The following is a 144,179-nucleotide window of genomic DNA, read 5'->3' as shown; positions in this document are numbered from 1 at the left end:
TCCGAGGCAATGTGTTCGTTCTCCATACTACCCCCGGAATTTACAAGACATTTGTTATTTGTCCTTTTGAAGCTCGACTTTTAGCAATAACAAAATGGAAGTCAAGCTTAGTACTTTGGTTTCATAACAAATAGAACAGCTGCCTTGTGTCCCCTCTATAACATTAGTGTTACTCTTACATAATTTAAGTGGTAATACATCATTCACAAATGTTCTAATAAAAAGTAATGCATAAGTATTAAATAAGTAATAATTGGGCCTCCCGAGTGGTGCTGCGGTCTAAGGCACTGCATCGCAGTGGTGCGTCGTCACTACAGCCTGGGGTTCGATCCCAGGCTCTGTCACAACCGGCCGTGACCGGGAATCCCATAGGGCGGCGCACAATTGACCCAGCGTCATCCGGGTTAGGGGAGGGTTTGGCCGGGGGGGCTTTACTTGGCTCATTGCACTCTAGCGACTCCTTGTGGCGGGCCGGGTGCTTGCAGGCTGACTTGGTCGTCAGTTGAACAGTGTTTCCTCAGACACATTGGTGCAGCTGGCTTCTGGGTTAAGCGAGCAGGTGTTAAGAAGCGCGGTTTGGCGGGTCATGTTTCAGAGGACGCATGACTCGACCTTTGCCTCTCCTGAGCCTGTTGGGGAGTTGTAGCGATGAGATTGGATCGCAATTGGATATCACGAAATTGGGGAGAAAAAGGGGTAAAATATATATATATATTTAAATTGTAATAAATAATGCATTGCCCTCTACTAGAAGAACCAAAAACGTAACACATTCCTGGTCCTGGGAACCCACAGGATGTGCAGGAATTTATTCCAGCCCAAGATTAAAACAACCCACTCATCTAATCGACTAATCATCAAGCCCTTGATTATTAAAGTCATGTGTGTTAATACTTGGCTGGAACAAAAGCTTGCACGTCCTTTGAGTCTCCAGCACCAAGATTGAAGAACACGGTTCTGCCCTCTCTCTGCTGGGAGATGCTTGCTCTTACTCACCAGTATCAGTATCTTGGTATCACCAGCTCTTGTGTACCACTTCTTTGGAAAGGAGTCTTTCCTTCCTGCCCATGCGCTGGCAGACGATGTGCCTATCTGCTGTGCACGTGCTTCCCACGTTCAGGCTGACAAACACAGCTGACTCTGATCTCAAGGCTGCCTGCCCGGGTATTCTGAGGTGTCTGTATATTTATCTCCCAGGAAATTATGTTGCCCTCGTCTGTCATATGAATCACTAGAATCTCATCCTTTATAGGCCAGGTTTGTGTGTGTGTGTGTGTGTGTGTGTGTGTGTGTGTGTGTGTGTGTGTGCGTGTGCGCGTGCGTGTGCGTGTGCGTGTGTGTGTGTGTGTGTGTGTGTGTGTGTGTCTGTGTGTGTGTGAGTGTGCGTGTGCGTGTGCGTGTGCGTGTGTGTGTGTGTGTGTGTGTGTGTGTGTGTGCATGCACGTGTTTGTGCATGTGTGCATGCAACGGACAGTTTTTTTTGTGCTCACACAGTGTTCCCCTTAGCGGTGAACCCCAAAATAATATGCTATTTGGCCATCCTCCATGCCAAGAGCCAAGCTGAAAGTCATTGCGTGGTGTGACAGGAGCCTTTATAAAAATACAGCTCATTGTGCCATGTAGACCCCCACCTCCCCCTTCCATAGACCTCTGTGTAATTATGAACACTCTGTTCTCCTCTCCACAGTTCATATCGCTTCTGACATCTTTTGGCATTGATGGCCCCTCCCTGGCCGTCTCTCCCGTTGGAAGAGGATTTGGAGAGGCCTACAGTTCTGTCTCGCCTTCTTTATCACTCTGTGCAGTGGTGTGATTGGGCAGAGAGAGTGGGAGAGTTGAGAGAGAATTCTAGATATATCTATATCCATATCCACATCCACAGCCTATAAGCTAAAATGAACCCTCTGCCAACCGGAATGACCCCCCCCCCCCCCCCGATGTGATTACTGCAGCTGCTCTCTTCTGTTACTGACAAACAAACAAACACACACACACAAAATAAAATTGTATTTGTCACATGCTCCGAATACAACTGGTGTAGACTTTACTGTGAAATGCTTGCTTACGAGCCCTTCCCAACAATGCAGAGTTAAAAAATACAACTAAAATAGTAACAGGGGAATAAAATAAAATTCAAAATAATGGAGCTATATACAGGGAGTACCAGTACCAGATGAAAGTGCAGAGGTATTTGAGGTAGATATTATGTACATGAAGGCAGGGTAAAGTGACTAGGCATCAGAATAGATAATAATAAGAGTAAAATAAAGAACAGAGTAGCAGCAGCAAATAATGAGTGTAAAAGTGTCTGTGTGTGTGTGTGTGTGTGTGTGTGTGTGTGTGTGTGTGTGTGTGTGTGTGTGTGTGTGTGTGTGTGTGTGTGTGTGTGTGTGTGTGTGTGTGTGTGTGTGTGTGTGTGTGTGTGTGTGTGTTTGTTGTGTCAGTTTGCATGTGTGTGTTATATGTGTGTGTTTGTATGTACAGTTGAAGCCAAATATATTTAAATTCAGTTTTTCATAATTCCTGACATTTAATTTCCTGTTTAGGTCAGTTAGGATCACCACTTTATTTTAAGAATGTGAAATGTCAGAATAATAGTTGAGAGAATGATTTATTTCAGCTTTTATTTCTTTCATCACATTCCCAGTGGGTCAGAAGTTTACATACACTCAATTAGTATTTGGTAGCATTGCCTTTAAATTGTTTAACTTGGGTCAAATGTTTCGGTTAGCCTTCCACAAGCTTCCCACAATAAGTTGGGTGAATTTTGTCCCATTCCTCCTGACAGAGCTGGTGTAACTGAGTCAGGTTTGGAGGCCTCCTTGCTCACTCACGCTTTTTCAGTTCTACCCACACATTTTCTATAGGATTGAGGTCAGGGCTTTGTGATGGCCACTCCAATACCTTGACTTTGTTGTCCTTAAGCCATTTTGCCACAACTTTGGAAGTATGCTTGGGGTCATTGTCCATTTGGAAGACCCATTTGCGACCAAGCTTTAACTTCCTGACTGATGTCTTGAGATGTTGCTTCAATATATCCACATCATTTTCCTACCTCATGATACCATCTATTTTGTGAAGTGCACCAGTCCCTCCTGCAGCAAAGCACCCCCACAACATGATGCTGCCACCCCCGTGCTTCACGGTTGGGATGGTGTTCTTTGGCTTACAAGCATCCCCCTTTTTCCTCCAAACGTAACGATGGTCATTATGGCCAAACAGTTCTATTTTTGTTTCATCAGACCAGAGGACATTTCTCCAAAAAGTACGATCTTTGTCCCCATGTGCAGTTGCAAACCGTAGTCTGGCTTGTACCGTTTGTACCGGTACCGTTTGCTGGACGGTAGCAGAGTGAACAGTCTATTTCTTGGGTGGCTGGAGTCTTTGGCAATTATTTAGGCCTTCCTCTGACACCACCTCATAGAGAGGTCCTGGATGTCAGGGAGCTCGGCCCCAATGATGTACTAGGCTGTCCTCACAACCCCTGTAGCGCTTTGCGGTCAAGTGCGGTGCATTTGCCATACCAAGCCCCATCGATGTGGATGGGGGCTTGCGCTCCCTTCTTCAGCTCACAATCAAATCCTTGGTCTTACTGACGTTGATGGAGAGGTTGTTGTCCTGGGACCACACTGATAAGTCTCTAACCTCCCTGTAGGCTGTCTCATCGCAGTCGGTGATCAGGCCTACCACCGTTGTGTCGTCAGCAAACTTGATGATGGTGTTGGAGTCGTGCACGGCCACGCAGTCTTGGGTAAACAGGGACTAGAGGAGGAGACTAAGCACACACCCCTGAGGAGCCCCTGTGTTGAGGGTCAGCATGGCGAAGGTGTTGTTGCCTACCCTAACCACCTGGGGCTGGCCCGTCAGGATGTCCAGGATCCAGTTGCAGAGGGAGGGGTTCAGTCCCAGGGTCCCTAGCTTGGTGTTGAGCTAAAGGGGACTATGATGTTGAACGCTGAGCTGTAGTCTATGAACAGCATTCTCACATAGTTATATCCCCTCTTGTCCAGGTGGGAGACGGCATTGTGAAGTGCAGTTGAGATTGTGTCATCTGTAGGTCTTTTGGGTCGGTATGCGAATTGGAGTGAGTCCAGGGTGTCTGGGATGATGGTGTTGATGTTGATGCCTTTCAAAGCACTTCATAATTACAGATGTGAGTGCTACAGAGCGATAGTCATTTAGGCAGTTTACCTTGGAGCTCTTGGGAACAGGGACAATGGTGGTCAACTTGAAATATGTTGGGATTAAATGTTGGGATAAGGATAGATTGAAAATGTCTGTAAAGACACTTGCCAGCTGGTCTGCGTATGCTTTGAGAACGCGCCCTGGTATTCCATCTGGCCCGGCAGCCTTGTGATTGTTAAACTGTTTAAACGTTTTGCTCACATCGGCCATGGAGAGAGAGATCACACGGTCATCCGGGAAACCATGTGCTTGATGAGTTCGATACCATTCCATTTATTCCATTCCATCCTCTCCAATTAAGGAGCCACCAGCCACCTGTGCTTAATTCAAAAACAATTCTGGGACACATATCTACCTATACTTACTGGCACCACCTGCTTCACTTGTAAGATAACTACACAATAGATTGTATCTGAACCAGTTTTCTTCCTCATATCGCCCTCTTAAAACTCTCTCTTTGTATACCTTGGTAAAATGAACAACAGTTTTTGGAATCTTTCTTACATTGTACACATAGTTTCCTGCTTAGTTTGGGGGCGTGCATCAAGGCAGGGTGCAAACTGGGGAGATCCGATAGTGGCAGTCTTCTTGACAGATTTTAATTCTGTTGTTGATGTCTATAAGCAGGAAGTTTCCCCACTGGGTATGATGATGTCATGGAGTCTACCTTTAAACTTATTCTGAAAACTGCACTGGAGACATCTACCTGCGACTCCTATCTAGCTATGGAAAATGGTCTGAAGCTTTTCAAGCATGCCATGAAAAATTCACAGATAAACAAATGTGTTAAATAGAAATGTGTGAGAACAGCATCTGCATTTGATTCACACATGTACTGTACGTCTGCGTCCCAAATTTGTGATGCACTCTATGTACACAAATGTTCCCTTATACACACTTGATGCTTTTCAAGACCATTTATGCATGGGTATGCAAATGTGTTAAATAGAAACATACGGTGTAAGAGCAGCGTTTTAAATCTCCCTCCCCACATGCTACATTTAGAAGATCAGCATGTGGTGTTTCAGAATGTGTGTCTCTGTGATGTGGTGTTTCTGCCTGTGTGTCTCTGTGATGTAAAGTTGGCAGTGGATCATTAAGAGGTGAGGGAACCGATGTTACATGTAAGTGGGACAAGACAAGCAAGACTGAATGTTTGAAGCCTAGTATGAATAGACCGGGAGAAGCATTTTGTGCGTCAAGAGTTCTGAAAGAGTAACTCTTCTGACATGCTGTGCAAACCCTACCCCTTAACCTAACTTTAAATTCTGAAATTCAACATTGGCTTGTGTTGGCATCTAAACCCCTTCTCCAGACAATTTGTTTAGGTGAACCTTTGAAATTCCTCCCTCCCCTCCTAACCTTTCTCATTTGTTTTCCATTGCAGGGGTGGGGTAACCGCTGCAGCCAACTGGCAGAGACCAGTCCAGATCACGTCTAGCCTGCGCTACCATCACTGTGGACCATCATCATGGAGAGTCAGCGGCATCTGTTTGACCCTTGGGGTCACGATCGCCGGGCCCTGATTGGCGCTGAGACAAAGCAGGGACAGTGTTGAAGACTCACTCCAGAGAAAATAGAAAGAGAGCGAGAGATTTGAAAATTATAGCACAGTCAATCTCTCCAATACAGTGCTGTATCACTGGAACACATTTTATTTTTGTTTAAGTAAATTGAGGATTGAATTTTAATTTCCCTCCAAAATGAAAGCACAGATGCCTATCTGGGACTGATAGTACCATAATGCATGGATGACATCTGTCCTGCATAAGTATCACAACATCGAGAGCTCTGAGCCCTCACATTTTAAATCATCCTAGTTGGTGCCAGTCTACCCACCCATAGATATCAGAATACATTCACACCATATACTCTGAGACTATTTCACATTGCACAGGTGGACTATGGAGCAAGTCTGATCACTATAAACAGTCAAACAGAGAGCCACTCTAGTGTTGCGTGACTCGGGTCCTGTTTGGTTTGTGTCATGGAGTCTGAGGAGAGCCTGGGGCTGTCGACTGCAGCTGTGGTGGCCATCACCTGCAATGCCCTGGTGGCCATCCTCCTCCTCGTCCTCTTCCTCATTCTCTACAAGGCCTGCAAGGTGCCCTCCAGCCAGGAGAAGGTGCCTGTGCTGGCGGTTCCTACTGGGCAGACGCAACAGAGCAGCGAACACAAGTACTTGCTGACCTCATGACTGGCAGCCAGAGAGAGAGAGTGAGCACCACAGTGTATACATAGGGCTCAGGGAGGTTCTGTATAGTAGAGTAGTAGACTGATCCCAGATGTGTTTATTAGGGCCGGGACGATACCAGTATCGCGATACTAGTTAGTATTGTGGCAAGGAAACAAAGCACGAAGCGGATGTCACTTCTGTAGGAAAACCAACCTAATATTGGAAACAAACATCATTATGTTGTCATCCAGAGTCACATGTATTATCCAAGCTATAGCACACAATATTTTACGCATAGCAGGTTTTTAAAGAACCACAGAGTTTGGTCTGCTTCGTGTTTTCATTTTTGCCATTACAAAAAATATTGCAATACCGGTATCATCGCGGCCCTACTGTTTATACTGCCTTCCCAGGCTAGTAAGAAGGGCCAGAAGACAAGGATCCCTCTTTGAAGACAAGGACCCCTCATAACAAGTATCAAAGTATCACTGTTCCTCTGACAACTAGCAGCTGAATGAATGGACCAACCTGTAACAGTTTATTATGGGCCAAGTTGCCGTTATAAATTCTACTTTTATATTGTGTCCTATGATCTTCCTGGTCCCCGTTGGAACGGATATACATGAAGGAATGCAGGCATGAATGTGTTGCACACACACACACACGCACACACAAACAACCCCGTGAGATGAAAGACACATGGTCTACCAATAGGTTTGGTTCATTCATGGAGTCAGAGAGGCTAGAACGTTGAGTGTCTGAGGACTGGACTGATCCGTTCTCCGAGGCTTCTAAATTTAGCTCCTCATTTCAGACACATTTTCTCAGGAAGAAAAGCAAGCCTGTGTGTATTGGCGGTAACCACGGTAGTCTGTGTGGAGTGTGTTTCATGGTCACTCATGCATAGTGGAGGCCTGAATTTGAAGCAGTGAGTGTTATGTATGGAGCTGAGAGGCTTCGCTCGCTTTGTCCTCTTAAATGTGGTCCTCAGTACTAGCCTGCTTTGGCACATTGTCAAAGACAGCCCACACATTTTAGTGGGAGAGCACTACTACAATTCCCAGCCTAGCCAAGGCATTATACATATTGTGATGGATATGAAAAGACACTATCAGAAAATCCCTGAAAGTGAACTTGAATAATGTGAAGTAAATGAATCACAGTAAGAGGGCGAGGGCCCTGTACACATGCTCTGACATCAAAGGGCTTGAGGGCCAGACTACTGTTTGAAGTAGCAGAGTTGTGGGTGCTTGCTTTTGATTTGATTTGAGCCATAGTTAGTCAGTATAGTGGTGGCCACTTCAGTGAAGGGCAAGATTGTTAAGAGAGAGCGATGGGCAACTTTAGAAAACATAGGCAAAATAATGAGTGGAGTGGCTCACATTCAAATTCTTCCCGTAGGTGTGTGCAAATAATGGCCATTTCAAAAGTTTAATTCAATATTCATTGGTTGCTAAGTGTTCAACCAAAGCATCATAACTGTAATAAATGTTAGGTTTGTTCATTGCTGAGCCCTAAGAGCATAGAATGGATATTATGTGACTTGTTCTGGCGAGGACAATAGCATCTCTTTCTCTTCACAACAGAGAGAACATGGAATGATGAATACTTTAATAAATATTTCCAAACAAACTGAACAATTTTTTCCTAAAAATAATTTCAAATAAAAGCTGTGGATCTGCTGCATCAGGTAAAGGAGACTTTGCTGGTTGCATACTGACTATTTTACAGTTGTGTATATGTTTAGTATAGTGCACAGTGCAAGTGTGAGAAAGACAGTAGGCTAGATAGTAGATAGCACATAGATTCAATAGACTGTACAGTACCGGTACTTAAACTTGGGAACAGTAAGCTTTATAGTATGTAGCTTAAGAAGACAGTAGTAATAAGGCATGAGTGGTGGTGGCTTTATAGCTGGAGTGCAGTAGTAAAAACAGTGGGAGACTGCAGTCCTGCATGGTGTGGTTATAGTCTCTAAGCGTTGCTGGTCTCTGGCTCCTTCAGTAAGCTCAGCAGCTTCTCCATATTAGCGATCCCCACCTTAGGTCCCTTGGGCAGCTCCTGACTCTTCTCCTGGTGAGAGAGACAGCAGCACACACATGTCAAATACTGGAGGGGAAACAACTTGACCTTTATGAAGAAAAACATACACTGAAATCACATGAGCTGGGAAGGAAGGGATTGCAAACAAATACATGATTTAAAAAGACCTGGCGAAATGCAATCCATTAAAAGCCTTTCTTTCCGAAGATTAACAAATTAGAAAAAGGTATACTTGCAGAGAGTGCAACTGCCAATATGGATGTGTTATTGCCACCTAGCATTTCTCCCAGGCTTTTATGGAGGTTCATAATTTCTCCCAGGGAGGATATCGAGCGCCCGGGTATCTCCTTATCTCAGTCATCGCTATGGTTACGAACCTGGCTGACGGAACACTGAGTATCCCGGGGTGGGACTTCAGCTGAATTAGCTTCCTTTGGATTATTTGCTTGAGAGCGCTGGTTCCTTTCAACGGTTCTTGGCCAACCTTGTTATCTAGTAATGACTAAGGAAGGGTACGAGTCAATGCAACATGCATTGCGGTACATGTCATGCATAGAGTGTTAAACACTAATGCGGTTTCCAGAGGTTGCAAGGTAAAGTGCAAGGCAGGGCCAGGTGATGCCAAATAAAATCACAATTGTGTGGTACTTTAATGGGTTGTGCCTGCAGTCATGCACTGCCAATTATGATATACTACACAACTTTTTGGAACCCCTTTTGGCTCATGAGCGCTAGGATAGGAAATTAAAATATCTAGAAATCTTCTGCATTCGAATACTTCCATTTCTGTTGAAATATGCCCTCACTCTCTGTCTTAGGAATTCCATCATATCTGATAGGTACAGGAGAGAGAGATTCCCTAGTGTTTCCTTATTCCAGTCCTTCAGTGCCCCCAATAGCAAACATTTTTGTTGAAGCCCTGGACAAACTCCCCTGATTCAACTCATTGAGGGCTTGATGATTAGTTGAATCAGGTGTGCTTGACTGGTGCTACAACAAAAATGTCTACTGTTGGGGGTACTCAAGGACTGAAATTGGGAAACACTGCCCTAGAATTTGGAGAGAGAGAGAGAGATGCATGGGCAGAGGTAGTGAGATGAAATCCATCAATCTTTCCCCATCCAGCCCATTGCTGTTCCTGCTTCACCCCTCACTGGAAGGGGTAAACTTAGTCAGTTGTACAACAGAATGCCTTCAATTGAAATGTGTCTTCTGCATTTAACCCAGCCCCTCTGAATCAGAGAGGGGCAAGGGGCTGCCTTAATTTGACCTCCATAATCTAGGATGTGACAATGGTTAATAAAATCTCTCAATTTCTGCCCAAATGTTTTTGGCACAGTCCTGCAGGCCTTCTCATACAGCTGCAACTTTACGTATACGCATTCGTAAATCAAGACCTTTCTTGAGTTGGGCTCTGGGATGGTGCAACTGTTGAGAATGTGAGTCTATGGTTGTTGTGGGGGGAAAGGGGTTAAGTGTGTATGAGTGTATGTGCGTATCCCACAACTGTTGCGAAGTAGTAAAAGATGTTAGGGACAATATAGGATGATTCACAATAATTGTTTGCTAATATAATAATTGCTTGCAATAATGTAATTTTGGTCATGACAAGACTGGTGAGAGGTAAAATCCTTTGCATAAATTGCCTACATTACTACAAATATTAATAGCTAATTATGGAAATTAAGAAATAGGATTTTTAAAATATATATATATATATTTTGATTGCTATATATATATAATACAAAGCGAGGTGAGGGCGATGGAAATGCATTTGGCGGTTGATCTGCTTCTGTTCCGTAAATGGCACTGTGTGCTCTTTTCGAAGGATGGATCCCAGTCTTTTCAGGGCTATGGGATAAGGGGGGGGTCGGGGGTGGTCTGCTGGGCATTGAGATGGCATGGATTTCTAATCCCTTAATATTATTGTTTGTACTATATTACGTATTGGATCACAAAAAAATACAACTTATACATTACCGTGTAGTTTACCAATTAAATGGTCTGACGGAGATGTGGACATAATCGGTATACAAATCCCAAAAGAAAGAAATGATCTCACTCCAAACAATTTTTATAGAAAGTTAGCAAAAATAGATAAGATCTTGCTACCATGGAAAGGAAAATACCTGTCTATTTGTGGAAAAATCACCCTGATTAACTCTTTAGTCATATCCCAGTTTACCTATTTGCTTATGGGTTTGCCTACGCCGAGCGACCTGCTTTTTAAATTATACGAGCAAAAAATATTCAATTTTATTTGGAATGGCAAGACAAAATTTAAAAGGCCTATTTATATAATGAACATGAATTCGGGGGGCAGAAATTATTAAATATTAAAGCATTAGACCTCTCACTAAAGGTGTCAGTCATAAAAAAAGTTATACTTAAAACCCGAACTGGTTCTCTATCAAATTAGTAAGAATGTCTCACCCAATGTTCAAGAATTGCCTTTTTCCCTTTATTGAGATTACAACCTCTCACTTTTGTTGATTTGAAAATTAAATAATCTCCAAAATATTGCTATTTCTAAAACAAGCCATAAAGTTGGTTGCAATTTCCATTTAATCCACCAGATAAAACATAAACAGTACAAGAAATATTTTGGTTAAACTCAAATATACTAATTAATAAAAAATGATATATAAAAAAAGGTGTCATCTTTATACATGATATCATAAATAGTACAGATGCAGCTAACAAAAATATATGGAAATGTCTACTCTATCCAAAATTACAACTAACTAATTGCAGCATCACCGCAAAAATGGAAGAGGCAAGTGGAAGGGGGAAAAAGTAAGGAACTTGTCTGTCGGCCCCGTATTAAATATTGGTTAAGGTAAATTGTGATAAATAAAAAAGTATACCAGTTTCATTTAAGGACCAAAAAATTGACAGCTGTGCCATATAGATTGCAAAATAGTTGGGAAGAGATTTGATGTACTGATTCCATGGCACATGATAAATGAACTGATATGCAAAAGGATGCCGGATTCAAAACGTGCCATTTTTTTTTAATTTGGATTATTATGCAAAATTCTTTCATGTTATATTTATGGGGGATATAACCTTCCCAGCTCTGCAGATTTTGCTGCGAAGAGACAGAGTCATTAGATTGTTTATTTTGGTACTGTCCATATGTTGCTTTTTTTTGGTTACAGGTCCAGGAATGGCTGAAGAATAGAAACATTACCTGGTGCTAACTCTGCAGATAGCATTACTGGGAGATTTGAAAAGTCATAGTCAATCGATCAATAATATAATACTTTTAGTAAAAAAATGTATCTTCAACTTACAATCTGTAGAAACTATGAGAATAGAAAGGTTCAGAACTTTTGTGAAACATCACAGCACAGTTGAAAAATATATGGCAAATAGAAATCCAATATGGATGGTGCTAAAAGATAAATGGGAGGGGTTGAATGGAGCTGAAGGGTGGTACTAATAACAAGATAACTAATGTAAAATATACTGTGTCCGTAAAATGTATATAGGTTCAGAACTTTTGTGAAATAGCACAGTTAAAAATATATGGCAAATCGAACTGGATGAACATCAGAAATGATCGAGTCTTGGGTACGACGCTACAAGCTTGGCACACCTGTATTTGGGGAGTTTCTCCCATTCTTCTCTGCAGATTCTCTCAAGCTCTGTCAGGTTGGATGGGGAGCGTTGCTGCACAGCTATCTCCAGAGATGTTTGATCGGGTTCAAGTCCAGGCTCTTGCTGGGCCGCTAAAGGACATTCCCGAAGCTACTCCTGCATTGTCTTGGCTGTGTGCTTAGGGTCATTGTCCTGTGGAAGGTGAACCTTCGCCCCAGTCTGAGGTCCTGAGTGCTCCGGAGCAGGTTTTCATCAAGGATCTCTCTGTACTTTGCTCCATTTATCTTTGCCTCCATCCTGACTCGTCTCCCTGCTGCTGAAAAACATCCCACAGCCTGATGCTTCCACCACCATGCTTCACCGTAGGGATGGTGCCAAGTTTTATCTAGATTTGACGCTTGGCATTCAGGCCAAAGAATTCATTCTTGGTTCCATCAGACCAGAGAATCTTGTAAGCCTTTAGGTGCCTTTAGGCAAACTCCAAGTGGGCTGTCATGTGCCTTTTACTGAGGAGTGGCTTCCGCTGGCCACTCTACCATAAAGGCTTGATTGGTGGAGTTCTGCAGAGATGGTTGTCCTTCTGCAAGGTTCTCCCATCTCCACAAACTCTGTCAGAGTGACCATCAGGTTCTTGGTCACCTCCCTGACCAAGGCCCTTCTCCCACGATTACTCAGTTTGGCTGGGCAGCCAGCTCTAGGAAGAGTCTTGGTGGTTCCAAACATCTTCCATTTAAGAATGATGGAGGCCACTGTGTTCTTGGGGACCTTCAATACCCCAGATCTGTGCCTTGACACAATCCTGTCTGAGCTCTACAGACAATTCCTTCGACCTCATGGCTTGGTTTTTGCTCTGACATGCACTGTCAACTGTGGGATTTTTTATAGACAGGTGTGTGCCTTTCCAAATCACGTCCAATCAATTGAATTTACCACAGGTGGACTTCAATCAAGTTGTAGAGATATCTCAAGGATGATCAGTGGAAAAAGGATGCACGTGAGCTCAATTTCAAGTCTCATAGCAAAGGGGCTGAATACTTATGTAAATAAGGTATTTTTACTTTTTATTTGTAATACATTTGCAAAAAAATCTAAAAACCTGTTTTTGCTTTGTCATTACGGGGTATTGTGTATAGATTGCTGAGGATTATTATATATATATTTTTTTAGGTTAAGGCTGTAATGTAACTAAATGTGTAAAAAGTCAAAGAGTCTGAATACTCCTCCTGAAGGCACTGCACCGAATTAGCCACACACTTAGCATACTCCTAACAGCTATTCTTAGCCCCACAAACACTGTTAACACTTGAGCACACAAAACAAAATATATATAAAAATATTTAATGCACTACTTTTGGTCAAAAGTGGTGCACTATATAGGGAACAGGGTGCCATGGCTTGCTGTTGATTCAATACACAGGAGTCTCCTGGGTAAAGTAGTGCTTGCTAAAAGTTTTTTTTGAGTGCTCAATTATTAACAGTGTTTGTGGGGCTTAGAGTATCTGTTAGGAGTAGGCTAAGTGTGGGGCTAATTAGGTGCAGTGTGTTTTTTTCTTAAGTAACTGTTAAGAGTAGTGCTAAGAGTTGCCATCACAGCTCCAGTGCTGCTGGGCTCCTAAGGCTCTTACTTTGTGTTTCTTGAGCAGGAGAGCCGAGAGCTTGAGGCTAGTGATGTAGCCTCGGTTGTCTCCCACGATGATGGGTAGAGACAGGGTTAAACTCAACATGAGTCAGCTTGGCCTTCTTCTCTGCCACCACCGGCTGCTGACAGATGGCCTCATATTTGTTGACACTAAGGTCAAATGTGGACCTGATAAAAAGCAAAGGATTGATAGAAATAGTCAGGGAATTGTCATCTTATACAAATGCAAGGGGAATTCATTGGTCAAATCTCGAAAGCAATACAATGTGGGATGATGGAAATCAAAGCCGACACATGATTGACCCTGCTGCTGTTTGGAATGAGTGTTGTAGCTGACAGTTCATACAGTTGTTTATAGAAAAATGAGATATTCTCTTAATAAATCGAGTTGAGCATGTTGTTCGACCCTTACCTACTCCAGCTGGTAACCTCAGTGACAAACCAATTCAGCAAGGCAAGAGAGAGAGAGAGAAAGATTATCAGTGGGAATGCAACTCGGACCATCTGGTGTGCGTTCCAGTCAGAGTCTACACAACTCTGAGGGTGTGTGCGTGCCTTATTATTCAAGTGACCCTGACAGGAAGAGCTTGCCTTTTCAGTCGATACCCTAGGATCCTGGCATTTAGTATCGCTGCAGATTATTAGGCCAATTACACATACACTCACACACACCCCTTGCGATTAGTCACCAGAGCCTCGTCAGCCCAGTCGGGCAGCTGCACTATTCCCGGTAGGTTATGCAAAAAACAACAAGAACAGCAAACACCATGTCAGTGTAGTGATAATTTTGGTCATTAGCAGCAGTGACAAAGCAAGCAGCCCACACAGCCAGCGGTGACATTCTAAAGGAGGGATGTGGCTGACCTCATGGCTTGCCATCACTCATGCAAGGAATTGGTCATCTCAATTAGATAATATTGAATTTGTATTTTCTAGATACATGTGTTGAGAATTAGTCCAGATCTTCTACTGCAAATATGTAGGCTATTGCATCCTGTCATTTTCAGTGAACCATGTCATACCCGGTCCTGGAGGACTGGAGTAAAAGACCCAGTGTTCAGCCATATCAGACAGCACCAGTGTTTTCTCAGTCTGTGTGCAGACAAAGTGAGGGAGCAGATGTTTCATAGCGCTTCGCCACATATACATTGGCTGTCACCTCTTAGCCATATGAAAGTAATTGTTTTAGACATATTTTCTGAATAAATTAAGACAGACAGAAAGAGGACATGCTTTGATCTCTCTGCCTAAATTTGGTGACTTACCTTGCCACCAGTGGTAACTGCAGTGAAGATAGTGGAGGAGCAAAGAGACCATCTCCCACGGCCGCATTCAGGTCAAAAGTGAACTTTGGGGTCCTACAGAGACAGGGTCACTGAAGTAAAAGGACTCGGTAATGGATACAAACACTAACACTATAAAACCAAGATTACAATATTTACCTTAAAGATAGTAGAAAACAAGACATCCCACTGGGAACAGATGTAAATTCAATGTCTATTCCAAGTTGGTTCCACGTAATTTCAAAACAACGTTGATTCAAACAGTGTGTGCCTAGTGGGATCATACACACCTTCTCTAAACTCTTGTAAGACCAGTCACAGTACTTGTTCATCATAAGTGGGAGAGAAAGTTTATTCGAGATGGGCTGCAGGTACAAGTAAAGTAAAGAGCAAAAAGAACAAAGACAGACATTACTCATCTGAGAAAGAGAAAAGGCTTTAAAATCAAAATGAATACCACCTCGTCATGCTAGAGCCTTCATTAGGTTGAGACTTGAGCCGATGAGTAAATGCAGCCTACACCCTCTCTTATCCCACCAAAAAGGTCCTCTCTTCTCACTGTATTGTAATGCATTCAATTTCTTCCTGCAAGGTCTTAATAAGGGTCTTAGAGAGATGAGGCAGAGCAGGGAATGGGATCCAGGAAGATAAGTTAGAGAATTCGTGAACAGCCGTATCTCAAAGGTGCCGACAAAGAAAAGATGGAATATAAAACGGAAGGAGACCTGCACAGTTACTGTTAATGCTCCCAATGGTGAGATTGTTTTGTGAGCCAGCAGCATACCACCCTGCATCCCACTGCTGGCTTGCCTCTAAGATCCCCGAAATGTACTATACGCACAAAAGCTTATTTCTCTCAAATTGTGCACAAATTTGAGCATTTCTCCAAGATATGCCACACCTGTCGGGTGGATGGATTATCAAGAAACTGATTAAACAGTATGATCATGACACAGGTGCATCTTGTGCTGGGGACAATAAAAGGCCACTCTAAAATGTGCAGTTTTGTCACACAACACAATGCCACAGATGTCTCAAGTTGAGGGAGCGTGCAATTGGCATGCTGACTGCAGGAATGTCCAACAGACCTGTTGCCAGAGAATTTAATGTTAATTTCTCTACGATAAGACGCCTCCAGAATTTGGCAGTAAGTCCAACCGGCCTCACAACTGCAGACTCCCAGTTGGTGGGCCTATGCCCTCTCAGGCCCATCCATGGCTGCACCCCTGCCCAGTCATGTAAAATCCATAGATTAGGGCCTATTAATTTATTTCAATTGACTGATTTCCTTCTATGAACTGTAACTCAGTAAAATCTTTTAAATTGTTGCATTTTGAGTTTTTTTCCCTTCAGTATAAAGTGGATAGACAAATAGCACATGAAGCCAATGAAAGACGTGTGGATTCAAGGGGGTGTGGGGGCAGCTGACAGATTTCAGTAGTTTCTCACAGGCCGCCAGGCTTCAGCCCTGATTATGTAACCTACTTCTGACATTTTGTGACTCAGGCTAGATCATATCTGTGACTTATCACTCATCACTCACAGCTCATTCAGATAGATGGCGTTACAAGGACTTGTATCAAAAGGAGAAAGTAGTGCCAACCTAATCAATCCACATGATCCTATTCAAATTGCCATTTAAGTGTGCAGACGGACTACTGTTAAAAAATGAAGAGCTGGTTGAAGTGAATAACTGGCTCCTTTACCATGCCCCCTAAACAATGTAGAATACACAGTATATGTTTTTCAGAGGTTTCTGTTGTTTTCAAAGCCCTTTCAACCTGTTTGAAGATGTGATATTATTACTAGGTTTTATGGCAGATTGGGGGTATATGATTGTGAAGTGAAACTTACAAGTAGACCAACAGTCTGCCCCAACACAAAAGACCAATGCAGGCATAGTCAATATCTCAGTGGTAACAATCAACACAATGAACACAGTCTTGACAAGACTGAAGTCAGTTGAGAACCAGTTGAAAAGCACTGAACACGTCTGTGTTTTTGATGTGTTCAAGCCATCTGCTGGTAGTTCTGTGTATAGCCATAAACATTGGCTTGATGAGAGAGAGCCAAGCAAAGTTTATGGAAAGTTGACTGTAGATACCTGACTTTAGTCAGCAAAGTATTTAATTATAACTGATATAACTATCTAATTGGGTTTGACAAATTAACTGACAGGCAAATTATATTGAAAGGGGGTGAGGAAAGTGATGAATATGGTTGGACATCTTGGAATAATTTTCACAGTTTGTAAAGTAATAGTTGGGTGAAAGATGACGCAAGACCTAGGGTTCATATGGACAATGTTGGGCTGTCATCTTAGAATAGAAGGATCCCAGATCTGTTTGTGTTGTCTTGCCAACTCCTATGGTCATCTTCACATGATCTGGGACCAGGTCAGAGCTGCAGGAAATGAAGACCTTGGGGTGGAAGTGGTTCCTCTTAACTGCGTCCACCGCCATGTTGTGGGCATTATAGGTTTCCAGGAACTGGCTGAAGTAGGCCTTGGAGCACTGGAAAAGACACAGCAATATTGTAGATTTATTAGGATCCCCATTAGCCGACGCCAATGGCGACAGCTAGTCTGTCTTACTGGGGTCAACAAAACGAATAAGACATTAGACAAAATAATTTACATACATTTAAATTTGCTCCAATTAGGCGCCGTACACAGGGTATGGAATGGCGTTGCAAAATGGAGTGAGTGATATCCTTCCTTCTTCAATATCCCTTTTACCCTGTACAAATCTCCCACTTTACCACCACCAAAGCACCCCCAGACCATCACATTGTCTCCACCATGCTTGACAGATGGCGTCAAGCACTCCTCCAGCATCTTTATATTTTTTCTGCGTCTGCATTTGTGATATGAACACCTCAAACTTAGATTAGTCTGTCCATAACACTTTTTTCCAATCTTCCTCTGTCCAGTGTCTGTGTTATTTTGCCCATCTTAATCTTTTCTTTTTATTGGCCAGTCTGAGATACGTCTTTTTCTTTGCAACTCTGCCTATAGAAGGCCAGCATCCCGGAGTCGCCTCTTCACTGTTGACGTTGAGACTGGTGTTTTGCGGGTACTATTTAATGAAGCTGCCAGCTGAGGACTTGTGAGGTGTCTGTTTCTCAAACTAGACACTAATGTATTTTTCCTCTTGCTCAGTTGTGCACCGGGGCCTCCCACTCCCCTCTTTCGATTCTGGTTACAACCAGTTTGCGCTGTTCTGTGAAGGGAGTAGTACACAGCGTTGTACAAGATCTTCAGTTTCTTGACAATTTCTCTCATGGAATAGCCTTCATTTCTCAGAACAAGAATAGACTGATGAGTTTCAGAAGTTATTTGTTTCTAGCCATTTTGAGCCTGTAATCGAACACACAAATGCTGATCCTCCAGATACTCAACTAGCCTAAAGCAGGCCAGTTTTATTGCTTCTTCAATCAGTACAACAGTTTTCAGCTGTGCTAACAATTGCAAAAGGGTTTTCTAATGATCAATTAGCCTTTTAAAATGATAAACTTGGATTAGCTAACACAACGTGCCATTGGAACACAGTAGTGACGGTTGTTGATAACGGGCCTCTGTACGCCTATGTAGCTATTCCATTAAAAATCTGCCGTTTCGAGCTACAATAGTCATTTACAACATTAACAATGTCTACACTGTATTTCTGATCAATTTGATGTTATTTTAATAGACAACAAATGTGATTTTCTTTCAAAAACAAGGACATTTCTAAGTGACCTCAAACTTTTGAATGGTAGTGTATATATATATAATAAATAAGAGAGAGCAAGAGGAGTCAGTCCTCACATTCACACATAAACCACTCCAGATAGACAATATAGCTGTGAACCAAATGTGCTCTCTACTATATTGCAAGCTGCATCATTTGCATTTAAATCAAAGGTATAAATCAAAGTGCAGCCCCGGCCTAAATGGCCTGTTGCTCTATAAGGGGATATATAGTGAATAAGTTACAGCAGAGATATTACACTTGTCCCAGGGCTAACTGTTTCCCAACAAGAGGTGACATCATACGCATACAGTAACTGTGTTTGTGTGTGTGCGCGAGTATATGTGTGCGAGTTGGCATGAATCAAAACAATTCAAGGAGCTAGCTAGTCTTAGAAAATATATGTGACCCGATTCAGGAAACTAGGCGTATGTCGCAAGTCATGACTTCAGAGGAGATCAGATTGAACGTAAAAATGTTTTAGTTTTTTTTATCAAAATGCGCTTTTTGGCAGAAATGCCTTCTTGAGCATGTGAACTTTCATGTGACTCAACAAACTTTTATGCTATCTGTAAGTATGAATAAAGTTATTAAATTACGAGCTTAGTTGGTTTAGCCAAAGAAAAGGAAAGTTACATTTTCCAGAAAAACCACAAGAAATCTTTAGTAACGTTCTAAGAATGTTATTTAAAAACATACATTCTGTTCTCAGCATCAACAAAACTCTATCCTCTATCTTGTTAAGTGTGTTCAGGTGTTTTGGCCGCACCTACTAAATGGACACAGCTGATCTTAATGTGTGCTTTTTCCTTTGAAATGGGGTCTGTTTGAATAGTGAACAGCTTTGAATGCAGAAAAAACATGCTACGATAGTTCATCCTGGTGGCACAGTGTACCAATTCCATGGATAGAGAACACAAGATTAAAGGTTCAAATACCACTGAAACTGTCACAATAAAACAAGTGTGTTTGCATGATTAATGCCTACGTAAATTAATTTCCATGTGTCTTATGTGTGCTTGGAGTTCAAAAAAGTTAACCCAAAATAAGCTAGCAGTGTTATTTAGTCTTATTTAAAATTCTGTTAAAGTTTAGGACGTTATTCAAAAACCTACAAATAACGTATAATTTCCATTGACAGCACTAATAAAACCTCCCAGGAAAATGTTCAAGGAAACAGAGTAAAACATTCTCAGAACCTCCCTGCAACCTACAAATAAACGTTCCCAGAACAGGCAAAATGTTCACTTCTGTTCTCAGAACGTTTAAAAAAAAATATATAGTTTTACCGGTCAGGATATGTATGGCTTCATTCCCACAACCAATGTGAAACCAAAAACCTAAATTTCCATAACTTCCAGAAAGGAACCAAACGGGGTGATCAACCTAGCCCAGAATGGCAAACCTACAGTACAAAGCTTAGACTGACACGCCTAGCTTTTTTTGTATTAAAATGTCACCTACATTATGAAATTAACTTACATACACAACTGCGATTCAAACCAAAACCAAACAACTGTTGTATGATTTATACAAAATGACTTAACTTCAACTGATTCATTATAAAATCAGTCATATCTCACCTTGTGAATCTTGCCCTCCTTCGTGCCAAACAGGAAGAGGTAGTCTATTTGTTTGTGGAAGTCGAACGATGTTCCACAAGCTGCGGACGACAAACATTGTCAAATACTTAAATCGTGCTTGATGCTTATAACAAACAGTGTGAAGTGATGCGTCAGTTGATGACAGGTCTTACCCCTGCTAGGAAGTTGCACGCCCTCTGGTCTTTCTGACACGGCTTCCTCCAAACGACAGCTTGATGAAGTCTGTAAAGACCAGTTCATTCTACAACCATACAAACCCACATCAAAACTACTGTGCCAACGAAATGATACACAAAAATACCACACACACTGTATTCACCCTAGAGTTGTCATCGGCCTCGCGTAAATCTAATTAGTATAATTTAAAAAAAATCCCCATCAAAATCCGTCAGTTTAAACTAGAGACATCTGTTTTTTTTTTCAGTTGACAATCAATTGCATCCGCCGATGTCGCCAAATCCCTGCATCTGTGGTGAAAAGAGGCAGAGCTAGAGCAATGTTTGTCAGATCATGAGACATCCCGAAAATCGGTCTTCTCACAAAAACGTCTGTAGCGTCCGAACGGTGTTCTCTGTTTTGCTCTACAACCCCCACAAACATCACGGGACTCATCTGAAGTTGGTACATCCAATCTGCCAACTTCTGTCTGCAGCGTCTGAACTGTTTTAGATACACTAATACTGTGTAAAGTTGAGTCTCTCACAAACACGTGTCGGTTGTTTTACTCTGGGTGAGTCTCTCACAAACACGTGTCGGTTGTTTTACTCTGGGTGAGTCTCTCACAAAAACGTGTCGGTTGTTTTACTCTAGGACATGCACGATCCAAATCAAATCAAATGTTAGTCACATGCGCCGAATACAGGTGTAGGTAGACCTTACAGTGAAATGCTTACCTAGGAGCCAACCAACCAACAATGCAGTTAAAAAAAAATATGAATAAGAAATAAAAGTAACAAGTAATTCAAGAGCAGTGGTAAAATCAATGTGCGGGGGCACCGAATAGTCGAGGTAATTGAGGTAATATGTTCATGTAGGTAGAGTTATTAAAGGGACAATGCATAGATGATAACAGAGAGTAGCAGCTGTGTAAAGAGGGGGGGCAATACAAATAGTTTGGGTAGCCATTTGATTAGATGTTCAGGAGTCTTATGACTTGGTGGTAGAAGCTGTTTAGAAGCCTCTTGAACCTAGACTTAAGCTCCGGTACTGCTTGCCATGCAGTAGCAGAGAGAACAGTCTATGACTTGGGTGGCTGGAGTCTTTGACAATTGTTAGGGCCTTCCTCTGACACCGCCTGATATGGAGGTCCTGGATGGCAGGAAGCTTTGCCCCAGTGCTGTACTGTGCCTTGCGGTCGGAGGCCGAGCAGTTGCCATACCAGGCAGTGATGCAACCAGTCAGGATGCTCTCGATGGTGCAGCTGTAAAACATTTTGAGGATCTGAGGACCCATGCCAAATCTTTTCAGTCTCCATAGGTTTTGTCATTCCCTCTTCACGACTGTCTTGGTGTGCTTGGACCATGATAGTTCATTGGTGATGTGGACACCAAGGAACTTGAAACTCTAGACCCGCTCCACTTCAGCCACGTTAATGGGGACCTGTTCGGCCCTCCTTTTCCTATAGTCCACAATCAGCTCCTTTGTCTTGCTCACATTGAGGGAGAGGTTGTTGTCCTGGCACCACATTGCCAGGTCTCTGACCTCCTCCCTATAGGCTGTCTCATCGTGATTGGCCATGTCCAATCAATATAATTTACCACAGGTGGACTCCAATCAAGTTGTGGAAACATCTCAAGGATGATAAATGTAAACAGGATGCACCGGAACTCAATTTCGAGTCTCATAGCAAATGTTCTGAATACTTATGTAAATAAGGTATTTTTGTTTTTTATTTTTAATACATTTGCAAACATATCTAAAAACCTGTTTTCGCTTTGTCATTATGGGGTATTTTGTGTAGATTGTTGAGAAAAAAATTATAATTTAATCCATTTTAGGAGGCTGCAACATAACAAAATGAGGAAAAAGGGAAGGGGTCTGAATACTTTCCGAATGCACTGTAAATTACAAAGAATGATAGTAAAACGCTTCGGAGCACCTTAAATTAAATTTTCAGCAAAAAGGCAAACTCCGCTCCATCATTCATTGAAATCAGATGGCTCATTCATCACAAAACCCACTGATATTGCCAACTACTTTCATGATTTTTTCATTGGCAAGATAATTTTTTATTTGACCTTCTTACCTTTTATAAAATAAGAACAAATTCTTATTTTCAACGACGGCCTAGGAACAGTGGGTTAACTGCCGTGTTCAGGGGCAGAACGCCAGATTTTTTACCTTGTCAGCTCGGGGATTCAATCTTGCAGCCTTTCGGTTATCCAACGCTCTAACCACTAGGCTACCTGCCACCCCTAGCAAAATTATGCATGACATGCCAGCAACAGATGCTGACACTACACATCCATGTATATCTGACCAAATTATGAAAGACAACGTTGTAATTTTGAATTCCGTAAAGTGAGTGTGTAAAAGGTGAAACAATTATTGTTGTCTATCAACAATGACAAGCCACCGGGGTCTGACAACTTGGGTGGAAAATTACTGAGGACAATAGCGGACGATATTGCCACTCATATTTTCCTTATCTTCATTTTAAGCCAACTAGGAAGTGTGTGCCCTTAGGCCTGTGGAGAAGTAAAAGTTATTCCCCTACCCAAGGATAGTAAAGCCCCTTTTACTGGCTCAAATAGCCGACCAATCAGCCTGTTACCAACCCTTCGTAAACTTTTGGGAAAAATTGTGTTTGACCAGATACAATGCTATTTTACAGTAAACAAATTGACAATATACTTTCAGCACGCTTATAGGGAAGGACATTCAATAAGCACAGCACGTACACAAATGACTGACGATTGGCTGAGAGAAATTGATGATAAAAGATTGTGGGGGCTGTTTTGTTAGACTTCAGTGCGGCTTTTGCATTATTGATCATAGTCTACTGCTGGAAAAAAGTATGTGTTATGGCCCTGCTATATTGTGGATAAAGAGTTATCTGTCTAACAGAACACAGAGGGTGTTATTTATTTAACCAGGCAAGTTAGTTAAGAACAAATTCTTATTTACAATGACAGCCTACCCCGGACGATGCTGGGTCAATTGTGCGCCACCCTATGGGACTCCCAATCATGGCCGGTTGTGATACAGCCTGGAATCAAACCAGGGTCTGTAGTGACGCCTCTAGCACTGAGATGCAGTGCCTTAGAGAGGGCTCCCGAGTGGTGCAGCGGTCTAACAAAATGTAAGTCCCTCCAACAAAATCCAGGGAGAATCAGGAATTCCCCAGGGCATCTGTCTAGGCCACTTAGTTTTTTCAATCTTTACTAACGACATGCTACTGGCTTTTAGTAAAGCCAGTGTGTCTATGTATGCGGATGACTCAACACTCTACACGTCAGCTAACGCAGCAACTGAAAAGACTGCAACACTTAACAAAGAGATGCAGTTAGTTTCAGAATGGGTGGCAAGGAATACGTTTGTATTGCATTGTATTTGGGACAAATCCTTCACTAAACCCTAAACCTCAACTAAATATTGTAATGAATAAATGTGGTAATTGAGCAAGTTGAGACTAAACTGCTTGGAGTAATCATGGATAAACTGTTATGGTCAAAACATATTGATACAACAGTAGCTAGGATGGGGAGGTCTGTCCATAATAAAGCGCTACTCTGCATTCTTAACAGCACTATCAACAAGGCAGGTCCTACAGGCTCTAGTTTGTCATCATTTCAACCAAAAATCTAAATTAAAGAATAGGACTAAATCAAATCAAACTTTATTCTATTTAAAGTTTTATTGATTTGATTCAGTTCTATTCTTTAACTTAGATTTTTGGTTGAAATGGAGACGTGAATCCAACATGAATTATTCACCGATTTTTGGTTGAGATGGAGATGTGAATCCAGCATATCAATTATTAATTTGTATACAAACTGAAATTAAACTCAGACTAAGTCAGTGGCACAACATATACATTGACAACTAAACCCAATTCAATATCACTTTTGCAATACAGTAAATAGCCTATTAACTTGTCGACAAGTTAACAGATTATATGTTGGATTCATGTCTCAAACTAAACCAAAAATAAAAGCAAAATAATAGGATTACACCAGTGGCTCAAATGAAACTATTCAAGCATAACATTTTTTTCATTTAACTAGGCAAGTAAGTTAAGAACATATTCTTATTTACAATGACGGCCTAGGAACAGTGGGTTAACTGCCTTGTTCAGGTGCAGAACGACAGATTTTTACCTTGTCAGCTCAGGGATTCAATCTAGCAACCTTTCGGTTACTGGCCCAACGCGCTAACCACTAGGCTACCTGCCTAGTGGTTAGAGCATTAGATACATCTCCTTCAAATATTAATATTAGGTTGCATTGTCAACCTAACACAATTCGATAAGACTTTTGTAATACAGTAAATAGCCTAAAGTTAAGGCTATCTTACAAACTCATGTAACAGTTCTTATTCAACCTTAAAATGAGTAACTCATCAATTGCCACATTTGAGGCCAGCATCCCGGAGTCGCCTCTTCACTGGTGTTTTGCGGGTACTATTTATTGAAGCTGCCAGTTGAGGACTTGTGAGGTGTCTGTTTCTCAAAGTAGACACTCTAATGTACTTGTCCTCTTGCTCAGTTGTGCACCGGGGCCTCCCACTCCTCTTTCTATTTTGGTTAGAGCCAGTTTGCATTGTTCTGTGAAGGGAGTAGTACACAGTGTTGTATGAGATCTTCAGTTTCTCTCATGGAATAGCCTTCATTTCTCAGAACAAGAATAGACTGACGAGTTTAAGAAGAAAGTTCTAGCCATTCTAGCGACAATACACTGTATTTCTGATCAATTTGATGTTATTTTAATGGACAAAAAATAGCTTTTCTTTCATTTAACAAGGACATTTCTAAGTGACCCCAAACTTTTGAACAGTAGTGTGTGTGTGTTGTTGAATGAGGGCCCGGTTTAACTATGTGTAATCTCCAATTGATTGACTTGGGGTCAACGTTTATTTTTTATGTTAAAGTTAAGAATGGTTGACTTGAGATTTTCCTGGGCTTCCACCAGCATCATCTTCTTCTTGCCTTTGTCGTCGTCCGCCTTCTCCTTGTTATTGTCCTGCTTCTGTAGCGCCTCCAAATACAGATCATAGATCTCCCACTGCAGGAGGAGGAGGTGGGGGGAGGGTATCCTTATTGTATCACTAGCCTTCATAAATGTTTCGGCGCAGCAAACACTGAGCATCAACAATGGCATCATAAAACAAAACAAATCTGTATTTCTCACCTGATTGGTAGTAGCTGAGAAGTTTGCACGAGGAGGGGGCTCAGTCTGACATCCTCTTTCTTGAGAGGGAGTTCAGTAGATTACTATCTTGATAATCTTTTAAAAACATATTTGCCCTTCCACAGAATTATAGTCAATGTATGTTTCTTGCAGCTTAGTCTGCATTTTCCCCTACCCTACTGGTTAGTGATTTTCTGCTCCTTCTTGCCAGCCTTGATTCCACGCTATCAGCTCTCTCCTCTCCCCTGCCCTCCTCCGTGTACCCTGCATCTTCCCCACCTGCAGCCTGAGACAGAGGAAAGATCCACACAACACTTTTCACAAACTTGTCTCTGGCTCTTGTGTGGGTGTTGGCATGCAATTGATTGTACATCTGAAGAGCCACTCAAATTACTGAATGTAGGCTAATTCCCAAACTTCTCGGCATGTTAATAAAGGAAGTGGCTTCCTACTGGAGTCTCAGGTTTTTCATCTCCAGTTTCAGCTACAACCATGGCATTTTCTGGAATAATAATCAACATCTCATGTTTCCATCAAAGCCAAATTGGGATTTATTCAAACATTTGCTCTTGTAAAGCATATTTGATTCACACAAAAGTTCCAGAATCACTACCTACTCTCAGGGAGGCCCTGTTTAGCTCTCTGTCAAATCAAATTGTATTGGTTACATACACATATTTAGCAGATGCTATTGCAGGTGTTGCGAAAAGCTACAACAGTGCAGTAGTATCAAACAATTCACAATAATACACACAAATCTAAAAGTAAAATAATGGAATAAGAAATATATAAATATTAGTATAAGCAATGTCAGAGTGGCATTGACTAAAAGTAGAATAGAATACAGTATAGAAACTCAGCAAAAAAAGAAACGTTCTCTCAATGTCAACTGCGTTTATTTTCAGCAAACTTAACATGTGTAAATATTTGTATGAACATAAGATTCAACAACTGAGACAAAAACGGAACAAGTTCCACAGACATGTGACTAACAGAAAGGGAAAAATGTGTCCCTGAACAAAGGGGGGGGGTCAAAATCAAAAGTATCAGTTAGTATCTGGTGTGGCCACCAGCTGCATTAAGTACTGCAGTGCATCTCCTCCTCATGGACTGCACCAGATTTGCCAGTTCTTGCTGTGAGATGTTACCCCACTCTTCCACCAAGGCACCTGCAAGTTCCCGGACATTTCTGGGGGGAATGGCCCTAGCCCTCACCCTCCGATCCAACAGGTCCCAGACGTGCTCAATGGGATTGAGATCTGGGCTCTTCGCTGGCCATGGCAGAACACTGACATTACTGTCTTGCAGGAAATCACACACAGAATGAGCGGTATGGCTGGTGGGATTGTCATGCTAGAGGGTCATGTCAGGATAAGCCTGCAGGAAGAGTACCACATGAGGGAGAAGGATGTCTTCCCTGTAACGCACAGTGTTGAGATTGCCTGCAATGACAACAAGCTCAGTCCGATAATGTCGTGACACACCCCCCCGGACCATGACAGACCCTCCACCTCCAAATCGATCCCGCTCCAGAGTAGAGGCCTCGGTGTAATACTCATTCCTTCGATGACAAACCGAATCCGACCATCACCCCTGGTGAGACAAAACTGCGACTCGTCAGTGAAGAGCACTTTTTGCCAGTCCTGTCTGGTCTAGCGACGGTGGGTTTGTGCTCATAGGTGACGTTGTTGCCGGTGATGTCTGGTGAGGACCTGCCTTACAACAGGCCTACAAGCCCTCAGTCCAACTTCTCTCAGCCTATTGTGGACAGTCTGAGCACTGATGGAGGGATTGTGCGTTCCTGGTGTAACTCGGGAAGTTGTTGTTGCGATCCTGTACCTGTCCCGCAGGTGTGATGTTCGGATGTACCGATCCTGTGCAGGTGTTGTTACACGTGGTCTGCCACTGCGAGGATGGCAGACCACCTGTCTTAGGTGTCCTGTCTTAGGCATCTCACAGTACAGACATTGCAATTTATTGCCCTGGCCACATCTGCAGTCCTCATGCCTCCTTGCAGCATGCCTAAGACACGTTCACGAAGATGAGCAGGGACTCTGGGCATCTTTCTTTTGGTGTTTTTCAGAGTCAGTAGAAAGGCCTCTTTAGTGTCCTAAGTTTTCAAAACTGTGACCTAATTGCCTACCGTCTGTAAGCTGTTAGTGTCTTAACGACCGTTCCACAGGTGCATGTTCATTAACAATGTTTAAACCCTTTACAATGAAGATCTGTGAAGTTATTTGGATTTTTACGAATTATCTTTGAAGGACAGGGTCCTGAAAAAGGGCCGTTTCTTTTTTTTCTGAGTTTACATATGAAATGAATAAAGCAGTAGGTAAACATTTTTAAAGTGACTACTGTTCCATCAATATTTAAATCACCCAGAAAATAAACTTCTCTGTTGATATCACATACATTAACAAGCATTTCACACATATTGTCCAGATACTGACTGTTAGCATTTGGTGATCTATAGAAGCTTCCCACAAGAATGGACTTTAGGTGAGGCAGATGAACCGGTAGCCTTATTACTTCAACAGCTTTACAGGAAAGTGGTTCTGAATATAGACCGCAACACCGCCCCTGTTGGCATTTCTGTCTTTTCTGTAGATTTTATAGCCATATATTGCTACCACTGTATCATCAAAGGTATTATCTAAGTACGTTTCATAGATAGTCAGAATATGAATGTAATCTGTTACAAGAAAGTTATTGACTTCACAAGCATTTTTTCTTAGGCTACATATTTTAATATGGGCTATTTTTAGCACTTTTCTGGGTTGCTTGATTGTTTTTAATGCTTTACTGGGAAGCGATGTCACTGAGTACTGCCCCTATATATAGGACCTTCCACCCCCACCTGGGATATGGATGGATGCCTGATGAAAACCTAAGGGTCGAATCGTTGTTAATAAATATCACCTGGGAGCATGAGCAGCAGTGTGCAGAGTTTTCCTTTCTGTTTTCCATGGGTTTGCCTACAACTCCAGCACCTGTGGAAAGTACCTGGATGTGCGTATGTTCTTCAGCTTTTGTTTCTGGGAAGCTTATCAGAAGTAGACTTGCTCATGTTATTTATATTGGAGCTGATGTGCACGACAAGCTGCACACAGCGGACTTCCTACTAGGGCATACCGCTTCAGTTCTAACAGTGTAACTCTGGTTCATAGGCACATGATTACTGCATACAATAGCTGAAGGGTCAACAGATAGTCAGTTAGATTGATGTAGTTTCCAGTACAGGACGGTGGAAAGCCGGGAGGGTGGCAAGCGCTACACCGGGACACGGGAGAGTCAAAAAGAGTAAATACAAGTGGAGTTCAAGTTCGTCAGTAGTCCAAAAACATCCAAGGCACAATGTCAAGTGGAAGGTGTAACAGTATAACTTTACGTCCGTCCCCTCGGCCATACCCGGGCGCGAACCAGGGACCCTCTGCACACATCAACACCTGACACCCACGAAGCATCGTTACCCATCGCTCCACAAAAGCCGCGGCCCTTGCAGAGCAAGGGGAACCACTACTTCAAGGTTTCAGAGCGAGTGACGTAACCGATTGAAACGCTATTAGCGCGCACCACAGCTAACTAGCTAGCCATTTCACATCTGTTACAAAGGCACAATGTCAAGTGGAAGGATGAAAGCAGCAGTAGGCAGGTGTCTGCTCAGATAATGCCCCAGTGCAGAGTAGGGTGCCCAGGTATATCCAAGTAGGCCTCAAAAGTTTCAGCAGACCTGTTTGTATGTCTCCTTAAAAACTCTGTATGCAATATTGCACTATTGTCCAATGTGTTCACAGCCAGATGAAACCAAGGTAAATGGAGACAAAAATACCTAAAAATATTTTGTAAGAACGCTCCTGAGAGAAGACAATGATACACATGCATTTGTATTGGACAATGCTCATATATTTCCATCATGCAAAGTCACTTGAAAATCTTGTTTGTTTGCATTAATATCCATTATATGATGGACCCAAGAAGGGAGAAGTTGTTCACTTAATCATGGATTAGACTGTAGGTTACTGCAATACTTTACCTTGAAGCTGTAACAGACAATATTCTGAGGATCATGTGGGTTGTTTTCAGTCAGGATCATGATGAATTCCTCTTTCAACTCCTGGTTAAGTGACAAACAGCTTCTGAGCATTTGCATAAAACTTGTAAATGAATTAATCCCAACTACACTGTTCATCCTTTTTGATCCAATGGCCTTTTGATAGGTGCCACCTCAAGGCTCCTGACACCAGATCCTAAATGGCACCCTATTCCCTACATAGTGCAATACTTTTTACCAGGGCTCTCGTCACAAGTAGAGCACTATATACCATGTGTGACGCAACCCAGCTATACTCACCGCTTCAGTGAGATCCAGTTGGTCAGGGGGCTTGATCAGAGTCTTTCCTTGCATCCACTCATCTCCTCCTTTACCCATCTCTGTTCCATCTTCCTCATCCTGGCCAACACAAACAGTAACCACCACATATACCTTATTAGGTTGGTATAGCCATAGAATAATAGCAACATAAGCACATAGGTTTTTGACAAGCTAAATCTGGCTTGCCTAATGCTAATATGGATAGTTAAATGGACATACCTTTTTCTTGCTGACAGCATTGGCAGCCTTTGCCGCAGGTGCCTTCGGCTGGGATAGAGCATTTGACTCCTATACAAAACAGACAGATTTCACATAAGTTTGTTTCACAAAAGTTTGTTTCACTAGGGATGCATCTCAATAGTCTACAGTCAATCAGTCAGTAGCTTTGTCTGCCTGTCTTCTCTCCTTCATCTGCAATGTTCTGAAAATTAAACTATAGATGACAGCAACCAGGCATTTGCCTCTCACCTGTTCAGTTCCAGGACAGGGGACACGAAGAGGAAGCCACTGTACACTCTTAGAAAAAAAGGTGCTATATAGAACCTAAAAGGGTAGAACCCTTTTGGTTCCAGGTAGAACCCTTTCCACGGAGGTTTCTACATGGAACCCAAAAGGGTTCTACCTGGAACCAACATGGGTTCTCCATTGGGACAGCCAAAGAACCCTTTTGGAACCTTTTTTTCTAAGAATGTAGACTATTGAGATGTCATTAATACATTAGTAAGAAAAACAGTCACTCTGCTTATTATTAGCAACGTTACTACAATGTTGCAATCGTGCATGCAGCATGGCGACACCACATTAGCTAAGTTAGTTAGCTAGCTAATAACGTTAACTTTAGAAAACGTTGCCTGCTTGGATTTCAGTCTTGTAAGGTACAGGCATTGTGTTTATAATAGATAAACTATTGATAAGAAATACCGTCTTAATGTATTGATAACGCTATAAAATTTTCTAAAATAGGGGAGAAATTAAAAGTTTTCAAGCTGCTAGTGCAACTCCATAGCCTGAGTACCAATTTTCTAACATTTTGCATACATCCAAAGAGTAAAATTGATTGAATGATCCATACAAATATACCAGACAAGTGTACTGTATAGCGGGGTGGCAGGTAGCCTAGTGGTTAGTGCGTTGAACTATTAACACGAAAGGTTGCAAGATCGAATCCCCGAGCTGACAAGGTAAAAATATGTAGTTCTGCCCCTAAACAAGGCAGTTAACCCACTGTTCTTAGGCTGTCATTGAAAATAAGAATTTGTTCTTAACTGACTTGCCTAGTAAAATAGTGTGCCTAGACTACATGTCAGATAATTGGATGTATATATCAAATAATATACACCTATATTGTCGACGTTCTTGTGATTTCTTAGATTGATTATTTCATGCATTAACCCATTTTGCCATCACTCGTCCATGATTGGACGGTGGTGTCATGAATAATGTAAATATTTTTCCACACCCGGAATATGGTATCGACGTATTTCTGTCTGTTTTGGTTGAGTCACCTCGGACCATGCCTTAACTACTGATGCCTTACTGAGTGGCTATAGGCAGAAAACAAACTAGAATCATGTAAACTAACAGATAATTCTTGCGACAAACTAAGGCCGTATTTGATTATTGTTATGCTTACAAATGTTTAGATCTTACATCGGTTTGGCGGTGTAACGAACGATTCGTCAAAATGATGGAGGAAGAAATGGATAGGTTCCAAGTACCCCCAGTAACAGAGACACAGCCCTTGGTAAGTGTAATGTGTTGTAGCGTTTATTGTTACATTTTAGTGTTCAAATTATGTTGCAATTAAGCCCAGAACTACAATGTAAATGCGTGTACTATTGGTTTGTCGAACATCCTTGTCATACAGATAGCCAGCGACTGGTGGCTTGCTGGGGGTCCCATTCTATATGACAATGTCAATCAATGAACCCATTCTATATGGCAATGTCAATCAATGATCCCATTCTACTTGACAATGTCAATCAATGATTTTATGGAGTCGTCGTTTGCATTGCTTCTGACCGATAAGATTTGATTGAATGGACTTCGTCAGGCCATCGTTGACATCGATTAGTCTTTAACTAAACTGGTGACGTGTTATTTCTTGTGAATTGGGGAGGGGGAAGAGCTCGCTTCGATATGTTGACGGTTGCTGCTGGTCGGGTGAATAGCTGTTGTCTCCAGCTGATGCATAGTCCCAGCCAATGATTTATATATACACTAGATGACAACGATGTTTTGAAGCCACCGCGCCTCCATCTTCGCCCTAAAAAAAATTCTGGAAGCTTAGAAATGCATTCATAAGTCTACATTTGTTTTTGCCGTTTATTCTATTAGACACCTTAATGCACACCAGTGGCGACCCATCATTCAGGACAGGAGGGGCAGAGCCCCACGTGTTTTTTGTTGTTGCCTGTTTTACATGTTATTTTGGCATTAATACGTGTCACAAATTGTTTGTAAACAATGTAAAAAAAAATATATGTCATTGAGTTAGAGGTCTTGGTGGTTCCAAACTTCTTCCATTTAAGAATGATGGAGGCCACTGTGTTCTTGGGGAACTTCAATGCTGCAGAAATGTTTTGGTACCCTTCCCCAGATCTGTGCCTCGACACAATCCTGTCTCGGAGCTCTACAGACAATTCCTTGAACCTCATGGCTTGGTTTTTGCTCTGACATGCACTGTCAACTGTGGGACCTTATATAGACTAGAGGTCGGCCAATTAATCGGAATGGCCGATTAATTAGGGCCGATTTCAAGTTTTCATAACAATCGGTAATCAGCATTTTTGGACACCGATTATGGCCGATTACATTGCACTCCATGAGGAGACTGCGTGGCAGGCTTGACTACCTGTTACGTGAGTGCAGCAAGGAGCCAAGGTAAGTTGCTAGCTAGCATTAAAGTTATCTTTTAAAAAACAATCAATCTTAACATAATCACTAGTTAACTACACATGGTTGATGATATTACTAGTTTATCTAGCTTGTCCTGTGTTGCATATAATCGACGCGGTGCCTGTTAATTTATCATAGAATCACAGCCTACTTCGCCAAACGGGTGATGATTTAAAAAGCGCATTCGCGAAAAAAAGCACTGTCGTTGCACCAATGTGTACCTAACCATAAACATCAATGCCTTTCTTAAAATCAATACACAAGTATATATTTTTAAACCTGCATATTTAGTTAATATTGCCTGCTAACATGAATTTATTTTAACTAGGGAAATTGTGTCACTTCTCTTGCGTTCTGTGCAAGCAGAGTCAGGGTATATGCAGCAGTTTTGGTCGCCTGGCTCGTTGCGAACTGTGTGAAGACCATTTCTTCCTAACAAAGACCGTAATTAATTTGCCAGAATTTTACATAATTATGGCATAACATTGAAGGTTGTGCAATGTAACAGCAATATTTAGACTTAAGGATGCCACCCGTTAGATAAAATACGTAATTGTTCCGTATTTCACTGAAAAAATAAACATTTTGTTTTCGAAATGATAGTTTCTGGATTTGACCATATTAATGACCTAAGGCTTGTATTTCTGTGTGTTATTATATTATAATTAAGTGTATGATTTGATAGAGCAGTCTGACTGAGTGGTGGTAGGCAGCAGCAGGCTCGTAAGCATTCATTCAAACAGCACTTTCCTGCATTTGCCAGCAGCTCTTCGCTGTGCTTCAAGCATTGCGCTGTTTATGACTTCAAGCCTATCAACTCCTGAGATTAGGCTGGCAATACTAAAGTATCTATTAGAACATCCAATAGTCAAAGGTATATGAAATACAAATGGTATAGAGAGAAATAGTCCTATAATAACTACAACCTAAAACTTCTTACCTAGGAATATTGAAGACTCGTGTTAAAAGAAACCACCAGCTTTCATATGTTCTCATGTTCTGAGCAAGGAACTTAAACGTTAGCTTTTTTTACATGGCACATATTGCACTTTTACTTTCTTCTCCAACACTTTGTTTTTGTATTATTTAAACCAAATTGAACATGTTTCATTATTTATTTGAGACTAAATTGATTTTATTGATGTATTATACTAAGTTAAAGTAATTGTCATTATTACAAATATATATATAAAAATCGTCTGATTAATCGGTATCGGCTTTTTTGGGTCCTCCAATAATCGGTATCGGCGTTGAAAAATCATAATCGGTCGACCTCTACTATAGACAGTTGTGTGCCCTTCCCCAAAAATATATTTAATACATTTTAGAATAAGGCTGTAATGTAACAAAATGTGGAAAAGTTAAAGGGTCTGAATACTTTCCGAATGCACTGTATGTAACTGTAACAATCCCCCCCATCACTAATAACGGATGACAATAATGATGCTGGCATGGATTTACTGCTATTATCTGTTTACTCCTTAATTGTGTGTGTGTGTTGGTGATAAATGAGTGGTATAGCTCAATCATTGACATACGTTTTTTCTCAACCTGCTTCTTTTAAATTCTCAACATTGAAATTGACCTTAAACAAACTGAGATTAAGTCAAAGCCTGTTTTTAATATATTTTTATTTTATTTTTAATTTTTAAAGCTACTTCTCTGATTATGCTAATACAAATGCCATGTCTGTTACATAGTCTGCAATGACATTCAACTCCTATCAGAGAGTCAAAGAGCCAGCTGTTCTGTTGTACTGAGAGCTCTGTGCATTCTCATGTTAATCAGTTCATTGTGAATGCTAAAGCACATGAATCAACTCGGCACCTGCTTCTCAAATTTTCAGAAAAATCGACTTCACATGAATAAAAAGAAAAGCTGTCCTGTTTAGATTTATGGCTATGTCCTAGTTGGGCCAACCCTCACTCAAACAGCACTAGAATGATGACATGTAGCCTATAATCCAAATACCACATCCAATTTAACTGACAGGATTTTGAATTTTCTGCCTAACTTTGACCTCTGGAACACCGTAGGCCTACATTTACAAGATCCACCTGATCCTCCATTTTGCTCTAGTATTATTTCCTATGTTTTGCACTGAATGACATCAGTGTAATTGCTGTAGGCCTAAGTCACAGTGCAGGCCTCACAAAACTGAATACTAATTTCCAAGACAGGCTCGTGGCCGGGTCTCCTGATCAAATCAAATCAAATGTTATTTGTCACATACACGTGGTTAGCAGATGTTAATGCAAGTGTAGCGAAATGCTTGTGCTTCTAGTTCCGACAATGCAGTAATAACCAACGAGTAATCTAACCTAACAATTCCACAACTACTACCTTATACACACAAGTGTAAAGGGATAAAGAATATGTACATAAAGATATATGAATGAGTGATGGTACAGAACGGCATAGGCAAGATGCAGTAGATGGTATTGAGTACAGTATATACATATACATTATATTAAGTGGCATTGTTTAAAGTGGCTAGTGATACATTTTTTATCAATTTCCATTATTAAAGTGAGCTGGAGTTGAGTCAGTATGTTGGCAGCAGCCACTCGATGTTAGTGGTGGCTGTTTAACAGTCTGATGGCCTTGAGATAGAAGCTGTTTTTCAGTCTCTCGGTCCCTGCTTTGATGCACCTGTACTGACCTCGCCTTCTGGATGATAGCGGGGTGAACAAGCAGTGGCTCAGGTGGTTGTTTTCCTTGATGATTTTTTTTGCCTTCCTGTGACATCGGGTGGTGTAGGTGTCCTGGAGGGCAGGTAGTTTGCCACCGGTGATGCGTTGTGCAGACCTCACTACCCTCTGGAGAGCCTTACGGTTATGGGCGGAGCAGTTGCCGTACCAGGCGATGATACAGCCCGACAGGATGCTCTCGATTGTGCATCTGTAAAAGTTTGTGAGTGTTTTTGGTGACAAGTCGAATTTCTTCAGCCTCCTGAGGTTGAAGAGGCGCTGCTGCGCCTTCTTCACCACGCTGTCTGTGTGGGTGGACCAATTCAGTTTGTCCGTGATGTGTACGCCAAGGAACTGAAAACTTACTACCCTCTCCAATACTGTCCCGTCGATGTGGATAGGGGGGTGCTCCCTCTGCTGTTTCCTGAAGTCCACAATCATCTCCTTTGTTTTGTTGACGTTGAGTGTGAGGTTATTTTCCTGACACCACACCCCGAGGGCCCTCACCTCCTCTCTGTAGGCCGTCTCGTCGTTGTTGGTAATCAAGCCTACTACTGTAGTGTCGTCCGCAAACTTGATGATTGAGTTGGAGGCGTGCATGACCACGCAGTCATGGGTGAACAGGGAGTACAGGAGAGGGCTCAGAACGCACCCTTGTGGGGCCCCAGTGTTGAGGATCAGCGGGGTGGAGATGTTGTTACCTACCCTCACCACCTGGGGGCGGCCCGTCAGGAAGTGGGGCGGTAGTCGTTTAGCTCAGTTACCTTAGCTTTCTTGGGAACAGGAACAATGGTGGCCCTCTTGAAGCATGTGGGAACAGCAGACTGGGATAAGGCTTGATTGAATATGTCCGTAAACACACCAGCCAGCTGGTCTGCGCATGCTCTGAGGACGCGGCTGGGAATGCCGTCTGGGCCTGCAGCCTTGCGAGGTTAACACGTTTAAATGTTTTACTCACGTCGGCTGCAGTGAAGGAGAGTCCGCAGGTTTTTGTAACGGGCCGTGTCAGTGGCACTGTATTGTCCTCAAAGCGAGCAAAGAAGTTATTTAGTCTGTCTGGGAGCAAGACATCCTGGTCCGCGACGGGGCTGGTTTTCTTTTTGTAATCCGTGATTGACTGTAGACCCTGCCACATACCTCTGTCTGAGCCGTTGAATTGCAACTCTACTTTGTCTCTATACTGACGCTTAGCTTGTTTGATTGCATCGCGGAGGGAATAGCTAGACTGTTTGTATTCGGTCATGTTTCCGGTCACCTTGCCCTGGTTAAAAGCAGTGGTTCGCGCTTTCAGTTTCGCGCGAATGCTGCCATCAATCCACGGTTTCTGGTTTGGGAATGTTTTAATAGTTGCTGTGGGTACGACATCGCCGATACACTTTCTAATGAACTCGCTCACCGAATCAGCATATTCGTCAATGTTGCTGTTGGACGCAATGCGGAACATATCCCAATCCACGTGATCGAAGCAGTCTTGAAGTGTGGAATCAGATTGGTCGGACCAGCGTTGAACAGACCTGAGCGCGGGAGCTTCTTGTTTTAATTTCTGTCTGTAGGCTGGAAGCAACCAAATGGAGTCGTGGTCAGCTTTTCCGAAAGGAGGGTGGGGGAGGGCCTTATATGCGTCACGGAAGTTAGAATAACAATGATCCAGGGTTTTACAAAGCCCTGGTTGCGCAATCGATATGCTGATAGAATTTAGGGAGTCTTGTTTTCAGATTAGCCTTGTTAAAATCCCCAGCTACAATGAATGCAGCCTCAGGATATGTGGTTTCCAGTTTACATAGAGTCAAATGAAGTTCGTTCAGGGCCATCGATGTGTCTGCTTGGGGGGGAATATATACGGCTGTGATTATAATCGAAGAGAATTCCCTTGGTAGGTAATGCGGTCGACATTTGATTGTGAGGAATTCTAAGTCAGGTGAACAGAAGGACTTGAGTTCCTGTATGTTGTTATGATCACACCACGTCTCGTTAATCATAAGGCATACATTTCCAACAATTAAACAAGTTCAATTCGAGCAGTCATTTGAAAGAGTAAGAACATTTCAGCGAGACAACTCAAAGGCGAAATCCATTAAACGCCAAGATGATGGAATTCATTGCACTTGACAATCAACCGTTCTCTGTCAATGATGATGTTGGCCTCGTTGACTGGTCGAGCACCTCGAGCCCCGAAACACACTACCGAGTAGGCAGACAAGAAACAGGGTTTACGTGAAATGTTACAGACACAGCTGGACAAGATGGAAACGGACACAGTGACAGTTCACACCGAGGAAGTGAGGCCACGGACAGACAGAGCTGAAACTTCACTGCTTGACATGTATGATGAAATCCTGGTTGAGACTGAACAAATGAACAACGAAACAGCACAGCAAGTAAGTGAAAGAAATAGGTTTTGATTATGTTTTACTGGTAATGGCGGGGGGCGCCCCTCTTCTTACCAGAAAGATGCTTGTTTTTGTCGGCACGATGCGTGAAGAAACCAGCTGGCTGCACCGACTCCGATAGCGTCTCTCGAGTGAGCCATGTTTCCGTGAAGCAAAGAACATTACAGTCTCTGTCTCTCTGGAAGGCAACCCGTGCTCAGATTTCATCAACCTTGTTGTCAAGAGACTGGACATTGATCAATCAGCCTTCACTGCCATTGGTCCTATTGGAGCCCAGATGGATAATTTTACCAATCCCCTGCCGGATGTGCCTCGTCAGTGACCTTGTGGCTCTTCATCATGATCAGACTGGCAATAAAAATGCCTCTGAGGGGAGACCTGTTGGATGAAATGGAGACTGGGAAAGGTCGCTGTTTTGATCATAGGGGTCTCGGGAAGGGGGGGCAGCTGTTTACGTTGGTTGTTTTGGCTGACCAGACTAGGCCAGGAAAACACACCTAGTTTAACTGGTATGATGTTCTGCATTCTTTAATCAAGCATGGATTCATTTAGAAGATGTAGTAGTGTGTGTTGATGATATATTAGCAGGGCTGTCCGTTTTAAAGCTAATTTCATGCAATTCTACATATTTTCACATGGCTAAGGCCCATGACCAGGGTGTTTATCACAGGTACAGTGTAGTCAGGATTCTTTTAAAGTTCAATATACACTCAAACCGGGGACATTGAATTACTTTGGTTTTTGGGTAGAAAAATGCTAATATTAATGGTTGGTGGCAGTGGCTAACCATAGGATGGATTTGGAGTCTCTCCTTGCCCATAAGAATCCTACATGTTAATACAGTATGTCATTACTTTGGGTGAACTATCCCTTTTAATTAGGACCATATAAAACCCTGCCTAGAAGTAGCTCTCCAAGACTGTTGGCCACCCCTGATCTATGTTTCCCAAAAACTGGGGGTTTGAATATATTCATGTGATCTCTATAAATTACCCCACATTCAAGAAAAATCTAATGAATATCAATCTTCAGGGGGTTGAGGCTGATTTGCAAAACCCATAGGCAAGATATTTTGCATTTGTCACGTTCCTGACCTGTTTTCTGTTAGTTTTTGTATGTGTTAGTTGGTCAGGACGTGAGTTTGGGTGGGCAGTCTATGTTTTCTGTTTCTATGTTGGTTTAAAGGGTGACCTGATATGGCTCTCAATTAGAGGCAGGTGATTTTCATTTCCTCTGATTGAGAGTCATATTAAGGTAGGTGTTTTCACACTGTTTGTTTGTGGGTGGTTGTCTCCTGTGTCTGTGTAAGTGTATGTTACGCCACACGGGACTGTTTTCGGTTTTGTTTGTTCGTTCGTTTTATGTAGTCAGTTTCCTGTTATTGCGTTCTTCACGTTATATGTAAGTTCGTGTCCAGGTCTGTTGACTGCGTTTGTTATTTTGTAAATTCTCAAGTGTTTCGTGTTCGTCGTGTTTTCTGTTTTGTTTAATAAATATTATGACGAATTCAAACGCTGCATTTTGGTTCAATCCCTGCTCCTCCTCTTCGGATGAAGAGGAGGAGGAAAGCCGTTACAGAACCACCCACCAATCCAGAACCAAGCAGCATAAGTTCGAGCAGTGGAACACGAAACAGGAATCCTGGACATGGGAGGAAATACTGGACGGAAAGGGACCCTGGGCGCAAACTGGAGAATATCGCCGCTCTCGTGAGTGGAAGGAGGCAGCCACAGCCCAGGAGCGGTGGTATGAGGAGGCAGCAAGGAGACGTGGCTGGAAGCCGGAGAATCAAGCTCAAGACCGGAGTTATGAAGGTACGCGGCTAGCACGGAAGCCCGTGAAGAAACCCCAAAAATTTCTTGGGGGGGGGCTAAGAGGTAGTGGGCCAAGGGCAGGTAGGAGACCTGCGCCCACTTCCCAGGCTAACCGTGGAGAGCGGGAGTACGGGCAGACGCCGTGTTACGCAGTAGAGCGCACGGTGTCTCCTGTACGTGTGCATAGCCCGGTGCGGGTTATTCCACCTCCCCGCACTGGTAGGGCTAGATTGAGCGTTGAGCCGGATGTCATGAAGCCGGTCCTACATATCTGGCCACCAGTACGTCTCCTTGGGCCGGCTTACATGGCACCAGCCTTACGCATGGTGTCCCCGGTTCGCCTACATAGCCCGGTGCGGGTTATTCCACCTCCCCGCACTGGTCGGGCGACGGGGAGTATTCAACCAGGTAAGGTTGGGCAGGCTCAATGCTCAAGGGAGCCAGTACGCCTACACGGTCCGGTATTTCCGGCGCCACCTCCCCGCCCCAGCCCAGTACCACCAGTGCCTACTCCACGCACCAGGCTTCCAGTGCGTTTCCAGAGCCCTGTTCCTCCTCCACGCACTCTTCCTATGGTGCGTGTCTCCAGCCCAGTGCCTCCAGTTCCGGCACCACGCACTAAGCCACCTGTGCGTCTCCAGAGCCCTGTACACACTGTTCCTTCTCCCCGTACTCGTCCTGATGTGCGTGCCCTCAGCCCGGTGCCACCAGTGCCGGTACCACGCACCAGGCAAATAGTACGCTTTGAGAGTCCAGTGTGCCCTGTCCCTGCTCCCCGCACTAGGCTTGAAGTGCGTGTCTCCAGTCCGGTGCCTCCAGTTCCGGCACCACGCACCAGGCCTACAGTGCGTCTCAGCTGGCCAGAGTCTGCCGTCTGCCCAACGGCGCCTGAACTGTCCGTCTGCCAAGCGCCGCATGAACTGCCCGTCTGTATTGAGCCTTCAAAGCCGCCCGTCTGCCATGAGCCTGCAAAGCCGCCCGTCTGCCATGAGCCTACAGAGCCTTCCGCCAGACAGGAGCCGCTAGAGCCTTCCGCCAGACAGGAGCAGCCAAAGCCTTCCGCCAGACAGGATCAGCCAGAGCCATCCGTCTCCGCAGCGCCATCTGAGCCATCCGTCTCCGCAGCGCCATCTGAGCCATCCGTCTCCGCAGCGCCATCTGAGCCATCCGTCTCCGCAGCGCCATCTGAGCCATCCGTCTCCGCAGCGTCATCTGAGCCATCCGTCTCCGCAGCGCCGTCTGAGCCATCCGTCTCCCCAGCGCCGTCTGAGCCATCCGTCTCCCCAGCGCCGTCTGAGCCATCCGTCTGCCCAGCGCCGTCTGAGCCATCCGTCTGTCCCGAGCCATTAGAGCCGCCCGTCTGTCCCGAGCCGTCAGAGCCGTTCGTCAGTCAGGAGCCGCTAGAGCCATTCGTCAGTCAGGATCTGCCAGAGCCGCCAACCAGACAGGATCTGCCAGAGCCGCCAACCAGACAGGATCTGCCAGAGCCGCCAACCAGACAGGATCTGCCAGAGCCGCCAACCAGACAGGATCTGCCAGAGCCGCCAACCAGACAGGATCTGCCAGAGCCGTCAGCCAGCCATGAGCGTCCAGAGCCGTCAGCCAGCCATGAGCGTCCAGAGCCGTCAGCCAGCCATGAGCGTCCAGAGCCGTCAGCCAGCCATGAGCTGCCCCTCAGCCCAGAGCTGCTAGTAATCCAGAACTGCCCCTCAGTCCAGAGCTGTCTCTCTGTCCGGAGCTGCCCCTCTATCCTGAGCTACCTCTCTATCCTGACCTACCTCTCTGTCCTGTGCTATATCTCTGTCCTGAGCTACCTTATCCCGGTGCTGCCCCTTGTCTCGATGTTACCCAAAAAATTAAGTGGGTGGAATAGGAGGGTGGTCAGTCGTAGGGGGAAATGTAAGCTGGGATTGACTATGGTGGGTTGGGGACCTCGCCCAGAGCCTGAGCCACCACCGTGGTCAGATGCCCACCCAGACCCTCCCCTAAACTTTGTGCTGGTGCGCCCGGAGTTCGCACCTTAAGGGGGGGGTTATGTCACGTTCCTGACCTGTTTTCTGTTAGTTTTTGTATGTGTTAGTTGGTCAGGACGTGAGTTTGGGTGGGCAGTCTATGTTTTCTGTTTCTATGTTGGTTTAAAGGGTGACCTGATATGGCTCTCAATTAGAGGCAGGTGGTTTTCATTTCCTCTGATTGAGAGTCATATTAAGGTAGGTGTTTTCACACTGTTTGTTTGTGGGTGGTTGTCTCCTGTGTCTGTGTAAGTGTATGTTACGCCACACGGGACTGTTTTCGGTTTTGTTTGTTTGTTCGTTTTATGTAGTCAGTTTTCCTGTTATTGCGTTCTTCACGTTATATGTAAGTTCGTGTCCAGGTCTGTTGACTGCGTTTGTTATTTTGTAAATTCTCAAGTGTTTCGTGTTCGTCGTGTTTTGTTTAATAAATATTATGACGAATTCAAACGCTGCATTTTGGTTCAATCCCTGCTCCTCCTCTTCGGATGAAGAGGAGGAGGAAAGCCGTTACAGCATTTATGCCTACCTTTTCTGCCTAGCAGCTTGTGCACAATACTAAAATGCCAATAAAGGATATTTGATGCAAGGGGCATTTCAATATAACCCTTTCTCATGATTTAGCCTATATTTAACACTATCCATAAATGCTTACAAAAATGCATAGCACTCATTTATCTTGAATCATTCATTTGTTTAGTTTATTTCAAATACACAAGTTGGCATATCAGATTTAAAATAGCATTATTACCCTAGCAAAATTAGTAAAAAGTAAAATGATAAAGTATGGGAAATAACAGTATTCTTGCTGAGTTTATATTAGGGATGGACCGATATGAAATTTTGGGCCGATATCCGATGTTTTCATTGCCAAAAAAAACGATACCAATAACCAATATTAAACATTTTAGCGGCCTTTTTAAGAATGCTAGTACAGTTAAATAGTTGAAACACACACAGACCAAAAAGTTATTTTGTTGACATTTACACATGTCCCCATTAACAGTAAGACATAATCAAACCCTATTTTTCACTTCCTTGCTGCGCTGTTTCATTGTTCAGTCATTTCATTCTCAACCAGGATTTCATCATACATGTCAAGCAGTGAAGTTTCAGCTCTGTCTGTCCGTGGCCTCACTTCCTCGGTGCGAACTGTCACTGTGTCCGTTTCCATCTTGTCCAGCTGTGTCTGTAACATTTCACGTAAACCCTGTTTCTTGTCTGCCTACTCGGTAGTGTGTTTCGGGGCTCGAGGTGCTCGACCAGTCAACGAGGCCAACATCATCCATGACAGAGAACGGTTGATTGTCAAGGGCAATGAATTCCATTATCTTGGCGTTTAATGGATTTCGCCTTTGAGTTGTCTCGCTGAAATTTTCTTACTCTTTCAAATGACTGCTCGAATTGAACTTGTTTAATTGTTGGAAGTGTGCGCTTAGTATTTTTCAACTTTTGTTCTGTGTAGCGCTGTATTTTTCATGGCGTCATTACGTCATCTACCTACGTTATATAGGTATGCACGTCAGCTTCCGATATGCTTACCAATTTTATATCGTACAACCCTAGTTTATATAGTAGCCCACTGCAGGGGATGAGAATTGTTCTAATGATTTACATCAGCTATTGTGAAGACCAAATAAATGAAACGGGTAATAAAGTTGGGCTAATGCAAGTGGTGGATTGAATAACTAGGCTATATTATCACATGCTGTCATAAGGAAGCATTCTGTGACAGGGACAGTAATGACAGCAAATGATTGTGTTGATTATGTGTACAAAACAGTGCTACAAGTTGCCCTGCTGCTCTTTTTGCAGTTGAGTTCATAAACTTTAATCAGCGGAGAACGAATGTACCTTTCCAATCTGCCGTGGCATTACTACACTTTAATGGTGAGGGACGTTTCTTTACAAACCCGTGTCCAATCGCCTTGGTCCCGGACCCTTACTAAACCAATCACAAGCTTCAATCTGCCGCTGTTCATAGTGCAGTGGCAGTGCTGTTACATTGCTCGTGATGTAGAATTCAAAACTCATTTGATGCACAGTTAAAAAGTTAACGCACTGAATATACACTGGATTAATGAGAAAATATAGCAGTTCTTTATTCAATGCGTGAGAAATAGAGGTGTGGCGTGTGAGCATGTGTCTCACGCCCAATGTGTGAGTGTTGGCATCACTGTATTAGTATGAGGTCTCTAACATGTATCCCTCACACCTAATGCACAGTGAGAGCTCACTTCATTAACACATACACTATGCATCTTCTACATGCATCCATACTAATTTAAAGACATCAAGAACATAATTTGGTCAGATATACATGGATGTGTAGTGTCAGCATTTGTTGCTGGCATGTCATGCATAATTTTGCTAGGGGTGGCAGGTAGCCTAGTGGTTAGAGCGTTGGATAACCGAAAGGTTGCAAGATTGAATCCCGAGCTGACAAGGTAAGAAATCTGGCGTACTGGCGTTCTGCCCCTGAACAAGGCAGTTAACCCACTGTTCCTAGGCCGTCGTTGAAAATAAGAATTTGTTCTTATTTTATAAAAGGTAAAAAAGGTAAAATAAAAAATAATCTTGCCAATGAAAAAATCATGAAAGTAGTTGGCAATATCAGTGGGTTTTGTGATGAATGAGCCATCTGATTTCAATGAATGATGGAGCAGAGTTTGCCTTTTTGCTGAAAATTTCATTTAAGGTGCTCCGAAGCTTTTTACTATCATTCTTTGTAATTTACAGTGCATTCGGAAAGTATTCAGACCCCTTCCCTTTTTCCTTATTTTGTTACGTTGCAGCCTTCTAAAATGGATTAAAACATAATATCAGAGTCTTTCAAATGAACTTTAATAGTAGTTCCTTTTAAAATAAAATCTAACTCACTCCAAAATCTTCTGACATAAGAACAGTCCCAAAATATATGGTTAAGAGTCACAACCACAAAACACATATTTGTTATCTATAGCTATTTTGAATCTGTGTATAATAAATGTCTTTAAAGGTGTGCTTGACTGCTGTTGTTATTGCAGAACGCTCTGATCAACCCTTAAAGAGCTGGGTTTTGCTAAAGCTTAAGAGGGTGTGAACGATGCGGAATGGGTGTAGACAAAAAGGGCTCTCCAGTAGTAGTACCAAAACATTTATTTGCAAATTATGGTGGAAAATAAGTATTTGGTCAATAACAAAAGTTTCTCAATACTTTGTTATATACCCTTTGTTGGCAATGACAGAGGTCAAACGTTTTCTGTAAGTCTTCACAAGGTTTTCACACACTGTTGCTGGTATTTTGGCCCATTCCTCCATGCAGATCTCCTCTAGAGCAGTGATGTTTTGGGGCTGTTGCTGGGCAACAAGGACTTTCAACTCCCTCCAAAGATTTTCTATGGGGTTGAGATCTGGAGACTGGCTAGGCCACTCCAGGACCTTGAAATGCTTCTTACGAAGCCACTCCTTCATTGCCCGGGCTGTGTGTTTGGGATCATTGTCATGCTGAAAGACCCAGCCACGTTTCATCTTCAATGCCCTTGCTGATGGAAGGAGGTTTTCACTCAATCTCACGATACATGGCCCCATTCATTCTTTCCTTTACACGGATCAGTCGTCCTGGTCCCTTTGCAGAAAAACACCCCCAAAGCATGATGTTTCCACCCCCATGCTTCACAGTAGGTATGGTGTTCTTTGGATGCAACTCAGCATTCTTTGTCCTCCAAACACGACGAGTTGAGTTTTTACCAAAAAGTTATATTTTGGTTTCATCTGACCATATGACATTCTCCCAATCTTCTTCTGGATCATCCAAATGCTCTCTAGCAAACTTCAGACGGGCCTGGACATGTACTGGCTTAAGCAGGGGGACACGTCTGGCACTGCAGGATTTGAGTCCCTGGCGGCGTAGTGTGTTACTGGTGGTAGGCTTTGTTACTTTGGTCCCAGCTCTCTGCAGGTCATTCACTTGGTCCCCCCGTGTGGTTCTGGGATTTTTGCTCACCGTTCTTGTGATCATTTTGACCCCACGGGGTGAGATCTTGCGTGGAGCCCCAGATCGAGGGAGATTATCAGTGGTCTTGTATGTCTTCCATTTCCTAATAATTGCTCCCACAGTTGATTTCTTCAAACCAAGCTGCTTACCTATTGCAGATTCAGTCTTCCCAGCCTGGTGCAGGTCTACAATTTTGTTTCTGGTGTCCTTTGACAGCTCTTTGGTCTTGGCCATAGTGGAGTTTGGAGTGTGACTGTTTGAGGTTGTGGACAGGTGTCTTTTATACTGATAACAAGTTCAAACAGGTGCCATTAATACAGGTAACGAGTGGAGGACAGAGGAGCCTCTTAAAGAAGAAGTTACAGGTCTGTGAGAGCCAGAAATCTTGCTTGTTTGTAGGTGACCAAATACTTATTTTCCACCATAATTTGCAAATAAATTCATTAAAAATCCTACAATGTGATTTTCTGGATTTTCTTTTCTCATTTTGTCTGTCATAGTTGAAGTATACCTATGATGAAAATTACAGGCCTCTCTCATCTTTTTAAGTGGGAGAACTTGCACAATTGGTGGCTGACTAAATACTCTTTTGCCCCACTGTACCATTTTGTATCTCTGAGTCTCTACTTTTATCCAATGTAAAAAAAAACACAATTTTACATTTTGCTACGTAAGACCGATTTGAGCCGGTCGGTCACATATACCCATCAGCAACCACAGCTAATGAAATCACTGTAACCCTTAACAGAAAGTTGCAGTCTGTTTTGAAGTGGGTGGCCAATAATAAACAGGTCCTGAACATGTCTAAAACTAAGAGCATTGTATTTGGTACAAATCATTCCCTAAGTTCTAGACCTCAGCTGAATCTGGAAATGAATGGTGTGCCTGTTGAACAAGTTGATGAGATTAAATTACTTGCTGTTACCTTGCATTGTAAACTGTCATGTGAAAACATATAGATCCAATGGTTGTAAAGATGGGGAGAGGTCTGTCCGTAATAAAGAGATGCTCTGCTTTTTTGACACAACTCTCCAAAAAGCAAGTCCTGCAGGCTCTAGTTTAGTCTTATTTTGATTATTGTCCAGTTGTGTGGTCGAGTGCGGCAAGGAAAGACCTAGTTAAGCTGCAGCTGGCCCAGAACAGAGCGGCACGTCTTGCTCTTCATTGTAATCAGAGGGCTGATATAAATGCTACGCATGCCAGTCTCTTTGCTAAGAGTTGAGGAGAGACTGCTTCTTTTTATAAGAAACATAAGAAACATTCATGTGTTGAAAATCCTAAATTGTTTACACACACACTTACCCCACCAGACATGCCACCAGGGGTCTTTTCACAGTCCCCAGATCCCAAAACAAATTCAAAAATGCGTACCGTATTATATAGAGCCAATATTGCATGGGGAAATATTGCATTGAACAGCAAACCTGGTTTTAAAAAACAGATAAAACAACACCTCACTGCACAACGCCTCTCCCCTATTTGACCTAGATAGTTTGTGTGTATGTATTGATGTGTAGGCTACGTGTGCCTTTAAAACATTGTTTGGTGTAGTTCTGTTCTTGAGCTGTTCTTGTTTATTAATTTTACATAAATGTGATATTTCAGTTTATATTTTAATATACATTTGTACAGAAAAAGAAAAACCGATTTAAAAAAATATATATATATATTTTTTTAGAATAAGGCTGTAAAGTAACAAAATTTGGGGTCTGAATACTTTCCGAATGCACTGTATGTCATGTTTGTTGTGGATCCAAGGAAGAGTAGCTTCTGCTTTTGCAACAGCTAATGGGGATCCTAATAATATACCAAAATGTAGGCTATTGCTTAATGACATGTCTGTCTACAGTGTAGACTCTACACAGTACCTGTTTTAAATGTAATAAACTGTGCTTGTTAAACTAAAGGCAGCAGAATGGGAAAACTGCAAGGGAGGGAGTTGTTTCAGGCTGTGCCGCTTGTTAGTGGTCTGTTGTTTCAACACGTCAGCCAGTTAGTTCCCTGGAGAGAATGCAGCGGTATTTTCAGACTGCCTTGCAGGCCTCGCCCATGTGGGTTCTCCACTCCGGCCTACTTTAGCTGGCTGTAACAGGGCCAGGCTTTTGGTGAACATAATGCAGGGCTCTGTCAGTGGAGTAGGCCGACCAGCCAGCCAACCAGACCCTCAACCACCCAGCAGCTCTTGGCTGTGTCCCAAGTGGCACCCTATTCCCTTTATCGTGCACTACTCAAATGTAATTCACTTTTTAGAGAATAGGGTGCCATTTGGGATGCTCTTCCCTCTCTCTTACCACTGGAGCTCCAAAAGGAATACCCCGGGTGACGTCACTCACAGAAAGCCACACTGGCCTACTCCCAGCCCCGCCAGTATTGTGCTCTGGAAGTGGCAACTGACCTAGCAGAGTCACAGGCAGGCACATATACACGTACACACACTGAACAGTGGCCTCTGTCACCGGCTTTCACCTCACGTGAGCAGAGGCTAACCTAAACAGTAAAATATAACCCCCCCTATTTCCACCTGTTGTTATGTTGCAATGGTTTGCCTGTTTTGGAATTGCAAATAGGGCTGTTGTATATGGAAGCTGATTTGTGCCGTAGGGGTCAAATGTATAACAACCACAGCAAATCTTGAAATTTGAACACATCTAATAGAAAATGTCCTTATCAAACATGGACAAATTATCATCTGTTTTTGTTCTGCAGCAGGACCCAGCAGCATCCGACACCTCTGAGGCCGATTCTGACACTAGAGAAGGTGAAACGGTGGCCATGAACTACAAGCCCTCACCACTGCAAATGAAAATAGGTGAGCCTTATTATAGCATCTCCACCAGACACACACACACACACACACACACACACACACACACACACACACACACACACACACACACACACACACACACACACACACACACACACACACCTCTCCACTCCTCGCTCCCTACATATGTACAGCATCACTGTGCCTGTGTTTACTAACACACGGTGACCTTCACTAAGACCATCTGTCTATCCGTTTTTAAATCATTCTGTCAGTCAATATACAGTTTAACAACATACAACCACCAGCTGTAGCATTTGAGTGAATTCATTGCCAGAATCTCGCAGTATCCCTTTTAATTAGTTAATTAAGTAATTCTCTCAGTCAGTAGTTCATCTATTATTTAGCAACAACGCTGTGTTCTTTGAGTGAACACAATAAATATTTCTGATGGGCGTATACAAAACTGGGATTGAACCTTCACAGTTTTGATATTGCTTTTCTTCCTATTAGGCTACATGCAGCACTTCATGCATGAACCATGTAGAAAGGCAGGTTCTGCCAGATGCACTGAAGTGATGAAATTCTTCTTTGCCATGAACTGTATCTCTGTAACATTATTCCTTACCACGTTGTGTGGAATGTTTCGGCATAGAGCTGTCGAAATAGGTTCTGAGTTACTGACTGATAATGTCATAGTTGAATATAGGCTGTTTCCTCCATGAATAGGCCTAATAAAGTTTTAGTGTATTAATCTTCCTGAGCATTGCTATGGTTGTTTGGGGTTTATTGGCCAAAGCCAATACCCAGATTCTGCTGGAGCCACATAAAGGTCCTCTTTGATTGACAGAGTCTAGCAGTGACAGGCTGAATTTACTTTGAAAGAGCGAGGTGACAACTTCCAATCCCATAACCATATCTCCCTCCCTCTGTCTCTCCTGCACTCAGTTTCTCAGCAGCACTGTGCTTCAGAGATTAAATAAATAAAGTGTCAGGTTTATGGTAATTGGGCTTTGCATCACAATCATCTCTTGGCAGCTTGGTTATTCTTTACTGCACTGCAGGGGAATTCCAAGCACACATGCCACAGTGTGGAAGTCAATAGAAGTCAAGCCCAAAGTTTACAATAACTACTGACATGCTCCTCCAGTAGGGCGAGGCTTATATGAGGTATCAATGACCACAGTGTCAGCACAACCAGTGTTGCAGTGCAGTTGCCTACTTATATTGATTTTAGTCATTTTCAGGTAGAAGGTAGTGATAGACCTGAATGCTAACAAATAAATTATAGGCCAACTAAAGCAGGAATGGGCAACTTATTTAATTGTTTTACTCAGTCGGTGACTAACTGTTGCAAGTTAGAATTTGGTTGTGCGTCAGCAGTTTTTCTCATGTTATGTCAGTCACTGATAGCCACTCAATTATCCCATGTCAGCTTAACCATTTTAGTTTGGTAAGTTAGTCTAGCAGACAGCTGTCTAAATTTAGTAATCATAGCCGAATTACCAGCCGAGGGGCCCCCATTGATTTTGAGCCAGTCTCAAAATGTGTATAATTGCAGGAAATTTGCTGTAAAACAGTTCATTTTGCTCTCCCCATGGGAAAATGAATAGAATTGCATGAATTGCAGACCCGTGAACAACTGCGGTCCCTCATGATGAGTTCAGATTTTGTGGCCCCCACCCCCATCAAAGTTGCCCATCCCTGCACTACATGAATAAAAGCAGATGAACAAGCAAATAAATGGAATACATTGTGGAAAAGGGTAGTAGTATTTCACCTGATACAGATCGAAGAAGGGGGATGGGGTTTACAGTCATCGTTTTAAGTCAGATAGTAAAATGATTCGGTCTGCACTGAAACTGGAGGATCTGAGTTGAGTACTGTGTGTTGAGCAGGAATGACTCCCCGGATGACAATGGGGTGACAGTTTAATTCATATATATGATGGAATCTCCTGTGATTGGCAGAGAAACAGAGAGAGCTGGCCAGGAAGGGATCAGTAAAGAATAGCCCCGTCAACCACCAACCTAAGAAGAACAACGGCATGGCCAGAACACGGTAACAATAAAGATCACACTATTGGTTTCCTATGCTTTTAACATGCTCTTTTTATTATTTATACCGAAGTCACTTCAAGGCAGCTTGGTGCTTGGTTGACTTCTTTTGTAACATTTTGTACAGTCCCTTCAATTTGAAATTCTATAACAAGTTAGAGAAAGGTTTGTCTGTAAACTATTATGCAGAGAAAGAACAGTCATTCAAATAATTTCTACACCAACCCTGCAAGGGGACAGCCAACCAGTGTTTATGATGACAGTTAACATTTAAAACACAAAACATAAACCATTAATATTAAAACAGGGACTTTAGAAATGGTATCCTTGTGGATTGTGAATGCTAAATTCAGACTCACTTTAGTTGAAAAACCTTGGGCCTGGTTCAGTCAAACCCACTAACAGGGGCCCTTTCCCTTTGTCTGTAATTCTAGTCCCTGGGTGGATTATCAGATATGGTAGAGCAGCTCCCCCTAAACCCAGAGCCCCAGTTTATAGGCAGCAGCCACATTAGCCTGGAGGCCAGAGATTACCCCAAAGCGCACTAACCAGGCTAGGAGAGTGCTAACCCCTGCTGTGGCTGACTAGGACAGTTGCTGCTGCTGAGGTTGAGGCTGGTTCATGGTATTTATGATATCACAGTTTTGTCCCAGATTTAGCCACGTGTCTATTGTATTCAAGAGATCGGAAGAGGAAACCAGAATATCATAATTTTGGCGCCACAGTAACTGGAATTTAGCTAAGATTTGACTTTGAGGAGTACCCCCATGTATCTTCTGCTAAATTTGATTACAGGGTTGGTGGCTTTCACCTCCTCTTCACACACCTCCTATGTTTTATGCTTCTAATCTCCAAGTCTTTCTTCTCTCATCTTCTTTAGTTTGGTGGTGCCAAACAAAGGCTACTCCTCTTTAGACCAGACCAGCCCGGATGAGAAGCCCCTGGTAACGCTGGACACAGACAGGTAACAGTGAATGTAATGTAACTCTGGGATTTAAACAAGGTGAGAAAAACAATCCTTATTGAAACCCATCTCACATCTTGCTAATGTCTTGGGCTACTTTCTCTAAAACTGGCGTCCAACAGCCCTGTTCCAGAGATCCACTGTGAGCCTTCAGCCTTTTAAAGCAAGCGCGGTCACAATGCATGGGGAACTACTTTCCTGAATTCAATACAGCCTGAAAGAGTAGCCCCTGCCAGAAAAAAAGAGTGACACGACTCGAGAAAAGTTTGAGCCTCTCTCTTAGCAGGCAGAGGCATTCCCAAATGAGGGAAAAATCTTCTCCCAGTGTGCCGTATTCGAGGGCTTCTGATTTGGACCGCCGGGAAAAGAGGCTCAGGGTCCTCCCTCCTTCTGTGCTCCCAGTGCTCCCTGCACAGTGTAGTAGTGTGTGAGACAGATGGTCTGTGTCCCAAATGGCACCCTATTCCCTTAATAGTGCATTACTTTTGATTAGGGCCCTTGTCAAAAGTAGTGCACTATAAAGGGAATAGGGTGCCATTTGGGATGCATTCATGGGTCCCCCACCCTGTGTTGTTGTTGTTTTCCATCATGTTCTCAGCCGATGGGATCTCCTTTACTGATATCAGCGCTATGGCACCCATCCAAAGGATAATGTCATGCTCTCTCACAGAGACACTTGTTTGTCTCCCTTATTCCAGCTATGCATGCACACTCACTCCCTCAATTATTCTCTTTCTGTTGTTCTCTCTTTGTCTCTCTTACACACACTCGCACTCAATTTCACTCTCATTGTTGTTCTCGGTCTCCTCTCTCACACACACTTTTGTATTATGTCATGTGCCCTTACTCGAACGCACACTAAGAAACACGTAAACACATGCATTAATACATGAAAGTGCATACAGTACATGTTTGTGTTGAGGTTGTTGTCTTGAGTTTGGGCGTGTCTGATAGAGTTCAGCGTCATTAAGAATGCTGATCCTGACTCATTACTGGAGTCAGGATCAGCAGAAGGTTTCAGATTGTCTTTGCTGGTTGTCTCTGCTAGAATAAATTAATCCTTCTGAAATGTCAGTCTTTATGGTACCTTATTATCTACTGGGGAGATGCCTGGAGATATAAAATAACATAGCACTGCATTTTGATTTTCATAAATCTTTCTGGGAGAGAAACACTGAACACTCAACATTTTCCAAAGTATCTGTCATCGTAAATAATAATTTGTTCTTAACTGACTTGCCTAGTTAAATAAAGGTTAAATTAAAGTATCCCAAAATGAGTTGAGACTTCTCTATTTGTCTAGAAATTAAGCTCCATAGCACAATATTGTATTATTTACGGATGTTTGACTTCTTTTACTGTCGCTATCAATCTTGTTTCTGTTGCCCCCTGGTGTTAAGGATGTCCAGGAACCTGTTTATTCATCTTTTCTTGTTTCAGTGATGATGACTTTGACATGTCCAGATACTCTTTGTCTGGATACTCCTCAGCCGAGGTGAGATGTCTGAGGGACCAGGTATCTATGCACTACATACAGCTAATGTCACCTCAACCCTCTTATACGCTGTCATATGCACTACATAACCTGTCATGACACTGTCCTGCTTATGTTAATTCCCATGGCCTTTATCCTGTAACCTGAATCTCATCTCTGACCACCATTCACTTTAGTCAATTTATAACTAAGGAGTTTCTATCAGTCATGATTTATCCATACATTACAATCAGCACTTGCTGACATCAATAATGCTTCATCACCATTCATTTCTATTCATGTATTCGTCTATATGTGTTTGTCTATTGATGTGTTTTAGTTGTCATTTTCTCCCTATTGTCTCACTACAGTTTAATCTTTTGACACCATTACTTGGTGTTAGGTGTACGACTATACAACGACTAGCACAACCAATAGCATTTTTAAAGTTCCGTATGTTGTACCTAAAACATGTACGATTTCAACTCAATAATGAGATGTGTGGTTCTTATTACTATGATTGTGAAATTATCATGTTTTTTTCCTCTGTCCCCTGCAGCAGATCAACCAGGATCTCAACATCCAGCTTCTGAAGGACGGTTACCGGCTGGACGAAATCCCTGACGATGAGGATCTGGATCTGATCCCGCCCAAATCAGTCAACCACACGTGCATATGCTGCCAAGCCACCACCTCCTCAGCCTGCCAGATCCAATAGCCCCTCCCACAATATATGCCATGACTCCGCCCCCTGCAGTGAGCTCACCTCACCACTGGGGCGGCGACAGGGAGACAGAATGCCCTGATCGGAGGGGGAGAAAAAACAGAAGAATAGGTCTATTGGAATTAGTGTGGATATGAAAAGGGTGAAAATGCACAAAATATGTACTCCTATGGTAGGACATGTGCGTACATTTGTTTGTTACGTTCCAGTGAGGTACTAGTTTTTTTTTGTCTGAGTAGTATTCTTGGAATAAAACACAAGGATAAAAGAAGGACTCAAGAATGCAGTGTTTCCAAGATTGCGTGTTGTGGAATAGATCTTCGCCTTTGCATGTCCTCCTGAAAGTTTCTGTTACGGTACGTATGGAGGGATTAACAGCCAATGTACTGTGAGCATGGAAAAATAACAAACATTTGATTGAACAGAATGAATAGTTGTCTGTGTGTATCATGTCCAAAATAAAACATGTTCAGTATTACAACATTTAAAAGATTTAAGGAAATACAGCTACATACATAAACACCATGGAATCACAAATGTCTGGTAAATGCACTACATGGCCAAAAGTATATGGACACGCCTTCAAATTAGTTGATTTGGCTATTTCAGCCAAACCCGTTGCTGACAGATGTATAAAATTGAGCACACAGCCATGCAATCTCCATAGACAAACATTGGCAGTAGAATGGCCTTACTGAAGATCTCAGTGACTTTCAACGTGGCACCATCATAGGATGCCACCTTTCCAACAAGTCAGTTCGTCAAATTTCTGCCCTGCTAGAGCTGCCCTGGTCAGCCGTTATTGTGAAGTAGAAACATCTAGGAGCAACAACGGCTCAGCTGTGAAGTGGTAGGCCACCAGCTCACAGAACGGGACCGCCAAGTGCTGAAGGACGTAGCTTGTAAAAATCATCTGTCCTTGGTTGCAACACTCACTACCGTGTTCCAAACTGCCTTTAGAAGCAACAGCACAAGAACTGTTCGTTGGGAGCTTCATGAAATGGTTTTCCATGGCCTCACACATGCCTAAAATCACCATGCGCAATGCCAAGTGTCGGCTGGAGTGGTGTTAAGCTCGCCGCCATTGGACTCTGGAGCTGTGGAAATGCATTCTCTGGAGCGATTAATCACGCTTCACCATCTGGCAGTCCGACGGACGAATCTGGTTTTGGTGGATGCCAGGAGAAAGCTACCTGCCCGAATGCATAGTGCCAACTGTAAAGTTTGGTGGGTGAGGAATAATGGTCTGTGGCTGTTTTTCCATGGTTTGTGCAAGGCCCCTTAGTTCCAGTGAAGGAAAATCTTAACACTACAGCATATAATGACATTCTAGACGATTCTGTGCTTCCAACTTTGTGGTAACAGTTTGGGGAAGGCCCTTTCCAGGGCTTAGTGCACAAAGCAAGGTCCATACAGAAATGGTTTGTCGAGATTGGTGTGGAACTTGCCTGCACAGAGCCCTGACCTCAACCCCATCGAACACCTTTGGGATGAATTTGAACGCCGACTGCAAGCCAGGCCTAATCGCCCAACATCAGTGCCCGACCTCACTAACGCTCTTGTGGTGGAATGGAAGCAAGTCCCTGCAGCAATGTTCCAACATCTAGTGGAAAGCCTTCACAGGAGAGTGGAGGCTGTTATAGCAGCAAAGGGGGGACCAACTCCATATTAATGGCCATGATTTTGGGATGAGATGTTCGACGAGTGGGTGTCCACATACTTTTGTAGTGTATATATTTTAGGTTTCCAATTCCAAGGACCTCACTAGTTGAAATGCAAAGCGAGTTTTGATTTGAGGGGATTTGCAGTTGTCTTACTTCTATCCTCTTTCATTCTTTCCCTGTTGTCGTGATATGTGTTTAATCCCCCAGAGTTGATGTCCGCACCCCTCCGGAAATCTAATTAACATAATAAAAACATCCCCATCAAAATCTCTGTTTTACATGAAGGTGAGGTGTGTCACATACAGAGACATCACAATAACTATTCTTATCTACGACTTTGGTATATAACTCGAAAACAGCTTAGCATTTTCCTTACTGTGCCAGTTAGATGAGCATCCTCACCAATACAGTAACTGTGGGGTTAGGCTCTCTTAACTTGACCCAATGCAACCGTCGCCTGGTCCCAGATCTGTTTGTGCTGTCTTGACAAACTCCAGTATGGTCAGCGAAAGACCGCACAAACTGATATTAGACCAGGCTACTGCATCCTTACTCTCTAGTGCCCATTCGCTAGGGTCATTTACTTATGCAGTACTTAACTTGGAGAAAAGCGTGAGAGTTGAAAGTGCATAGGTCACATATAGCCTGGTTTCAGATCTGTTTGTGCTGTCTTGCACATTGTTTGGCATGACAATGACCATAGGAGTTGGCAAGACGGCACAAACTTATCTGGGACCACGCTAGTGAAGCCAGTGTGTATTTAGTGCCATTCTACTAATGTCCACATGAAAATTATTTGATCTTATTTAGTGGATATTTCTATAACTCTTAAAAGGTTTCAGTTACCCCTCAAAAATAGTTGTGTATTAGGTCTTCCTGCTCATACTTGTACTCATTGTTAATTTCAGTTTATGCTGTCTTCACTTGTCTACTATTGTACTTCTGATCTTGGGATATTTTCCTTTTTGCGTGTGTGTAAATTGCTTTGAACAGTTGAATGAAAATTGATTATTATTATTACACATAGGTAAGAAAAGCAAATTTTCCAATGTGCTCAATAGGATTAACGTGCTAACACAATCATGTGCTAACGAGTACTGTACCTGCCATACTGTAATACCATTTACTAGTCCTGACACCCAGTGGGTGTGGGTACTGTAGTTTAACTGTGCCAAAGGCACATTCCTTTCCTGGTATGATGGTGTAAAATACATAATTCTTAATGAAGCCATCCATTATGGCTGTTAACAAGAGATGGTGTTAAATTATTATATCAATATACCAGTTGAAATGGAGAATGTGTCCTTTATTCTGACTTCTGGAGCAGGGATGATACCAGCAAACTTGTACTAATGATAGTGGTTGGGCAGCGTGTCCACCTTTACACACAGCAGCCCATGTTCTCTAGGCTATAGTGCTTCCAGAAGTAGGCTGTAGTGCCACCTTGTGCTTCTCTCACTGCCACCGACACAGTCACGAGCCATTCATAGGAGTCTGTGCAACCACACATGCACAGTACACACGGTACACAAACACAGCGTGCACTGTAAAATGTTTCACATTAAGAATTGCAAGTTGTTGAAAGGGAATGTCTAACAATCCAAGACTGTGTATAGCATACTGTATGTAAAGAAAGGGATGGAAGATGTAAGGATGTTCTTTACTATACTGCTTTGGGTGCTTGGTTATCCAATGCATTCCACTGTAGTGCGATGAATGATATGAGGAAGGGTTGACTCCAGTGTGAATCCACTCAAATGATGGACAATTCAAGTGCAAACAGGTCAATCCAAAACAATGAAAATACCTGCTGTTTTGTGATGGTGCAAAACAGGGAACACTGTGTTCAGTAGGCACGAAATGGAAAAACGCTTTGTCTACATCATTCAAGATAACATCATCCTAATGGCAAATGCAATGGGAATGTATACCTGCTTTGGCTGAGACCTAAGCGTTAGTTTCCCCTGTCATTGAACTGAGTTCATACTCCATCTCACCCCTGAGTTAACTAAAGTAGAGTATGCCTTAAGTAAGATATTTATTGCCAGTGGTATGTTTTAATTTATTTGAAAAAATGGGTATGCATTTTAACATGGACACAGAGGGCAACACTTTTACATCTGTGAAACTGCACCGGAATATTACAGTACTCACAATATTTTGAGTTTAGTGCCGTTTTGTGGATGTATAAGGTTGTCCATAGTCTATTTTTATTCAGACACTTATTATGATTGTAAAGAAGATGTGATCAATTTCAGTATGTAACAATGTTATTGTTCTGTGTAGTGTATCATGTCTACTAATAAATATCAGAGGTCTGAATTAAAAGATGTGATGCAAGTTCCAGGAAAAATATGCACATCCAATGGTCAGGTGCTGTCTGGAAAAAAATGAAACTAAATAAAATAAAACAATGTCAGCAACTCTGTAATGCATGTTGTCTTTTGCTCTGTCCAAAAATAATTCCATCTTTGAAAAAACAGATGTAAACTTTGCACTTGGTGAGAGTTTCTGATTAAAAAAATGTTGAGAGCAAATTGTAAGCTATTGCCCAAATGACCAAGGGCGTGTACAGTAATTACCTACACCAGTGAAAGGGGGTGTGACAGGGACTATGGGCCAGGTCAGAAGGGTGGGGGGAGGGACGAGGGAAGAGGGGGTGATTAGCCTGACTTTATCCCCAGAGACAGATGATGGACAGCGGCTCCTGTGACAGGACAGTTCGGGATATCATCAGGACGTGGAGCCATGTTAATGAGAATGTTGTCCTGAGTGGCTGCACTACTCCTGCTGTGTGTTCAGTTAATGCATGTCTACACGTTGCCTGCTGTATCCTCCTATGAGTTCACTGCCTATAGGATGCAGCAGTACAACGTACAGCAGGAAAAACATGGTAGGGTCACTTGGCCAGAGTTATTTAGTATCTGCACCAGTGTAAAGTTTACACCCGTTATTTTATTATTTCAAACAATTCTAGTGCAGCTCCGCAGTTAAGTTTAGGCCTGTGTTTTGACCTGTGACCTCTGTGTTGGGCTGTGGAGGTTGTTGCGGTGCCACAGTGCAGGCGGAGGCCCGCTCAGCAGACGAACCGGTGTTAGCACGACGCTGTGTCGTCATGAAGCTGCCGGACTTCACCATGAAGCAAAAGCTGGGGGTGCTGAGGCAGAGTGCTGCCGCTGTACTCCTCCTGCTCCCCAAACATGTCCACCATCCCCCAGGATATCATACAGGTAGGTTAGACTTTATATCAGGGTTTGGGGTCCGTTCTGTTTTAATATCCATCACTTGGGAGTATACAACAATCTTCGGGTTTATGCCATCGTCTGTTTCTCTACCCGGCACCTGACAAGTTCTTCTGGATGTGTGGCACATTACGCCAATATAACATTAACCCTTTGCGTCTATACAGAGCTTCATGGTGAGTGAGAGCGAAGCACTGCTGCAGTCTACCATCATTCCTGTGTATGCGAGAATGGAGGACGAGCAGCTCCTCTATATGTCCGAAGAGGTCAAGCACGCCGCAGCCACCCGCACCTCCTCTATACTGGTCCGAGGTGAAAGGAGGAGGGTCTGGAGAGTAGGTTTGGAGAGGGGGGCGAGGAAAGAAAGGGGTAGAAACTGACGAAGGAGAAGAGGGAGGAGGAGGAGTGCATATAGCGCAATGTAAAATGAGATTTGAATAGTCATACATTTAATTGGTTCAGCATCTTTCATACATCACAGCTTGAATTGTTCTCTCTCCCTCTCTCTTTTACTGAATTTCTCATTCTGTCTTGACAGTGTACCGTAGTATGGTCACAGCCACCCTATTTCAGATTCTAGTGAGCAACACCAAGCCCATCAACCCGATCACTGACAACACAATCATCACTCTGGAGGTGAGTATGTCTCTCCAACCCTGTCTATGACCAAGGACATCAGCTAATTGTTATGGCATATTATGCATGCATGAATCATGCAATTTGGTTTCAAAAGGATAATTGGATGTGAAATACTGTATTAGGCCTACTGGTCCCAACATAGCCATGTCAGACTTGTGTACAGATTGTGATTGGTCACTGTGCCTTCAGGGTGTACTTCCTGGTGCTGGAGAGGATGTGCCCACCATAGTAATCTCGTCCCACTGTGACTCATACGGCCTTACACCAGTAAGTCAACATCACACTGTGTATGCACTAGTGAAATATACATTTATTCACATGTGTGTGTGTGTGTGTGTGTGTGTGTGAAACAGTGGCTGTCATGGAGCAGACTCCAACGGTAGCGGAGTGACCGTCCTGCTTGAGCTGGTCCGTCTCTTCCAGAAACTTTACAACAACCACCACAGCCAGGTTCCCTGAGTTACACACACACACACAGTATCTTTTAGTTTTTTTTTTTTACAGATCATTAATGAGTAATTGTAGCTCAGTTTGTAGAACATGACGCTTGCAATGCCAGGATAGTGGGTTCAATTCACCGAACCACCCATATGTAAAATACATGCACGCATAACTTTAAGTTGATTTGGACAAAAGTATCTGCTAAATGGCATATATTATTATTATTTATATTATATATTATCACTATTTATAGATCATACGAAAAGTATGAATCACATATCATATATTACATTTGTATTACGTTTCAAATATCATCAAATTTCAGAAATAGGCCTTAGGACCTTATATAATCAAAAATGCTAGTCAGGTTTTCAGGGTATGTTTGGGCATTTGAAATGACACTCGTTTTCTTTTATTTCTAGATACCATCTTCTTTTTTCCCTGACTGGCAGTGGGAAGTATAACTTCCTGTGTACCAAGAGGTTAATAGAGAAGAATATGGACCATACCAATGAGTTGCTGGTTCACCTGATCTTCTTACAGATATGGTGTCAAGACCAGAACTATCGAGACCTAGACCAAGACCAACCATCCCAAGTCAGAAACATAAAGTATCCTTACCCTAAAAACTTTAGTCACTACATGTCCACCTAGCTTCTACAGTAGGGAGGTAGCCCCCCTAACACTTGTCTTGTGTCATACCTACTTAACCACATTCTTATATCATCATGCAGACTAGTCTAGACAGTGGGAGCTGTTAAATGTCAACATACATCAAAAGGTACAGTACCAGTCAAAAGTTTGGACACACCTACTCATTCCAGGCTTTTTCTTTATTTGTACTATTTTCTACATTGTAGAATAATAATGAAGACATCAAAACTATGCAATAACACATATGGAATCATGTAGTAACCAAACAAGTGTTAAACAAATCAAAATACATTTTATATTTGAGATTCTTCATAGCCACCCTTTGCCTTGATGACAGCTTTGCACACTCTTGGCATTCTCTCAACCAGCTTCACCTGGAATGCTTTTCCAACAGTTTTGAACACAATTGCAGTTTATCAATGGCAATTTGAATTGCACAGAGATACCGTGACAAGATCCTGAGGCCTGTTGTCATTCCATTCATCCGCCGCCATCACCTCATGTTTCATGATAATGCACGGCCCCATGACGCAACTTTTTTTTAAAGGTATCTGTGACCAACATATGCATATCTGTATTCCCAGTCATGTGAAATCCATATATTAGGGCCTAATTTATTTCCATTGACTGATTTCCTTATATGAACTGTAGCTCAGTAAAATCTTTGAAATTGTTGCATTTATAGTTTTGTTCTGGACTTTCTGCACCAAAATCTGATTTTAGTTTGGCACCCTGAGGTTTTAATAATTCGGACAAATCAGTACGTTTAATCACGCTGAGGATTTTGGGCAATTCATTTTTGTCAATTATTATTTTACATATTTTGTTTATTGTTTTTGAAATTGTCTTTGACTTCAGTAACCTATTAGTTCTGTCATTTAAGGACTCATGGAAGTTGTGTTTATGATGAGATAAAATCGTTTCCAATAAACAACCCTCTTATTTAATTAGCAATTACATCTACTTTATTTTTCAACCTTTCACACAATAGGTTTTGCATGTCAGCGTTTGAGGCTCTACAACAAAAACATCTGGTGGATGAGACTGGAATACTGAAGTAGTAGGAGTAGAACCTTCATAAATCACTGCTATGACGTGGAACCAAAGTCGGGATCAGGTGATGCTGTAAACAGTATACAAACGAACCACTGACTTGTAAGAACAGTAGTAGACTGTATGCTGGTATTTAGTACATCCAACAGAGGGAGTCAAAGACTAAATATAAATCAGTTATTTTTACACTACCTTGTCCCCTTACCCTTTCGACCTAGGCCTTCTCTTGGAAAATCCATGTAGCGGTACATATCTGAAGTCAGCAAGATATGTTTATATACCTGGTTTCTGAAGCTCAGATCAGTTACCAACCGAATGTTAAGTAAATAAACTAGCAGACAGTGTCCAAATACTAGTACATGATTTTCCTAAATAGATTTTTTTCAAATGATGTTTGGGATGATAAGTGGAAATATTTTGCATTGGTTAAGTCTGAACTCACATGACAATGGCTTGTGCACGAGACCAAGAAATTAACACTAGTCTTCTAGGGGGAAACAAGTTTTGGAGTACAATATGAGAAGTCATGGAATTTGTATTGATTGACACGTAGAAGACCATTTAAGAGAAGACCATGTTCTCTCTTCTAACATAGTCATATTTTTTCACTATTGAAACTGCACATATTCCTCATTTAATTCCATTGAGGTTATGTCAAGGGCAGGCAATATTGCTATCACACAGTGTAGTTTCAGAGTAATATTCCACAAAATACATTATTTGCGTTTCAGACAGGGAACAACAAGAGGTTGATGTTCTTTGCTTTTCTTTAAGTGACAAGAAATGTTTTATATGGCTTTATGTTGGCAGGATATCCATGTTTTTGGGATTTGTGGTTCAATGATTGTGAATTATCGTGATATCCATGGCGCCAGTCCACACAGGAAGTGTGGGAGAGAGACCGAGGAGGGGAAATATAACAAATAGTTGGCCGTAAAACTCTCCCCGTAGACTATCAATGTCACTGATAAATGACTAAATATATGTATTGATTATAATATTTGCTCAAAAACATGTCTCACATAAAAAATAAATAAACAGAACTAAATAAATAGCCCTGAAACAAGAGCCCCAAAGTACAATTTATGACCAGGAGATTATCCCTCCTTTTTCCCTGTTACAACCAGTATGCTCTGTATCCATGAAACAACTAGTATGCTCTGTATCCATGTTACAACCAGTATGCTCTGTATCCATGAAACAACTAGTATGCTCTGTATCCATGTTACAACCAGTATGCTCTGTATCCATGAAACAACTAGTATGCTCTGTATCCATGTTACAACCAGTATGCTCTGTATCCATGAAACAACTAGTATGCTCTGTATCCATGTTACAACCAGTATGCTCTGTATCAATCAAATGTATTTATAAAGCCCTTCTCACATCAGCTGATGTCACAAAGTGCTGTACAGAAACCTAGCCTAAAACTCCAAACAGCAAGCAATGCAAGTGTAGAAGCACAGTGGCTAGGAAAAACTCCCTAGAAAGGCAGGAACCTAGGAAGAAACCTAGAGAGGAACCAGGCTATGAGGGGTGGCCAGTCCTCTTCTGGCTGTGCCGGGTGGAGATTATAACAGAACATGGCCAAGATGTTCAAATGTTCATAGATGACCAGCAGGGTAGAGAGAGCATACTTAAATTCACACAGGACACCGTATAAGATGTATCCATGTTACAACCAGTCTGCTCTTCTGGACAATCTTGCCAAAACGATAGGGGAGGAAGTTACGTTTTCAGAGGCTGAGGAGCATGATCATTACTCATATTTTTTGTCTTGAAAAAAAAAACTGTTATTACCCTGCATTTTCTGGGTTTAATCTCATTCTTTCCATTGTATCCTGCCACAGCTGGCTGCTCACTCCTCTGCTGGCTGCCAACTTTCCGTAATTAACTCCCTCTCTCTCCTCTCTGTCCTGCTCTCTCACACTCTTGCTGTCTTTCTTGCTTCTTTCTCCCTCTTTCTCTCTTGCTCTCTCTTGCTCTCTCTTTCTCCCACACTCCCTCTCCCTCTTCCCTCTCCCATTCCCACTCTCCCTCTCTGCTAGCTGTTCACCAGAAAGCAGGGCCGGCAAATGTAAAACTCTCTGGGGGATTTGGACAGTATACATATGACACATCTGGAGGACGGCAGATTCTTGACACGTTACAAGAAGCAGCCTCGCGACTGGCGCAAGAGTGTTCATCTTCCTGTATCCCCCGGGACCTCCCCTCTCCTCTCCCTCTCCCTCTTGTTCACTTTTTCCATTCTGCCCTCTGCTTTCTGTTGTTTTGTTGTCTGTGCTCCACAGGCAGCATGTTAGTCGACTGACTCTGAGTCGCCCAAACTCTCCAGTTGATTATCAGATGACTGACGTTTCTCACTGAGGTTGGATCTAATAAACTCTACATGATGATTGCAGAACAGTACAGTACAGACAGTACAGTAAAAACATATGTCAGATTTTTTTGTTAATTACAGTGTGAGTTGTACACAACCATTACATCAGTCACAGATGATGTGTAATGACACCAATGTTTCATTCAATTTAGCATCTTGGTTTAATAACTCCACCTAAATTAATGAAATTACATGATTCTGTGTGTGTATGCTTGTGCATGTGTGTGTTCGTCAGGGGTTGTGCACTGCAGAGCAATGCATTCCTTCCATTACCCAGACCAAATCAATGCACTGAGCTCAAAGCCAATAAGCACATTGCTCCATCCCCTCCTCCTTCTCCCTCTCTGGCTGCGCTGTTCTGTGACAGGAGGGGAAGAGTGGAAAGAGCTGACCCAACCCTGTCAGGGCAGTCCCTGATGCAGCCCTGGCCCCCTGCCTGGCCTGCTGCTCATGGAGTGCCATACACACACAGTGGCTGTTTCAACACATGCGACCCAGTCTCCAATAACGTGGGCACACTCACACAGACATGCATGCACACACAGACTATTTAAAGTTCTACTGTTTATCATTGCTGTGAAATGTGTTGATTTTGGCACCTTATGTGAAAATGTATTTAAAATTGCTGAGGTTTGTCAACAGTGTAAAGAGCAATTTAGAAAGTGTACATTTGTATATCACTGTAACGATGTGCGCCGAGAGTCAGGAAGCAAGTTCAGGGAGTGAGTGTTTTAATAAAGAAACACAACTAAATACAAAACAAGAAACACAAACAACGCACAGACATGACAGTGGAACAGAAAGAAGCAACAATGACACCTGGGGAAGAAACCAAAGGGAGTGACATATAAAGGGCAGGTAATCAAGGAGGTGATGGAGTCCAGGTGAGTGTCATGCGCGTAACGCTGGGTAACAGGACGTGAAATGTAGGCCTATAACCATTTGCATTTGAGTGATGAAATAACTTGTTTCAATGCTTTGGGGGATTTGACATCTAAAATTTGCACTTTCAAAATGTTTCTTTCAGTGCTGCTACAGTGGGTGGTCACCATATCTCCTCATTTTTAACTATACAGTAATGCTGATTTTACTTTATATCTATAGGTATTGTGAGCTACCCAATCTAGAAAGAAATTCATCTCAACAAACCCTCTATAAATCAGTTTATATGTTGATCCAATCTTTGTGGAATGGCACAACACTAACAATCAATGCTGCCATAACATGAGGCCATTGCTATTACTAGAATCAGAACCCTCTTTTAGCATGTTGTTCCTGGAGTGGCTGGAGTGGTGTAAAGCTCGCTGCCATTAGACTCTGGAGCAGTGGAGAACACGTTCTCTGGAGTGATGAATCACGCTTCACCATCTGGCAATCCGATGGACGAATCTGGGTTTAGCAGATGCCAGGAGAACACTACCTGCCAAAATGCATAATGCCAACTGTAAAGTTTGGTGGAGGAGGAATAATTGTCTGGAGCTGTTTTTCATGGTTCGGGTTAAGCCCCTTAGTTCCAGTGAGGAACTAAGGGGAACATCTTAACTCTACAGCATACAATGACATTCAAGACGATTCTGTGCTTGCAACTTTGTGGCAACAATTTGGGGAAGGCCCTTTTCTGTTTCATTATGACAATGCCCTGTGCACAAAGTGAGGTCCATACAGAAATGGTTTGTTGATATTGGTGTGGAAGAATTTGACTTGCCTGCACAGAGCCCTGACCTCAACCCCATCGAACACTTTTGGGATGAATTGGAACGCCGACTGCGAGCCAGGCCTAATGTCCTAACATCAGTGCCCGACCTCACTAATGCTCTTGTGGCGGAATAGAAGCAAGTCTCCGCAGCAAAGTTCCAACAGCTAGTGGAAAGCCTTCCCAGAAGAGTGGAGGCTGTTATAGGAGCAAAGGGGGGACCATTAATCAGTGGCGACCCGTCATTCAGGGCAGGTGGGGTAGAGCCACCTGTTTAGCTAAAACAATTCTATACAGTACCAGTCAAAAGTTTGGACACACCTACTCATTCAAGGGTTTTTCAGATTTAAAAAAAACTATTTTCTACATTATAGAATAATAGTGAAGACATCAAAACTATGAAATAACACGTATGGAATCATAGAGTAACCAAAAAAGTGTTAAACAAATCAAAATATATTTTATATTTGAGATTCTTCAAAATGGCCATCCTTTGCTTTGATGATAGCTTTGCACACTCTTGGCATTCTCCCAACCAGCTTCATGAGGTAGTCAGCTGGAATGCACTTCAATTAACAGGTGTGCCTTGTTAAAAGTTAATTTGTGGAATTTATTTTCTTCTTAATGCATTTGAGCCAATCAGTTGTGTTGTGACAAGGTAGGGGTGGTGTACAGAAGATAGTCCTATTTGGTAAAAGACCAAGTCCATATTATGGCAAGAACAGCTCAAATAAGCAAAGAGAAATGACAGTCTGTCATTAGTTTAAGACATGAAGGTCAGTCAATCCAGAACATTTCAAGAACTTTTAAAATTCCTTCAAGTACAGTCGCAAAAACCATCAAGTGTTATCATGAAACTGGCTCTCTGAGGACCGCCACAGGAAAAGAAGACCAAGAGTTACCTCTGCTGCAGAGGATAAGTTCATTAGAGTTAACTGCACCATCGGATTGCAGCCCAAATAAATGCTTCACAGAGTTCAAGTAACAGATACATCTCAACATCAACTGTTCAGAGGAGACTGTGTGAATCAGACCTTCATGGTCAAATTGCTGCAAGAAACCACTAATAAAGGACACCAATAAGAAGAATAGACTTGCTTGGGCCAAGAAACACAAGCAATGGACATTAGACTGGTGGAAATCTGTCCTTTGGTCTGTTGAGTCCAAATTTGCGATTTTTGGTTCTGCAGCGATACGCCATCCCATCTGGTTTGCGCTTAGTGGGACTATCATTTGTTTTTTAACAGGACAATGACCCAACACACCTCCAGGCTGTGTGTAACCAATGGGAAATGGCTGGCTAGTTAGCGGTGGTGCGCGCTAATAACATTTCAATCGGTGACATCACTCGCTCTGAGACCTTGAAGTAGTTGTTCCCCTTGCCCTGGCGCGATGGGTAACGATGCTTCGAGGGTGGCTGATGTTGATGTGTGCAGAGGGTCCCTGGTTCGGGGCGAGGAGAGGGACGGAAGCTATACTGTTACATGTGTAAGGGCTATTTGACCAAGAAGGAGAGTGATGGAGTGCTGCATCAGATGACCTGGCCTCCACAATCACCCGACCTCAACCCAATTGAGATGGTTTGGGATGAGCTGGACCGCAGAGTGAAGGAAAAGCAGCCAACAAGTGTCTCAGCATATGTGGGAACTCCTTCAAGACTGTTGGAAAAGCATTCCTCATGAAGCTGGCTGAGAGAATGCCAAGAGTGTGCAAAGCTGTCATCAAGGCAAAGGGTGGCTACTTTGAAGAATCTAAAATCTAAAATATATTTTGATTTGTTTAACACTTTTTTTGGTTACTACATGATTCCATATGTGTGATTTCATAGTTATGTCTTCACTATTATTCTACAATGTAGAAAAATAGTAAAAATAAAGAAAAACCCTTGAATGAAGAGACTTATATCTCTGTCCAAACTTTTGACTGGAACTGTATATATAAATATATATATATATATTAAATACCTGTTTTGCATGCTATTTTGGCATTAATAAGTGTCACATATCAGTTTGCAAACAATGTAAAAAAAACTACTATTTTTTGCTTTATTGAATAAGGCAACTCCAAAATGCAGGTGTTACAGCCTAGCTCAGTGCTTTCTGTAGTGGTGGGGCAGCCAGTCGAAAAAACAGAGCATAGGGGTTGGTATTCTTTAGTTGCGCCGTGATTGTCTCAGTGTTCTGTCACTTATGGGGACACTACATCACAGCAAAATCTACAGGGAGAGCTAGAAAATTCAAGCCCCTTGGGTGCTGCCATAGATTTACATTAGAAGTGCCCATCCAAGAAGGCTCAAGGTCATTGGCCACAGATAAAATAACATCAAATCACGTTATATCTCCCGTAGCTTTGATTGGACTGATCATGTCAGCATCATACTAGCAATCTAGACAAGCAGTCATCAACATTAATCATGACGACAATCTACTGGCAGAAATCACTGACGTCATGATTCAACATTGTTTTTTTTCTGAGTTTCCAGTTGTCTTGAATGCACCATAAATACAGAGAATGCCAGACGTTAATGACACAATTTGATGACAACATTTTGCCACAAGAAGGACCGCCATGCTACCTTCCTGTTCAAGTGAGCACAGCACAACAAGATGAGTCCAAAAAATATATTGTACGCTGCTGCATAAATGATGCCAGGGAGATATGTATACTGTAGCTAAGAAAGTAATACTAAGTTTATGTTGTGTAGTAAGCTGCTAGTAGCCCATGTTTTAGAGAAATGTCATCAAATATTGTAAGAGCTTTCATTGTCTGCTTAAATGCCCCCTTCATTTAACCTACGGTTCTGACTTGGTGTACAGGGAGAATACTGTAAGAATGGCACGTTCTGAATTCTGTCGCTGTACATTTCAAAAGTGCTGAACAATAGATATGACTACGTCCGTCTTAGCTCGCTCATTAATGTCTTAATCGAAATTACGGATTGCCTCTTATCTGCTCATTATTCCCTTGTACCATAGTTTGTACATTTCAATTGTCAGTAGAAACCACATTTGTTTAAGAAAATCGGCGATATCAGCTATGGGTTTTTTTTCCCCCTGCTGCGAGACAAGGCTCCGCTGACAGCCAGGTGTAGCGGTGGTAAGGATTCACTCCATGGTGCTGAAAAGAAAGCTCTGCTGTTGGGACAGCTTTATGTAGGCCCTAACAGTTTGTGGGCACCTTTTGTCACCACTATAGCGCAATTAATGTATTGTTTAGTGTTGTGTAGTGGCTTTGCTGGCATGCATCAAAACATATATATTTTGTTTGCCCCACCAAGATTTACATGCTAAAACCGTCATTGATATTAATGCCCATGATTTTGGATTGAGATGTTTAACGAGCAGGTGTCCACATACTTTTGGTAATGTAGTGTATACAGTGGGATACAAAAGTATTGACACCCTTCATAAAGACAAGCAATAATTACTGTATAAAATAAATAATTAAAATACTGAGCTATATTGTATGCTCCAAAAAAGTGTGAAATTATATTATTTTATACTAACAAGTATTTATTTTTGTTTCATAAAAGTAGAGGTCAAACTTATGAACACCCCTAAAGATTCTTATAAATAAAGTAGTCAAAATGTTTAGTGTTTGGTCACATATTCCTAGCATGCAATGACTACATCAAGCGTGTGTCTCTACAAACTTGTTGGATGCATTTACTGTTCGTTTTGGTTGTGTTTCAGATTAATTATTGGGCACAAAATAAAGGTAAATTATGTATTGTGTCATTTTGGAGTCACTTTAATTGTAAATAAGAATAGAATGTTTCTAAACACTTCTACCTTCATGTGGATGAAAGTTACAGAGGGTCAATGATCATACCCCCAAGACATGCTAACCTCCCGTGTTATTGGTAATGGTGAGAGGTTTAGCATGTCTTGGGGGTACGTATGATCTTTGACCCTCTAACTTCATTTTTCCAAACATGTCTGTGTCTGGACATGAATTTGATGCTTACAGGAGTTTCTACCCATCCAGGAGTTTAAACCACGACATGGGCATTGTCATTAATCAATGCTGCTCCTTATTATCTGTACTTTGTCAACGTTACGAGGCAGACGTACAACTCCATATGGAACACACACAGCAGATGTTGATGCGTCCCATATGGCACCATATTCCCTAAATAGTGCACTACTTTATAGTGCATTATTGTTCGCCCTGGTCTTTATAGGGAATAGGGTGCCATTTGGGAAGAAGCCATTGTAACAATATGTTCTATAGTCGCCCCTTTCCTTTAGCAGGTTTATGGAAAGCTACACCAGAATCACTCATGTACTTTTAAAGCCTTTGAATAGTCTATGCTCACATCGCTCAGATTCTGGTTTTGCTTCAGCTAATATGAGGAGAAAGCAGAAACGGAGCACACAGGTTAGCAACGATCTCTTTCAAATATTTTATAAAAGCTTTTAAAAATAGCTCATTTTGATCCTTTTAATAATACTCCGAAGGCATTGCTTACAGAAATGTAACAGACCTTACATTCCAGTGCAGACAATGGTGAAGTGGTAATACTGTTCCTACTCCTTTATTTCCGCATAAAGATCCTTCACATACTGTATTTACAAACTCAAAACACAATTTTGTACAAAAGTGATTATTATACCTCTCTCAAGCCCAACGTGGACACAAACACTGACATTGAAGAACTCAACACTTCTTTGGTCTCTTCAGGACCATGTCATCATAAAAAGGTGTTTCTTGACAGTGGTCAATCAGACCAAGCCTTTCAAAAGCGACCATGACAGTTTCACTGTAACACCCTACTGGTCCTTCCAGTGTAGGAGGTGCTTGTAAAGGAAGATGAGGACGGGATAATCCTTTTGGAAAGTTTACGATGGTGTCGATTCCCAAACAACATCGGCATTCACATGTAATTTAGCTGTGAACTGATGGGCTCACAGACAGAACAGTCTCAAACCAGACTTGAGCTCTCTTGGTAGAGAGAAACATCATTGCTGTAGAAGAAGCTCCACTGATTCCTCCTAATACATCACTGTCTCCCATAGTGCAAAACCTTGAAATCAAGTAGTCAGTGACATCTGTGTAAAGTACCTCTGTGGACATTGCTTTCCTCATGGCAAAAATACATCATACAGTGCATTCAAATTATTATTTCATACCTCAATAATCTTAGAAAACCTTCTCAAAATGAGACAGAAAAAGGAGTTTAAATGTCAGATCTGTGTCTGGATACACTGGTCTAGGAATCTATTTAATTAGATGTAAGGCAAACAGTTGATAAGGTGTATGTTTAGTAAACTCATTCTCAGCAAATCTGGGATATAGCAACAAAAAGTCTCAATTTCCTCACATTTCCTCAACCCAATTGCTTCTAATGGGTGAAATAAATAGAAAATAATAAACAATGTTCTTCCCCTTTACCACAAGGGGATTGTTAGGGGAAAGAGGAGCGTTGGAGTCTGCAACCACTGACGGCGTGAACGCCACACAGCAGCCATTACAGCACGGCCAGGTCGTGGCAAGACTTGGCGCGAACCTTCAGCGCCATCTTCTTGTTGTTCTTGGCCACCAGGCGGTCTAGAAAGCGGCGGGCCTTCTTGGTGAGGCTCTCCTTACGCTTGTAGACGGAGCGCCGGCGCTCGTTAGTCTCCTTGCTGTCTCGCCGCAGGCGAATCTGCCGGACGATGCCCTCGAAGAGCTCGTGAACGTTGTGGTGGAGCGAAGCGGATGTCTCTATGAATTTGCAGTCGAACACAACAGCGCACGCACGGCCCTCTAGGAGAGAGCAGAGCACAGAGGAAGAAAGGGTCAAACAAGAGGTGTTTAAGTGTGAGAGGTCGACATTAGATTAATGTCTGGGTCTGACAACTTGGTCTGACATTTTTTTAAATAAATAAAGAAGCCACACAAGGCAACCAATACATGTACCAAAATTGCAGAGGATTATATACCAAAAAAATAAAGACTTGTTTCCAAAGACTTGTTTCCATTCCATTGGTCCTCTATTGGTAGGCAAGTGGCTGCAGGGAAAAACAATTGACATGGGCACTGTGCCATACATTCAATCATACACAATGTCCACATATTTAGAAATATACAAAAACAAAAATCACTGGATCAGGTGAAACTTCTAACATAAATTAATTTGATCCATTGCTCCAGAATTAGAACAAGCTTACTCTCACCTGCAGAACAGGTTAAATATTAAAACATTGACCAAATCATCAAGAATTACAGTGACATTGTTAAATACAGTGTTAGTGTATGAGATGTGTGCTGTAAATCCAACTCTTGGAATGTTAAATGAACTGTCCACAATATGTCGTGTGGACTGCAACATTTGATATGTGATTTCTATGTTCTGTAGTTTTGACTATGAAGTCCACAGAAAATGCAACACGAACTGTTGTAAGCCAAACTATTTTACTCTCTCTTATAAGCAGAGCGCTGCTCATATTGCTTAAATGGCTGTCATCAAATCACTGTTCAGAAGAAGATGTGGAGAGATGCGTTAATGATAACATCATTATCATTGGAATCAACGTTACCTTCTACAGCCACTTCTCTGGAGCGGACCAGGTCACTTTTGTTGCCCACGAGGATGATAGGAATGTTCTCGGCCTGCCGTATGCGCCGCAGCTGGATGCGTAACTCGGAGGCACTCTCGAAGCTGGTGCGATCCGTGATGGAGTAAACTATGACGTAGGCGTTGCCCACCTGCATACAGTAGTCCTGGACCCACTTCTCATCCTCCTCCTGAGAGAAACAAATAAACTGTTATCCAACAGAAATAAAGTTCAACATTCACCAACAATAGCCATATTTGGGGGCTCGCCAGGATCTGGACTTTGATATAGCATGTGTTCTTTGATGTTATCCTTGAAGCCAACCTTGATGTCAAATATAACCGTGTCCATTTAAAAGATTAGTGGTGGTCAACATGAAGTTTTAACTTCCTTATTCGAAAAGGGTATATGCAAATTGTGACAGATGGACCCAAGCGGATTTCTATGTATTTGTGAATACAGAACTCTGGTTTCCAGGGATGGTCATTGGTCAAACATATAGTACATCTGACTTTCTGCCTCTAAAAAACACTTGGTGCCCTTAAACACAGTCAAACCACTGTCCTTATAGACATTATGTCCTTATATCTCCTCTTACCCGGTACAGACAAGTCAACACGCAGCCTGGCCTGCACGCTTCACTCCCCAGCTGTAATCAATACTGGAGTAATTAGGCCCCACAGCCATCAGTGTTCCATACAGACGCTTGCCCCATACCACTGGAGCCATGCACCACTCACTAACTCCAGCACAACCAGGATTCACCCCACTTTGGGGGCTGAGTCAATGGGGTATTGCTACAGGCACACAGAGTGAGCACATATATATTTTTCCACAATGACGGGTTGCCCTTTAGGTATCATAGTTGTTTTGAAGAGAATAGAATGGAGGCTTATGGTTCAGTGGGTTGTTTCAGGCACAAGAGGATTTTTTATTTTCTCTACCTCAGTGTTTGTGTTCTCTCGAGTGCCATCAAGTACACCATGTATCTTTTATTTTTGGGGAAATTTTACCCCCGTTTTCTCTCCAATTTCGATCTTGTCTTATCGCTGCAACTCCCCAATGGGCTTGGGAGGCGAAGGTCGAGTCATGTGTCCTCCGAAACCGACCAAACAGCGCTTCTTAACACGCACCCGCTTAACCCAGAAGCCAACTGCACCAATGTGTCGGAGGAAACACTGTTCAACTGACGACCGAGGTCAGCCTGCAGGCGCCCGGCCCGCCACAAGGAGTCGCTAGAGCGCGATGAGCCAAGTAAAGCCCCATCGGCCAAACCCTCCCCTAGCCCGGACGACGCTGGGCCAATTTTGCGCTGCCCTATGGGACTCCCGATCACAGCCGGTTGTGACACAGCCTAGGAACGAACCTGGGTCTGTAGTGACACCTCTAGCACTGTGATGGAGTGCCTTCGACAGCTGCGCCTCTCGGGAGACCCCATACACCATGTATCTTGAAGGTAAACAAACTAAATAGATGAAGTTATAGAACATGGTTTTTCCTGTTTTTCTTGTTAAAATTTGTATTTTTTTCCACCTTTTTTACTTTGAAAAGAGTCTTGTTGCAAGAAGATATCATATTCGCCACTACTGTGCAATCAATTTTTTGGTGACAAAACCAGGTTCATGGTTATTGTCGTACCTGTTTCTCGTTCTCCCAGGTGTCCATGACGATGAGGATGGTCTCCTCCCCATCCACAGTCATGGTTTTCTCATAGGTGTCCTCTAAACCAACAAACAATAATCAGGAAAGAGATGAGAATATGTTATTATTTCATACTGTACGTTCCTCAATAACGTTGGAAAAAATTCTAAAAGGAAGACAGAAAAAGGAGTTGAAATAGTTACATCAGATGGTGGATAGGCAAGAAAAAGTATGTGAACCCTTTGGAATAACCTAGACTTCTGCATCAATTGGTCATAACATTTTATCTGATCTTCATCTAAGTCACAACAATAGACAAACACAGTCTGCTTAAACTAATAACACACAAACAATTATATGTTTTCACGTCTTTATTGAACACACTGTGTAAACATTCACAGTGCAAGGTGGAAAAAGTATGTGAACCCTTGGTTTTAAAAACTGGTTGACCCTACTTTGGCAGCCATAACCTCAACCAAACGTTTTCTGTAGTTGCGGATCAGACCTGCACAATGGTCAGGAGGAATTTTGGACCATTCCTCTTTACAAAACTGTTTCAGTTCACAAATACTCTTGGGATGTCTGGTGTGAACCGCTCTCTTGAGGTCATGCCACAGCATCTCAAATCGGGTTAAGTTCAGGACACTGACTGGGCCACTCCAGAAGGCATATTTTCTTCTGTTGAAGCCATTCTGTTGTTGATTTACTTCTGTGTTTTGGGTCGTTGTCCTGTTGCATCACCCAACTTCTGAGCTTCAACTGGCGGACATATAGCCTTACATTCTCCTGCAAAATGTCTGGATAAACTTGGGAATTCATTTTTCCGTCGATGATAGCAAGCTGTCCAGGCCCTGAGGCAGCAAAGCAGCTCCAAACCATCATGCTCCCTTCACCATACTTTACAGTGGGGATGAGGTTTTGATGTTGGTGTGCTGTGCCTTTTGTTCTCCACAGTGTTGTGTGTTCCTTCCAAACAACTCAACTGTAGTTTCATCTGTCCACAGAATATTTTGCCAGTAATGCTGTGGAACATCCAGATGCTCTTTTGCGAACTTCAGACATGCAGCAATGTTTTTTTTTGGACAGCAGTGGCTTCTTCCGTGGTGTCCTCCCATGAACACCATTCTTGTTTAGTGTTTTACGTATCGTAGACTCGTAAACAGAGATGTTATCATGTTCCAGAGATTTCATTAAGTCTTTAGCTGACACTAAGATTCTTCTTAACCTCATTAAGCATTCTGCACTGTGATCTTGCAGTCATCTTTGCAGGACGGCCACTCCTAGGGAGAGTAGCAACAGTGCTGAACTTTCTCCATTTATAGACAATTTGTCTTACCGTGGACTGATGAACATCAAGGCTTTTAGACATACTTTTGTAACCCTTTCCAGCTTTATGCAAGTCAACAACTCTTAATCTTGGGTCTTCTGAGATCTCTTTTGTTCGAGGCATGGTTCACATCAGGCAATGCTTCTTTTGAATAGCAAACAAACATTTTGTGAGTGTTTTTTATAGGGCAGGGCGGCTCTAACCAACATCTCCAATCTCGTCTCAATGATTGTACTCCCGGTTAGCTGACTCCTGACTCCAATTAGCTTTTGGAGAAGTCATTAGCCTATGGGTTCACATACTTTTTCCAACTTACACTGTGAATGTTTAAATTATGTATTCAATATAGATGAGAAATATACAAAAATTTGTGTGTTATTAGTTTAAGCACACTGTGTTTGTCTGTCGTTGTGAATTAGATGAAGATCAGATCTAATTTTAGAACCAATTTATGCAGAAATACAGATAATTCCAAAGGGTTCACATACTTTTTCTCGCCACTGTAGTGTAAAAATTGTAACCTAGTTGGCCTGCCACTTTTGCTAAACATTCAAATACAACTCTTACGGATGGTTACCCAGACATGGATTAAGCCTAAAACTAACTAAACTAAAACTAACTAGACTAAACATCACTTTCAATGGAAATTCTCAGTTGAACATGCTTTTTAGTCCAGGGCTAGGCTTAGTCTGTGTCCGAGAAACCACCCCTACATCTTGTTGTAGATACAGAAAGGATTTTGTCTAATTTGTGTCACCTCCTTCTACTATATGTCTACAATTGGTTGCAGTCAGCAGGGGTGAAGTCATTTGGAAATATATCTCTCTATATATGAGACACACACACATATATATATATATATATATATATTATGGGCTTGTTCTTTATGAATGGAAACCTGATGGAGACCTAAGGCTTGAAACCTTGTAGACTGTTGTCAATAAACCACATGGGAGCATACATATGTATATCAGTGAGCTGAATCAGATTTTTTATTGTGATGAATAATTTAGGCCATTTTAAGCTTATCTGTCTTTAGTAACTAAAATATGAAGGTGTTTTGCAAAGTTGGTAAAATATATTTGACATCCAAGAACTCTACTGATGTGTTTATCCTTACTACCTATAAAAGGTGCTATGGAGTTATTACACTTCCACTACCATCTCATGACCATGGAGTTATTACACTTCCACTACGACCATGGAGTTATTACACTTCCACTACCATCTCATGACCATGGAGTTATTACACTTCCACTACGACCATGGAGTTATTACACTTCCACTACCATCTCATGACTATGGAGTTATTACACTTCCAATACCATCTCATGACCATGGAGTTATTACACTTCCACTACCATCTCATGACCATGGAGTTATTACACTTCCACTACGACCATGGAGTTATTACACTTCCACTACCATCTCATGACCATGGAGTTATTACACTTCCACTACGACCATGGAGTTATTACACTTCCACTACCATCTCATGACTATGGAATTTTCGATGTGGAAAAAAGCATTGAGCCATGTCTTGTTTAGTCTGATGAGATCCTCCTAGCCGTCGTGACAGGGAGACTAAAACACACTTTAGCCAAGAGTGAAAGAGCTTGTTACATTTTCCACATTCAGCTCTAACCTTATTGTAAAAGCAGCCCGCACGAGACAATGACAAATGGTCCGGCAAAGCTTTTAGAAGTTGAGGTCATTGAGTTGAAGTTACAATATAGGTCAAAACCTGTAAACAAGCAATCAAGTAATATGTCTAGTAATATGCCTACATTGGCACGAGTTGTAATCTCCTCGTAATGCTGTTCTGTCCTCATAAAACACTTGCCATTCATCACACCAGCTCTAAACTAACCAAGGAGTCCACTTGAAGAACAGCTCAGTTTCTGCCAGTGTGACAAGCTAAGTGACAAGACACTAAAAATAACAATAACACCACCAGTCAGTGACAGGCTGAAAACAGATGTCAGAGCGGGTGGGCTGGGGTGGTGTCATAAGGGAGCCTTTATCTTTCTGAAGAGCTGGGACACACACACAACTGCCATGTCAGCAGAGCCTGAACCTAACCATTCAGCAAAGATAAGCAAGAGAGCTGAGCCCACACATCCACCCCCTCTCTCGCTCACTAGAACAGACAGGGGCAACCCCTCTCTGCTTCTTATCATTCATCTCTATCCTGTTTGGGATAGCCTCTTTAGAAATTCCATCTCCTTACAATACCTCTCTCCTGTAGGAGTTCCCATCTTCTGTCTGGCTGTGTCTGCACATGCTTTGGCATTTGGCAAAATACATGTACAGTACAAATATTTTGAAAAAGTTTCTCTAATCTTTTGGAAAAACACAGGCTATATCTATCTAAATTATGAGGTTATGAAAATACATGTCCCCACGTCACCTCAGGAATTCTCTCCAGTCAAATAAGCTTTACATCAGAATTTCTTAGGCTGCGTTTACACAGGCAGCCCAATTCAAATATTTTTTTCAATAATTGGTCTTTTGACCAATCAGATCAACTCTGAAAAATATCTGATGTGAAAAGATCTGAGGTGATTGGTCAAAAGACCAATTAGTGGAAAAAATATTTTAATTGGGCTGCCTGTGTAAATGTAGCCAATATGACCATATCAGTAACCACAGAGATGCACTGGGCCTAGTCAGTGCATATTCCAATTGCACACATTATAATGATTATGTAATATCACATTTGATGGGGGAACTCCATTCCCAGTTTATCAGAGCGTCTCAAAATGTAGCTCATAGAAAACAACCCCTGAGGCTATTCCCTATTTCAGGGATCATCAACTAGATTCAGCCACAGGCAGATTTTTTCTTGAGCGGATGGTCAGGGGGCCGGAACATAATTACAAATAATTTGTAGACTGCAAATCGACCTCAAGAAGCCCAAACAGATATAACATTTGAGCAAAACATTATAATTTCAAGCCTTGCTTACATTTGTATACAATCACATATCTCTCTACTATGTGTGGGAATACTTGGAACAGATTTCCAAAATTAAAATCACTTGGTCCTGATGTGCAGGTGTTTTTACAGTCTTTTATGTTGAACAACTTGGGGGGGGCAAATAAAATCACCCGCGGGCTGGCAGTTGGGGAACCCTGCCCTATTTAGTTCACTACTTTTGAACAGGGCCCAGGGATCTGGTCAAAAGTAGGACACTATGCACTATGTAGGGAATAGGATGCAATTTGGGATAGATGGTTTGAGAAATGACCAAACAGAACAGGGTCCTGGGTGTTGGTGTCAGTCAAACGGTGTCCTGTCCCAGCGGGTCTCCCCGACACACAGCCCTTCTGACAGCTGATGGGTCTCTCCACAACAACAGGGCCACTCATAACATCCAGTCTGCATCCCAAATGGAACCCTATTCCCTTTATAGTGTACTACTTTTGACCAGAGCCCTATGGTCAAAAAAGTAGTGCACTATTAAAGGAAAATAGGGTGCCATTTGGGATGCATCTTCAGCCAGTCACTCCCGTCCTCGGCCATCAGCAATGACTCGACACACACAGGTCACAACAACATGAACCTCTCACAAACGAATGAAGCCACTGTCTGTCTAGGCTACTCTATCATGCATGACCAAAAAGTTTTCATTATGAATTTGTTTTGTAAATATTCTTAGCACTATTATGAAATTGAGAACTATAGAGAAATTGTTATCTTAAAAGGACAACCTCCACAAACCACATCACAGCTGGATGCCCAAATGCATGGGTCAATACAAGCTGCCAATCAATGCTTTGAGGTCACTCACTTCTTTCTACATGTGCCAGTTACAGGAGTTCCATAAATGTAGTTGTGACAGGTTAGCCAAGGTTGTCAGGGCTAGGGCAATGTCAGAGACAATTACTGAAAGTCATTGTTAAAGAGATGCATAAATGAATTAACTAATTTAATAACCAATTAGTCATTAGTGTCCATGGATTTTAATTAGGAGAAAATTAATTTATTTTAGGTTACTGATAAGAGATTGACAAAAACAAACCAATAGTTTTGATAGTAGGCTATACACACCATACATAGTCTTGTAATAATCATTGGAATTGTGCTTAGTAAATAACCCACCTCCTGTATGGTCGTGAGCATCCTTCTCCTGTATGCCAGCAAAGATATTGGCAAGACTCGACTTTCCAACACCGTGGTCTCCTAGCAAAACAACGCGGTATAAACATTCTGCTCCCGAGCCATCCGAGTCATTGTCTGAGTCATCAGAAGACCAATTGGCGCGGCAGTGGAGAGACTTGTCTCCGGGATGGTATGAGGCAGACTGGCAGAGCGGAGGGTGATGGAGGTCGGCTGGCGGGTCTCTGCCTCTCGGCCCCGGCTGATGAGAGGCAGGGATAGGAGTACTTGCCCTTCTCCGCAAAGTCTCTTTGCCCTCTCTCTGGGTATGTGTCATCTTGGCGAAAAGGCAAAGAACATCCCTTAAAAAGAAGAATAGAGTATGCAGCATAATCAGATGATAAAGTCATAATTTACTATAGGACAAAAAAATATCACATAGCCTACTGGAGTGAAAATAGCACTCAAACATAACATTGTCTTTCATTTACTCACAACTGTAGCCATGAATCTTCTAATTGTGTTCAGTATTCTCCATTTCAGAGCAAAGCACAGACTACACCAAAGGCTAGTAAAGTTTTCGCGCGTCGGGGAGCCGTGTGCGAGCTGTCATTCTGTTCTTGTAATAAGACAAGGTTCCAATGTTTCAATCAGTTTTGTTACACTTGTATAGAACAGCTGATGGGACATTGTAACAGTATACACTGGAGTCATGGCAACAGCCTGCAAAGTTCCACAACCCTGTTAAAAATTTAAGAGTGGAATCAGGGGTTACTCTCTCTGTTCTTCTACTCGCATCTCTCTGCCTTTCTTTCCTCTCTCTGTCTCCCTCTCCCTCTCACACACGAACACACACACGTTCAAAGGCATTCAGAGCCAATGTTTCAGATCACCTCCAGTGATAACACTAAGACGTAGCCATAGCGTAGCCTACTTCAAATATTTGGGAAACTCGAAGCACCACTAACTTTGTCAGTCAACAACTAAATAATGTAATAGGGACGGCCGGCGGTTTAATCATTTCAATATAATATTTTTGCTGTCATGAACCAAAGTTTTCGTGAAAAGCTATTGTACTTCCTGTCCAACAAGTTGTTGGCTACATGGATATGGCGTATGTTAATTAAGCTAATTTATTTTTCCACCAATGGATAGATACTCACCCGTGCTGTAAATCCCGCTAAACGCATGTAGGCAATGCGCGCTTGAACACGCTGAGTGTTTTCAGCCGAGCGGGTCCTTCGATGATGCGCGTGCTTCGAATCAACCCTAATTTGATTTCCTCATTGCTGCTGCAACTTTTCCCGTGTGCGAGTTCACTTTAATCTCATTGAAGAACACACCCCGACTACATGACGTGAAGTAAGTCACTTCCTGTTCTAAACTGTTAGTGTTCTCTCTTACCAGAATGTTGACCTCCACAGTGCAGACATACTTAAAAGGTTGTTTTAATGTTTGCACATTGCCCACACAACTGCTTTATATACAAATCTAGAAAATTACATTTCCTGAGGAAAATGTGGTGTGCTTGCTAGCTTGTTTGAAAGTATTTATGGTTGTGAAATAAGTTATAGTAGCGGTAGTGACCACAGTAGTAATGGTAATGACTGGTTATTTTTTTAAAGTAGGTAGATGTAAAAATGTATTGATTTATTGGACAGGATAGCCTGAACATGTAAAATATGGTTTAGTGTCTCTAGCTTATACAATTCAAAAGTTACTGTTGGTAGGTTAAATTGTGCTAATATATGAAAATGTATAAAGTTATAGTTTTGAAGTTAGGATAGCCTGAATATGAGAACGTTGGTTTGGGGTCTCTAGCTTGAATGGTTCAAGAGTTACTATTGGTGAGTTATTTTATGCAAATCTACAGTAATATAGTTATAGTTGATAAATGTTTTAAATAATTTGAAGTTGGGATAGTCTGAATATGTAAATGTTGGTTTCTCTAGGTTGAACGGTACAAGAGTTACTGGTGGTGAGTTATTTAATGCAAATGTATAAAGTTATAATTGATAAACGTAAACCAAAAAATCAAGTTAGGATAGCCTGAATTTTTTTTTTACCATTGAAGTCTATGGGCCTTTTTTTTCCATTGAAATGCATTGGGAGCTCATTTAAATATTGATATAGTTCCAAAAGTATAAATGCTGTTAAAAATATTTTATCAAGTAATCCGAGTTGGGCCAGTCTGGACATTGGTAGTTGGTTTCATGTTAATAACTTAAATAGTTTTAAGCGCTAGAGTGGGTTAAAGAAATCAAATAATACTATAAAAGTACATTTCCTGAAGAAAATGTGGTGGGCTTGCTAGCTTGTGAAGAATTGATCGATAGGATAGGATAGCCAGAAGTTGGTTTGGTGTCTCTAGCTTGAACAGTCCAAGAGTTACTGTTGGTGCGTTATTTCATTCTATTTTATGCAAAACATTTTTTTTATAGTTCATAAAGGTTTTAGAGTAATTGAAGTTTGGATAGCCTGAATGTTTTATAGTTGGTCTTCTAGTTTAATTGACCAAGGAGCAGGACCATTTTGAAAGCAACCACTGTATTCCTATAGGTTCTCATTCAAACCCATGTTAATTTATGCACATTCCAAAAAAATGGTTATAGTTCCAAAAGTATACATAGTATCAAATATCCTTTGACAAACAATCTAAGTTGGGCCAGTCTGAACATATCAACTTTGGTTTGGTGTTGATAACTTAAACAGTGTAGGAGGATATAGGTCTAGAATGTTGGGAAGGTTTACCATTCAAGTCTATGGGCCTTTTTTTGCCATTGAAATGCATTGGGAGCTCATTTAATATTGTTACAGTTCAAAAAGTAGAAATACTGTCAATATTTTCTCAAGCAATCTGAGTTTGGGCAGTCTGGACATTTGGAAGTTGGTTTCGTGTTAATAACTTAACTATTTTAAGCTCTAGAGCGGGCTAAAGAAATCAAATAATATGAGTATGAAAGAAATCTAGAGTTGTGCTTTGCCTTCAGCAAGCACACCTAAATATGGGGACAGGATGTGTTTTATCCTTACCTCCATGTCTATTAGTACAGTATTCTGTTTAGATTTGTCAAATCAAGCCCCAGTGTTGAACTCTTTATAAAGTACAGAAATATCTTCAAAGTGAGCCCAGTCTCCACTAAAAGCACTTGTAGCAGTATGCTGCATAGTTTGTTTGAGAAAAGCAGTACACACACATCTGTAAATCAGTTCTGTCCTAACACTGTGTGGGCAGAGTTCACACCCCTAGCCACAGACCAGAGCTCCTTCCCAGGAAGTTGTATTTTCTGAGGCTTGGCTGAATGTTTTCCAACTGAAAAAAATAAGTAATCAAACCAGTCGGCCGTACGATGGCTAGATGAAGGCCTTGCACTGAAAGCCAGCTTCTTTCCCACACTTAAGTAAATTATAGTCAGAGACTTCCCAAAACTACAGTTACAGGGTCTGAGGAGATTTGTAAAGAAAGGGAGGGTTTGAAGTGGTTACTCTCACTGGGGCACTTACTGTGGAGAAAAAAAGCAAACAGAACATATTCTAAATATTAAACAGGATTTTCTGTGGACCGGCACATTGAAGAATGTGATAATGGGCAGAAAATTAGATTCAACTGGCAATTATAGACTATCAATTATAGCTGAATGAAACCACACCAATAAACATATTATATGCTCATTGGAGAGGTTTTGATACAATTGCATATGATTCCACTGCACAAAAAAAAGAGAGAAGAATGAATATGCAAAGGATTTGAAATTGAACCATGGAGTTATTTATTAGAAATGTTCACAAGTGTTTATTGGTCCCAGTTGACTGGTATTACAATGCAGAACTTGTTTTAAGAAGATTGGGCACTGTAGTAGGAGAAGATGGGCACTCAGTATAACAGAAATTCTGGGGTTGTGCCAAGAAGAGCCCAGCAGGTTTAAATGCAGCCGAGCGACACACAAGTCGTGTCTCTCCTAGTCTGTCACACATCTAAATGGGGAGCCACTCCTCACGAGGGATGTTTAAGGTCACCTCCATATCCGGGGTGCATCTGGAATGAACACGACACACATTTAGAACCTTAATGCACACTGAACACCTTTTCCTTATGTACATACGTAGTATACATTTGGAAATGTTAATTGCTTGTGAAGGCTTAATGCCATAAGGAGGAAAGTAGTTTGGTGCCATTACAAAGTGCCCTTCAGAAATGAAATGATGATTAAGTATGGGCTATTCTTGATGGATACCTACAATCCTAATGAACAAATAAACATTGCACACAAAATTATACAGTACATGCACATCAAGTGTGTTCCCCAATTGACATCCTATGATAGATGTACTGTAGGCCACTTCAATTCTGATGTTTAAGACCTACATTTTCCATCCTAAAAATGGCCTATCTGAGTGAGAATAAATGAATGGAAAGTAACATCTCCCATTGCCATAAGTAATTCTGAAATACAGAATGAACAAGCTGGCAGCCGTTTCCCTATGGAAGACTGTGTCATATCACGGAAGAAGGGAAAAAAACAGGTACGTTTATTTAAACATACTTTCTCCCCAAAAGTGACTAGAGTGAGAGAAATTAGTTGTATCTGTGTGGACTCGCTATTTACCAGCCTGGAAAATGACGAGTTTGAATCAGTCAGAGTCAATACAGCTAATTCCAATTAGAACATCTGCACTTACAGTTCAACTTCATATTTATAGGCGCCTATTTTAGGATTAAAACACGTCAGTGCAAAAAAGTTGTCATTGCTAAGTGAGATTCAGGATGTTTACCAAAAGCATTGTAATTTCGCAATATCCTAATTCAACATTAAATCTCCCTTATATAAAATGTCACGTGAAATTAATGTATTCCCCAGAGGGGAACATTTTATGATTGAATATTTGATGAGTTGTAGGTATGAGGGATTTTCATGGTCTAGAGCGTGGAGTGTCATCTTGCTTTGGAACAGGCTGGGGGGAAATTTGAGCACCTTATTAACCTTTAATGTCAGACTGGGATTCACTCCGCTCTGCTGTACTTCTTCATTTAAATTTAAGATGGCGCTACAAGTCTGTTTTCAACCCTGGGTAATATTAGATGGTGATACCCCATTACTCTTTCCGAGACATCGATTTTGATGGAACAAGGAAGAGGTTAAATTCCTGTCACATGTCTATTAGTTCTGTCTAGATGGTTTTGTGACACTGATAAGATGTCAGATAGATAAACAAGCCAACAGTTCAGTGGGTATCGACAGTATATGGTTGGTATTATAACATTGTCATACTCTTTGCTTGGAGTTCTCAATGTACTACTCTTTGGTAATAGTTTCTTAAAGAAAAGAAGGCAAGTAAATTATCATTAGTAATTGTTTTAGTTTTAGAGATGCACTTTAGACAATGTGTCTTCTTATTGATGGGTGTTTTAAAGCCCCCCTCAAGAACCTTTTCCAAAGCCAGATTGTCTAAAGTGCCCACCCTCATGGCATGGATTGGTGATATCACACAACCTATTAAGAGCAGCAGTGTACAGTAAAGTGCCTTCCATCACCTTGACATACTTATCTGATTTGGGGAAAACGTCTTGGAAGATGTCTTTCCTGATGTTGGTCCGTGATATTTGCAGTTCCTGGACACTCTTGATCAGCTCTCTGTTCGTATCTTCCAGCTCCGCAATTTCCTGAAATGTTGAAAGCATGAGTGAGTGACACAGAAAGGAAGAAAAAAATACTTTTTCAATTACAGTCATTTTCCGATAATGCCATGGTAAAAATAAAAACTGTATGGAGTTAGAGTGAGTCTGAGTCCATTATCACTAGTTGAATTATCAAATTGGTAGACATTTTCATAATTATTAACCAAACCTTTTTGTGGATTCCAATTTCTTTTTTTATCGTCTGATTATGTGCGGCCATCAGTTTGACGACACAGGGAATATATGAAACATTTTGCTGAAAACAGAGAGAAAGGAGTAAAGCCATGACAAATGGTGTCAACATCTACCCCTGCCAATAAAGTCTGACTTTAGCTCATTACAAAAAACCTCCACTGTTATTTTCACCTATAATCCAGATACACTTCAGAAATAGACCTATGCTGATACTTACTGAATGTTTGTATAAAACATTTTAGCGGCAATTGAGAATCATTCATCCACAAAGAACTATAGACCTTTGTATCCTATGTATTATGTTTGTGTCGAGTGTGTGATAATAGATGTTTATTTTATTTTTTGTATATAGCAGTGCTGTGTGTCCAAGACAATTTCCCCTGAGGAACAATGAAGTAAATCCTATCCTACCTTAGCTATGACAGAGAGGACTTCCTGCTCTTCGTGTTGGGATCGTCTCTCCAGGTACACCATCTCTGTCTGGCACAGCAAGTTCACGTCCTCATTCTCATCCTGGAACCACAGGAATAAACAGCACACAACATATGAGACTACAGCCTATTGCGTTCTATTGGAGGAAGTTGCCATTGAGAGACCTGTTGACCTGCTGTGTCTCTTTGAGTTTCTCAATCTCTCTCTTTATCTCGGCAATGCGCAGGGCCTTGACGGGGTACTCTTTATCCTTGTAGGTCTTCAGGGTGTGGAGCTCCGCCTGGGCGTTCACCAGCTCTGCCTTCACCCCCCTCAGCTGCTCATGGAGACCTGGCAAGGTAACACATCAAGGGCTTACCCACAGACACTTCAATCATAAATGAGGGAACGGCCCTGCATGCAAACACGTCTTCAATTTTGAGTTCCCAAACACCAATCGACCAGATTTTCCTTGCACTGTCACACACGCACACACACAACAATAATATTTAATATCGACATTCACACGCACATTTACTGTAAAACAAAAGAGTATTCATAATTTACAAGCACACTTGACTTACTGTACTACTATATTTGCTTATGATTTATAATTCTCACTCTGCCAAAGGCATCTCAATTAATAAAAACTGAATTTTTTGTTGCCTCTGCATTATACATTATTTATAATATCACCACTTACCCCAAAGTCTGTTCTTTGCAGCAGTCTCAGCCTCCTGGAGCTCTGTCTTGGCCTGCTCCATCTGACTGTGGCTCCAGCTGTTGAATGCAGCTATAGAACTCTTACAGAGAAACAGGGTAGACTTTATTTATTCAGGGTACCAATAATATGCTTTTATATAATGGTACAAATGGTGGTATTGGTTTACCACATTACAAGAGTCTTAGTACGTCTGAACTTCAAGGAGAATATCAGGTTCTGAGATAACATAAAGAAAGGTGCTCACACTGTTACAGCTGATGTTGCCCTATAGCCTAACTGACTGTTACAGCTGATGGCGATCTATAGTCTAACTGACCGTTACAGCTGATGGTGATCTATAGTCTAACTGACCATTACAGCTGATGGTGATCTATAGCCTAACTGACCGTTACAGCTGATGGTGATCTATAGCCTAACTGACTGTTACAGCTGATGGTGATCTATAGTCTAACTGACCATTACAGCTGATGGTGATCTATAGTCTAACTGACCATTACAGCTGATGGTGATCTATAGCCTAACTGACCGTTACAGCTGATGGTGATCTATAGCCTAACTGACTGTTACAGCTGGTGGTGATCTATAGTCTAACTGACCGTTACAGCTGATGGTGATCTATAGTCTAACTGACCGTTACAGCTGATGGTGATCTATAGCCTAACTGACCGTTACAGCTGATGGTGATCTATAGCCTAACTGACTGTTACAGCTGATGGTGATCTATAGCCTAACTGACTGTTACAGCTGATGGTGATCTATAGCCTAACTGACTGTTACAGCTGATGGTGATCTATAGCCTAACTGACTGTTACAGCTGATGGTGTCCTATAGCCTAACTGACCGTTACAGCTGATGGTGATCTATAGCCTAACTGACCGTTACAGCTGATGGTGATCTATAGCCTAACTGACCGTTACAGCTGATGTTGATCTATAGCCTAACTGACTGTTACAGCTGATGGTGATCTATAGTCTAACTGACCATTACAGCTGATGGTGATCTATAGCCTAACTGACCGTTACAGCTGATGGTGATCTATAGCCTAACTGACTGTTACAGCTGATGGTGATCTATAGCCTAACTGACCGTTACAGCTGATGGTGATCTATAGCCTAACTGACTGTTACAGCTGATGGTGATCTATAGCCTAACTAAGCGTTTCCAAAACTCAGCCCTGGGGACCCCAAAGTGTGCACATTTTGTTTTTTGCCCTAGTACTACACAGCTGTTTCAAATAATCAAAGCTTGATGATGAGTTGGTTATTTGAATCAGCTGTGTAGTGCTAGGACAAAAAACAAAATGTGCACCCCTTGGAGTTTGGGAAACGCTGGCTTAACTGACTGTTACAGCTGATGGTGATCTATGTGTTGATACTCTGTTCTTCTATCATATCTACAGTATACTTGGTACTTATGTAGTTCTAGCATATCTAGAGAATACAGTTACATGCGAGTGCAGTAAAATAGACAGTGAGGTGCTTGCCCAATCTATTTGAGTGAGTACTAGGTACTAGGACACAAGTGTGTCCTGTCGTCAATGAAGCAGATATAGAGCAATAGAATGACATAGATTCTATGTACTCACCCCTAATTTGTCATGCCGGATGAGGAATTCCCTGGCACTGGACACTGACTGTCTGTCTGTACTGTCTATCTCCCCGGCCATACGGACGTTGCTCTCCTGCAGCAATGCACAGTGCTTCTCCAGCTCCACTAGGGCCTTCTTCCTCGACATAATCAGCAACTGAAAGTGGTTGTTATTTGTTTATTTACATGTAAAATTAAATACCTTTCCTATTTATGCAGTATTGTGTTTTAAGTGTAGATATTGTGGTCTGGTGCACACTTTATAACGTGTCTCTAAATCACACCTCCCTTGTACTTGATTGATCAATTAAGGTCACTGATTTGTTAGGAACTCCCCTCACCTGGTTGTCTTAATTAGACACAAATTAAAAGGAAATAATAAAAACTAGTAATAATTTTGACACAGCTGGTCTAAATCTATTACTGCCATGGATTATTTCTTATGGCGTATTACTCCCTCTAGTGGTTGACTGTGGCTATTGACTCAACATGATGACAGGAACGTCTACTATTCAATAGCTGAGGATTTTACTGATCACTTATTTAATGTCTTGTGATATAGCCTATAAATACGTTCAGTGTTTTGATATTTTCTTGTTTCTTCAAAGTGATGGGGTCCAGCTTCACTCTTTCGTTCCTCCTCCGTCGAGAGAGTCGTCCCATAGATGTCACAGTGGACTCTTCATGGCCAGTGTTGGGGCGAGACTTCCCTGTCAAAGGCAAAACAGGAAGTCAACCATTTTAGTTAATTTCCCATTGACAATTTATGCCTTCTGCATCATATGAAGCTGGATTTTCATTCAGTGAATCTTTTCCTTCCAGCATGTGTCAACCTAATCTCCTCAATTTAACATATTTTACCTTCAAAGATGAGTTCATAGCTTACCTGGCTTGTCGGTTGTTGGGAAAAAGTTATGGGTGGCAGAGGTCCCACTCTCCTCTCTCCCTGTGGCTGGATAACGCTCGCTTGGTGAGCCAGTAGTCTTGTTGGGCAGTGGGGGCAAAATCACCCAGGGAGGGGGCTCTGTCTTGCTCCTGTTGCATCTCTCCCACTTGCTGTAGTCCTAAACAGATATTACTATGTATTGTGTGTGTGTGTGTGTGTGTGTGTGACTTATGTCTGTCTGTCTGCCTCTCTGTCTGTCTATCTATGGTTCTGTCTCTATCTTCTATATATGTATGTATGTATGTATGTATATTATATATATAATGTGTGTGTGTGTGTGCTCATCATCATGACAATGAACTTACCAATATCTTGAAATCTTCCTTCAGTGACTTGACAAGATGGTTTGGCAGTACATTCATTATGTTTTTACATCAATACGTTGTAAAAAATTGATTCCAAAGCTGAACTTGCAGCATAATAAGTCATTCTAACTTTTGCAATATAAATACGACTTGCAACCTTGCAAATGTATCTTTAGCCTAGCTGCATAACAGAAAAGTTACTCCGGAATGTTCTGTAACGCTTCTCTTCGTCATAGCAACCACATCGACGACGAAAAAGACCGCCACCTACTGGAACATGGACGAAGCTATGGACGAAACATTCTGGATTCGAATTTGGGTAACCAAAAAGGTTACACTGAGGGCGGATCCGAGAGATTAACATACGTATTCATTTGTAGCGTGCATTTAGTCTACATACAAGTTCAACCATTTATTTGGAAAAAAAATAGTAAATACAAATTTAGCAAGTTGGTGTGACACAGAGATTTGCACTTCTCTGAAATGAGAACACAATTCTTCCATAATAGGTTTTTCAATGTGATAAAGCATCGCAGATTGTCGGTGCAATCCGTACTCAATATCCGACAAAAGTTGAGGAACAATACAATTAAAATACAGATTGTATTTTACATGAATTAAAATTAATCTATAAAACTATCTGAATATGTGACATTGATTTGTAATACATCAAGTTTCATCATACATAGAGCTGCATATAATCTTTCACTTTACAATGTTTTATCTTATTATCTGTGAACAAGTATTAGCACACAATTGTGGATAGAAAGATGAGTTAATACAGCTGAAAAATAACAGGTTGTAAAAAGTTGTCCATTTGAGAGAACCTGTTAACAGAACAAATAAAAAATATACAACAGATAAACATCAGTTGTGATATCACAAAATACAAATGACAGTATAAAGTTACACAATTTTGTACAATATTTACAGACTGAACAGATGAGATTATTGTTGATTTAACCCAAACAATATTCAAGACAATGCCCTGGGCACCATGTTTGCATAATAGGCCAGTAGCTGCAAGATTTTGAGTGATTTTGACAAATCCTCTTGAGATTCTTGTTGTGCATCTGAAATGGCACCCTATTACATTTACATTTTAGTCATTTAGCAGATGCTCTTATCCAGAGCGACTTACAGTAGAGTGCATACATTTTATTACATTTTTACATACTGAGACAAGGATATCCCTACCGGCCAAACCCTCCCTAACCCGGACGACGCTATGCCAATTGTGCGTCGCCCCACGGACCTCCCGGTTGCGGCCGGCTGCGACAGAGCCTGGGCGCGAACCCAGCCCAGCCTGGGCGCGAACCCAGAGACTCTGGTGGCGCAGCTAGCACTGCGATGCAGTGCCCTAGACCACTGCGCCACCCGGGAGGCGTGTACTAAGTAGTGTACTACTTATAGGAAATAGGGTGCCATGGGCTCTGGTCAAAAGTAGTGCACTGAATTGGGAAAACTGTGCCATTGGTCGGGGTCGCTGTGGAATGTTGAATGTTTTCATCTTGACAAGTCGAAGGGTTTCAGTGTCTCATCTCATCTTGCTCTCTTCAGTTCAGACCGCGTTGTTGTTGATGTCCATCTGGCTGACCAGCGTCTGCAGCATTTGCGAGCGCAGTTTGCTGACCTCCAGAACAGCTTCGTGGTTGACTGACTCAGTGTCGTCATAGCTCTTGACCACCTTGTTGGTGATGAGAGAGAGGCCAAACACCCTCATGCCACATTGTGTGGCTACCACCACCTCTGGTGCTGTGCTCATTCCTATGAGGAGAAGAGGAGAGGAGAGAAGATAAAAACCCCTACTGCTACTCCTACATACTAGAATGCATTAAAGTGGGGACCTTCATGTTTATGAAGTAATAAAAGTCTAATGCACAAAGCATATCTCAGATGTCTTATAAAATGTTGCCCTAAAATTATATCTTATCATGGCAACAATCACCAACCACTTAAATAGACAAATCTATCTAGCAGGCACTGTTAGCAAGAGAACAAAAACAGATCTGGGACCATGCTAGAATCTATAATCTATCTGGAAGTGAACAAGTACTAGTTCTCTTACCCACAGCGTCCACCCCTAGTCTGTGAAGAAGTCTGGCCTCTGCGATGGTCTCGAAGTTGGGCCCTCCCACCATACAGTAAACCCCCTCCTGGACAAATTGAGAGACGTCCATGCTCTTACAGAGGTCAAAGGCTATTTTCTGCAGGTCCTTGCCATACACACCAGACATGGGAGGGAACCGGGGACCAAACCTGGTCAACACAAAACAATATGAATGTGTTGTTCAAATATGTTCAAACAAGAGAATTGTGGCTAATGAAGCATGTAGGCTACTGAACCACAGCACTAAAGGGTTACACAGCACCAAGCGCTCTTAGAAGTAGTTTCTGGTATTTTGTCACGTTCGTCATAAGGAGTAGACCAAGATGCAGCGTGGTATGTTTCCATCCTTTATTTTGGAATAGAAAACATCAAAGAACAAAACAACAATACGAACCAACGAAACGTGACGCTAGAATAATGCTCACAGGCAATTATACAATGGCTGCCTAAATATGATCCCCAATCAGAGACAACGATAAACAGCTGCATCTGATTCGGAACCATAACAGGCCAACATAGACATATAAACACCTAGATGACCCACCCTAGTCACACCCGACCTAACCAACATAGAGAATAAAAAGCTCTCTATGGTCAGGGCATGACAGTACCCCCCCAAAGGTGCGGACTCCGACCGCAAAACCTGACTCAATAGGGGAGGGTCCGGGTGTGCATCTACCGTCGGGGGCGGCTCCGGTGCGGGGCGAAGTACCCACTCCGCTTGTGGACATGTCGCCGGAGGAACCGGACTGTGAATCGTCGCCGGAGGCTCCGGACCGTAGATCGTCGCCGGGGACTCCGGACCGTGGTTCGTCGCCGGGGACTCCGGACCGTAGATCGTCGCCGGGGACTCCGGACTGAGAACCCCCGCTGGAGGCTCTGGACCGCAGACCGTCGCTGGAGGCTCCGGACCGCAGACCATCGCTGGAGGCTCCGGACCGCAGACCGTCGCTGGAGGCTCCGGACCGCCGACCGTTCGCTGGAGGCTCCAGACCGCGAAACGTCTCAGGAGGTTCCGGACCGTGAAATGTCTCAGGAGGTTCCGGAGCGTGAAACGTCTCAGGAGGTTCCGGACCGTGAAACTTCGCCGGAAGCTCTGGACTGGGAACTGTCGCCGGAAGCTCTGGACTGGGAACTGTCGCCGGAAGCTCTGGACTGTGGAGGCGCACTGGAGGCCTGATGCGTGGGACTGGTACAGGTGGCATCGGGCTGATGACACGCACCTCAGGGCGAGTGCGGGGAGGAGGCACAGGACGTACTGGACTGTGGATGCGCACTGGAGGCCTGATGCGTGGAACCGGTACAGGTGGCACCGGGCTGATGACACGCACCTCAGGGCAAGTGCGGGGAGGAGGCACAGGAGGCACTGGACTGTGGAGGCGCACTGGAGGCCTGATGCGTGGGACCGGTACAGGTGGCACCGGGCTGATGACATGCACCTCAGGGCGAGTGCGGGGAGGAGGCACAGGACGTACCTGACTGGGGACACGCACTTCAGGGAGAGTGCGAGGAGCAGGCACAGGACGTACCTGACTGGGGACACGCACTTCAGGGAGAGTGCGAGGAGCAGGCACAGGACGTACCTGACTGGGAAGGCGCACTTGAGGGAGAGTGCGAGGAGCAGGCACAGGACGTACTGGTCTGTGGAGGCGCACTGGAGACCTGGTGTGTAGAGCTGGCACAGATGGTGCCGGACAAATGACACGCTCCTCAGGACGAGTATAGGAAGCTGGCACAGGTGGCATCGGACGACTAACACGCTCTTGAGGACGAATGCCGTGCATACTACGCCAAACCAATAGCTCTCTCGCTTCACTCTCCTCCAATTTGTCCAACAACTCCTCGAAGGTCTTTAACTCTCCCATCCATTCACTCTCCTCCAATTTGTCCAATAACTCCTCGGTTTCTGACTCACACCTCAACTTCGCCGACCACTCCGTGTGTCCCCCCCCAAAAAATCTTTTTAGGCTGCCTCTCGGGCTTCCGTCGTGGCCGCGAACCCCGGTGTCGTTGTTGTCCTTCCTTCGCCGCTTCCGTCTGCTTCCATGGAAGGCTTTCGTCTCCTGCCATTATCTCCTCCCAAGTCCAGGATGTCTTTATCTCATGGATATCCTCCCAGGCCCAGGATACCTGCTCCTCCTTGCCACGCTGCTTGGTCCGTTTGTGGTGGGATTTTCTGTCACGTTCGTCATAAGGAGTAGACCAAGATGCAGCGTGGTATGTTTCCATCCTTTATTTTGGAATAGAAAACATAAAACAACAAAACAACAAAACGAACAAACGAAACGTGAAGCTAGAATAATGCTCACAGGCAACTATACATAGACAAGATCCCAATAAGCACAAGGGGGAAATGGCTGCCTTAACTTCTTATGGCTGCAGGGGCAGTATTGAGTAGCTTGGATGAAAGGTGCACATAGGTGCCCATAGTAAACTGCCTGCTCCTCAGTCCCAGTTGCTAATATATGCATATTATTATTCCTATTGGATAGAAAACACCCTGAAGTTTCTAAAACTGTTTGAATTATGTCTGTGAGTATAACAGAACTCATATGGCAGGCAAAAACCTGAGAAGTTCCACTTCCTGTTTGAATTTTTTCTGAGGTGGCAGATTTTCAACCAAGCTCTCATTGAAATTACAGCGAGATATTGATGAGTTTTCACTTCCTACGGCTTCCACTAGATGTCAACAGTCAATTGAACTTTGTCTGATGACTCTAATGTGAAGGGGGGCCGAAGGAGACAGGAATGAGTAATCACTGCCACGAGCTGACCATGCTTTCACATGCGCGTTCACATGAGGAGGACCTCCGTTCCACCGCTCATCTGAAGTCAATCTAATTCTCCGGTTGGAACGTTATTCAAGATGTATGTTAACAACATTCTAAAGATTGATTCAGTACATCGTTTGACATGTTTCTACTGACTGTTACGGAACTTTTGGACATTTCGCCACGTTATAGTGGACGCGCTTTGTGACTTTGGAATTGTTTACCAAACGCGCTAACCAAAGTAGCTAATTGGACATAAATAACGGACATTATCGAACAAATCAAGCATTTATTGTGGACCTGGGATTCCTAGGACTGCATTCTGATGAAGTTCATCAAAGGTAAGGAAACATTTATCATGTATTTTCTGGTTTCTGTTGACCCCAACATGGCGGCTAATTTGGCTATTGTTCTGAGCTCCGTCTCAGATTATTGCATGATTTGCTTTTTCCGTAAAGTTTTTTGAAATCTGACACAGCGGTTGCATTAAGGAGAGGTATATCTATTATTCCATGTGTATAAAATAGACAAATCTATTATCATCAAAATTCAAAGTTATCATCTACATTTATGATGAGTATTTCTGTTGAAACGATGTGGCTATGCAAAATCACTTGATGTTTTTGGAACTAGTGAATGTAACGCGCCAATGTAAACTCAGATTTTTTGTTATAAATATGAACTTTATCAAACAAAACATGCATGTATTGTGTAACATGAAGTCCTATGAGTGTCATCTGATGAAGATAATCAAAGGTTAGTGATTCATTTTATCTCTATTTCTGCTTTTTGTGAAAGCTATCTTTCGCTGGAAAAATGGCTGTGCTTATTGTGGTTTGGTGGTGACCTAACATAATCGTTTGTAGTGCTTTCGCTGAAGAGCATATTTGAAATCGGACACTTTGGTGGGATTAACAACAAGATTACCTTTAAAATGATATAAGACACATGTATGTTTGAGGAATTTTAATTATGAGATTTCTGTTGTTTGAATTTGGCGCCCTGCACTTTCACTGGCTGTTGTCATATCGATCCCGGTAGCGGGATGCAGCCATAAGAAGTTTTAATATGATCCCCAATCAGAGACAACGATAAACAGCTGCCTCTGATTGGGAACCATAACAGGCCAACATATACATATAAACACCTAGATGACCCACCCTAGTTACACCCCGACCTAACCAACATAGAGAATAAAAAGCTCTCTATGGTCAGGGCGTGACATATTTTGAGGTTGTTTGTGGTAATTAGTTAGTAGGACCCATTATAAAGTGGGAACCACTGACCTAGACTAGAAGATCTCACTCACTTGTCATCATTGGGTCCATTGAGGGGATTGAGCCCAGCCAGGCCAGGGAAGTTGATGTGATCTTTGATGATCATGATGTCCCCAACCTGGTAGCTGTCTGCCAGTGAGCCTGCTGCATTGGTCACAATCAGGGTCTCCACCCCCAAGAGCTTAAATACCCGCACAGGAAAGGTAGTCTGAGAGAGAGAAAGAGAGAGAAAGAGAGACAGAGAGAGAGAGAGAGAGAGAGAGAAGGAGAGAGAGAGACAAGGAGAGAGAGAAAATTATAGGGTTAACCCAAAACAAGTTGCAACACAACACAGCTCACCCCAAATTCTGCCACCACAGGTACGTCTCAAATGGTACCCTATTCCCAAACAGTGCACTAGTTATAGTGCACCAATCTATGGGCGCTAGTCAAAAGTAGTACACTATGTAGGGAATAGGATGCAATTTGGGACATAGCAATGGACTCAGTTAGCTATCCTAAAGGAGGAATCGCTTATCTACAATCTCATCAATCTCATCAATCTGAAGAGAGTCAGGAATAGCCTAGCAATGCTCTACAGTAGTTATACATTATGTTGTAGAGCATGAGCAGAGCATGTCAACACTGTGTAGCAGAGCATGTCAACATCATGCAGGTTTTTTCATCTAATGAACAAATGCAGAGCTGTGGCTGTGGAAAAGTGTGAATTTCTTCTGTTTCTCAAAGCCTTTCAAGGTCCTGATAAAGGCCTGGTGGGATGAAGCGTCATGCTTATAATCTTAAAATAATAATATTAAATTGTGAGTGAGAGTGTTTCCCCCTGTATTCGTTTTTTCTCTCTAATAATGCTCTAGGTTCATACCATTTAAAGTCCAGCCATAGAGCATACATATTAGGAACTATGTCAATCCTCCACTAACATTCCTCCTCAAGAAAAAAAAAGTGGTGTCATTTTAAGTGGAACTGAAACACTCAAATCAACCAACAATATTGTTTTACATGTCAATGTTAGGTTACCTTGTTGAATGTGATGTTATGAAAATGCTTTAAGAACATAATATTATACGTTTTTCAAGCGCCTCACACAAGTTGAGAGAGATGTGGTCACAGCCATATTGAAACAACGTTATCGGAATGGTAGAGCTTCCGTGAGACTATTTTGCTCATGGCTTTTCGATCAAGACTCTGATCAAGAAGTGAATAAACTAAAACTACCAATTTGAGATGGAAAACCCATAAAATACTAACAGGCATGTTAACTTTTTGGCTCATTCAGCTGTAGGCTACATTACAATGATTTTTCACATTGGCAGGGGCATCGGATTTACTGTTACTCGACATTAGCAAGCTAGCTAAATGCACGATGTCCACAATAACAAAGCATGTAGCTAGCATCGAATAAGCATGTAAAGTCCAGTCAAAAACCCAGTTGCACATAGTGCCCTCCAAGCTCAGGGCCCTAGATCTGAACCCCGCCCTGTGCAACTGGATCCTAGACTTCCTGACGGGCCAACCCCAGGTTGATGAAGGTAGGCAACAACCACTGCTCTGCCACGCTGATCCTCAACACGGTGGATCAGCTCCCTCTTGTACTCTCTGTTCATCCATGACTGCATAGCCACGCACGTCTCCAACTCAATATTCAAGTTTGCTGACGACACAACAACGACGAGACAGGGCTGAGGTGAGAGCCTTGGCGGAATGGTGCAAGTAAAATAACCTCTCCCTTGATTGTCAACAAGGAGGTGATTGTGGACTACAGGAGACAGCAGAGAGAACATACCCTCATCCACATCAACATGGATGCAGTGGAGAGGGAAAAAAGATTCAAGTTCCTCTGCGTGCACATCACTGTGGACCTGGAATGGTCCTTCCACATAGACAGCGTGGTGAAGAGGGCGCAACAGCGCCTCTTTAACCTCAGGAGGCTGAAGAAATTTGGCTTGGCACCTAAGACCCTCGTGCACCATCGAGAGCATTCTGTTGGGCTGTATCACCGCCTAGTACGGCAATTGCACCTCCCGCAACCGCAGGGCTCTCCAGAGGGTGGTGAGGTCAGCCCAACGCATCACCGGGGGCACAGTGCCTGCCCTCCAGGACATCTACAGTACCCAGTGTCACAGGAAGGCCAAGAAGATCATCAAGGACCTGAGCCACGGCCTGTTCAGCCTGCTACCATCTAGAAGGCGGAGACAGCTGAGACCGAGAGACTGATAACAGATTCTCCAGGCCATCAGACTGTTAAACAGTCATCACTAGCCGGCCTCCACCCAGTACCCTGCCCCAAACCTTAGTCACTGTTACTAGCCGGTTACCACCCGATACTCTACCCCGCACCTTAGAAATTGCTGCCCTATATACACAGAGTCCTTGAACACTGGTCACTTGAATAATGTTTACATACTGTTTTACCCACTTTATATGTATGTACTGTATTCTAGTCATGTCTTACCCTATATAACTACTGTTGTACACACCTTTTCTGTTCATATATTGTCCATACTGTCTATACACTCCATTATCTATATAACATCTACTGAACAAAAATATAAATGCAACATGTAAAGTGTTATTTCATGAGCTGAAATAAAATATCTGTGAAATTTTCCAGACGCACAAATTTGTTTACATCCCTGTTAGTGAGCATTTCTCCTTTGACAAGATAATCCATCCACCTGACAGGTGTGGCATATCAAGAAGCTGATTGAACAGCATGATCATGACACAGGTGGACCTTGTGCTGGGGAGAATAAAAGGCCACTCTAAAATGTTCTGTTTTGTCACACAATACAATGCCACAGATGTCTCAAGTTTTGAGGGAGCGTGCAATTGGTGCAGGAATGACCACCAGAGCTGCTGCCAGATCGTTTAATGTTCATTTTCTCTACCAACGTCGTTTTAGAGAATTTTGCCTCACAACCGCAGACCACATGTAACCACTCCAGCCCAGGACCACCCTATTTGGCTTCTTCACCTGCGGGATCGTCTGGGAACAGCCACCTGGACAGCTGATGAAACTGGGACTGCACAACCAACATTCTTTGGCACAAACTGTCAAAGGCCATCTCAGGGAAGCTCATCTGCATGCTTGTAGTCCTCGCCAGGGTCTTGATTTGACTGCAGTTTGGAATCGTAACCGACTTCTGTCGGCAAATGCTCACCTTCGATGGCTGAAGTGTGCTCTTTATGGATGAATCCCGTTTCAATGGCGTCGTGTTGGTGAGCAGTTTGCTGATGTTACCGTTGTGAACAGAGTGCCCCATGGTGGTGGTAGGGTTATGTTATCGGCAGGCATAAGCTACGGACAACGAACACAATTGCATTTTATCGATGGCAATTTGAATGCTCAGAGATACCGTAACGAGATCCTGAAGCCCATTGTCGTGCCATTCATCCACCGCCGTCACTTCCTGTTTCAGCATGATAATGCCCCGCCCCATGTTGCAAGGATCTGTACACAATTATTGGAAGCTGAAAATGTCCCAGTTCTTCCATGGCCTGCATCCTCACCAGACATGTCACCCATTGAGCAGGTTTGGGATGTTCTGGATGGACGTGTACGACAGCGTGTTCCAGTTCCCGACAATATCCAGCAACTGCTCACACCCATTGAAGAGGAGTGGGACAAGATTCCACGGGCCACAATCAATAGCCTGATCAACTCTATGTGAAGGAGATTTGTCACGCTGCATCAGGCAAATGGTGGTCACATCAGATACTGACTGGTTTTCTGATCCACGCCCCTACTTTTTTTAAGGTATCTGTGACCAACAGATGCATATCTGTATTCCCAGTCATGTGAAATCCATAGATTAGGGCCTAATGAATTTATTTAAATCGACTGATTTCCTTATATGAACTGTAACTCAGTCAAATCTTTGAAATTGTTGTATGTTGCATTTATATTTTTGTTCAGTACCAGTCAAAAGTTTGAACACACCTATTCATTCAAGGGTTTTCTTTATTTTTACTATTTTCTACATTGTATAATAATAGTGAACACATCAACACTATTAAATAACACATATGGAATCCTGTAGAAACCAAAAAAGTGTTAAACTAATTAAAATATATGTTATATTTGAGATTCTTCAAAGTAGCCACCCTTTGCCTTGATGACAGCTTTGCACACTCTTGGCATTCTCTCAACTAGCTTCACCTGGAATGCTTTTCCAACAGTCTTGAAGGAGTTCCCACATGCTGAGCACTTGTTGGCTGCTCTTCCTTCACTCTGCGGTCCGACTCAGCCCAAAGCATCTCAATTTGGTTGAGGTCAGGTGATTGTGAAGGTCAGGTCATCTGATGCAGCACTCCATCACTCTCCTTCTTAGTCAAATAGCCCTTACACAGCCTGTATGTGTGTTGGGTCATTGTCCTGTTGAAAAACAAATGATAGTCCCACTAAGGGCAAACCAAATGGGGTGGAGTATCGCTGCAGAACGCTGTGGTAGCCATGCTGGTTAAGTGTGCCTTGAATTCTAAATTAATCACTGTGTCACGGCCGTTGTAAGAAGAGGACCAAGGCGTAGCGTGGTGAGCGTACATTCTCTTTTTATTAGAAAAGACGCCGAACAAAACAATAAACACTACAAAACAAACCGTGAAGCTAAAGGCTAAGTGCCATAAACAAAGACAGGTGGGAAAAGGCTACCTAAGTATGGTTCTCAATCAGAGACAACGATAGACAGCTGTCCCTAATTGAGAACCCTACCCGGCCAAAACATAAAAATGCAAATAATAGAACATAGAATACCCACCCTAACTCACACCCTGACCAAACCAAAATAGAGACATAAAAATGATCTCTAAGGTCAGGGCGTGACACACTGACAGTGTCACCAGCAAAGCACCCCCACACCATCACACCTCCTCCTCCGTGCTTCACGGTGGGAACCACACATGCGGAGATCATCCGTTCACCTACACTGCGTCTTACAAAGACAAGGCGTTTCGAACCAAAACTCTCAAATTTGGACTCATCAGACTAAAGGAAAGATTTCCACCGGTTTAATGTCCCTTGCTTGTGTTTCTTGGCCCAAGCAAGTTTCATCTTCTTATTGGTGTCCTTTAGTAGTGTTTTTTTGCAGCAATTCAACCACGAAGGCCTGATTCACACAGTCTCTTCTGAATAGCTGATGTTGAGATGTGTCTGTTACTTGAACTCTGTGAAGCATTTATTTGGGCTGCAATTTCTGAGGCTGGTTACTCTAATGAACTTATCCTCTGCAGCAGAGGTAACTCTGGGTCTTCCTTTCCTGTGGCGGTCCTCATGAGAGCCAGTTTCATCATAGCGCTTGGTGGTTTTTGCAACTGCACTTGAAGATACTTTCAAAGTTCTTGAAATGTTCCACATTGTCTGACCTTCATGTCTTAAAGTAATGATGGACTGTTGTTTCTCTTTGCTTTTTTGAGCTGTTCTTGCCATAATATGGACTTGGTCTTTTACCAAATAGGGCTATCTTCTGTATACCACCCCTACCTTGTCACAACACAACTGATTGGCTCAAATGCATTAAGTAGGAAAGAAATTACGCAAATTTACTTTTAACAAAGTACACCTGTTAATTGAAATGCATTCCAGGTGTTAACCTCATGAAGCTGGTTGAGAGAATGCCAAGAGTGTCCAAAGTTGTCATCAAGGCAAGGATGGCTACTTTGAAGAATCTCAAATATAAAATATATTTTGATTTGTTTAACACTTTTTTGGTTACTACATGATTCCATACATGTTATTTCATAGTTTTGAAGTCTTCACTATTATTCTACAATGTAGAAAATAATAAAAAATAAAGAAAAAACCTTGAATGAGTAGGTGTGTCCAAGGGTTTGACTGGTATATATATATATATATATATATATATATAATATATACACTGCTCAAAAAAATAAAGGGAACACTTAAACAACACAATGTAACTCCAAGTCAATCACACTTCTGTGAAATCAAACTGTCCACTTAGGAAGCAACACTGATTGACAATAAATTTCACATGCTGTTGTGCAAATGGAATAGACAAAAGGTGGAAATTATAGGCAATTAGCAAGACACCCCCAAAAAAGGATCCTATGCTTCCTGGCTGATGTTTTGGTCACTTTTGAATGCTGGCGGTGCTTTCACTCTAGTGGTAGCATGAGGCGGAGTCTACAACCCACACAAGTGGCTCAGGTAGTGCAGTTCATCCGGGATGGCACATCAATGCGAGCTGTGGCAAAAAGGTTTGCTGTGTCTGTCAGCGTAGTGTCCAGAGCATGGAGGCGCTACCAGGAGACAGGCCAGTACATCAGGAGACGTGGAGGAGGCCGTAGGAGGGCAACAACCCAGCAGCAGGACCGCTACCTCCGCCTTTGTGCAAGGAGGTGCACTGCCAGAGCCCTGCAAAATGACCTTCAGCAGGCTACAAATGTGCATGTGTCTGCTCAAACGGTCAGAAACAGACTCCATGAGGGTGGTATGAGGGCCCGACGTCCACAGGTGGGGGTTGTGCTTACAGCCCAACACCGTGCAGGACGTTTGGCATTTGCCAGAGAACACCAAGATTGGCAAATTCGCCACTGGCGCCCTGTGCTCTTCACAGATGAAAGCAGGTTCACACTGAGCACATGAGCACATGTGACAGACGTGACAGAGTCTGGAGACGCCGTGGAGAACGTTCTGCTGCCTGCAACATCCTCCAGCATGACCGGTTTGGCGATGGGTCAGTCATGGTGTGGGGTGGCATTTCTTTGTGGGGCCGCACAGCCCTCCATGTGCTCGCCAGAGGTAGCCTGACTGCCATTAGGTACCGAGATGAGATCCTCAGACCCCTTGTGAGACCATATGCTGACACATGCACATTTGTGGCCTGCTGGAGGTCATTTTGCAGGGCTCTGGCAGTGCACCTCCTTGCACAAAGGCGGAGGTAGCGGTCCTGCTGCTGGGTTGTTGCCCTCCTACGGCCTCCTCCACGTCTCCTGATGTACTGGCCTGTCTCCTGGTAGCGCCTCCATGCTCTGGACACTACGCTGACAGACACAGCAAACCTTTTTGCCACAGCTCGCATTGATGTGCCATCCTGGATGAACTGCACTACCTGAGCCACTTGTGTGGGTTGTAGACTCCGTCTCATGCTACCACTAGAGTGAGAGCACCGCCAGCATTCAAAAGTGACCAAAACATCGGCCAGGAAGCATAGGAACTGAGAAGTGGTCTGTGGTCACCACCTGCAGAATCACTCCTTTTTTGGGGGTGTCTTGCTAATTGCCTATAATTTCCACCTTTTGTCTATTCCATTTGCACAACAGCATGTGAAATGTATTGTCAATCAGTGTTGCTTCCTAAGTGGACAGTTTGATTTCACAGAAGTGTGATTGACTTGGAGTTACATTGTGTTGTTTAAGTGTTCCCTTTATTTTTTTGAGCAGTGTGTATATATATATATATATATATATATACACACACACACACTGAGGAGGAGGGGTGACGCTTGATTAGTGCATGATTGAGAGATGACCAGGGGAAGGGTGAGGGTTGATGAGGAACGAGGAAGTTCCTAATATGGTGTGTGTCTTAGTAGTAATATTTGCTCCCTGAGTGGACAGTAACAGCTGTTATTTTTCATCTATTTGTGCCAATTGGGATGTGCGATTGTGCGTTAACACTTTTTTCATTGTTTCTCGATACTGATCGCTGTGATATGGTACTGACCTTACAGAGTGAGTGTCCCTCATACATGTGGAAACGGCCCTGCATGCAAACACACGTCTTTCCTTTTAGCTCCCCAAACACCAGTCTGCTAGCGTGTCCTTGCACTGTGAAGCCACACACACACACACACACAAACACACATACGCACATGCACACACACACACACACACACACACACACACACACACACACACACACACACACACACACACACACACACACACATCACATAAACAACAATCCAAAAAAACATATTTAACGTCGCCGTTAAACTTGTTCACTATGTTTAAAGCTGACTGTTCTATTTTCATAACAAAGATTCAAGTTAATGTCATCATGGCCATTGTGGTGTGTTAGGTATATTATGTTGATCATTGTTGTCTATCTGATTGTAACAACCAGTGTATGTTACACAAACTTCTGCCCTTGGTCCATGTGAACATTCCCAGTCCCCATATCTCTCTCTCTCTCTCTCTTTCTTTCTTTCTTTCTTTCTTTCTTCATATATATATTTTTTTCTCACCTGTGCTCTGTGGGAACCCAGGGATGTCGGAGTAAGGAAAGGAGTCCTGGCACTTGAGAGCATCAGCCAGCATACCCAGTCCAGAGCCACAGATGATGGCCACTTTGGGCCTGTGCTGCGTCTGGGACAGGAGCCAGCTGGCTGTCTTCTGGTAGTCATCATGACTAAAGGAACAAGAAGAGGATAACACTGACTTAGACTGTACAGAGCAGGAGCTGGGAACAATAACTATCCTGTCATGGGCAATACTGTAAGTCGCTTGGATAAAGGGTCTGCTAAATGGCATAAATTATAATAATAATAATTATTAACATGGTCCCCTCAGTGACAATTTAGTTCCCACACAGAATCTGACGTATTTTAAGACAGGTCTTGTATGTTCTATTGTGAATGTGCATGAACTGGAATAGCTTGCATCCCAGACTACATGTGATTTTACTTAACATACATTATGGGTGTATAGCACAGGGTTAGGGTCAATTGAAATTGAAAAATGGAAAAGCATTTCAAACAAATAGCTTCTCTTTTTCAATTGATTGCGAATTTAATTTCAGTTTTTGAATTGGAATATAAATTTACTTCCTGAATTGACTGACTTAATTTCAAATTGAACCCAACCATGGTATAGTATACACTCAGATACACCTTCAGTATAAGTGAGATGTCCTGTTGTCATGGTCTGTCTGCCAGACCATGAGGGTTGCCTTACAGCAATCTTGAATCACGCAATCCTACTTATTCTTGCCATAAAAAGGTATTCTGTCTAACCTAAGCAGAACGAGAAATAAAATCCATACAAAAGACTGTCTCTCTCTTTACATCCTCAGTACTGGTATGTCTAATAACTGTGAAAGTTGTCAATAAAATGTGGCAAAAGCACTAAATGCATAAAACTAGAAGACTAAAGGCAGCGTGAAACAACATGAATATTATTACTCTGTACAAAAAAGTAAAGCAAATTACTAACAAAACAAAACAAATCCATTAAAGACAGATAATGTTCTAACATTCAAGTAATGAGGACAACTTGATTTCACACAAAAACAGCTGGCACTTCACTGGTGTCCAGATTGAATCCTATAAAAAATATACACACGGGACAACTCACCCAAAAACCAGTAAAGGAAAATGAAATGACTTACCAGATCTGATCTTTTCTGTGCATTTTGAAGGTTATGTGGTTGATATACAGTAGGTCTTGAAATAGCAAAAATAAAGCCTTAGGTTGATGTTGTTGTATTTGTTATGATGTAGTAGTACTGTAGATCTAGACAGTACCCTATGGACACAGTGGTGTGTGAATGAAGTCACAGTATCTCTGGCTCCAGTTAAATAGACTCCGTTCCGGTTCCAGAGTAGTCATATGGTCCCTGATTGGTTACAACACTTCCACATCCAATAGCATTAATAAATAAGACTCTAGTAGAGAGGTGTGTCAGGGGTTTGTGTGCATGCAACAAATTGTATTGGAGCTCCACACTGAGTTACTTTGTTTGGCTATGCCTCCTGTATAATCCCTTTGGCTCAGTTTTTGGTCAAGCCCAATGTAATGTAATTCTGAGTTAAGTTGGGTAATGATGGTGATGCTGAGCACATTTTCTGTTCCCCTCCTAATCATATTGTCACGGCCGTCGTAGGGAGGAGACCAATGCGCAGCGTGGTAAGCGTACATTCTTCTTTATTTAAAGAACGAACACTGAACAAAACGAACAAAATAACAAAACGAACCAATAACGCTAATATGGATAGTGCAGACAGGCAACTAAACGTAGATCAAGAACCCACAAAACCAAAAGGGAAAATGGCAACCTAAATATGATCCCCAATCAGAGACAACGATAAACAGCTGCCTCTGATTGGGAACCAATTCAGGCCACCATAGACATACATATACCTAGACTTACCAAAAACCAATAGACATACAAAAAACCCTAGACAATACAAAACTAGCATACCCACCCTCGTCACACCCTGACCTAACCAAAATAATAAAGAAAACAGAGATAACTAAGGTCAGGGCGTGACAGTACCCCCCCCCCAAAGGTGCGGACTCCCGACCGCAAACCTGAACTTATAGGGGAGGGTCCGGGTGGGCATCTACCCTTGGTGGCGGCTCTGGTTCTGGACACCGCCCCCCCTCTATACACTGATCCCTCCGCCTTTGTAAATCCGGACCGTGGATCATCGCCGGAGGCTCTGGACTGCGGATCATCGCCGGAGGCCCCGGACCGGGGACCTTCGCTGGAGACCCCGGGCTGGGGACCGTCGCTGGAGACCCCGGGCTGGGGACCGTCGCTGGAGACCCCGGGCTGGGGACCGTCGCTGGAGACCCCGGGCTGGGGACCGTCGCTGGAGACCCCGGGCTGGGGACCGTCGCTGGAGGCTCCGGACTGGGGATCGTCGCTGGTTGCTCCGGACTGGGGATCGTCGCTGGAAGCTCCGGGCTGGGGATCGTCGCTGGGGGCTCCGGACTGTGGCCCGCCGTTGGAGGTTCCGGACTGTGGCCCATCGTAGGAGGTTTCGAACTTTGGCCCGTCATAGGAGGTTCCGGACTGTGGCCCGTCGTTGGAGGTTCCGGACTGTGGCCCGTCGTTGGAGGTTCCGGACTGTGGCCCGTCGTTGGAGGTTCCGGACTGTGGCCCGTCGTTGGAGGTTCCGGACTGTGAAACGTCGCCAGAAGCTCTGGACTGGGTACTGTCGCCGGAAGCTCTGGGCTGGGTACTGTCGCCGGAAGCTCTGGACTGGGTACTGTCGCCGGAAGCTCTGGACTGGGTACTGTCGCTGGAAGCTCTGGACTGGGTAATGTCGCCGGAAGCTCTGAACTATGGAAGCGCACTGGAAGCCTGATGCGTGGTGCCGGAACTGGTGGTACCGGGCTGAGGACACGCACCTCAGGGCGAGTGTGGGGAATAGGCACAGGCCGTACTGGACTCTGGAGACGCACTGGAGGCCTGGTGCGTGGTGCCGGCACTGGTGGTACCGGGCTGAGGACACGCACCTCAGGGCGAGTGCGGGGAAGAGGCACAGGCCGTACTGGACTGTGGAAGCGCACTGGAGGCCTGATGCGTGGTGCCGGAACTGGTGGTACCGGGCTGAGGACACGCACTTCAGGGCGAGTGCGGGGAAGAGGCACAGGCCGTACTGGACTATGGAAGCGCACTGGAGGCCTGATGAGTGGTGCCGGGACTGGTGGTACCGGACTGAGGACACGCACCTCAGGGCGAGTGCGGAGAGGAGACACAGGACGTACTGGACTGTGGAGGCGCACTGGAGATCTGCAGCGTAGAGCTGGCACAATGCGTCCTGGCTGGATGCTTACTTGAGCCCGGAAAGTGCGGGGCGCTAGCACAGGACGCACTGGGCTGTGCAGACGCACCGTAGACACAGTACGCAGAGCCGGCGCAGGATATCCTGGTCCAAAGAGGTGTACTGGAGAACAGGAGCGCTGAGCCGGCACCATCCGTCCTGGCTGGATGCCCATTCTAGCCCGGCAAATGCGAGGAGCTGGAATAGAGCGCACCGGGCTAAGAATGCGAACTGGAGACACCGTGCGCATCTTTGCATAACACGGTGCCTGACCAGTTACACGCTCCCCCCATGGTAAGCACAAGAAGTTGGCTCAGGTCTCCAACCTGACTCAGCCAATCTCCTCGTGTCCCCCCCCCCCCAAAAAAATTATTGGAGCTGCCTCTCGGGCTTCCTTGCTAACCGTGTCCCCTCGTATTGTCGCCGTTCCTCCTGTGCTATCTCCACCGGCTTCCATGGCAAGGTCTTGTCCCCTGCCATTACCTCCTCCCAGGTCCAGGATGTCCTCCACTCATCTTTCTCCCGGGCCCAGGATGTCCGCTCCTCATTCACACGCTGCTTGGTCCTTTTGTGGTGGGTTCTTCTGTCACGGCCGTCGTAGGGAGGAGACCAAGGCGCAGCGTGGTAAGCGTACATTCTTCTTTATTTAAAGAACGAACACTGAACAAAACGAACAAAATAACAAAACGAACCGTGAAGCTAATATGGATAGTACAGACAGGCAACGAAACATAGATCAAGAACCCACAAAACCAAAAGGGAAAATGGCAACCTAAATATGATCCCCAATCAGAGACAACGATAAACAGCTGCCTCTGATTGGGAACCAATTCAGGCCACCATAGACATACATATACCTAGACTTACCAAAAACCCCTAGACATACAAAACTAGCATACCCACCCTCGTCACACCCTGACCTAACCAAAATAATAAAGAAAACAGAGATAACTAAGGTCAGGGCGTGACACATATCTTATAGTGGACCAGCCAAAGTTAGAAAGACCTATAGAAGTATTTTTGAAGGTCCACCGTGAAGGTCCACGGTTAGTTACGCCACCATCATAAAACTGCGTACAGAAGACCCATGTTGAGAAGCTGTTGTACAGCTCACTGTATGATACAGTGCCTTCGGAAAGTATTTATACCCCTTGACTTATTACATATTTTGTGTTACAGCCTGATTTCAAAATTGACTAAACAGATTTTGTTCTCACCCATCTACACACAATACCCCATAATGACAAAGTGAAAACATCTTTGTGGACATTTTTGCAAATGGATTCAAAATGAAATACAGAAATATTTCATTTACATAAGTATTGACACCAATGAGTCAATAATTTGTAGAAGCACATTTGGCGGCTTTGAGTCATCTTGGGTATGTCTGTATTAGCTTTGCACATCTGGATTTTAGGATTTTCTCCCATTCTGTTGAAATTATTTTAAAAATGTTTTATTTCACCTTTATTTAACCAGGTAGGCCAGTTGAGAACAAGTTCTCATTTACAACTGTGACCTGACCAAGATAAAGCAAAGCAGTGCAACAAAAACAACAGCACAGAGTTACACATAAACAAACGTACAGTCAATAACACAATAGAAAAATCTATGTACAGTGTGTGCAAATGTAGAAGAGTAGGGAGGTAAGGCAATAAATAGGCCATAGAGGCGAAATAATTACAATTTAGCATTAACACTGGAGTGAAAGATGTGCAGATGATGATGTGCAAGTAGAGATAGAAGGGTGCAAAAGAGCAAGAGGAAAAATATCAATATGGGGATGAGGTAGTTGGGTGTGCTATTTACAGATTGGCTGTGTACAGGTACAGTGATCGGTAAGCTGTTCTGACAGCTGATGCTTAAAGTTAGAGAGGGAGATATAAGACTCCAGCTTCAGTGATTTTTGCAATTCGTTCCAGTCATTGGCTATAGAGAACTGGAAGGAAAGGCGGCCAAAGGAAGTGTTGGCTTTGGGGATGACCAGTGAAATATACCTACTGGAGCGTGTGCTATGGGTGGGTGTTGCTATGGTGACCAGTGAGCTGAGATATGACAGGGCTTTACCTAGCAAAGACTTATAGATGACCTGGAGCCAGTGGGTTTGAGACTGATATGTAGTGAGGGCCAGCCAATGAGAGCATACAGGTCGCAGTGGTGGGTGGTATATTGGGCTTTGGTGACAAAACGGATGGCACTGTGATAGACTACATCCAGTTTGCTGAGGAGAGTGTTGGAGGCTATTTTGTATATGACATCGCCGAAGTCAAGGATCGGTAGGATAGTCAGTTTTACGAGGGTATGTTTGGCAGCATTTTTTCAAGCTCTGTTAAGTTTGATGGGGAGCAGTAGTGAACACCAATCTTCAAGTCTTTCCACAGATCTTCAATGGGATTCAAGTCTGGGATTTGGCTTCGCCCCAGTCTAAGGTCGTTTGCACTCTGAAGCAGATTCTGATGAAGGATTTACCTGCATTTGGCTCCATTCATTGTTCCCTCTGTCCTTACCAGTCTCCCAGTCCCTGCAGCTGAAAAGCATCCCCATAGCATGATGCAGCATGCTTCATGGTAGGGAGGGTGTTAGACGGGTGATGACCTGTGCTTGGTTTACTCCAGAGATAGAGCTTTGCATTCAGGGCAAATAGTAACATTTTTGTCTCATCAGACCACAGAATCTTTTGCCTTTCACATGTCTTTCACATGCCTTTTTGCTAACTCCAGTCATGCTGTCGTGTGCCTTTTTCTCAGGAGTGGCTTCTGTCTGTTCACTTGTCTAGTGAAGTGCTGTAGAGACTGTTTTCTTTCTGGCAGGTTCTCTGATCTCAGCCAAGGAACTCTGTGGTTCTGTCAGAGTGGTCATTGAGTTCTTGGTCACCTCCCTGGTCAAGTACTTCTTGACTGGTTGCTCAGTTGGGTCGGACGGCCAGCTCTAGGCAGAGTCTAGGTAGTTCAATATTTTTTTACCTTTCCCAGTGATGGAGACCACTGTGCTTTTGGAAACTTTCAACATTCTAGAAATAGCTTGATACCCTTCCACAGATATATTTGTATTTGTATTTATTATGGATCCTCATTAGCTGCTGCCAAGGGGTCCAGCAAAATGAAGGCAGTTATATACAATAAAAAAACATTACATTACATTTCACAACCCTCAGGCCACTACTCTAATACCACATATCTACAACTCAAAATCCATGTGTACATGTGTGTATAGTGCGTATGTTATCATGTGTGTATGCGTGTGTCTGTGCCTGTGTGTGTCTCTTCACAGTCCCCACTGTTGCATAATGTGTATTTTTACCAGTTTTTTTCAATCTGATTTTACTGCCTGCAGGAGTTACTTGATGTGAAAAAGAGTTCCATGAAGTCATGGCTCTATAAAGTACCACCGCCTAGTCTGTTCTGGACTGTTCTGGCATGTTTTGTGCAGTATGCATCGGTGTATGAGCTGTACGCTAGTAGTTTAAACAGACATCTCGGTGCTTTCAACATGTCAATACTTCTCACAAATACAAGTAGTGATTAGGTCAGTGTCTCCTTTACTTTGAGCCAGGAGAGATCAACATTCGTATTATTAATGCCGTGCTGCCCTGTTCTGAGCCAATTTTCCTAAGTCTCTCTTTGTGGCACCTGACCACATAAGAAGGCAGAGCAGCGCTTTATTCTGGACATATGTTTTGACCATGAAGTAGGGCTGTGACGGTCATGAATTTTTCAGCCGGTGACTGTCATTCAAATAACTGCCAGTCTCACAGTAATTGACTGTTAATTAACATAAACACCTTTAGCATCTCCAGCTTCCATGCACAGCCTACAAGCCACTGATACAGACTTTAGGAACATCTACATTTTAAAAAGTCTAATAAATCAATTACATCATCAAAATAAATCCATTATTTATTTTAGGCAGGTCTAAAGAAACACATCTAAAGAAACATGATATCAAGAAAATGTAGACTATCTCAGAAGAACAGAATAGCATATTCTGAGTCATCCTTATGTTAGGCCCTTATCTTGTATGCTATATGGCTGTGGGCTACAGTTCATTTAGCAGGAAAGATTTGCTTATAATTCCTGTGGCATTATTTTATAGTAAGAACAATACAATTGAATGTAGCTGAATAAAACTGAAAGGATATTTTTCCCCAAAAAGATTTGAGGGAGGCTATTCTGTGTTATGCGGTTAACAAATAAACAGGTCCTCCTATATGCTTAATTTAGAGTTATTTATAACTTTAGTTCCGATACAAACATTAGGCTATATGTTTTGATTTCTAATACATTCTAAGGCTGAATGATGCAATGAAGTTGCAAGAAAGGGAAGAGCTATGCTCTGTATCTTGCGCAGGCTGCACACACTTCATCCGTCTCTCACAATTAGGCAAGCACTTGATAATATACTCACACAGTATTCTTAATGTAACCTGGTCTTTACATATAGCCTACTAATATATGTGTGGAATTATTGTTTTATGTAGAATGGACCACAAAAAAAAGTAACCCATAGACTGCATACAGTTACTTTTGTAATATGCCAGGTAGGCTACACCGTTTGTAAAGTGGATTAATGTGCTTAATTTTTAAGAATTGAGCAATAAATATAGCAACACGAAAAAGCTGGGATCCGCTTTTATTATATAGTGACCAGTCAAAACTCTGTTTATAAATTGAAATCAATATGCCAAAGTTATAGAATTACTGCTGTCTGTTCAGAAAGAAATGAAATAATTCAGAATAGCCTACTACACCATGAGAAGGCCTATAATTTAGAGGATCAATATCTTCTTTTAAAAAATAGCCTAGCTGTGGATTATGTGTAGCCCAATAACAAGGCATAGCAAACAGTCGGGAACGTGCAACAAATCTGTCATTGAACAGCATGCAGACAAAACAGGCCTTTCGCAATATTTCAAATACAATCATGGGAAAACAGGTTGGAAAGCAAATGGCTCCTGCTGAAAAGAGAAGAGTCTAATCCATATGCTGTAGGAAACCAAAATACTTGATCAACTTCCAAATATTGTTTTACAAAGTAAAACAAGAGAGCTATAGGTTTTTGGCATGAACGCATCGGCCATCACCAGCGAGTGAGCTGTCCATCATTGGGTGAGTCAGTGAAACTGGAAAGCATTTTTAGGGCTATAATTTCCTCCTCGTATTGTAGCCTACAATATGTGCATTTCCACATAAACCTAGGCCTAGGCAATTGATGGATTCAAGACAAGGTCATTTTTATTGATCTCAGATTCTCAGTTTGTCAGTGTCAAAGTAGCCTGTCATTTCAATCATTTGTGCGGTATTAAAAAATATTCTGCCAGACTCTAGTCATGTAAAATTACTTAGAATTGTATGAAATGTGTTTATAAAAGGACACATTTTTCTGGGATCCTAGGCTACTAAAAATGCATGCAACTACTGTAAGGGCCTCAATTCAACAGCTCTATGCCACTAAGCAAATGATATGCATGCAATTATTTTTTTATGCGTTCCAATACCTCAGATCTCCCCAGGTCACCCCCCTCTCGATCTCACTTTTTGTTCAGGCACCTCCCAATTTACAAATGAAGGACTAGTCTTTACATACACTAAATAATATGTGTTTTGATTTAGAATGGGATATTATCATGCACCTGTCGGAACAGGTGGATGCCAGCCAGGTAGACAACTCCGGTTGTAAAGCGAAACAATGTGCTTAATATATGGAAAGTTGAGAAATAGATATAGTAGGCCTAGCCTATAGAAAGCTGATGGGATCCTCCTCTTTTAAAAGAGGCCATCAAAACTATGTTTTCTCATGCAATTGCATAGCATAGCCTATAGAAATGTTGCACAACAGGAACACTTATTTTATTCCATGTATCAACCAGCCATGAGGAGCTGGCCGTTGCTGCGCAAAAGGTGATCCTATTCCTCTCAAACTCTGAATGCCAGGGATTTTCGATTGAATTTGCATTGATGTCAGAGTGATTAGAGGGAAAATCGAGTGCTGAGTACCGGCAATTAGCGACTTGCCGTTAGCTAGTTTGGTAGGCTACTAATGATCATCAGAGGCATCAGAGACAGTTTTGGAGAAGCCTAGTTACCATGACTCAGTGGTCACATGGCATTTGACTGCGGTCATGACTCCTGACTGCCAATGTGGCGGTAATAGGGTCTCGTAACAGCCCTAACCATGACAGTTTACAATCCAGGGTTACTCCAAGCAGTTTAGTGCTACATCTGCGCCTGCCCCGCCTTCTACTGCTCCTCCTGTGTCTCCCTAACCTGCAGCCACTCCCCCAGTGCTCTCTCCCTCTTTCTCTGTGTGTGTGTGATTGTGTGGGCGGAGACACCAGCTGTAACCTGTTCCATAATCAAGACCTCTACAAATACTCAGCCCTGCCACTTCCACGCTGCCAGATTGTAACCTCTGCTCAGTCAGTTTGCGTGTTTAGCCGTTTGTTCCTGCATAGTTCCTGTTTTTGTGTTGTGCCTGTTTTCCCTTGCCTGACGCTGTTTTCCTCTCCGCGACAGTTCTGTCGGCTCTGACTCTGGTCCCTGTCTCCAGTACCACGTCTCGTCAGTCCTGCCACCCTGTCCTGGACCCCCCACTCTAATACTTCCTTGGATTCCTCTCCGGACCTGCCTACCCAGCCCCAACTCCCCTCGCTCCAGCCTCAGCCTCAGCACCTGGCTCCCTGCACCTGGCTCACCCGCCCAAGCTTTCACTGGCCTGCACCCCATCTTCCCCCTGTATTTCAATAAATACCATGGTTACCTTATCCCAGTCTCCTTGTCTGTCTGCTCTTAACAGTTTAGTCTCCTCAATTTCCACATTATTCATTACAATATTTAGTTGAGGTTTAGGGTTTAGTGAATGATTTGTCCCAAATTACAATGCTTTTAGTTAAAAAAAATATGTAGGAATAACTTCATCCTTGCCACCCATTCTGAAACTAACTGAAACTAACTGCAGCTCTTTGTTAAGTGCTGGAGCCATTTCAGTCGCTCTAGCGGCAGACATGTATAGTGTTGAGTCGTCCACATACATAGACACACTGGCTTTACTCAAAGCCAGTGACATGTCATTAGTAAAGTGTGAAAATGTAAGGGACCTAGACAGCTGCCCTGGGAAAATCCTGATTCTAGCTGGATCATGTTGGAGAGGCTTCCATTAAAGAACACCCTCTGTGTTCTGTTAGACAGGTAACTATTTATCCACAATATAGAAGGGGGTGTAAAGCCATGCGTAAGCAAGAGGGTCTGACGGTTGACTGTGAATATCAAAATAGAATGTCAATACAAGATAATGTCAATACACAACACATCAATATGTAATTACATATAGTACACTATGTAATACAGTGCCTTCAGAAAGTACTCACACCCCTTGACTTTTTCCTCATTTTGTTGTGTTACAGCCTGAATTTAAAATTGACTAAATTGAGATTTTGTATCACTGGCCTACACAAAATACCCCATAATGTCAAGTGGAATTATGTTTTTAGATTTTTTTTAAACAAATTCATTAACAAAGAAAATCTGAAATGTCTTGAGTCAATAAGTATTCAACCCTTTTGTTATTTCAGAACATTTGCTTAAAAAGTCACATAATACATTGAATTGATTCACTGTGTGCAATTCTGGTGTTTAACATGTTTTTTTATGACTACCTCATCTCTGTACACCACACATACTGTAAGGTCCCTCAATCAAGCAGTACATTTCAAACACAGATTCAACCACAAAGACCAGGGATGTTTTCCAATGCCTTCCAAAGAAGGGCACCTATTGGTAGATGGGTAAAAAAAGCAGACATTGAATATCGCTTTGATTAATTACACTTTGGATGATATATTGATGTATCAATTCACCCAGCCACTACAAAGATACAGGCGTCCTTCCTAACTCAGTTATTGGCGAGGAAGGAAATCACTCAGGGATTTTATAATGGGGCCAATGGTGACTTTAAAACAACAGTTACAGAGTTTACTGGCTGTGATTGGAGAAAACTGAGGATGGATCAACAACATTGTAGTTACTCTGCAATACTAACCTAAATGACGGAGTGAAAAGAAGGAAGCCTGTTCAGAATAACAATATTCCAAAACAGGAACAAAAGGCACTAAAGTAAAACTGCAAAAAATGTGGCAAAGAAATGAACTTTATGTCCTGAATACAAAGTGTTATGTTTTAGGCAAATCCAACACAACACATCACTGAGGACCACTTTTCATATTTTTATGCATGGTGGTGGCTGCATCATGTTATGGGTAGGCCTGTCATCAGCAAGGACGAGGGAGTTTTTTAAAGATAAAAATAAATGGAATAGAGCTAAGCACAGGCAAAATCCTAGAGGAAAACCTGGTTCAGTCTACTTTCCAAAAGACACTGGAAGGCACATTCAGCTTTCAGCAGGACAATAACCTAAAACACAAGGCCAAATATACACTGGAGTTGCTTACCAAGATGACATAGAATTTTACAGTTTTGACTTAAATTGTCTTGAGAATCTCAAATCAAAATCAACAGGTGTAGAACTTACAGTGAAATGCTTACTTACAAGCCCCTAACAAACAATGCAGTCTAAAAAAATAAGAATAAAAGAATAAGAAATAAAAGTAACAAATAATTAAAGAGCAGAAGTAAAATAACAATAGCGAGACTATATACAGGGGGTACCGGTACAGAGTCAATGTGCGGGGGCACCGGTTAGTTGAGGTAATATGTACATGTAGGTAGAGTTATTAAAGTGACTATGCATAGATGATAACAACAGAGAGTAGCAGCGGTGTAAAAGAGGGGGCAATGCAAATAGTCTGGGTAGTCATTTGATTAGATGTTCAGGACTCTTATGGCTTGGGGGTAGCAGCTGTTTAGAAGACTCTTGGACCTAGACTTGGCGCTCTGGTACCGCTTGCCGTGCGGTAGCAGGAGAACAGTCTACAGTCTAGGACAAGGGTGGCTGGAGTCTTTGACAATTTTTAAGGCCTTCCTCTGACCTGACACTGCCTGGTATAGAGGTCCTGGTATAGAGGTCTCTCGATGGTGCAGCTGTAGAACCTTTTGAGGATCTGGGGACCCATGCCAAATCTTTTCAGTCTCCTGAGGGGTAAAAGGTTTTGTCGTGCCCTCATCATGACTGTCTTGGTATGTTTGGACCATGATAGTTCATTGGTGATGTGGACACCAAGGAACTTAAAACTCTCGACCAGCTCCACTACAGCCCCGTCAATGTTAATGGGGGTTGTTCGACCCGGCTTTTCCTGTAGTCCACGATCAGCTCCTTTGTCTTGCTCACATTGAGGGAGAGGTTGTTGTCCTGGCACCACACTGCCAGTTCTCTGACCTTCTCCCTATAGGCCGTCTCATCGTTGTCGGTGTTGTGTCGTCAGCAAACTTAATGATGGTGTTGGAGTCGTGTTTGGCCACGCAGTCGTGGGTGAACAGGGAATACAGGAGGGGACTAAGTACACACCCATGAGGGACCCCAGTGTTAAGGATCAGCGTGGCAGACATGTTGTTGCCTACCCTTACCACCTGGGGGCGGCCCATCAGGAAGTCCAGGATCCAGTTGCGCTGAGCTGTAGTCAATGAACAGCATTCTCACATAGGTCCAGGTCCAGGTGAGAAAGGGCAGTGTGGCGTGCAATTGAGATTGCGTCATCTGTGGATCTGTTGGGGCAGTATGTGAATTGGAGTTGGTCTAGGGTGTCCGGGAGGATGCTGTTGATGTGAGCCATGACCAGCCTTTCAAAGCACTTCATGGCTACCAACGTGAGTGCCACGGGGCGGTAATCATTTAGGCAGGTTACCTTCGCTTCCTTGGGCACAGGGACTATGGTGGTCTGCTTGAAACATGTAGGTATTACAGACTCGGTCAGGGAGAGGTTGAAAAAGTCAGTGAAGACACTTGACAGTTAGTCCTCGCATGCTTTGAGTACACGTCCTGGTAATCTGTCTGGCCAAATGGCTTTGTGAATGTTGACCTGTTTAACTTTTTAGGGATAGGGGGCAGCATTTTCACTTTGGATGAATACATAGATTGATTCTATACTTAGTTTGACAAGTTTATTCGACCTGTAATATAACTTTTTGAAGTTTTCGTCCGAAGTTCGCCTGGACCTGCACGAGCTTTTGGATATGTGTACAAAACGTGCTAACAAAAGTAGCTACTTGGACATAAATAATGGATATTATCGAACAAAACAACAATTGTGGAACTAGGATTCCTGGGAGTGCATTTTGATGAAGATCATCAAAGGTAAGGGAATATTTATAATGTAATTTCTGTTGACTCCAACATGGCGGAGAAATGTTGTTTCTATCTGAGCGCCGTCTCAGATTATTGCATGGTTTGCTTTTTCCGTAAAGTTTTAAAAAAATCTGACACAGCGGTTGCATTAACCTGTTTGGGCTGCAGGGGCAGTATTGAGTAGCCGGATAAAAGGTGCCCATTTCAAACGGCCTCGTACTCAATTCTTGCTCGTACAATATGCATATTATTATTACTATTGGATAGAAAACACTCTCTAGTTTCTAAAACCGTTTGAATTATATCTGTGAGTAAAACAGAACTCATTTTGCAGCAAACTTCCTGACAGGAAGTGGAAAATCTGAAATCGATGCTCTCTTCTAGGGGCTGCCTATTAAAGTCCTTGATATTTAAAAGTTTAGATGCACTTCATACGTCTTCCACTAGATGTCGACAAGGAGTGAGAGAAGAAATGGAGTGTGTAACTTGATCTGGGGTCGCATAATAGCTCTTTGTATGACGTGTCACCAGTTTCCTGTTTTCTGGAGAGCGTGCGAAGGGACCTGGATTTGCCTTCTGTACAGCTGTCGTTATAGACGACTAATATCTCCGGCTTTGATTTTATTTGATACATGTGACAATATCATCGTAAAGTATGTTTTTTCAATATAGTTTCATTAGATTATTGAAATTTTTTCGGGACGTTAGGCGTGTTGCGTTGTGTGCCTTTGTTCAGGAAGGAGAGCTTCGCGCTACTTTGCTAGCTTTCCGTGCTAATTGACTGGAGAAGAGGACATTCTAAATCCAAACAACGATTGTTCCCGACAAAGGACCCCTTGTACAACATTCTGATGAAAGATCATCAAAGTAGGACCCATTTTATGATGCTATTTCATATATCTGTCGAACATGTGAAATAGTCGTTTGCGCCCAGCTTTTGCGTACTCTCTCGCCATAACGTAAACTGCATATCGTAATGAGGTTATTTTTAGAATTCTAACACGGCGATTGCATTAAGAACTAGTGTATCTATCATTTCCTATACAACATGTATTTTTTAGTTATGTTTATGAATAGTAATTTGGTCAGAATATGTGTGTCAGAAAAAGTGTCCGAAAAATATCCGGACGTTGTGGGAAAAAGATGCTACGTTAGCACAACGTTAGCACAATGTATAACCACTGATTTCAGCTCTAAATATGCACATTTTCGAACAAAACATAAGTGTATGTATAACCTGATGTTATAGGACTGTCATCTGATGAAGCTTATCAAGGTTAGTCAAAAATTATATATCTTGCTGGTTTATTCGCTATCGCTAACGTGCCTATTGCTATCGCTAACGTGCCTTGATGAATGAATGCGGTAGTGTGGTAGGCTATTGTAGTAAGCTAATATAATGCTATATTGTGTTTTCGCTGTAAAACACTTAAAAAATCGGAAATATTGGCTGGATTCACAAGATGTTTGTCTTTAATTTGCTATACACCATCGATTTTTCAGAAATGTTTTATGATGAGTATTTATGTATTTGACGTTGGTGTCTGTAATTATTCTGGCAGCTTTCGGTGCCATTTCTGATTGTAGCTGCAATGTAAACTATGATTTATACCTGAAATATGCAAATTTTTCGAACAAAACATAGATTTATTGAATAACATGTTATAAGACTGTCATCTGATGAAGTTGTTTGTTGGTTAGTTTGGTTGGTTCTTGGTTAGTTAGGTTGGCTTTGTGCATGCTACCTGTGCTGTGAAAAATGTTAGTGCTTTTTTGTATTTGGTGGTGAGCTAACATAAATATACGTGCTGTTTTCGCTGTAAAACATTTTAAAAATCGGACATGTTGGCTGGATTCACAAGATGTGTACCTTTCATATGCTGTATTGGACTTGTTAATGTGTGAAAGTTAAATATTTCTAAAAAATATATTTTTAATTTCGCGCCCTGCACTTGAAGTGGCTGTTGTCGTATTGATCCCGACTTAGGGCTTGCAGCCATAAGAAGTTAACCTCTTTGGGCTGCAGGGGCAGTATTGAGTAGCCTGGATAAAAGGTGCCCATTTCAAACGGCCTCGTACTCAATTCTTGCTCGTACAATATGCATATTATTATTACTATTGGATAGAAAACACTCTCTAGTTTCCAAAACCGTTTGAATTATATCTGTGAGTAAAACAGAACTCATTTTGCAGCAAACTTCCTGACAGGAAGTGGAAAATCTGAAATCGATGCTCTGTTCTAGGCCCTGCCTATAAATGTCCTTGATATTTATTAGTATAGATGCACTTCATACGTCTTCCACTAGATGTCGACAGGCAGTGAGAGAAGAAATGGAGTGTATAACTTGATCTGGGGTCGAATAAAAGCTCTTTGTATGACGTGTCAACAGTTTCCTGTTTTCTGGAGAGCGCGTGAAGGGACCTGGTTTTGCCTTCTGAAAAGCTGCCGTTATAGACGACTAATATCTCCGGCTGTGATTTTATTTGATACATGTGACAATATCATCGTAAAGTATGTTTTTTCAATATAGTTTTATTAGATTATTGAAATTTATTCGGGACGTTAGGCGTGTTGCGTTGTGTGCCTTTGTTCAGGAAGGAGAGCTTCGCGCTACTTTGCTAGCTTTCCGTGCTAATTGACTGGAGAAGAGGACATTCTAAAACCAAACAACGATTGTTCTGGACAAAGGACCCCTTGTACAACATTCTGATGAAAGATCATCAAAAGTAGGACCCATTTTATGATGCTATTTCATATATCTGTCGAACATGTGAAATAGTCGTTTGCACCCAGATTTTGGGTACTCTCTCGCTATACCTAAGCTGGATGTCGTAATGAAGTTATTTTTAGAATTCTAACACGGCGATTGCATTAAGAACTAGTGTATCTATAATTTCCTATACAACATGTATTTTTTAGTAACGTTTATGTATAGTTATTTGGTCAGAATAGTTGAGTGTCATAAAAATATCTGCACATTCTGGGAAAAAGATGCTACGTTAGCACAATGTATAACCACTGATTTCAGCTCTAAATATGCACATTTTCGAACAAAACATAAGTGTATGTATAACCTGATGTTATAGGACTGTCATCTGATGAAGCTTATCAAGGTTAGTCGAAAATTATATATCTTTTGCTGGTTTATTCGCTATCGCTAACGTGCCTATTGCTATCGCTAACGTGCCTTGATGAATGAATGCGGTAGTGTGGTAGGCTATTGTAGTAAGCTAATATAATGCTATATTGTGTTTTCGCTGTAAAACACTTAAAAAATCGGAAACATTGGCTGGATTCACAAGATGTTTGTCTTTAATTTGCTATACACCATCGATTTTTCAGAAATGTTTTATGATGAGTATTTAGTTAATTGACGTTGGTGTCTGTAATTACTCTGGCTGCTTCGGTCCTATTTGTGACGGTAGCTGTGATGGTAGCTGCAATGTAAAACTGATTTATACCTCAAATATGCACATTTTTCGAACAAAACATAGATTTATTGTATAACATGTTATAAGACTGTCATCTGATGAAGTTGTTTCTTGGTTAGTTTGGTTGGTTCTTGGTTAGTTAGGTTGGCTTTGTGCATGCTACCTGTGCTGTGAAAAATGTCTGTCCTTTTTTGTATTTGGTGGTGAGCTAACATAAATATATGTGGTGTTTTCGCTGTAAAACATTTTAAAAATCGGACATGTTGGCTGGATTCAAAAGATGTTTATCTTTCATATGCTGTATTGGACTTGCTAATGTGTGAAAGTTAAATATTTCTAAAAAATATATTTTGAATTTCGCGCCCTGCACTTGAAGTGGCTGTTGTCATATTGTGCCCGGCTTCGGGCTTGCAGCCCAAAGAAGTTAACGGGACATTAAAAACTGTAACATCTTATGTTTCACCGACACAGGGCTGAATGAAGATACGGACAATATAGAGCTAGTGGGATTTTCCATGCACCGGCAGAACAGAGACGCTACCTCTGGTAAGATGAGGGGTGGGCGTGTGTGTCTTTTTGTCAATAACAGCTGGCAATGTCTAATATTAAAGAAGTCTCGAGGTATTGCTCGCCTGAGGTAGAGTACCTTATGATAAGCTGTAGACCACACTATCTACCAAGAAAGTTCTCACCTGCATTATTCATAGCCATCTATCTATTTACCACCACAAAGCGAAGCTGGCACTAAGACTGCTCTCAACCAACTCTATAAGGTCATAAGCGAAGAAGAAAATACTCACCCAGAAGCGGCGCTCCTAGTGGCCGGGGACTTTAATGCAGGCAAACTTAAATCAGTTTTACAACATTTTTACCAGCATGTCACGTGCAACCAGGAGAAGAAAAATCCTAGACCACCTTTACTACAAACACAGAGATGTATACAAAGCTCTCCCCCGTCCTCCATTTGGCAAATCTGACCATAATTCTATCCTCCTGATTCCTGCTTACAAGCAAAAACTAAAGCAGGAAGCACCAGTGACTCGCTCAATATGGAAGTGGTCAGATGACGCGGATGCTACACTATAGGACTGTTTTGCTAGCACAGACTGGAATATGTTCTGGGATTCATCCAATGGCATTGAGGAATACACCACCTCAGTCATCGGCTTCATCAATAAGTGCATCGGTGACGTCGTCCCCACAGTGACTGTACGTACATATCCCAACCAGAAGCCATGGATTATAGGCAACATCCACATCGAGCTAAAAGCTGAGACTAATCCGGACGCTTATAAGAAATCCCAGTATGCCCTCATACGAACCATCAAACAAGAAAAGCGTCAATAGAGGATTAAGAGTGATCATACTACACTGGATCTGCTCGCTCGTCAGATGTGGCAGGGCTTGAAAACTATTACAGACTACAAAGAGAAACCCAGACGCGAGCTGCTCAGTGACGCGAGCCTACCAGACGAGCTAAATGCCTTTTATGCTCGCTTTGAGGCAAGCAACACTGAGGCATGCACAAGAGCACCAGCTGTTCCGTATGACTGTGATAACGCTCTCGGTTGCCGATGTGAACAAAACCTTTAACCTTTCTAGGACACACATTCCGCTAGCGGAACCCCTCTACAACATTCCGCTGAAAAGGCAGCGCGGGAAATTCAAAAATATTTTTGGGAAATATGTAACTTTCACACATTAACAAGTCCAATACAGCAAATGAAAGACAAACATATTGTTAATCTACCCATCGTGTCCGATTTAAAAAATGTTTTACGGCTAAAACAAAACATATGATTATGTTAGATCCCCGCCAAGTCCAAAAAACACACAGCCATTTTCCCAGCCAAAGATAGGAGTCACAAAAAGCAGAAAGAGCTAAAATGAATCACTAACCTTTGATAATCTTCATCAGATGACACTCATAGGACATCATGTTACACAATACATGTATGTTTTGTTCGATAATGTGCATATTTATATCCAAAAATCGCAGTTTACATTGGCGCCATGTTCAGAAATGCCTCCAAAATATCCGGAGAAATTGCAGAGAGCCACATCAAATAACAGAAATACTCATCATAAACTTTGATGAAAGATACATGTTTTACATAGAATTAAAGATACACTTGTTCTTAATAGGATAATCTTAATAGTAGGTCATCAATTTTATTTTCCAATGATTGCATGTTAGCAAGAAGAATGGAAGGCAATGGAAGTTTACTCGCTTGCCTCTGGATTCTCAGAAGGGTGCCCGATCTGAGGCCTCTTTTCCAGCGTCTTTTCTTCACGCAAAAGGCGTGGCTCTGGGCCTGTTCCAGTGAAAGCAGGATATCTTTCTCGTCAGACTCGTCAAAGGAAAAAGTTTCTTCCAGTCCGCGGTGAGTAATCGCTTTTCTGATGTCCAGAAGTTATTTTCGGCCATAAGAGACGGTAGCAGCAACATTATGTCCACAATAAGTTACAAAATAAGTTACACAAAACACATTTTTTTTAACAAAATAGCACAATTGTTTGGGAGAATGTAAAACGTCAGCCATGCTCTTCTGCGTCATGTTCCCCTATTTGAAAATCTGCCAAACATTCCCTGGTTCATCCCTGCACCGCTTCCCTCCCTTCCTGCAACCTCCCAGAGCAGAGCAGAGCAGAGCTCCAGCTGATAGATGTTCCCCTTCTCTCTCTCTTTCTCTTTCTCTCTCAACAGTCCAGCGTGGTATGCACTGTAACCAGGAAGGAGGACATTGTTCCCAGGCAGGTTTCTTGTCCTTAAAGGAGACTGTACACGGCCGTGTGTGTATGTGCATGTCTGTGTGTCTGTCTGTATGTGTGCATCAGTGCCTGTGTCTGCGTGCATGCGTGTGAGAGAGTAAACACACACTCCACATGGGCTGGGTCACCGCTAACCAAGGTCATGTGAAGGAAAGGATATAGGAGTCCAGGGTTCTAATGAGCGGGGTATGCCTGGCACTTGAGGAGCTCTAATCTGGTTATGAAACAGCAGCTGGTAAATTAGCTGGTCTGTCTTCCTCTCTGTATTGGGTTATGGCTTGGGAGTATTCTGCAGCATATGAGGCCTATGTGACTGGGGCTGTGATCGCTCACTAGGAGGCAGTGGTTCAACCCACCCACTCACTACTCTCACTCACCAGTCTAGCAATGTGATGCCTTCATAAATGCCAATATTGGAAGACATACAAAAGAGAAAGTAGACAAGTAGTTTTACAAAGCAGATAGGGGATATTATTTCAGAATAAGATCGATAATATGTTTACACCGGCCTCCCAGTAGCCAGTCTAGGAAGTCTACCCTATGGAAGCCCTATGAAAACTAAGTCTAGGAAGTCTACCCAATGAAAACTAAGCCTAGGAAGTCTACCCCATGAAAACTAAGCCTAGGAAGTCTACCCAATGAAAACTAAGCCTAGGAAGTCTGCCCTATGAGAACTAAGACTAGGAAGTCTGCCCTATGAGAACTAAGACTAGGAAGTCTACCCTATGAGAACTAAGACTAGGAAGTCTGCCCTATGAGAACTAAGACTAGGAAGTCTGCCCTATGAGAACTAAGACTAGGAAGTCTACCCTATGAGAACTAAGACTAGGAAGTCTACCCTATGAGAACTAAGACTAGGAAGTCTGCCCTATGAGAACTAAGACTAGGAAGTCTACCCTATGAGAACTAAGACTAGGAAGTCTACCCTATGAGAACTAAGACTAGGAAGTCTACCCTATGAGAACTAAGACTAGGAAGTCTACCCTATGAGAACTAAGACTAGGAAGTCTACCCTATGAGAACTAAGACTAGGAAGTCTACCCTATGGAAACTCTATGAAAACTAACAGGTCCATGCCTAAGGGTTAATGGCATCTGGATGGTTCGAAATAATATAGGGCAAGAATGATCTCTGCCCACCAATGCCTTCCTTATCGTTTTCTATGTAGGCTACATTCCTTATAAGTAAATGAAGGGATTGTGTGTGCCTCCTAAAAGGTGCCAAACATTTGTTTTGCTGGGGCAAGGTGTTTCATGTGCCTAACAATACCGGCTGTATGGGAGAGTGACCGTGGTCATGCGGAGGGTTAATTGGAGAGTTGCTGCATGTGTTGCTGAGCAGCGTGTGACTGACCTGACTGACTTCTCCAACATTGTATGTCTGTCTGTCCGTCCGTCTGTTCTGTATGGGCGTCTGTCTGTCTGTTTCCATTAGCTCCTACTGTTTAACCCCAGAACCTCAGTGTATGAAATTACAATGTGTCATGGTGTAGTAAAATGCAACTGACTATTCCTGTTCTCGGACCATAATAATAGCAGATGCACAGACAAAGTCAAGGTTAGGAGTGCCCTCCGGTGGTAGCATTGAGGATAAAGCATTTGAATACAAGTGGTACTATGAATGTAACAACCACTAATACATCTGAATAATATCTTGTTTCTTGTATCCAAACTTTTAACTCATGTTATGATGTTATCGTGTTATTGACTTACAGTATGTTGTTGTGCCCACAAACAAGTCTTAGGGGTGTGAGGGGCTTTCTGTGGCATTGTCTGTGTCTGTCTGTCTGTGTCTTAACCACCTGACCATAATCTTTACGAACACACAGGGAAAGAGTAGCCATATACAACTTGCCATGCAACTGGATTTGGAGTGGCAAGGACAGCCAAGGTCAAGGCAGGTAGGTAGGCCAGCAATAAACAATATACAAACGGAATACAGACAGTCCATATAGACATCATACAGAATATACAATATCGAAACAGTAACCATAAAACATACAACTCTGGAGTATAGTCTGATCACAGTGGGAATATACAATTTACAGAGGGTATATACACTACCGTTCAAAAGTTTGAGGTCACTTAGAAATGTCCTTGTTTTTGAAAGAAAAGCTCATTTTTGTCCATTAAAATAACATCAAATTGATCAGAAATACATTGTAGACATTGTTAATGTTTGAAATGACTATTGTAGCTGGAAATTGCTGATTTTTAATGGAATTTCATCAGTACATAGGCTTACAGAGGCCCATTAGCAGCAACCATCACTCCTGTGTTCCAATGGCACGTTGTGTTAGCTAATCCAAGTTTATAATTTTAAAAGGCTAATTGATCATTAGAAAACCATTTTGCAATTAGGTTAGCACAGCTGAAAACTGTTGTGCTAATTAAAGAAGCAATAAAACTGGCCTTCTTTAGACTAGTTGAGTATCTGGAGCATCAGCATTTGTGGGTTCGATTACAGGCTAAAAATGGCCAGAAACAAAGAACTTTCTTCTGAAACTCATCAGTCTATTCTTGTTCTGAGAAATGAAGACTATTCCATGCGAGAAATTGCCAAGAAACTGAAGATCTCGTACAACGCTGTGTACTACTCCCTTACAGAACAGCGCAAACTGGCTCTAACCAGAATAGAAAGAGGAGTGGGAGGCCCCGGTGCACAACCAAGCAAGAGAACAAGTACATTAGAGTGTTTACAGTTTCAGAAACAGACGCCTCACAAGTCCTCAACTGGCAGCTTCATTAAATAGTAAATGCAAAACACCAGTCTCAACATCAACAGTGAAGAGGCAACTTGGGGATGCTGGCCTTCTAGGCAGAGTTGCAAAGAAAAAGCCATATCTCAGACTGGCCAATAAAAAGAAAAGATTAAGATGGGCAAAATAACACAGACACTGGACAGAGGAAGATTGGAAAAAAGTGTTATGGACAGACGAATCTAAGTTTGAGGTGTTCGGATCACATAGAAGAACATTCGTGAGACGCAGAAAAAATGAAAAGATGCTGGAGGAGTGCTTGACGACATCTGTCAAGCATGGTTATGTGATGGTCTGGGGGTGCTTTGATGGTGGTAAAGTGGGAGATTTGTACAGGGTAAAAGGGATATTGAAGAAGGAAGGCTATCACTCCATTTTGCAACGCCATGCCATACCCTGTGGATGGTGCTTAATTGGAGCCAGTTTCCTCCTACAACAGGACAATGACTCAAAGCACAGCTCCAAACTATGCAATAACTATTTAGGGAAGAAGCAGTCAGCTCAGGTCGCCACACGTCATCAGAGTGCGCAGCTGAACACTGTATGTGTAACGGTCGTCGTATGAAGAAGGTGTGGACCAAAGCGCAGCGTGGGAAGTGTTCATGATTTCTTTTTTTTTAAACTGAACACTGAGACAAAATAACAAAATGTAACAACACAAAACAGTTCTGTCTGGGGTTAGACACAAAAACAGAAAACAACTACCCACAAAGCATCGGTGGGGAAAAGCTACCTAAGTATGGTTCTCAATCAGAGACAACGATAGACAGCTGCCTCTGATTGAGAACCACACTCGGCCAAAACCAAAGAAATACAAAACATGGAAAATTAACATAGAATGCCCACCCAAATCACACCCTGACCAAACCAAAATAGAGACATAAAAAGATCTCTACGGTCAGGGCGTGACAGTACCCCCCCCAAAGGTGCGGACTCCGGCCGCAAAACCTGAACCCATAGGGGAGGGTCTGGGTGGGCATTTCTCCTCGGTGGCGGCTCTGGTGAGGGACGTAGACCCTGCTCCACCTCTGACTCGGCCCACTTAGGTGGTGCCTCTAGAGCGGAGACCCTCGCCGCCGACCTCGGACTAGGGACCCTTGTAGCGGGCCCCGGACTGGGGACCCTCGTTGTGGGGGCCGGACTGAGCACCCTTGTAGCGGGCCCCGGACTGGGGACCCTCGTTGTGGGGGCTGGACTGGGCACCCTTGTAGCGGGCCCCGGACTGAGGGGCGCCTCTGGTAGCTCCGGACTGAAGGCCGTCTCTGGAGGCTCCGGGCTGGAGGCCGTCTCTGGAGGCTCCGGGCTGGAGGCAGGCACAGGACTCACCAGGCTGGGTAGACACACAGGAGACCTGGCTCTAGGAGCAGGCACAGGACTCACCAGGCTGGGGAGACATACAGGAGGCCTCTTCCTTGGCCGAGGCACCGGATAAACTGGGCCGTGGAGGCGCACTGGCGGTCTGGAGCGCAGAGCTGGCACCACCCGTTCTGGCTGGATCCCCGCTTCCACCTGGCAAATGCGGGGCGCTGGCACTGAGCACACCGGCCTGTGAATGCTCGGCCGAGACACAGTGCGCATCACCCCATAGCATGGGGCCTGACCAGTCACATGCTCACCACGGAAAGCACGGGGAGTTGGCTCAGGTCTTCAACCTGACTCTGCCACACTCCCCGTGTGCACCCCTTTTGGGGGCTGCCTCTCGGGCTTCCTTGCCAGCCGTGTTCACTCATACCGCTGGTTCCCTTTTCCTGCTGCCTCCGCTCTCCTGGCTGCCTCCACCTGTTCCCATGGGAGGCGATCCCTTCCAGCCAGGATCTCCTCCCATGTGTAGGATCCCTTGCCGTCCAGGATGTCCTCCCATGTCCAGTCCTCTCTTCCACGCTGCTTGGAATTCACCCGCCGGTTCCAGGCCGTGTTCGACCACCCATCAAAGGTGATGGGTGGTCGAACACGGCCTGGAACCGGCGGGTGAATTCGGGGTAGTGATCCCTCGCCGAGTCTGGGCCATTCCACACTGCGTTGGCCCACTCCAGGGCTCGACCCGTCAGACAGGAGACGAGGATGCTCACGCTCTCCTCCCCCGAGGGAGTCGGACGAACGGTAGCCAGGTACAACTCCAACTGTAGCAGGATCCCCTGGCACCCAGCCGCCGTTCCATCGTACTCCCTGGGGAGAGCCAGACGCAGGGCACCGGATCCGGACGCCGGAGGAGGGGTAGGTGGTGCTGGTGGAAGAGCAGCTGGAGGTGTGGTAGGGAGGCCACTCCTCTCCCATCGGTCCATCCTCTCCATCATCTGGTCCATTGCCGACCCAATCCGGTGGAGAATGGCCGTAGGATGAAGGACTCGCTCCTCCATCGATGGGAGAGGAGGTGCGGCTGCTCCTGCTGACTCCATACAACCGGTGCAGGATTTTGAGTGTACTATGAGTGGTGGGTTGGAGTCAGGCGCAGAGAGCAGAGGGTTCGGTAAATCGTAATTTATTCTCCGGCACAAAACGGTCACGCCAAAATACAGGGTGCATAAAACAGACCAGCCCAAACACAGGAACAAACAGTCCGGAGAAAACAAACACGAAAACACATCCACTACCAACAGAGTAACAAAATGTAACAACACGAAACAGTTCTGTCTGGTGAAGACAAAAACAGAAAACAACTCCCCACAAAGCATCGGTGGGGAAAAGCAACCTAAGTATGGTTCTCAATCAGAGACAACGATAGACAGCTGCCTCTGATTGAGAACCACACCCGGCCAAAACCAAAGAAATACGAAACATGGAAAATGAACATAGAATGCCCACCCAAATCACACCCTGACCAAACCAAAATAGAGACATAAAAAGATCTCTACGGTCAGGGCGTGACAGTATGCTGGAAAACACCCGGTTTGTTATTTTTGATTAAAACAAAACGGCTATAAATTAAATAAGAATACCAAACTTGTTTTTGCGTGGATTCCGTGACGCGTTTAGCTTTTAACTTCTTGGCAATAGGGGGTGCTATTTGCACTTTGTAATAAATTCGTTCTCAAATTAAACTGCCTCGTACTCAATTCTTGCTCGTACAATATGCATATTATTATTACTATTGGATAGAAAACACTCTCTAGTTTCTAAAACCGTTTGAATTATGTCTGTGCGTGAAACAGAACTGGACTTTCCCTATGTGGAGTTGAGAATGCAGAATTTTCCAACCTGTTCTCAGACCTGTGTATAACTCTGCCTGTCTTCTATTGGTTGAGATGCACTGCATACGCCTTCCCCTGGGTGTCAGCGAATAGAGGGCCTTGAAATGGAGTCTCTAGGCAGATCCGAAAGTCTATAAATTGATTGGAATCAAAGTGTCCCCTCTTTTGATTCTTCGCTCTGACGCAGGGAGGACCTTGGCATGTCGTTTTAGAAGCTCCTGTTTTAGCTCCTAGATATATCCGGCTCTGTTTTTATTCGATATAGGCTTTAAAGACATCATAATCTTGTTATTTTAAACCGAGTTATATCAGTTTATGTCAGTATATTGCGATTTTCGGGTATTTCATTTTCTGGCGTTGTAGGAAGTTGGGTATCTCTCTTTCGCATGCTATTATTTACTGCTAATTGCAACGTGGAAGATGACTTTCTCCAACCCAGCAACGATTCTTTTGGACAAAGGACACCTATCCCAAGATTCTGATGAGAGGTCATCAAAAAGTAAGAACTATTTATGCTGATAATTCATTGTTCTGTTGAAAAAAGTCAAATGCATAAGACGCCATTACTTGCAGTGTAGCCTTGCTTTATCGCACGCTGTATTGCGCAGTAACGTTCATTTTAAAAATGTAATTCAGCGATTGCATTAAGAACTAATTTGTCTTTCAATTGCTGTCCAACCTGTATTTTTTTAGTCAAGTTTATGAATAGTTTTCGATAAGAATAGGTGCCTTTCCAAGATGGCGCCGGACAGATTGCTTGAGGATTTGGACACTATTCTCATTGTATAAGCACGATTTGTGCCGCTAAATATGCACATTTTCGAACAAACTCTATATGCATTGTGTAATATGATGTTACAGGACTGTCATCTGAAGAATTCTGAGAAGGTTAGTGAAAAAATTAATATATTTTGGTGGTTTATACGTTATCGCTATTTTTGCCTTGAATCAATGCTGGTGTGATGTTTGCTATTGTGGTAAGCTAATATAACGCTATATTGTGTTTTCGCTGTAAAACACTTAGCAAATCTGAAATATTGTCTGGATTCACAAGATCTGTGTCTTTCAATTGCTGTACGCTGTGTATTTTTAAGAAATGTTTTATGATGAGTAATTAGGTAATACACGTTGCTCTCTGTAGTTATTCTAGTCGCTTTGGTGAGAGTTGTGATGGTGGCTGCAATGGTAAACTATGATTTATACCTGAAATATGCACATTTTTCTAACAAAACATATGCTATACAATAAATATGTTATCAGACTGTCATCTGATGAAGTTGTTTCTTGGTTAGTGGCTATTTATATCTTTATTTGGTCGAATTTGTGATAGCTACTGATGGAGTAAAAAACTGGTGGAGTAAAAAAAGTGGTGTCTTTTGCTAACGTGGTTAGCTAATAGATTTACATATTGTGTCTTCCCTGTAAAACATTTTAAAAATCAGAAATGATGTCTGAATTCACAAGATGTGTATCTTTCATCTGGTGTCTTGGACTTGTGATTTAATGATATTTAGATGCTAGTATTTACTTGTGACGCTATGCTAGGCTATGCTAGTAGCTTTTCTACTGATGGGGGTGCTCCCGGATCCGGGTTTGGGAGGCGTTAGAGGTTAACAGCTAAGAAATACCGCTAACCAAACAACAGTGGTAGGTGGCTTTACTATAGACACTTGTCGTCGTGGGAAAGACGCATTGTTAAAAACTTTTGAAAAACAACTGGTTGCAGTAAAGAGCCAACCTGGATACTAAAGGAGATCCTGAGAGAAATCGACGAGTACCAACAGATTTACACTATGGAGGAACAACATACTCCATCATGGAAAGATCCGACTACCTCACAAAAGAACTCTAACCCGACAGAAAAAAGAAAAACAGATTCATCTACATACACAGACGATTTACATACCGTTGAAGTAGAGGCTCATGTTCTGGCTGGAATCCATGCAACACTGGAAAAGTTGTGTGAGGAGGTAGCAGGGCTGAGGGGGAGTTTGGAGTTTAGCCAGAGTGAAATTTTTATGCTCCAAGGAGAGATCAAGGCACTCACAGCCAAGGTAAAAATCCACGATTCTAAAATGGATTGTCTACTCAGGGAAAACAAGGTGATGAAGGAGTCGCTGCTAGACATACATAGTCGTAGCATGCGTGAAAATCTAATATTTTCTGGGATTCCTGAGGAAGCATCCAATAATCCAGAGGGCAACACTGGAAAAGTTGTGTGAGGAGGTAGCAGGGCTGGGGGGGAGTTTGGAGTTTAGCCAGAGTGAAATTCTCACGCTCCAAGGAGAGAACAAGGCACTTATAGCCAAGGTAAAAATCCACGATTCTAAAATGGATTGTCTACCTCTCACGGCCGTTAAAAGAACCTCTACTTCATCACCATCCCGAATCCGGGAGCATCCTCATCAGTAAAAAAGCTGACTAGCATAGCCTAGCATAGCGCCACAAGTAAATACTAGCATATAAATATCATGAAATCACAAGTCCAAGACACCAAATGAAAGATACACATCTTGTGAATCCAGCCATCATTTCCGATTTTTAAAATGTTTTACAGCGAAAACACAATATGTATTTCTATTAGCTAACCACAATAGAAAAAGACTCAACCGCATATTTTCACAATTTTTCTACCGCATAGGTAGCTATCACAAAACCGACCAAATAGAGATATAATTAGTCACTAACCAAGAAACAACTTCATCAGATGACAGTCTTATAACATGTTATACAATAAATCTATGTTTTGTTCGAAAATGTGCATATTTCAGGTATAAATCATAGTTTTACATTGCAGCTACCATAAAAAATATCACCAAAGCAGCCGGAATAATTACAGAGAGCAACGTGAAATACCTAAATACTCATCATAAAACATTTATGAAAAATACATGGTGTACAGCAAATGAAAGATAAACATCTTGTGAATCCAGCCAATATTTCCGATTTTTTAAGTGTTTTACAGCGAAAACACAATATAGCATTATATTAGCTTACCACAATAGCCAAACACACAACCGCATTCATTCACCGCAAAGGTAGCGATCGCAATAAACCAGCAAAAGATATAAAATGATTCACTAACCTTGACAAACTTCATCAGATGACAGTCCTATAACATCAGGTTACACAATACATATATGTTTTGCTCGAAAATGTGCATATTTAGCGGTACAAATCGTGGTTTTACAATGTGAATACGTAGCCAAAATGCACAAAATTCTCCGGAGATATTTTGGACAGTCACCTAATCTAATCAAATAACTCATCATAAACTTTACTAAAAAATACATGTTGTACAGCAAATGAAAGATACACTAGTTCTTAATGCAACCGCTGTTTTAGATTTTTTTAAATAACTTTAGTACGACATACAGCTTACGTTATAGCGAGACAGCGCCCGCAATAAGGGCGGAAAATAGGACTAAACATTTTCCACAGAAATACGAAATAACATCATAAATGGTTCCTACTTTTGCTGAGCTTCCATCAGAATCTTGTACAAGGAGTCCTTGGTCCAGAATAATCGTTGTTTGGTTTTAGAATGTCCTCTTCTCCTGTCGAATTAGCAACCATAGCTAGCCATGTGGCGCAAACGTGCCCAACTTCACCTGACGCAAAAAAAATAAAATTCCAAAACTCGCAATAAACGTTCAATAAACTGATACAACTCGGTTGAAAAAAACTACTTTATGATGTTTTTATCACATCTATCAAATAAAATCAGAGCCGGAGATATCTACCGTGTATACCGAAAGCTTTTCAGAAGGCAATCTGGGGTTCCTTCTCGCGCCTTCGAAGACAATGAAATTTCCAGACACGTCATTCCAAAAGCTCTTGTTCGACCTCAGATCAAGCTAGACACCCCATTCCACCTCTCACTGCCTGTTGACATCTAGTGGAAGGCGTATGACGTGCATGTATATCCATAGATTTCAGGCAAATTAATAGGAAGGCCCTGGAACAGAACCTCGATTTCAGATTTTTCACTTCCTGTCAGGAAGTTTGCTGCAAAATGAGTTCTGTTTTACTCACAGATATAATTCAAACGGTTTTAGAAACTTGAGAGTGTTTTCTATCCAATAGTAATAATAATATGCATATTGTACGATCTAGAATTGAGTACGAGGCAGTTTAATTTGGGCACGATTTTTTCCAATGGGGAAACAGCGCCCCCATATTGACAAGAAGTTAAAAGAAGAGGACCAAGGTGCAGCGTGGTTAGCGTACATTTTCTTTTTATTAATAGAAATGATGCCGAAGAAAACAATAAACACTACAAAAACAAACCGTGAAGCTCAAAGGCTATGTGCCCTAAACAAAGTCAACTTCCCACAAAAACAGGTGGAAAAAAGGGATACCTAACTATGGTTCTCAATCAGAGACAATGATAGACAGCTTCCTCTGATTGAGAACCACACCCGGCCAAATACAAAGAAATAGAAAACATAGAAATAAAGAAACTAGCATGCCCACCCTAGTCACACCCTGGCTTAACCAAAATAGAGAAGAAAAGCCTCTCTATGGCCAGGGCGTGACACTACTCAGGGAAAACAAGGTGATGAAGGAGTCGCTGCTAGACATACATAGTCGTAGCATGCGTGAAAATCTAATATTTTCTGGGATTCCTGAGGAAGCGTCCAATAATCCAGAGGGCGTGATCAGAGAATTCATGCAATCCACCTTGAAACTTCCTGTAGAGACTGTAAACAAGTTGGCTTTCCACCGTGTACACAGACTTGGAGCTAGGAGCGAGAAGACCAACGGTCCCTGACCAATCATCGCAAAATTTGAACACTACCAACAAAAGGAGCTGATCAAAAGCAGGGAAACGGTGCTTAAAGGGACAAAATTTGGGCTCAATTACCAATTTCCACGGGAGATAAACGAACGTCGCAAGAGACTGTATCCTGTACAGAGGCAACAGAGGGAGATGGGTAAGTGTGCCTTTCTCATTGTGGACAAACTCTTTATAGATGGACAGCTTTTCCGAGACAGCTCCATAACACCATGGCTGTACTAAATTCGACAGGGACTTCAGATTACGAAAAAAAGAAAGTATAGGATCTGTAAAAATATCTGAACACTATGAAGTGGATATGAACACACATGTACTCAATTACATGTTCACTTACACATATGGACTAATACATACACATGCACACTTGATCTCACTCTTTTCTCTCACTCTCTCTTTCTCTCTTTTCTCTTCCCCCCCTTCTCTCACCTCTCTCTCTATTGTCAAGAACTGTTCTATATTGAAAATGTTTCTTGTTTGTCTTTTTTTTCTATGTCTTTGTCTACATGTTTACAACAAGCAAGGGGAAGATATCAGAATATGGATATTGGGGAATAATAACATATTGTACGGGATACATTTGTACTGTAGTAATGCCGTCTCTATAGTAATGCAAGGTCTCTTTCATGATCATGTGAAACGTCAATTTCTATGGAAATGCTGGGATGTGTTTTGGTGCGTAGAGCTGGCACAGATGGTGCCGGAACGATGACACACTCCGCACGGTGAGTGCGGGGAGATAGCACAGGACGTACAGGGCTGTGGAGGCGCACTGGAGACCTGGTGCGTAGAACCGGCACAAATTGTACCGGAACAATGACATACTTCGCACGGCAAGTGCGTGGAGGAGACACAAGACGTACCGGACTGGGGAGGCGCACTGGAGGCCAGATGAGTGAAACGGGTGCAGATGACACCGGACTGGTGTCACGCTCCTCAGCACGCCCGCTCTGCAGCACTCTCATCGCCACCACCTCTCTCCGGAATCTTTCGTCGAGTTCCTCCTTCGACTCCCTGACGGTCTATTGCTCATTCCTCGGCTCCGCCGAACACCCCGTGTGCCCCCCCCAAAAAATTTGGGCTGTCTTTTGGCTTTTCTACCTGGCCGCGAACCCCGGCGGTGTCGCTGTCCTCCCTTCTCCCCTGTCGTCTGTTTCCACGGCAGGCTTTCGTATCTTGCCAAGACTTCCTCCCAAGTCCAGGATATTCTCTCCTCGATCTCCTCCCAAGTCCAGGATGCCATCTCCTCCTGGGCACGCTGCTTGGTCCTGGTGTGGTGGGATCTTCTGTCACGATCTTCTTCTGTCGGACCAACGTGCAGCGTGATCTGGGTTCCACATATTTTATTAGTGAAACACACAAAAAAAACAATAAAGAATAAACGATACGTGAACCGGCGACAATCCACGGTCCGGTTCCTCCGGTGACGATCTACGGTCCGGAGTCCCCGGCGACGATCCACGGTCCGGAGCTTCCGGCGACGATCCACCGTCCGGTTCCTCCGGCGACGATCCACGGTCCGGAGCTTCCGGCAACGATCTACGGTCTGGAGTCCCTGGCGACGATCCACGGTCCGGAGCTTCCGGCGACGATCCCCGCACCAGAGTCGCCACCTAAGCTGGAGGACCCGCGAGCAGACCCACCGAGGCTGGATTCCCACCCGGACCCTCCCCTATAGGTTCAGGTTTTAGGGCCGGAGTCTGCACCTTTGGGGGGGGTACTGTCACGCCCTGACCTTAGAGATCCTTTTATTTCTCTATTTGGTTAGGTCAGGGTGTGATTAGGGTGGGCATTCTAGTTTTTCGTTTTCTATGTTGGCCTGGTATGGTTCCCAATCAGAGGCAGCTGTCTATCGTTGTCTCTGATTGGGGATCATATCTAGGCAGCCTTTGCCCACCTGTTGTTTGTGGGATCTTGTTTTTTTGGTGTAGTGCCTGTGAGCACTGCATTTGCTTCACGTTTCCTTACTCTTTATTGTTTTTTTGTGAGTTTCATCTAATAAACATGTGGAACTCTACGCACGCTGCGCCTTGGTCCATTTATTCCAACGAGCGTGAGAAAATGTACCTTCAGAGGTCATTCAATTCAATATTAATCAATAATAAAAAATTAGTTTCTTGCTAAAGAGGCAAGACTAACAAGGGAAATACATGAACTAATAGTACAGGTAGATAGCAATAAAAACAATGCAACAGAGATACAAAATAAGTTAGAGGAAAAACATAAAGAACTTAATTAAGGAACTTATTCAAGAACGATCTAATGTAATATATTACAAAAATAAGACAAACTGGATGGAATATGTAAAAAAAAAATCTTCCTGAATCGCCAACACAGGAACGCTAACAAAAATAATTTGCAGAAACTCGTTACTGAAGACGGAGTCATCTATGATTCTCCAAATTATATTTTAAAAGAGGAAGCTAAAGATTTTAATCTATTCTACCACGCCCAGATATCTGCTCCTTTTATTCTATGTTCCCAACGCACTAGACAACCAGTTCTTATAGCCTTTAGCCGTACCCTCATCCTACTCCTCCTCTGTTCCTCTGGTGATGTAGAGGTTAATCCAGGCCATATAGCCCCCACTACTACATCTATTCTGCAGGCACTCTCATTCGTTGACTTCTGTAACCGTAAAAGCCTTAGTTTCATGCATGTTAACATCAGAAGCCTCCTCCCTAAGTTTGTTTTATTCACTGCTTTAGCACACTCCGCCAACCCTGATGTTTTAGCCGTGTCTGAATCCTGGCTTAGGAAGGCCACCAAAAATTCTCCAACTACAACATTTTCCGTCAAGATAGAACTGCCAAATGGGGCGGAGTTACAATCTACTGTGGAGATAGACTGCAGAGTTCTGTCATACTATCCCGGTCTGTGCCCAAACAGTTCGAGTTTCTACTTTTAAAAATCCACCTTTACAGAAATAAGTCTCACTGTTGCCGCTTGTTGTAGACCCCCATCAGCCCTCAGCTGTGCCCTGGACACCATATGTGAATTGATTGCCCCCCATCTATTTTCAGAGCTTGTGCTGTTAGGTGACCTAAACTGGGATATGCTTAAACTTCTTCTAACTAGGGGGCGCAATTTTAACATTTTGCAAAATATGCGTACCCATTTTAAACTGCCTATTTCTCAGCCCCCGAAACTAGAATATGCATATAATAGTCAGATTAGGATAGAAAACACTCTGAAGTTTCCAAAACTGTAAGAATTTTGTCTGTGAGTTAAACAGAACTGATATTGCAGGTGAAAACCTGAGAAAATTTCAAGCAGGAAGTGGCACTCATTTTGAGAGCTCTGTGTTCCAATGCCTTCCTATCGCATATGTGAAGTCTCATCAATAAGACCTCTTTTTCTATGTCTTCCCTAAGGTGTCAACAGCCTTTAGACGTAGTTTCAGGCCTTTATTTTGAAGGATGAGCCTGCAAGAGCACATTGGGTAAGTGGACAGGTGGGGGCTCTCCGGGTGATTTTTGCGCAATTCTGAAAGGTAGCCATTGTCTCTCTCGCTCCTAGTGAAAAGCCAACTGTCCCGGTTGATTTATTATCGAATAGATATGTGAAAAACACCCTGAAGTTGGATCAAAAACAACGTTTGACATGTTTATGTGGACATTATGGATATAATTTGGAATTTTTTCCGCCGTTGTCGCGAACTCTTTTTCCGGTGGATTACTTGTGATGACGCATTAAACAAACGGAGGTATTTGGATATAAAACATATCTTTATGGAACAAAAGGAACGAGGAGTCTCGTGAGTGAAACCAACCGAAGATCAACAAAGGTAAACGATTAATTTGATTGCTTTGCTGGTTTTTGTTACCGAGTTACCTGGCGCTAGCTGTTCGTATTGTTTTGTAGAGCGATCGATACATTTACACAAATGCAAGTATTGCTTTCGCTGGAAAGCATCATTTCAAAATCTGAGACGACAGATGGATTAACAAAAGGCTAAGCTGTGTTTTGCAATATTGCACTTGTGATTTCATGAAATTATATTTTATGATTACCCTCTGGCGCTAGGCTACGCTATGCTAGTCAGGGTTTTTAATGACAAAAATCCCGGATCCGGGACGGGGATTTCAGAAAGGTTAATACACCCCGGCCGTCCTACAATCTAAGCTAGATGCCTTCAATCTCACACAAATTATCAAGGAACCTACCTGGTACAACCTTAAATTCGTAAACATTGGCACCCTCATAGATATCATCCTGACCAACTTGCCCTCTAAATACACCTCTGCCTTCTTCAACCAGGATCTCAGCGATCACTGCCTCATTGCCTGTGTCCGTAATGGGTCCGCGGTCAAACCTCCACTCATCACTGTCAAACGCTCCCTAAAACACTTAATCGAGCAGGCCTTTCTAAATAACCTGGTCCGGGTATTCTGGAAGGATACTGACCTCATTCCGTCAGTAGAGGATGCCTGGTTGTTCTTTAAAAGTGTTTTCCTCACCATCCTAAATAAGCATGTCCCCATTAAAAAAATGTAGAACTAAGAACAGATATAGCCTTTGGTTCACTCCAGACTTGACTGCCCTTGACCAGCACAAAAACATCCTGTGGCGTACTGCATTAGCATCGAATAGCCCCCGCGATATGCAACTTTTCAGGGAAGTCAGGAACCAATATTCACAGTCAGTTAGGAAAGCAAAGGCTAGCTTTCTCAAACAGAAATTTGCATCCTGTAGTACTAATTCCAAAAAGGTTTGGGACACTGTAAAGTCCATGGAGAATAAGAGCACCTCTTCCCAGCTGCCCGCTGCACTGAGGCTCGGAAACACTGTCACCACCGATAAATCTACGATAATCGAGAATTTAAATAAGAATTTTTCTATTGCCGGCCATGCTTACCACCTGGCTACCCCTATCCCGGCCAACAGCTCTGCACCCCCCACAGCAACTTGCCCAACACTCCCCCCCACCGCTTCTCCTTCACCCAAATCTAGATAGCTGATGATCTGAAAGAGCTGCAAAGTCTGGACCCCTACATATCAGCTGGGCTAGACAATCTGGACCTTCTCATTCTAAAATGATCTGCCACAATTGTTGCAACCCCTATTCTTAGCCTATTCAACCTCTCTTTCATATCGTCTGAGATCCCCAAAGATTGGAAAGCTGCCGTGGTTATCCCCCTCTTCAAAGGGGGAGACACTCTAGACCCAAACTGTTACAGACCTATATCCATCCTGCCCTGCCTTTCTAAAGTCTTTGAAAGCCAAGTTAACAAACAGATCACCGACCATTTCGAATCCCATCGTACCTTTTCCGCTATGCATTCTGGTTTCCGAGCTGGTCATGGGTGCACCTCAGCCACGCTCAAGGTCCTAAACGATATCATAACCGCTATCGATAAAAGACAGTAATGTGCAGCCGTCTTCATTGACCTGGCCAAGGCTTTCGACTCTGTCAATCACTGTATTCTTATCGGCACTCAGTAGCCTTTTTTTCTGAAAGGGCTGCCTCGCCTGGTTCACCAACTACTTCTCAGATAGAGTTCAGTGTGTCAAATCGGAGGGCCTTTTGTCCGGACCTCTGGCAGTCTCTATGGGGGTGCCACAGGGTTAAATTCTCGGGCCGACTCTTTTCTCTGTATATATCAATGATGTCGCTCTTGTTGCTGGTGATTCTCTGATCCACCTCTACACAGACGACACCATTCTGTATACATCTGGCCCTTCTTTGGACACTATGTAAAACAAACCTCCAAATGAGCTTCAATGCCATTCAACACTTCTTCCGTGGCTTCCAACTGCTCTTATAATGCTAGTAAAACTAAATGCATGCTCTTCAACCGATCACTGCCTGCACCCGCCCGCCCGACTAGCATCACTACTCTGGACGGTTCTGACTTAGAATATGTGGACAACTACGAATACCTAGGTGTCTGGTTAGACTATAAACTCTCTTTCCAGACTCACATTACGCATCTCCAATCCAAAATTAAATCCAGAATCGGCTTCCTATTTCGCAACAAAGCCTGCTGCCCAGCAGGAGGGTATGCTGCTGCCCAGCATACCCTCATAAAACTGACTATCCTACCAATCCTTGACTTCGACGATGTATTTTACAAAATAGCTTCCAACACTCTAATCAGCAAATTGGATGTAGTCTATCACAGTGCCATCCGTTTTGTCAACCAAAGCCCCATATACTACCCACCACTGCGACCTGTATGCTCTCGTTGGCTGGCCCTCTCAACATATTCGTCGCCAAACACACTGGCTCCAGGTCATCTATAAGTCTTTGCTAGGTAAAGCCCCGCCTTATCTCAGCTCACTGGTCACCATAGCAACACCCACCCGTACCACGCTCTCCGGTAGGTACATTTCACTGGTCATCCCCAAAGCCAACACCTCTTTGCCGCGTTTCCTTCCAGTTCTCTCGAATTGCAAAAATCACTGAAGTTGGAGTCTTATATCTCCCTCACTAACTTTAAGCATCAGCTGTCAGAGCATCTTACCGATTACTGCACCTGTACACAGCCCATCAGTAAATAGCCCACCCACCTACCTCATCCCCATATAGTTTTTTTTGCACCTCAGTATCTCTACTTGCACATCATCATTTGCACATATATCACTCCAGTGTTAATGCTAAATTGTAATTATTTCGCCACTATGGCCTATTTATTGCCTTACCTCCCTAATCTTACTACATTTGAACACACTGTATATCGGTTTTTCTATTGTGTTATTGACTGTACGTTTGTTTATCCCATGTGTAACTCTGTGTTGTTGTTTTTGTCGCACTTCTTTGTTTTATCTTGGCCAGGTCACAGTTGTAAATGAGAACTTGTTCTCAACTGACCTACCTGGTTAAATAAATGTGAAATAAAAAAAATATTTTAAAAAAGCAGATGTTCTCTTTTCTGTCTCATCCTCTCCCACTGAAGGAAGATTACGGTAAGGAATTCTTTCCAAATAGCAAAAAAAATTGAAAATTAACAAATGTACAGAAATATCAGTGCGAAGGTCAAATTACAGAGGAAGACATTTTTGAGGCTATTAAATCCTTTTAGTCTGGAAAAAACCCCAGGGCTTGATGGCATACCGGTAGAGGTATATCAAGCCTTTTTTGATATACTAAAAGCTCCATTATTAGATTGTTTTAACTACTATAGAAATGGTAGTCTGTCAGGTACTCAGCAGGAAGGTCTGATTTCACTATTATTAAAACAAGACCTGGATGGCAAATATAAAAACCCAGTCTATCTAAAAAACTGGAGGCACCTTACATTTTAATGTTGTGATGCAAAAATACTAGAGAAATGCATAGCACCCAGAATTAAAAGGGTTTTACCAGATATTGTTCATCCTGATCAGACAGGTTTTTTACATGGACGATACATTGGAGATAATATACGACAACTGCTAGAGATAATATAACATCACACGGTCCCGTGTGGCTCAGTTGGTAGAGCATGGCGCTTGCAACGCCAGGGTTGTGGGTTCATTTCCCACGGGGGGACCAGGATGAATATGTATGAACTTTCCAATTTGTAAGTCGCTCTGGATAAGAGCGTCTGCTAAATGACTTAAATGTAATCATGAAATATCTAAAAAGCCAGGCTTGGTATTTATAGTGGATTTTGAAAAGGCATTTGATAAAGTAAGACTGGATTTTATTTATAAATGCCTGGATTTTTTCAATTTTGGTGATTCTCTTATAAAATGGGTAAAAGTAATGTATAGCAACCTCAGCGGTAAAATAGTAAATAACGGCTACTTCTCAGAGTTTTGAATTGTCAAGAGGAGTTAAACAAGGGTGTCCGCAGTTACCATATCTATTCGTTATGGCCATCAAAATGCTAGCTATTAAAATTTGATCCAATAACAACATTAGAGGATTAGAAATCCAAGGCTTAAAAACAAAGGTGTCCATGTATGCCGATGACTCAAGTTTTATATTAAGTCCGCAAGCTAGATCCCTGCAATGTCTCATTGAAGATGTAGATAACTTTTCTGGACTCTCTGGACTAAAACCTAATTATGATAAGTGTACAATATTAAGTATTGGATCTTTAAAAAATACTACTTTTACATTACCCTGCAGTTTACCTATAAAATGGGCTGACGATGAAGTAGACATACTTGTAGACATACATTCATATCACAAAATATATAAATAAGCTCTCCACAATGAATTTTAACAGAAAACTTGTAAAAATAGACAAGATCCTGCAACCATGGAGAGGTAAATACCTGTCTATTTATGGGAAAATTGTCCTGATTAACTCCTTAGTCATATCTCAGTTTACTCACTTACTTATGGTGCTGCCTACTCCTGATGATTCGTTTTATAAATCATTTGAGCAAAACATATTTCACTCTCCTGGGACGCTAACCAGACAAAATAAAGCGTGCCTATATTTGTAATGCATATGATTATTAAATATAAAATCACTAAACCTCTCTCTAAAAGCTTCACTTATTCAAAAGTTTTACTTGAACCCTAAATGGTTTTCAAGTAGATTACTAAGAAAAGCATATCCATTGCTTAAAAATATCATTTTTGCCATTGTGCCGATTAATTGAAAATTATACTTTTTCAAACAAGCCTTGCACAGCTGGCTACAATTTCAATATCATCCCGATGAAAAGACAGAAGAAATATTACAACAAATATTATGGCTGAACTCAAATGTGCTGGTTGATAAAATACCTGTATTTATGGGAAAGATGTTTGAAAAGGGTATTTTGTTCTTAAACGATATTGTAAATTGGAATGGTAGAGTTATGTCTTTCATGGAGTTATCAGAATTGTACTGGAAGGTCTGCTCAATCCAAGAGTACAACCAATTGATTACAGCATTACCCCAAAAATGGAGGAGGCAGGTGGTAGCGCGAGGAGGTAGAGAACTGGTCTGTCTGCCCAGTATAAAGGATCAAAACTGACAGAGGAATAAAAATAGCATAAATAGGAAAGTATACCAGTTTCATTTGAGGATCAGTATGTTGACAACTGTGCCATACAGATTGCAAAATAGTTGGGAAGAGATTTTTGATATACTGATTCCATGGTATGAGTTGATATATAAAATGATGCAAGATTCAAGACTTCGTGCTTTTCAGCTAAAATTATTATATTGAATTCTTGCCACCAACAAAATGTTGAGTATTTGGGACATGAAATCATCGAAGCTCTGCAGATTTTGTTGTGAGGATACAGAATCAACAGACCATTTATTTTGGTATTGTCCTCAGGTAACCTGTTACTGGTCTCAGGTTCAGGAATGGCTGAAAATGCATAACATTGATCTAGAATTGACCCTAAAAATAGGACTGTTAGGAGATCTGGAGAGACCGGGTAAGTCAATTACTTATATCCTAATACTCTTAGTAAAAGTATTTATCTTCAACTCAAAATCTGTGGATTCTATTCAAATAGATAGATTGAAATTGTACGTTAAACATCACAGCATCGTTGAAAGATATACACTACCGTTCAAAAGTTTGGGGTCACTTAGAAATGTCCTTGTTTTTGAAAGAAAATAATTTTTTTGTCCATTAAGATAACATCAAATTGATCTGAAATACAGTGTAGACATTGTTAATGTTGTAAATGACTATTGTAGCTGAAAATGGCAGTTTTTTAAATAAAATATCTACATAGGTGTACAGAGGCCAATTTCCAGCAACCATCACACCTGTGTTTGTCACGTTCGTCATAATGTGGAAGAGAGGAGGACCAAGGCGCAGCGTGAAGTGAATACATTCTTCTATTTATTTAAGAAGAACACTTAACCAAACTAATACAAAACAACAAAACGAACGTGACGCTATATATAACAGTGCAGACACAGGCAACTAACACATAGACAATCACCCACAACCCACAATGACAAAACAGGCTACCTAAATATGGTTCCCAATCAGAGACAACGACTAACACCTGCCTCTGATTGAGAACCATATCAGGCCAAACACAGAAACAGACAAACTAGACATACAACATAGAATGCCCACTCAGATCACACCCTGACCAAACAAAACATATAAACATACAAAGCAAACTATGGTCAGGGCGTGACAGTGTTCCAATGGTACGTTGTGTTAGCTAATCCAATTTTATAATTTTAAAAGGCATTTTTTGCATTGGTGTTTTCTGTTTTCTTTTGTCTTTTTCTTTTGTCTCATGAGCTATTTTTTTTGGTTGTTGGTGCATTGGGGGAGGGTTCTTGGGGGTGGGGAATGAAATTAATTTTCTTTTCTTTTTTCTTTTTTTCTTGGGGGGGATGACTGAGGGAGGGGTCTTGGATGGTTGAGGGACAGCTATTGGGAACTGTGGGGGGATCTTGGAGGGTTCGCGTCCCCGTTTTTTTTGGCCTTGTCGGAGATCTGTCGACATGCCC

The 144,179-nt window shown here is 42.6% G+C and overlaps 4 protein-coding genes and 1 pseudogene across 4 annotated transcripts; 2 read left to right on the top strand and 3 right to left on the bottom strand.

Annotated features, from left to right (window-relative positions):
* The first annotated feature begins 48,437 nt into the window (after nucleotides 1–48,437).
* LOC120064783 (protein FAM219A-like) lies at nucleotides 48,438–53,930 on the top strand. The gene is made up of 5 exons (XM_039015385.1): nucleotides 48,438–48,573; nucleotides 50,502–50,592; nucleotides 51,469–51,552; nucleotides 52,993–53,047; nucleotides 53,586–53,930. The coding sequence occupies exons 1-5, from the start codon at nucleotides 48,438–48,440 to the stop codon at nucleotides 53,742–53,744; spliced, it is 525 nt and encodes a 174-aa protein (XP_038871313.1). The 3' UTR covers nucleotides 53,745–53,930.
* Nucleotides 53,931–58,162: 4,232 nt separating this feature from the next.
* On the top strand, nucleotides 58,163–60,497 carry LOC120064782 (annotated as a pseudogene).
* Nucleotides 60,498–70,028: 9,531 nt separating this feature from the next.
* LOC120064595 (GTP-binding protein REM 1-like) lies at nucleotides 70,029–80,437 on the bottom strand. Its single transcript, XM_039015192.1, has 5 exons — nucleotides 80,288–80,437; nucleotides 79,128–79,486; nucleotides 73,694–73,776; nucleotides 72,038–72,245; nucleotides 70,029–71,264 (listed from the first exon to the last, which is right to left on the bottom strand). The coding sequence occupies exons 2-5, from the start codon at nucleotides 79,459–79,461 to the stop codon at nucleotides 70,987–70,989; spliced, it is 903 nt and encodes a 300-aa protein (XP_038871120.1). The 5' UTR covers nucleotides 79,462–79,486; nucleotides 80,288–80,437; the 3' UTR covers nucleotides 70,029–70,986.
* A 2,456-nt stretch (nucleotides 80,438–82,893) lies between these two features.
* On the bottom strand, nucleotides 82,894–89,160 carry c20h20orf96 (chromosome 20 C20orf96 homolog). The gene is made up of 10 exons (XM_039015191.1): nucleotides 88,970–89,160; nucleotides 88,605–88,782; nucleotides 88,292–88,428; nucleotides 87,717–87,875; nucleotides 86,111–86,210; nucleotides 85,601–85,758; nucleotides 85,408–85,509; nucleotides 84,971–85,057; nucleotides 84,668–84,786; nucleotides 82,894–83,160 (listed from the first exon to the last, which is right to left on the bottom strand). Exons 1-10 carry the CDS (start codon nucleotides 89,024–89,026, stop codon nucleotides 83,100–83,102), a joined length of 1,158 nt encoding a protein of 385 aa, XP_038871119.1. The 5' UTR covers nucleotides 89,027–89,160; the 3' UTR covers nucleotides 82,894–83,099.
* A 1,370-nt stretch (nucleotides 89,161–90,530) lies between these two features.
* LOC120064593 (purine nucleoside phosphorylase-like) lies at nucleotides 90,531–104,499 on the bottom strand. The gene is made up of 6 exons (XM_039015190.1): nucleotides 104,477–104,499; nucleotides 103,335–103,498; nucleotides 102,812–102,915; nucleotides 95,160–95,335; nucleotides 91,038–91,228; nucleotides 90,531–90,736 (listed from the first exon to the last, which is right to left on the bottom strand). The coding sequence occupies exons 1-6, from the start codon at nucleotides 104,497–104,499 to the stop codon at nucleotides 90,531–90,533; spliced, it is 864 nt and encodes a 287-aa protein (XP_038871118.1).
* Between the last annotated feature and the right edge of the window lie 39,680 nt (nucleotides 104,500–144,179).

The sequence above is a fragment of the Salvelinus namaycush genome, chromosome 20 (assembly GCF_016432855.1).
Source record: "Salvelinus namaycush isolate Seneca chromosome 20, SaNama_1.0, whole genome shotgun sequence".
NCBI classification, from domain to species: domain Eukaryota; kingdom Metazoa; phylum Chordata; class Actinopteri; order Salmoniformes; family Salmonidae; genus Salvelinus; species Salvelinus namaycush.
This window is presented reverse-complemented; position numbering and strand designations above follow the sequence as displayed.

Bases quoted from the DNA above. Each gene is read 5' to 3' on its own strand.
- LOC120064593 (XM_039015190.1), bottom strand. From the start codon at position 104,499: ATGCACAGAAAAGATCAGATCTG. The intron at 102,916-103,334 runs GTGAGAAAAAAA...GTGGCTTCACAG, and splicing joins TGGGTTCCCACAGAGCACAG to TGCAAGGACACGCTAGCAGA. The intron at 91,229-95,159 runs GTGAGTGAGATC...TGTGTTGACCAG, and splicing joins AATGGACCCAATGATGACAA to GTTTGGTCCCCGGTTCCCTC.
- LOC120064783 (XM_039015385.1), top strand. From the start codon at position 48,438: ATGGACAAATTATCATCTGTTTTTGTTCTGCAGCAGGACCCAGCAGCA. The intron at 48,574-50,501 runs GTGAGCCTTATT...TGTGATTGGCAG, and splicing joins ACCACTGCAAATGAAAATAG to AGAAACAGAGAGAGCTGGCC. The intron at 51,553-52,992 runs GTAACAGTGAAT...TTCTTGTTTCAG, and splicing joins GTAACGCTGGACACAGACAG to TGATGATGACTTTGACATGT.
- c20h20orf96 (XM_039015191.1), bottom strand. From the start codon at position 89,026: ATGAATGTACTGCCAAACCATCTTGTCAAGTCACTGAAGGAAGATTTC. The intron at 87,876-88,291 runs GTATTTATAGGC...AACCACTTTCAG, and splicing joins AAAATATCAAAACACTGAAC to TTGCTGATTATGTCGAGGAA. The intron at 85,759-86,110 runs GTAAGTGGTGAT...TTACCTTGCCAG, and splicing joins TGCAAAGAACAGACTTTGGG to GTCTCCATGAGCAGCTGAGG.
- LOC120064595 (XM_039015192.1), bottom strand. From the start codon at position 79,461: ATGACACATACCCAGAGAGAGGGCAAAGAGACTTTGCGGAGAAGGGCA. The intron at 73,777-79,127 runs GTGGGTTATTTA...TTGTTGGTTTAG, and splicing joins TGCTCACGACCATACAGGAG to AGGACACCTATGAGAAAACC. The intron at 71,265-72,037 runs GTAACGTTGATT...GCTCTCTCCTAG, and splicing joins CAGAGAAGTGGCTGTAGAAG to AGGGCCGTGCGTGCGCTGTT.